Here is a 113,580-nt window from a genome sequence, read left to right on the forward strand (position 1 = left end):
GGCCGAAAAAATGCTTTTAAAAGTAAAAAAAAAAAAAAAATCCTGCGGCTCAGCTGGGATCGTCAAAGGCTTTTTAAATTTTTTTCTTTTAAATGCCTCTGGCGATCCCAGCTGAGTTGCGTGATCGGCAGAGCCTTTTTTAAAAAGCCTCTGCCAATCAGGCAACTCAGCTAGGATCATCAGAGCCTTTTGAAAGCATTTTTTTACAACCTCTTCATCAAAGAGGTTGTAGAAAAAATGGTTTTAAAAGTAAAAAAAAAAAATTGACCACGCCCACCCAGTCACATTACCTTCCCACCAAGCCACGCCCACAAAACCGGTAGTAGCAAATTTTACATTTCACCACTGATCTGAACCAGTGTATGCTAGACAGGTAGTCCTGAATTTACAAGAGTTCGTTTCAGGGGTGAAATGCTCCCAGTTCGGACCGGTTCGGCCAATCCGGTAGCGATGGTGGCAGGTGGTTCAGAGAACCGGTAGCAAAAATCCCTGCCCCCCGACCTACGCCCACCCATGCCCACCCAATCGCCCGCTTGCCGCTTCTTTTAAAAAATGCTTTTAAAAGGTTAAAAAAAAAAAAAAGCTCTGACGATCCCAGCTGAGTCGTGCGATCTCAGAGCCTTTTTTATTACTTTTAAAAGCATTTTTTACAACCTATTCGAATAGGTTGTAAAAAAATGCTTTTCAAAGTTTTTTAAAAAATCGCGCGCCACAGCTAATCACCATCCTACCCCCCGCCCCATGCCTCCTTTTGGTGTGCGTGGTGCGCACTGCGCATCCACGCCAGAGGTGGGTTTCAGCAGGTTCTGACTAGTTCTAGAGAACCGGTAGCGGAAATTTTGAGTAGTGCAGAGAACCGGTAGTAAAAATTCTGATTGGCCCCACCCCCATCTATTCTCTGCCTGCCAAGTCCCAGCAGATCGGGAGGAAATGGGGATTTTGCAGTAACCTTCCCCTGGAGTGGGGAGGGAATGGAGATTTTACAGTATCCTTCCCCTGTCACGCCCACCAAGCCACGCCCACAGAACCGGTAGTAAAAAAATTTGAAACCCACCCCTGATGCATGCATGTACATCCAGCGAAACGGTAGTAAACCGGTTCAGATTTCACCAATGGTTCGTTTAGTGACTGTCCGAAGTTACAACGGCATTGAAAACAGTGACTTTTTCCACACTTACGACGGTTGCAGCATCTCCCTTGTGATCAAAATTCAGCTGTTGGCAACTGCTTCCTGTTTACGATGGTTGCAGCATCCCAGGAATATGTTGTCGGGAGAAAAATCCATCTGGTTCAGTTCCAAGCTGGGAGAAAGATGCTGGAAATAAAATGGAGGCTGGAGGCCGATTTGAAAGAAAGTTTAATGATGAACAGAATCAACAGCTCTGTTGTGGTTCTGGGGCAGCTGACCCATTGGTTTGATGAGTACATGGATTTTTATAGGTTTCAGAGATGCTGCTGGGGGGGGGTTGTTTGTGCAATGTCTGAAATTTATTTATTTATTTATTGAAATTCAGAGGCTTGGAATTGGGGAGTCCAACATTCTCAAAAGTTGGACTCCCCAATTGGAGAGTCCACATTAATCTATATTACATAACAATCTATTCCCTGCTAGAGTTTGGAACAGCTTAGCTCTGCCCTCCAGGTTCTTGGTGAAATGACTATGGTGAGCACAGTGGTGTTGCTTTGTATGAAAGATAGGATAGGATAGGATAGGATGCAGAATAAGAAGAGAAGAAAAGAAAAGAAAAGAGAAGAGAAAATGGAGAATAGAATAGAATAGAATAGAATAGAATAGAATAGAATAGAATAGAATAGAATAGAATAGAATAGAATAGAATAGGGAAGGGAAGGGAAGGGAAGGGAAGGGAAGAAAATGGAGAGTAGAGTAGAGTAGAGTAGAGTAGAGTAGAGTAGAGTAGAGTAGAGTAGAGTAGAGTAGAGTAGAATAGAATAGAATAGAATAGAATAGAATAGAATAGAATAGAATAGAATAGAATATTGGAATGAAGAGTAGAGTAGAGTAGAGTAGAGTAGAGTAGAGTAGAGTAGAATAGAATAGAATAGAATAGAATAGAATAGAATAGAATAGAATAGAATAGAATAGAATAGAACAGGGAAGGGAAGGGAAGGGAAGGGAAGGGAAGGGAAGGGAAGGGAAGGGAAGGGAAGGGAAGGGAAGAAAATGGAGAGTAGAGTAGAGTAGAGTAGAGTAGAGTAGAGTAGAGTAGAATAGAATAGAATAGAATAGAATAGAATAGAATAGAATAGAATAGAATAGAATAGAATAGAATAGGGAAGAGTTTTATTGTCACTTTGAATGTACACTAATTGGCATACATTAAAAATGAAGTTTCGTTGCACACAGCTCTAAAAGGGTCCCCACCTACGGCAGTTCTTTCTTCCAGAAATGATTTCATGTTATGATTTTATTCAATCTCCGAAGGCGTCTGACAGCACCTTTTCCAGCTATCACCTTTGATTCAAAGGCGTCAACTTTCACAACCTGTCGTTCCAGAAAAGCCGATGTGTTTTAATCAAATGCATTTCTTGGCGAAGGTGCTGGGAGATTCAGGATTTTTTGGGCCCCACAATCCAGTGTTTTTCAACTTCCGTAAAAAAAATCTAGGTGATGATGATTTGGGAATGTGTGTGTGTGCACGCATGTATCTTCTTTCACGGGCCATCACTGGCTATTATTTCCTGAACAGCAAAATAACTCAACATTGCATCTTGCACCTTGGTTCGTAGTAACCCTAAACCAGGGGTCAGCAACCTGCGCCTCTGGAGCTGCATGTGGCTCTTTCACCCCTCTGCTTCGGCTCCTTGTCACTCAAAATATGTGTCACAACCACCAATGTGCGACACCCGCCGGCACGCAATTTATTGAGCTTTTCAACCCCCGGTAGGTCAACCATGGATAAATCCAAGAAAAGAAAAATTTCAGAAGAAAACAGAACGTTTAATTCAACTACATATGCTAGTTTTGTGGCCGCTCAGGAACTAGTCAGGCACGGGAAGGGTTTTGTGGCTCCCGGTGTTTTCTTTTCTGTGGGAAACGGGTCCAAATGGCTCTTTGAGTGTTTAAGGTTGCAGACCCCTGCCCTAAGCCCTGCCTTTCTGCAATTACCAGGATTTGCATTCTCCAGCCTCACCTGCAAACTTAATAAATTTAAGAGGTGTGGACTTCAACTCCCAGAATTCCCCAGCCAGCAGGCTGGGGAATTCTGGGAGTTGAAGTCCACTCCTCTTAAAGTATGCAAAAGAGGCCAAGCTTGAAAGAGCTTGCTAAGTTTGAAAAACACCGGGAGAAACCAGGGTTAAAGAAATTTCTGGATAGTTTAACACCCCTTGCATTTGGAATTATTTTACAAATAGACCAAATCCTCCTCCCTTCATAGAGATAGGGAAGACAAACGAGTGGCTTGCATGACATTCATTTCCGGGTCCGATGCGACATACGCAACATGAAGTGGAAGACACAGTCCAGCTGCTCTTAAAGCACGGAAGGGGAGAGAGAGCTGCTTGGGGGATCTCCTTTAGGCAGAAGTGGTCACATAAACCCCTACAGAATTTCATACAACACGATAAATGCTTGCCCTAATATTTTTCCCCCCCTTGCCCCGCAAGGTCCGTTGGGAACCGCTAATGTTTCTTTCCTTGCGTGACCTACGAACGAACCTCTTTGGAATCAGAGCAGCCCACTGGGCAAGAGGCGGTGGGAAAGCCGCGCGCCACGCCCTTCCTTTGCCCGCCACAAAAATGGCGGCCGGGGATCACGTTGACGTCAGGAGCCGCGAATGTGACGCAAAGGCGTTGCTAGGACAACGGAAAAGGACGCCGTTGGTGAGTTGGGCAGCGGGTAGATCGCATGTCGCGGATGCCGGTAACCGCCTCGGATCGCTCCTCTTCCTCTAGCAAGGCAGGAAGGGGGCAGCAATCGAGTTTCTGTTCCCGTGACCCTTTCTGGATTCATTGAGTAAAGTTGGAGTAGAGGCATAGTAAAGTTGAAGTAGAGGCGTAGTAAAGTTGGAGTAGAGGCATAGTAGAGCTGGAATAGACGATTCCCTTGTCAGTGTCTGCAGGAACCACCAAACAAAGCAACCTGGGGACCACTTGGGCTTCCTTGGAGAGATCAAACCATAATTTCCCATTGTAAGGTCTACATCTCAGCTTGAAGGAGGCTGTTGGAAGCCTCATGCTTTTAAGATCAGGGTCCTCATTCCAGCTCCTAGGACGTATTGAGAGCAGAGGAGCCTGGTTTAGATAGGCTGAGAATGAGATGGGACTGATTGGCTAAGTAAACTTAAGAGTTTAACTGTGGTTTGTTGCATCAACTGCAATTGCTTGGATGCCCAGCATGCCAAAACCATACCTGAGTGGCCCTATAAGGCCTCTTCTCTTGTGTTAAGGTGTTTTTTTTTAAAAAAAAAATAAATCTCTTTAATATCTTCTTTTTATAGCGAGTCGCACAAGGGCATTCTGCGAATTGGGCAGCCGTTTAAGAAATAAATAAATACAATGACTACATGGCTAGCTTTAGTGACTTCCATGCTTACAATATTCTAACCTGCAGCCAGGCAACCCGTAGTATAGGATAGAGTAGGAACCCAGCAGTCATGGCTTGGCTGATAAACTCTGGTTTGAGAGTCATAGTTGATTACAGGGAATGAATCTTGCAGAGGTGAAATAATGTACTGTCGTGTGTAGTCCCTCCTTGAGTTAGGTGGGTGGTCATCTAGAAATTGATGGATGGATGGACAGATAGGTTAGAAAAACATGATAGATAGATAGATGGATAGATGGATGGATGGATAGATAGATAGATAGATAGATAGATAGATAGATAGAGGAGAGATACAGAGAGAGAGATGATAGATAGATTGGATGGATGGATGGATGGATGGATGGATGGATGGATGGATGGATGGATGATGGATGATTGGGGGGATAGATGGATGGATGATGGGATGGATGGATGGATGATGGGGGGCTGGATGGATGGATGAACGGATGATGGGGGGATGGATGGATGATGGGGGGCTGGCTGGCTAGCTGGCTGATGGGATGGATGATGATGGGATGGCTGGATGATTGGGGGGCTGGCTGGCTGGATGATGGGGGGATGGATGATGGGATGGATGGATGGATGGATGATTGGGGGGCTGTATGGATGACGGGGGCTGGCTGGCTTGATAGATGATGGGGGGCTGGGTGGATGGATGGATGGACGGATGGATGGACGGACGGAGTGTTCTCCATGTATTGGACTATATCTCCCCAAAACCTTTGCCAGCATGGAGATCTTGCCAGGGAGTCTGGGAGGGACCACAGAAGGTCACTTGCAAGATTTTGAGCCAGTTGTTTCTTCTTCAGCCTCATTAACCTGGCAGGATTTGGAGGAATATAAGGAAGCATGGAAAGAAAGTCAAGTGATCCATAGACACGTCTTCTTCTTCATTATTATTATTTACTCTGTGTCTTCTCTTCTCCTTAGGCTGTAGCTACCTTTCTATACCAAGAGGTCCTTCCTTCTCATGGCGGGTTCACCTTCCTTTCCCGTTGAGCCACCAGGCAAAACAGTCAGCCTCACTGTGCTGGAGGGCCATGACTTGGTAATTGTCCTCTTTTAGTTCATGCTGGAATTCCTGGATTGAGGATCATCAGAGTGGATCTCCTGCTTGTATGACTATCATCCCAGAATGTTCAGGTTTTTTTAAAAAATCAGAACGATTCAAGGGCATAATATTTTAATAATTGAACCACATAATATCTTATTTGACAAGGTACTTAAAAGCTGGTTACTGGCTTTTGGATTTATATGCTTTGAGATTACTGGTCCATCTGTAAATTTGTTTGGGATGCCGATCGCCTTATAGGAATAAGAAACATTAAATTGCTTGAAAGCAGCTTTCTCATTATTATTTTTTAAAAAAGTATTTTGCAGATTTTATTTAATAGCTCTGAGTTTTTACCCAAGCCTGTTATACCATTCAAGATCAACAAAAGTAAAGAGAGAAAGAGAGAAAGAAAAAGAGGGAGAGAGAAAGAGAGGGAGAAAAGGGAGGGAGGGAGGAAGAGGGAAAGAGAAAGGGAGGGAGAGAGAGGGAAGAAGGAAGAGAAAGAGAGAAAGAGGGAGAGAGAAAAAGAGATGGAGAGAAAGGGAGAGAGAGGGAGGGAAAGAAATAGAGAGGGAGGGAAAGGGAAGAAGGGAGAGAAAGAGGGAAAAAAGAGAAAGAGAGAAGGAGAGGGAGGGAAGGAGGGAGAGAAATAGAGAAAGAGGGAGAGAGAAAGAGGGAGAGAGTGGGAGAGAGAAAGAGAGAGAAAAAGGGAGAGAAAGGGAGAGAGAGGGAAGGAGGGAGAGAAACAAAGAGGGAGAAAGAGAAAGGGAGAGAGAAAGAGGGAAGGAGGGAGAGAAAGAGAGGGAGAGAGAGAGAAATAGGGAGGGAGAGAAAGAGGGAGAGAGAGGGAGGGAAGGAGAGAGAGAGAGAGGGAGAGAAAGAGAAAAAGAGGGAGAGAAAGAGAGGGAGGGAAGGGGGAGACAAAGAGTGGGAGAAAGAGAGGGAAGGAAGGAGGGAGGGAAAGAAAGAAAAAGAGGGAGAGAGAGAAAGGGAGAGAGAACAAGAGAGTGGGAGGGAAGGGGGGAGAGAAAGAAAGAAAGGGGCAGAGAGAGAGAAAGAGAGGGAGGGAAGGAGGAAGAGAGGGAGAGAGAGAAAGAGAGGAGAAATTAGTATTGCTCTGGGAGGTGAGGCTACCCTTTGTCCCGTCCTCAGTATTGTGGTCTCCGTTCTCCAGAAAGGCCTCAAAGGAGACAGTCCGGTGACATTTGTGCGTGTTGAGTACAATGGCTTCGTCCTTGGTGACTCCCCCAAGATGGACGCCTCTGCGGAAGGAAGCGTGAAGTATCATTTCACGGCCTCTTTTGACAGCCATCCTGAAGGGTTACACACTTTGGATGATATTGCCCAGAAACCTGTGATATGTGAGTAAAACTACCTCCGCCTTTTTTTTTTTAGCTTTAACCACTGGGAAAGAACACAGATGCAGGTAGTCCTTGAGTTCATTTAGTGACCGTTTGAAGTTACAACGGCACTGAAAAAAGCGACTTAGGACCATTTTTCACACGTAGGACCATTGTAGCACCCTCGTGTGATCCAAATTCAGCCGCTTGGGAGCTGACTCACATTTATGACGCTTGCAGTGTCCAGGGCTCACGTGATTCCCCTTTTGCGACCTTCTGAAAAAGAATCAGTGGGGAAGCCAGATTCCCTTCACAACTGCGTTACTAAATTAACAACTGCAGAGATTTCGCTTAACAACGGCAGTTAGGAAGGTCGTAAAATGGAGCAAAATTCACTTAACAGCTGTCTCACTTAGCAACAAAAATTTGGGGGCTGAATTGTGGTCAAGGACTCCCTGTAGTATTTGACTTGCGACCGTTTGTTCCATGACGGTTCGAAGTTATGACAGCACTGAACAAAGTGACGTACAACCGTTTTTCACACTTAACGACCATTTCAGCATCCCCATGATCATGTGATCAAAGTTTGAATGCTTGGTAACTGGCATGTACTTCGGACGGTTGCACCGTGCTGTGGTCATGTGATTCCCCCTTGGTAACCTTCCCAGCCGGCTTCTGACGAGCAGAGTCAACGGGAGAAGTCAGATTTGGTAAACAACCGTGTGATTCACTTAACAAGTGCAATGATTTGCTTAGCAACTGCAGGGGGGGGGAGGTTGTAAATGGGACAAAACTCATGTAACAACTGCCTTAGCAATGGAAGTTTGGGCTCAATTCTGGTCATAAGTTGAGGTCTACCTATAGGTCCTTTCAATTTAGCTGAGTCATTTGGAGGAGGTAAATGCGGGTGATGTGTCCGAGTGGAGGCTTGTTGGTCATTGTTAGAGGAGAGGAGAGGAGAGGAGAAGAGAAGAGAATTAGGGAAGAATGGAGTGGAATGGAATGGAATAGAATAGAATAGAATAGAATAGAATACAATAGAATAGAATAGAATACAATAGAATTGCTTAAAGCATTGTAAGCCGCCCTGAGTCTCCGGAGAAGGGCGGCATATAAATCAAATTAAAAAAAAAAAAATAGAATAGAATAGAATTCTTTATTGGCCAAGTGTGATTGGACACACAAGGAATTTGTCTTTGTTGCAGATGCTCTCAGTGTACATAAAAAGAAAAGATAGACTTGTCAAGAATCATAAGGTACAACCCTTAATGATACTCATAGGGTACAAATAAGCAATCAAATCATACTAGGAAACAATCAATAACAATATAAATCGTAAGGATACCAGCAACAAGGTTACAGCCATACAGTCATTAGTGGAAGGAGATGGGTGATAGGAACGATGAGAAGATTAATAATAATGCAGACTTAGTAAATAGTTTGACAGTGTTGAGGGAATTATATAATTATATTTATAATTTAATATATAATAATAATAAATATAATTTATAATATATAATTATATTATATAATTATATAGAGATGCTCCTGTTTGAAGTTGTGCACTGAGAAGATTCAGGAGCCTGCACGTCCCCCTTGAACTCTACTATTTTAAGTCTAGCGAACATCCACTGAATAAAATTTAGGTAATACAGGCAGTTCTCAACTTACCACTGGTTCAAAGTTAGGACCGATGCAAAAAAGTGGGAATATGATCCACATTTGCAGATCCTATAGTTGGGTCCCCTCCGTAATCGCGAGACTAAATCTCAAGTATTCAGCAACATGGCTGTTTTTACAACCATTTGTAGTGTCCTCTGAACGCATTTTACAATGGTTTTGCTGGAAACTAGCACTTCCGCTTTCTGGCAAGACCGTGCTCATAGCAGGCCATTGTTTTGCTTTATGACCACTTCAAAAAATATTGTAAAATTGGGTTGGTCAGGTGACTGGCATGTTTTATGCTCATATGACATATAACTGTAATGGTCAGGCTCCCTTATGGTCCATGCAGAGGGTAACCGGTAAGTGCTTTGCATTCAATAGCAATAGTACTCAAACTTTTATAGCACTTCACAGTGCTTTTCAGCCCTCTCTAAGCAGTTTACAGAGTCCGCATCTTGCCCCCAACAATCTGGGTCCTCATTTTACCCACCTCAGAAGGATGGAAGGATTGAGTCAATCTTGAGCCAGTCAGGATTGAACTGCTGGCAGTCGGCAGAGATAACCTGCAGTACTGCATTCTAACCACTGTGCACCATGGATGGAAAGAAGGAAGGAAGGAAGGGAGGGAGGGAGGGAGGGAGGGAGGGAGGGAGAGAGGAAGGAAGGAAGGAAGGAAGGAAGGAAGGAAGGAAGGAAGGAAGGAAGGAAGGAAGGAAGGAAGGAATATAGCAATAGCACTTAGTCTTATATACCGCTTTACAATGCTTTACAGCCCTCTCTAAGCGGTTTACAGAGTCAGCCTCTTGCCCCCAACAATCTGGGTCCTCATTTGACCCACCTCGGAAGGATGGAAGGCTGAGTCAACCTTGAGAGATTCGAACTGCCAAACTGCTGGCAGTCAGCAGTCAGCAGAAGTAACCAGCAATACTGCACTCTAACCACTGCGCCACCGTGGCCCTTCAAAGATTACAGTCAGCCTTAATACACTCCAGTAAGGCAAATGCAGGATTTTATGGCAGGATGCATGCAGCAATTGTGGCTTATTCAACAAAGGCTTGTTAAAGCAAATTGTAGCATACCGCAATGGCTGGATGACAGGAGTGAGTCAGTAGTGAAGAGGTTATAATACTGTAACTCCTTCTGAAAAGCAGCCAGACTGTAAAATGCTATAGTGGTTTTTATGCTTGTTTTTCCCAGTCACTGTGATTGAAGTCCTGCCAAAGGAGAAGAAGCAAAAAGATGAAAAGGTGGTGTCGCTCGGACAGGCTGTGGCGGGCCTTCTCCCTCTCCTGCAAGGTGGGTGAAAGAATAAACCTTTCGCTGGGATGTAATCTGGAGTTGCAGAGAGCAAAGAGGTGGTGGAGGATGGATTATTTGGTAGGCAGGAAGAGGGCAAAGACAGGCAGCAGTTCACAGAGTGCATCTATACAGTAGTGGCCAAAATTGTGGAAATCTTTTGGGAAAAGTATATTTTCTAACACTAGCTCATAACACCACTTTTTTGGGGAGTAGTACCATAAAATTATATATCAATGGAAAGATAATTTAATTATTATTATTATTATTTATTGAATTTCTATACCGCCCTTCTCCCGAAGGACTCAGGGCGGTGAACAGAATAAGATTTCATATACATGTAATAATTTTTTTTTAATTTTTTTTTTTTATAAACAGTAAATAATAAATTGAGTCAACTTAGTGTATCTGCTAAGACCTTGGCATAGAATTTAGATGTTTATGCTAGCCCTGCTTGTTGAAACAGAAAGGTCTTCAGGGCACGTCGGAAAGTGCGAAGATCTGGGATTATTCGTATTCCATCATGAATGTGATGCAATAACTTTGATGAAGGATTTGCTATTAGAATAGCAGTTACAGTAGAAAGAAGAAAAGTGAAACACGTAGAAAAAACGAGATATACAAAAATTATCACCATAGAAAAAAATGAGATATACAAAAATGATCATCATGTTAGTTAATCCTTAGCTGGGTAACCTTTAGCATGAATTATGGCCTTACAACGTCTTCCCACGGAGTGAACCAAGTTTTTTAGTTCTGCAGCTGTTATCATGTGAAACCAAGATTGAAGGATTGCTTCTATTAACTGGGTTTTATTACTGGGTCGCTTCTGACTAACAAGTTTCTTTAGTCGGCTCCATAGATTTTCAATTGGGTTAAGGTCTGGGCTATTCCCAGTCCATTCCAGCAGTGGAATAGGATTATCTTGAAACTCCAAAAAAAAAAAAAAAAAAAAAGTGGTGTTATTAACTATCAGACCTCAAAAATACACTTTTCCCAAAAGGTTTCCACAATTTTGGCCACTACTGTAGTTATGCAGATAATTGCTTTAGTGCGGCAAGATTCTGTCTCTCGGCGAACAGTAATAAAGAAGCTACTCAGAAATAGCTTCATGTATCGTTCTTGGTTCTTTGGCCCTGACAAGCCAGTGTCAGTCTGTCAACAGGCCAACACTTATGGACCTCTTCCAAGTAACTGCGTGTAGATCTTCAACCCTCATGTCCTTGCTGTAGTGAAGCATATTCTCTCACATTCATCTCTTTGATAACGGTCAGTATTTCACCAGGATTTAAAGAAATTTGGCTAATCATTTTTCTTTCTTCCAAAACGAAAATTTTCTTTGTCAATGGCCTCAAATTGCCCTGTTCCCAGGGATGAAATGCTCCTGGTTTGGACCGGATCGCCCGATCCGGTAGCGATGGCGGCGGGTAGTTCAGAGAACCAGTAGCAAAAATCCCTCCCCACCCCCCATGCCCAGCTGAGTCATGCGATCATCAGAGGCTTTTTTTTTTACTTTTAAAAAAAAGTTTTAAAAAAAACCTCTTCGGGCGAAGAGGTTGTAGAAAAAATGCTTTTAAAAGGCTCTGACAATCCCAGCTGAGTTGCTTGATCATCAGAGGCTTTTAAAAGCATTTTTTTACAACCTCATCGGCCGAAGAGGTTGTAGAAAAAAATGCTTTTAAAAGTAAAAAAAAAAAAAAAAGTTGGCCACACCCACCCAGTCACATTACCCCCACCCCACCAAGCCACACCCACAGAACCGGTAGTAGCAAATTTTACATTCACCACTGCCCGTTCCCAATGTCAAGCTTGTCCTGACCTGGACATTTAGGAAAGAAAGACCCTTGACTCCGTTCTTCGAAGTGAAAGGATCTTTTACTAAAGTCAAGCGGTAGCAGCATAAGCAAAGCTGGATCTGAATATTACCATGCAAAGACCACAGTTTTCCCATCTCTCTGGCCCTCCCCCCTTGACCAGTCCATCAGTGTCCAATAGTATTCGTCCTCAATGTTTTGGAAATGGCTTTGAGGTTTGGCCCCTTTTGGGGGGGAGTTTCACATTCTGTTCTCATGGCTCCATCCTTAATCAGCTGGTTAATTCCGGATTGAATTAAATTCCTGTCTAGTTCCTGTCATCCTCCTCCCACTTCCTTCCCCGTTTCCCCGTCGTCCTCCCACCTCCCCTGTGTTTTATGGCAGGACGCCAGCAAGGCAAGATATTCTGAAGATGGCAGACCTGACACCCTCCCTCTTTTCTCTGCAGGATTGTGTTCGTTCAATGCAACGCTTCCCCTGTATCCATTGCCTGGTTCTCCTCTGGAGAACCTCCGACCAGAAACCAAGGTATTTATTATTATTTATTATATATTTAGTTTGTCAAACATCTCCTTTAAGCTAAGCATCCCAAATTCCACTTAACTTTTCGCTGGATTTGGCCTCCAAGCCTCTTACCGGCTTCTTTGCGCTGCTCTCCTTTTTCCAAGTTCGTATACTTGCTACATCTACCTTAAGTTTGCTCTGATTTTGCAGCCTTCCATCGATATCTTAGTATCTGTCCAGGAGAGCTTACTGACTCAAAATCAGCTGACGGAAGGCAATCTGCTGAGAGTGACCGTTGAAGCTCTCTATTCTGCCCCTGAGGCATTTATCCCCTCCGGTCCTCAATATAATTACATGGTCGGCTTTCAGGTGCCAGCAGTTGGTGAGGTGAGTTGGTGAAATCCCGCGTCCTTTTATTCCTTTTTTCTCCAAGTCTGTTTTTTTTTTTTCTTTGCCTTTCGGTCTGGCAAATGTTGCTTTTCACGATCAGCACGTCCGAAATGTAGAATGTGCTGCAGGTCCCCAGTGGAACCACGTCGAGCCACGAAGAGATGTCAAAAGTTGAATCTCGTTGCTCCAAGATTCTGGTTTGAACCCTTCGCCGGTTCTGCCTGATGGATCTCATTTCTCCATCTTGAGGCAAGGCTTTTCCTGCTGCTCTGTGAATTTGGCTTTTGAGTTGGGTATTTGTTAAGAAATAATCCCATTAGCATATCTCGGACAATCATACATTGTGTTACTAATCTGGTCTTTCCATAGGCCAGGGGTCGGCAACCTTCAACACTCCAAAAGAGCCATTTGGAGCCGTTTCCCACAGAAAAGAAAACACCGGGAGGCACAAAACCCTTCCCGTGCCTGACTATTTCTTGAGCGACCACAAAACTAGCATAAGTAGTTGAATTACACGTTCTGTTTTCTTCGGAAACATTTCTTTTCTTGGATTTATCCATGGTTGGCTACCGGGGATTGAAAAACTCAGTTAATCCCGTGCCGGCGGATGTCACACATTGGCGGTTGTGACGCATATTTTGAGTGACAGGGAGCCGCAGCACAGGGGTGAAAGAGCCACATACGGCTCCAGAGCTGCAGGTTGCTGAACCCTGCCATAGACCCATCTGAGTTTATAAATGAAGCTACTTTGACAGAGTTAATTAACTAATATTCTCCAGATCCAGGTTTCACGCATGTATGGAAGAGATGAACTCGGTTAGGAAATAGGATCTTTCTCTGAAGGAATAATTGCACGCCAAATGGGTTTATCCTAATTTAGAGAGCAACCTTTGTTGAGTTAAGTCAAAGAAAGAAAAAGAAATGACAGGTCAAAAATTGGATTCATACATTGTTGTTACATCAAAACGGTTTGGTTTAAGATGTGAACTCGGACATTATAGTTTGCAAACTCTGGTCATTTCGTGATGCGCAAAGCATGAAGCCAGTTCACTGTGGCTTATTCTGTGGTGTGTGAGCTCAGAATCTGCGTTCGTGAAGAGCAAAGAAGGACCAGCATGAAAATTTCCTTGTGGTACTAAACGTACGTTAACATGTAAGCACCATTTTCTTTGTAAAAACAGTGAAAAAATGGAAACTTTCTTGATGTACATTAAAATTAAAGCTCCTTGTAAATTAAGGAGCCGATATATATATGTTGGTTTAGTTAGTCCCCCTTCTGTAACTATTTTACAGGATGTTTTCCAAGATGTGATTGTGTCCAATTTATTTTTCATCATGTACCATATAGTGTCTGAGTTCACAGAAGACATTTAACCTGATTATAAATTAAGGGACTTTCTGAGCTTCCATAACTCAGTGTATAATTACTAACCAAATGGGTTGGTCCATGCAAGCACCAAGCAAAGCTAAAGTTTGACTTGATGGATGAACGTGTTGTGAGAATAATAATAATAATAATAATAATAATAATAACAACAACAACAACAACAACAACAACAACAACAACAACAACAACTTTATTGTCATTGTACGTGTATACACAGTATACCCATACAACGAAATTCACTTAACACCCAAAGACCAGGTCCAACACACATAACAATCCCCAAACACACTCCCACCCACCACAATTCCCCACCCCTAAACCACCCAAACATCCACACCACAGACCAAGTAATGCTGTCCAACAGCTCACAGATGGTGGCCCTTTAGTTCATTGTTGAGTGCAATTATAGCTCTGGGATTAAAAACTATTCAGAAAACGTGTGGTCCGAGTTTGAATTGTTCTGTATCTTCTGCCAGAAGGCAACAGTCCAAAAAGATTGTAAGCAGGATGGGAAGAGTCTCTGAGAATGTTACGCAACTTTCTCAAACAGCGAGATTCGGAGATGTCATCCAGGGCTGGTAGCTGGCGCCCAATGATATTCTGGGCAGTTTTAATGATTCTCTGTAGAGTTTTTTTGTCCACTACAGAGCTGCTCCCATGCCATACAAGAATGCCGTATGTCAGGACACTCTCAATGGTGCTGCGATACTAGGACAGAAGTAGATGCTGAGATAGATTTATCTTCCTGAGCATTCTCAGGAAGTACAGCCTCTTCTGTGCCTTCTTCACAAGCATGTTAGCATTCATAGTCCATGAGAGGTCCTTTGAGATATAAATGCCCAGAAATTGAGAATGCAACTGCTAAGCTCTTTGTCAATGAATCAATGACTTCTTAACTCTGTGAATTCAAGAAATGTTTCCTGGGACCTTTCCAGAAAGAATGCCCCTTCCTGTTCAAGAATGGGACCCTGAAACTTGGCGGTGAGAGAGAACCTCTGCCTCGGCCCAAGAAATGGCCAGTTGCCAACATTTTAGCTCCCGGAGGACAGAACATCCCAGAGGCTTTTGTTGTTGGTGGGGCCTTTGAGGAGGAAGATGGAGAACTGAATACCCCAGAGGTGAGTATGGCCGAGCTGGAGAAGCAGATTCCTTAGAACGGGAGTTGTGGTCCTCCAGTTTGTTCTGACCAAGGCTTCTTGAGACAGTATCAATCACACGCTTAGTTCCACAAACCTTCTTTTTATTTCAATGGCTGTGAATTATGTTCATTCACAGCCCGTAATGAGTCCCAAGCAGTTTGTGAATAGTCCGACAGACGTCTGCCACAGTCTTTCGGGATCAGACTGATAAGCACCCACCTTTATCTCCCTCGAAACGCTGCCAAATAGCCAATTAGCTTAGCAAGGCCAAACGGAGCACAGAGTCAAAACGGAGCTTCAGAGTTTCAGCCGACCAGAACGAACAAAGTTGCTTCCTGCAAAGGCTCATGTCCCTTTGCTCCACCTTTATGTCTTATGGAAGGGGGCCAATCCTCCTCCTCCTCCTCCTCCTCCTCCTCCTCCTCCTCCTCCTCCTCCTCCTCCTCCTCCTCCTCCTCCTGTATTGAGTTAATTTTTTTCCCTAGTCCATCAACAAATACTGGTTCCAGTCTATTTACTTGAGCTCTCGAGTTCTAAACCTGAACAGACTGGGTCCTTTTCTCCTCCTCCTCCTTCTCAAGTAGGTATTGACTCCTGAAAGCTATCTAGACAACTCCCTGGAGTTTTCAAGGCAAAATATTCAGAAGCAGTTTTTCTATGCCTTCTTCTTCCCAGGACTGGGAGGGAGGGGCCAAGGGGGGAATTGCCACCCAGCCAGCTTTGTGCCTAAAACAAGACTGGAAACCCTGGTCTCTCTGTTTCTAGCCTTGTGCCTTACCTATTTCACCTAATTGGCTCTCTCTCCCTCCCTCCCTCTCTCTCTCTTTTTCTTTTTTTTCTTTTTAAAGGAACGGGAAAGCAGGATTCAGGGTGAAACTATTAAGAAACGGGTCATATGGGACTTGGAAAGGCGTTGCTACCTGGATCCTTTAGCTGTGCTATGGTGAGAAAACTCATGTCATTCGCCAGCAATTCATAACTTAATGGGATGGTTTATGGGAGTCAAGCAATTAAGAGCAGAGACCTGGCGATTTTACCCTCAATTCATACCCCTGGTTCGCCTTCTCCAAATTCTCTAACTGCAGCAGATTTTGATTTGCCGTATGTTTATTCACGAGTTCCTTGAGCTAAAGCCCTGCATAAATATTAATAAGCCTCATTACAACAAACTTACTTGTACTGGTATTTGTCATGCATTTTGCATATTTACTGCCTGCTTGTCCGTCAAGAAACTCAACCGATTGATTTATTTATATCCCACCTCTTGTTATTTTTATAAACAACACAAGGTGGTGAACATATATAAATACTCCTTCCTCCATTTCTCCCCACACTGCATGCTCCCACTTTTGTGGCATTGGTACAAATGTCCACGCTGCCCTTTTGAGCATCTGCCTACAAAACGATTGTAACTGGTCTGCTCTTGGTCCCTTCCCGTTTGGCAGCTTCCGCAGGCGGATTGTCGACTGTCGTTGTTGGCCTGTGGAAATTACTAGAGTGCCCCTAGTCACATCCACGAAAGTCAAAGCTGGCAAAGGAGACAAGGTAAGGTGCTAGGTCTTCATCCTCATCCTCATTACTGCTATATTTTAATCCCACCATTTTTTTTTTCCTTTTCACAAAATATTTCATCAGCTCAAGACAGCAAACATAATGCTCCTCCCTTCTGTTTTTCTCACCGCCACAACCCTGAGAGCTGGGTTGGGCTGAGAAGGAGGGACTGGCCCCAAATCACCCAGTTGGCTTTCATGGCTGAGGCGGGACTAGAACTCACGGTCTCCTGGTGATTCACCCAAGGTCACCCAGCTGGCTTTTCATGCCTAAACGGCACTACAACTCACCATCTCCTGGTGATTGGCCCAAAGTCACACAGCCAGCTTTAATCCCAAAGTGGGGGGACTAGAATTCATCAACTCTCGTTTCATGGCCAGCACATTCACCACAACTCTGGGCTCTCTCTTTACTATAAAAGTAGGTTTGCTAAGATTAAAGTTAGGTGTGGTTTTACATGTGCTACCTAAAGATGATGTCAACTCGCAAAGCATCCCTGACCTGCTCTCGGGTTGCCATAGCCAAGGGGGATGGAAAAACAAATTTGCAACTACGGCGAAGCAGCATAGCAAACAAAAACAAAAACACATTCCAGACATTTCTCTGTCAAGGCTGTCTCCCAGGGTTACCCATAGTGGCCAGAGGGGAGTGATCTTTACAACCTGTGAAATTGCTCTGTTGGCAAATGTGACTGATGATACACCCTGGAGGGAGGGGGAAACAGGGTCACTCCTGGGCCATAAATTACAAGGGGTCAGAGTTGGCTTCACTTAGAACGTGCTGACATGAAACTCCTAATAAATAACTGGATTTCTTTTGAAGCTTGGCTCGAGGGTCATGATTTAATTAGGGCATCTGTCAGAACCCTGACAGATGACTTTTTAAATACTACAGAAGGGATTCTGGCTGCGGGTGGTCCTTGACTTAGGCCCAGTAGTTTGGTGACCATTTGAAGTTAAGACCCAGATTCAAAATTCTGATGGTTGCTTTTCCCGTCCTGCAACCATGGAACTGTTCTTCAGTATTAAGTAGGTTTGCTGCCTTGAGCCGATAAAATACAGCTGTTTGCAGCATCCCACAGTCACGCGACCACATTTTACTCTGGTTTAGCCAAAAAAAACCCTTAATATTTGCTTCCACTGGTTGGCTTAACCCAGGGGTCCCCCAAACCTTAGGCTACGACCCACTCCTGGGCCTTGAGCCCTCCGGTACTGGCCCATGGAAGTGCTGGGTGAGCGCGCACACATCCTCCCTTGCGCAAGCAGCAGACAAGCATGGATGCATGCAGATGGAGCTCCTGCCTCCCCCCCCAAACCAGTCCACAAAGCCATGAAGAAGAATTCTGGGAGAACGCTGGCTTAACCACCACGCCGTTTGCTTCACGAGCGCTGCAAAAAAAGATTGTAAAATCAGTCACACAAGTGATTGAAAAACGACCATTACGGGTTACGACAGTGCTGAGCAGACTCCATTAAGGCCAGGGGTCGGCAACCTTAAACACTCAAAGAGCCACAAAGGTCCTAACCGGAAGCCCCCCATTCAATTCTGGAGCCGACCGGAAGTCTGGTTCCCCCACCATAGAGTCTCCTCTAGCCCGACATCCTTTTTCCTCTGCCTGTCCTAACCGAAAGCCCTATCAACTGTGGAGCCGACCGGCGACAGGGAGCCGCAGCAGAGGGATGAAAGAGCCACATGCGGCTCCAGAGCTGCGGGTTGCTGACACCTGATTAAGGCCATAACTCAACTACCTATACTTCATTTGGGCTGCTCTGACTATCCCCAGGGAAGATGATCATTTTCACTGTCCTTTTCTAGGGAAGCGGAGCTATTGCTGGAGCAGAAGAAGATCCCATTTCCTTTCACGGCGTGGCTTACGTCAATTTAGTGCCTCTGCTGTATCCAGGGGTGAAGCGGATCCGGGGAGCATTCCGAGTTTATCCTTACCACGACAGTGAAGTGTTTGAAAAGGTAACAGCTTCATTTGTGTGGCTGTTCGGTCGAGATTCTCTTGCTTTGGGTTTTCTTTGAAATGGTTATTGCCATCTTGCTTCCGGGAGGCTTAGAACAGTTTTGGATCTGGAAAGCCTCTTGCGCCAACCTGGAAGCCAAAACAGGGTGCAGGGGGTCGCACGAGCCCCCCTCCTGCCCCTGTGCCCCATTTTGGGCCTGGAAAGCCTCCTGCATCAACCTTCACACACACACATCCCACGCATGTGCCCCGCCTACCTGTGCAGGCCCATGCGTGTCCCCTGCATGCGCCCCACCCCAAAGACCAGCTGGCTGGCAGAAGGCGTGCGCATATACTCGGCGGAGCTGGGCTGGGTCGACGGCTGGCGTGCCCGCAGAGAGAGCTGGGCGTGCCACCATAGGTGTCAACCTTGGAAGCCATATTAGGCCAGAAGCTTCAATGCTGCCATCTCCTCGTGTGTGGGAAAGTAGGAGGGGGGATTTAGGAGAGGAGAATTAGTAGACATAATAGCATTCTTCCTATCGGTCAAGGTCAGGGGCTGAGTCGAGGTGGAACGGGCGTTGATTGGAGCATGTGACCGACTGGGGAGAAATGGGATGGTTTTGGGAGCTTTGAATTAGTGAAGGAAAGCCCGGGCTTTTCAGATTCGGGATTTCCCAGATGTGCCAGTTTGCCTATTCTAGTAAAGAGGACTTTGGAAAATGCTTGCTTCTGTGTCTTTACTTGGAGAGGGTTTTTTTTCTGGAACGCTGACAATAGGTTTGCCATCACTGCCCTAGCCATATGTCTGGACTAGTCTAACAAAAAGAAAGACTAGAGGTGATATGATAGGAGCCTTCCAGTGCGCGAGAGGCTGTCTGGGGAGGGCGAAAAACGGGTTTACCAGGCCCACCACTAACCTTTTTGCCATCACGTGCATGTGGGGGAGTGGGGCATGGGGGTCATTGAATTATGGGTTTGGCCACACGCCCACGCGACCACCCAGCACGACCCCCACTTTTGGCACACAACGGCAAAAAGGTTAGCCATCACTGTTCTACACTCATTTCCCTCAGAGAGGGTCTGTTGATGGTATACAATAAAAGTGAAACCTCATTCTCACTTGGTGCCCTTTTTGTTTCAGACCAAGTGCCTCTTCAGTCTTTTTCGTGATGTGGGCCATCAGGCAATTCTTAATAAATTTGGGCCCATAGGAATGTACAGTCCCCACACCAAAAGCATCCTCGGGAAGAACATCAAAGATGACAAGCAACGAGAAATAATGCTGAGGAAGGTGAGAATTGCAACAAAATCAGTGCAAGTCCAGGGGTCTCCAGTCACCCAGCCAGCCTTCATGCTGAAAGTGGGACTAGAACTCACAGCCGCCCAATTGGCTCAGAGTCATCCGCCCAGCCTTCATGCCTAAGGCGGGACTACAACTCCCAGTCTTCTGGTGATTGGCTCAGAGTCACCCAGCCAGCCTTCATGCTTAAGGCGGGACTACAACTCCCAGTCTTCTGGTGATTGGTTCAGAGTCACCCAGCCAGGCTTCATGCTTAAGGCGGGACTACAACTCCCAGTCTTCTGGTGATTGGCTCAGAGTCACCCAGCCAGGCTTCATGCTTAAGGCAGGACTAGAACTCACAGCCTCCCAATTGGCTCAGAGTCACCCAGCCAGGCTTCATGCTTAAGGCGGGACTAGAACTCCCAGTCTTCTGGTGATTGGCTCAGAGTCACCCAGCCAGGCTTCATGCTTAAGGCGGGACTAGAACTCCCAGTCTTCTGGTGATTGGCTCAGAGTCACCCAGCCAGGCTTCATGCTTAAGGCGGGACTAGAACTCCCAGTCTTCTGGTGATTGGTTCAGAGTCACTCAGCCAGGCTTCATGCTTAAGGCAGGACTACAACTCCCAGTCTTCTGGTGATTGGCTCAGAGTCACTCAGCCAGGCTTCATGCTTAAGGCGGGACTAGAACTCACAGCCTCCCAATTGGCTCAGAGTCACCCAGCCAGGCTTCATGCTTAAGGCGGGACTAGAACTCCCAGTCTTCTGGTGATTCTCAAAGTCACCCAGCCAGCCTTCATGCCTAAAGCAGGACTAGAACTCCCAGTCTTCTGGTGATTGGCTCAGAGTCACCTAGCCAGCCTTCATGCCTAACGCGAAACTAGAACTCACAGTCTCCCGGTTTTTAGGCCAGCACCTTCACAACTAGACCGAACCGGCTCTCTAGAATAGATTAGAATAGATTTCAAAGCACCACACAGCCCTACGAGAGCACAGAGGAAAAGGAGAACCATCCATTTTAGTTTCAAGCTCGTCCCTCTTGCCAATTTTAAATTAGCACCCCACCCCCACCCCCCAGAAGTCAAACAAAGGAAGCTTTTCAGAAATGATATCCAGTAAAAGACCTTTTTTTTTTTTTTGCTTCCTCTTCAGCCCTCCAATATTGTAAAAAAGGACATCTCTGAGATCACAGTAGAGGCTGCCCTGTCTCAATGCCAGAACTTGGAAGGACAGGTAATGCCAGGGTTTTAAAAGATGTCAAATGTAGACTATTTGTAGATTCCACTTGGACTCTCAAGGATGGATCTTGAACTACGTGAAATGAGAATTATGAACTATGAACTATGAACTATGTGAATGAGTGCTTCTGAAATGAACTATGTGAATGAGTGCTTCTGAATATCCTCAAAGTGCATTCCTCCCTCTCCCCCCCTTTCTCTCTCTCTATCTGCCTCTTCCTTCCTTCCTCCCTCTTTTTCTTTCTTTCTCTGCCTCTTTCTTCCTCCCTCCCTCCCTATTTTTCTTCTTTCCTTCCTTCCTTCCTTCCTTCCTTCCTTCCTTCCTTCCTTCCTTCCTTTCTTTCTTTCTTTCTTTCTTTCTTTCTCTGCCTCTTCCTTCCTTCTTTCCTTCCTTCCTCCCTTTCTTTCTTTCTTTCTTTTTCTTTCTTTCTTTCTTTTTCTTCTCATATCACTGAGTTACTTCTGCTGTGTCTTGCAGCAATGGCTTGACATGAACCTAGCTAATTCTCCAGATGTTAGATTTAAATTCCCATAATTGAAACCTAATGTGTTTGGGATAAATTTGTGTGTGTGTGTGTGTGTGTGTGTGTGTGTGTGTGTGTGTGTCTGTGGAAACATTCTAGGATGTTGGCTATGCTCCTGAAAAAATATCAACCCCTTTCTTTTTCCAGCAATATGTAGAAAATGGAAGTTTTATTGTGTTAGAGTTTACGCTGGACAGAGCTTTGGTGCCCAAGCGTCTGCCAGAGGAACTTGCCAGCCGGTAAGTTTTATATCTAGATATATGTATATAAGTGGGCGTGGGTCAAAGTCTGTTTTTGACACTCCCATGATAGTGAGAACGATTAATCAATGGCTAACAGCTTCCCTCCCAGAATTATTGATACTCCATCACTGGAGGTTTTCAAGGAAAGATTGGACAACCATTTGTCCGGGGTGATATAAGGACTCCTGCCTTAGGCATGGGGTTGGACTAGAAGATCTCCTAGGTCCCATCCATCCCTGTGATTCTATGCATCTTTGGTAGTGCTGCTCATTCTCTGTCAGTGGAAGGCATTATCCTTGCTTATCCCATTCATTCTACAGCATATATTGGACCAGATCAGTCACGACAACGGTTTTGTGTCTTACTGAATTTTGATCTCATCATGAGCCCAGGAAGATAGGTTGGTCACCCAACCATACATTGTGCCCAGGCAGATTTCAGGACCTTGGAGAGCACCTACAAAGCTTATAAACTCAGCTAAATTAGCCTGTTACAAAAATTTCTGTGGGGAGACCTTATCTCAGGTTGTCCCAAAGGTGCTTTTTCAAGAAGCAACTGGACTTTCTTCATTTTTAAAAAAAAAAAAAACATTTCACTTCTCATCCGAGAAACTCCTTCAGGACTGAAGACGCTTCTTGGATAAGAAGCGAAACATCTTCAAGGGGGAGAAAAAAAGTATTTTGTTTGCTCGCAACAAAATACCTTAGGCCACCAAACTTGAAATTCTGGGCTTCGACAACTTAGAACTTCGCTGCCTTTGGTCTGACCTAAGCATAGCTCATAAAATTATCTGCTACAATGTCCTACCTGTCAATGACTACTTCAACTTCAATCACAACAATACACGAGCACACAAGAGATACAAACTTAAAGTGAACCACTCCAAACTCGATTGCAGAAAATAGGACTTCAGCAACAGAGTTGTCAATGCCTGGAATGCTCTACCTGACACTGTGGTTTCTTCCCCAAAACCCCAAAACTTTAACCTTAAACTGTCTACTGTTGACCTCACCCCATTCCTAAGAGGTCTGTAAGGGGCGTGTGTAAACGCACCAGCGTGCCTACTGTCCCTGTCCTAATATTCCCTTCATTTGTATTCATTTTATGTATTCAATTCATGCTTATACTTATATATATATTATCTAATACGTACTTGACAAATAAATAATAAAAAGAAGAAAACCTGAGAAAGTCCAGCTGCCTCTTGAGGAAGCATCATGGGGACAACCATGACCTGGATGACTGAGGATCCCCATAAACACGTATCCCAGGTTGAAACAATGTGAACGCACAATCCTTTGCGTGTTCATTCTGCAAGCTGATCCTGTTAAGTTTCATAGAACGGACTTCAAAGTAAACCGTGAATGGGATAGCAAAATGAATACAATACAATAATACAATAATTTTATTTCTATACCGCCCTTCTCCCGAAGGACTCAGGGCGGTGTACAGCCTATTAAAAGCACAAGACAAATATCAATTAAAATAATTTAAAATTATTAAATAATTCGGCTCAATTTAAAACCCCAGAAATTTAAAACACCCAATTTAAAATTATTATGTTGATAGCCCGGCCTGGCGGAACAACAGGGTCTTGAGTGCACAGCGAAATACCCGGAGGTCGGAGATCTTACGCACTTCCGGGGGCAGGTTATGGTCAGGTTATCAAACCTGAATGGTCAGGTTATCAAAACAATTCCCAATTTGTCCTTTCTTCCAACACTTTCAGAGTGAAAGAGATGATTCCTCCACACCCACCACTCCCTCGAAGGACTGCAGGAGCCATGAAGGTACGGAATGAAGCTTACTCAGTAGTTCTCCTTCTGCATTTTTTTTTTCTTAAAAAAGAAAATCTTTGCCATTCTGGTCTAGTTTTTGTATCGAGAACAGACAACAGTGCAGCTGAAAGAGATTGCTCCGATGTGCCTAATTTTTCCTGTTGTGCGTAAATTATTTGCATTCCTTGTAGGAGAGCTAAGAATAGCGTCCCCGTCCGTGGTCTAGTTTCTGGGATTTCAATTAGACGTTGTTTGTTATGTCTGCTGTTTTTTATGTCCAAGTGTGTTTTTAAAACCTTAGGGGCTAGAAATGTCTTAATTTAAAAACAATAATAACAGCTGAGATTCTCTGGAAGGCAGCTTTAATGTCACATTAAGGAAACTCTTCATTTTCATATGAAATCATTTCCCCCTCCCCGCCCGATCCATGTCCTTGACAACTTTAAGAGATGTGGACTTCAAGTCAGGGGTGAAATCCAGCAGGTTCTGACAGGTTCTGGAGAACCAGTAGCGGAAATTTTGAGTAGTTCGGAGAACCGGCAAATACCACCTCTGGCTGGCCCAAGAGTGGGGTGGGATTGGAGATTTTGCAGTATCCGTCCCCCAGGAGTGGGGAGGGAATGGGGATTTTGCAATATCCTTCCCCCAGGAGTGGGGAGGGAATAGGGATTTTGCAGTATCCTTCCCCTGCCATGCCCAGCAAGCCACACCCACCAAGCCATGCCCACAGAACCGGTAGTAAAAAGAAATTGGATTTCATCACTGCTTCAAGTCCTAGAATTCCCCAGCCAGCTTGCCAATTGCTGGTTTTGATCAGTCCTGAAACCAAGATTGCCAATTCCTCAACCAGAGTTTATTCTCTCACACGCAGATAAATATGAAAGTGAGACTGAAAAGGTCACCCAATAAATCAGACGGATGCTGCAATATATAGATATAATATTTTAGAGAAGTTTTTCCACAGAATAAAAACAAAACACATTTGAAGTTCAAGATAAGAGAAAAAGGGAAAGCAAAAAAGAAAAGAGTAGTAATCTGGGATGCAGGGAACTGGGGGCTGGCAATCTCTGGGTCTCTCCTTTATCCGGAAAAATTTGCCAGCCAGAATTCACCGATGACCATGGTTCACTGCTCTATCACCATTTCGTCCCCTTCAGAAACATCTAGCTGACCATAGAATCTTACCCATAAGCCACATCCAGCATGTGCTTTTGACCTCATGCCTGTTACTCAGTCCTTGAGATAATTACCAGGCCGGGAGCTTCCAACCACATAGCTGTAAATTAAGTTCTGGCAAGCAGTCTCTGAGGCACAAAACACAATGAGCCAAATCTTCAGAAATCCAAACGGTTGTCTCCTACAACCACCACTCCCCTTTGCTTCTATTTATTCCCCAGCCAGGGAGGGACCATTCAGTGTCCACGTGTGCCTTGCTTCCTGAGTCGACTCCTTGTCCTCTGTTGTTCTCCACTCCTAACTGCTCTGTGCATACGCACATCTGGAACAGGCCCCAGCTGTTTTTCCTCCCCACTTATCTCTGCCTCCAAAGGCAGCTGCCTCTCCGCTGGCTGGGAAATGTCAGGCGGCCCTGGCTCCATCTCTGCTTCCGACATAGAGCATCCATCAGAGCCCACACTAGAAGCCAAGGGATTCTTGTTGCCGTCTGAACTTGATGGTTTTCTTGCTGACGTTCCATTACCATACTAGGTAACATCATCAGTCCTAGCCAGGTTTGGTAATGAAACGTCGGCAAGAAAAGCACCATGCTCAGAGAGCACCAAGGACCCCACCCTCATGTACCCATACTCTCTTCTGTTGGTACCCTAGAAGCTCTTTGTGTCTGGATATGCAAGGATGAGCTTGTACTAGTCTTGATGATTGGGGTGTGACAGTTCAAGCAATGGAAAACAGCAACCAAGAGTGTTCGCCAGGAGTGTACGCCACCTTCTCATGGAGAAATGATTTTTGACCACTTGAAGATTTTCCTGGCTTCTTGATTTCCTTAGGCCGTAGAAGATTATCACACACAGATCACCAGCATTGCTGCATCCATCCTAGATGAGTATCATGAGCTCTTTGGAAGGCAGGTGGTCCAAGGGCTTGTGGTTGATTCTCAGATCCTGGAAGACCAGAAATGTCAACTCAACTATGAGCTGAACACCTCGGGGAAATATTTTGCCTTTAAGGAGCAACTCAAGGTATTTCCGTCACGATGCGGATCTCTCTTTGCAAAAGTGACGTTTGATTGCAGAGGGTGGAATGACACGTTGAAGTGTCACATTTTCTCCTCATGGGACTCTTCTTTTAGCATTTCAGAAGCCCCCTGTCAGCTGCCACCTTATGCTTGCGTGTGCTTCGCTACCATGCGGGTGACAGTCTACCATGAACTCTGGAGAGGGAGGAGGGGAGGGGAGGATGCTTGGGGGAAAACGAAAGTAACTTCTGTATCTCCCCGAGATGCTGCTTCAAGGTCAACCAGCTGGGAAAGAAAAGCAGCTGCATATCAACCTATGCTTGAAGTGGCTGTTCTGAAATTATCTTGCTTGAACCTGATTGGTCATAGAGGGTGGGCAGCGATGGGAGACAGTTAAGGGAGGAAAAAGTTGTAATTAAGAATTTTGGCCCGCGATTCTCAGTTCTGGCATTGCAACCCTGCAATATACTTGGCTTCTAATCAAACTATATCTTTCTCAACAAATGGAGCCAAGGATCGTTTCTGTTTAGAGGTTTAAATGATGGCAGGTCTAACTCCCCCTTTCTTTAGATCTGTAGTGATCCACCAGGCAGTGGAATCTAACATCTCATAAATTAGTCGCTCCTTCCCTTCCGAATATATGGGTCCTTGGGATTAAGTCTATCTCATCCTTGCAGCACGCGGTTGTGAAAATTGTGCGGGAGAAGTACTTGAAGACAACCGCTTTTGAAACTCTGGACCAACTCCAAGCTTTCCTCAGTGAGTTGTACGTCTACCTGATGGATCAGATGCACGTTGCCTTGAATCAGGTGAGCTTCGGAAGAGCAAAATTCTCCCTCCTTTTACTGTTGAGTTTGTTGGGTGATCTATGTCAGGCACACCAAGGGAAGAGTAATGGGGGGGGGGGGCAAGATGGGCAAGGAGCCTGGGTGGCGCAGAGGACTAAAGTGCTGTTAAAGTAGCACTTAGCTGCCAGCTGCCTGCAATTATTGCAAGTTCAAATCTCACCAGGCTCAAGGTTGACTCAGCCTTCCATCCTTTCAAGGTAGGTAAAATGAGGACCCGGATTGTGGGGGCAATAAGCTGACTTTGTATAAAAAAGAACACCGATTAGGGGGGGCCCAAAAGCCCTACTAAGCAGGTATATACAAAAGTATGAAGGCTATTGCTTAACGTATTGTAAGCCGCCCTGAGTCTCCAGAGAAGGGCGGCATATAAATCGAACTAATAAATAAAAATAAATAAATGGTTTAATCCAGCTTTTGGCTTGCAACAGAGCGGTCTGTGTCCCACATGCTGATGGTGAAAGTTTAAGAAGACTGCCTATACAGGTACTCCTTGACTTACAGCCACAGTTGACTCCAGCATTTCTGTGGCTAAGAGTGTTGTGGCCCATCAGATTCGGACGATGAGGAGGTTCGGGAGGAACTTGGGCCAGTTCTGGAGTCTGAGGAAGGCTCTGATGGATGCTCTGCATCGGAAGTAGAGCCAGGGCTGTCCAACATTTATAATATAATATAATATAATATAATATAATATAATATAATATAATATAATATAATATAATATAATATAATATAATATAATATAATATAATATAATATAATAATATAATATAATATAATATAATATAATATAATATAATATAATATAATATAATATAATAATATTATAATATAATATAATATAATATAATATAATATAATATAATATAATATAATATAATATAATATAATATAATATAATATAAACTTTGTCATTGTATGTATATTTATTGTATATACCCATACAACAAAATTCGCTTAACATCCAAAGACCAGGTCCAACACACATAACAATCCCCAAACACACCCCACCCACCACAATTTCCCCACCCCTCAATCACCCAAACATCCACACAATTCCCCAGCCAGCAGAGAGGCAACTGCCTGGAAGCTGAGATGAGTGAGGAGGAAGAACAGCTGGGACCTGTTCCAGACGCGCAGAGCTGTTAGGAGAGGAGAACAACGGAGGACAAGGAGTCGACTTGGGAAGCAAAGCACACGTGGATGCTGAATGGCCCCTCCCTGGCTGGGGAATAAATAGAAGCAAAGGGGAGTGGTGGTTGTAGGAGACAACCATTCGGATTTCTGAAGATTTGGCTCATTGTGTTTCGTGCCTCAGAGACTGCTTGCCAGAACATGACCTGGAGGACTGAGAATCTCCATAGACTTTCAGTCATAAGTCATTTTTTCAGTGCCGCTATAACCTAAAGCCATCACTAAATGAATAGTTTGTAAGTCGAGGATGACCTCTGCTTGAATAGATATTGCCAAGTGCTGAGTTGAGCCCTCCTTTAACTGAGTGGCATGTTCATTATTCTATAAAGCCTATAAATTATTATTTATAATTTATTTATTATAATTTATCATTATTCTATAAAGCCTATTCTATAAAGCCACTCTACAAACCCTCAGTAAGACCACACCTACAATACTGCATCCAGTTTTGGTCACCACACTATAAAAAAGATGTTGAGACTCTAGAAAGAGTGCAGAGAAGAGCAACAAAGGTGATTAGGGGACTGGAGGCTAAAACATACGATGAACGGTTGCAGGAACTGGGCATGGCTAGTCTAGTGAAGAGAAGGACCAGGGGAGACATGATAGCAGTCTTCCAATATTTGAGGGGCTGCCACAGAGAGGAAGGGGTCAAGCTTTTTCCAAAGCACCCGAAGGCCAGACAAGGAATAATGGATGGAAGCTGATCAAGGAGAGATTCAACCTAGAAATGAGGAATTTTCTGACAGTGAGAGCAATCAACCAGTGGAACAGAAGCTGCCTTCGGAAGTTGTGGGAGCTTCATCACTGGAGGCTTTCAATAAGAGATTGGACTGCCATCTGTCAGAAATGGTGTAGGATCTCCTGCTTGGGTGGGGGGTTGGACTAGATGACCTACAAGGTCCCTTCCAACTCTGTTAATCTGTTATTCCCCTGCCCTGACTAGGTGCTGTCCCTCCAGACTCCAAGTCCTCCTCCTCCCGTATACACCACCTTGGAGCAGCTCCAGCTGTTTGCTCGAGAGGCCCAGGTCAACGGAGAGTACGGTTTGGCATCAACTTACTATCAGGAGGTAAGGGAACTCCTCCTCCTCCTTCTTTCCAAGCAGAACAACTTTGGAAACAATGAGTTTTCCTGATAAAGAAGAACACATGTAACTCAGGGTTGAAATGGGGGGGTCCTTGGTGCTCTGTGAGCTTGGGCGGTTTTCTTGCGGACGTTTCATGGCCCACTCTAGGTAATGCTATCAGGACTATCGTTGGGTAATGAAATGTCTGCAAGAAAGCCATCAAGCTCCCAGAGCACTTTTTTTTTTTAAGAATTGGAAGCATTCAGATGCCGTAGTCCTTTCTCTTTCAGTGGAAGGCTGGCTGGGGAATTCTGGGAGTTGAAGTCCCTGTCATGCCCGGAAGCCATATTACCTGTGTGCCTTGAGGATCCAGGCCTGCCACAATCATACCGTGGGAAGTTGGGAGAGGGGATTGCATGAGTGAAGTAGAGATAGCCATAACAAACCTTTCTAAGAGAAGTTCAAGGCCATGGGGTCCGGCAGCTGTGCAAAGAAGAAATTGGAGGATGTCTTCTGTTGGGGAAAGAACTGATTGGAGCTGGATGGATATGTGGGAGATGTGAGCAAGGTCTTGAACTTTCTTGTGGGTGTGGAAAACGTGGAAGCTTTCAGATTCGGGTTTTCCCAGCTGTGCCAATATGACATTTATTTATTTATTCATTTATTAGTCATATTTCTATGCCACCCACTCTCCGAGGACTCTGGGCGGCTTACACCAAAGACAGTATACTAAATAGCATATTGCCCCCAACAATCTGGGTCCTCATTTTACCCACCTCGGAAGGATGGAAGGCTGAGTCAACCTTGAGCCGGTGAGATTTGATCCGCTGATCTGCTGAACTAGCAGTCAGCTGAAGTAGCTGCAGTACTGCACTCTAACCACTGCGCCACCTCGGCTCATCTCTAATAAAAGTTAGCTTTGAGGAACTTCAAGCCTCGGAGTTTGATTTCGTTGGGAGTGTTACTTGGAACCCTGACAGTCCACCTATCTTAAAAGTTGCCCCAGTTGGACACCCTTGGTCTCGATAGATTCTTATTCAAGAATTCCTGGAACATACATACACTAGGGAGATGGGAAAGCTCAAATAAAGTCAAAAAACATTTTATTGTATTCGGAAGTTGATATCTTATTGAGCCATGGTGGCCCAGTGGTTAGAATGCAGTATTGCAGGCTAATTCTGCCGACTGCCAGCAGTTCGATTCTTATCGGCTCAAGATTGACTCAATCTTCCATCCTTACGAGGTGGGTAAAACGAGGACCCAGAGTGTTGGGGGACCATAGGTTTACTCTATAAACCGCTTAGAGAGGGCTGTAAAGCACTGTAAAGCAGTTTATACTGTAAGTGCTACTGCTGATTAGCTGTAGTGTCACAGTAATTAGAATGCAATATCGCAGGCAAACTCTGCCCGCTGCCAGGTGTTCAATCCTGACCAGCTCAAGGTTGACTCCGCCGTCCATCCTTCCCAATTCGGTAAAATGAGGAGCCAGATTATACAGAGGTTGACTCTGTAAACCGCTTAGAAAGAGCTGTAAAGCATTGTAAAGTGGTATATAAGTCTTAAGTGCTCTTGCTCTTGCTATTTTTGATCTTCAGATCTTTCCATTCAAACCTTTCAAACAGAATACTAACTTAGGCGATGGTCCTTCTGTCTCCAGAGGTTGTCTCGAAACCCCCAAGATATCCAGAGCTGGTTGGATTATGGAGCTTTTTGTCTGTTGACTGAAAACAACCTCAAGGCCCAGGAATGTTTCCGTGAGGCGGTCGGGCTGGATGCCAATCACCTGCCCAGGTAACACTTCTTCAAGAGTTCTGGAACCCTGGTGAGATATTAACTAGGTAGTTGCGGGGGGGATGCATATTTTTTTTATTCAGGATATGTATCAGTGGTGAAATTCAATTTTTTTTACTACCAGTTCTGTGGGCGTGGTGTGGCTTGGTGGGTGTGGCATGGGGAAGGATATTGCAAGGTCCCCACTCCAGGGGAAGGATATTGCAAAATCCCCATTCCCTCCCCACTCCAGGGGAAGGATATTGCAAAATCCCCATTCCCTCCCCACTCCAGGGGAAGGATATTGCAAAATCCCCATTCCCACGCCACTCTGGGGCCAGCCGGAGGTGGTATTTGCCGGTTCTCCAAACTACTCAAAATTCCTGCTACCGGTTCTCCAGAACCTGTCAGAACTTTCAGACAAATGGTTATCCAACCTCTTCTTAAAAACTTCCAGTGTTGGAGCACTCACAACTTCTGGAGGCAAGTTGTTCCACTGATTCATTGTTCTAGCTGTCAGGAAATTTCTCCTTAGTTCTAAATTGCTTCTCTCCTTGATGAGTTTCCACCCGTTGCTTCTTGTTCTAAAACTCTTGTGTCTGTTAACCTTTAATTGGATGAAGATGGTACAACATAGGGCAAAACATTTTCAACCAAGGCACCTCAAACGGGCTAATTGATAGAATCCAAAATCCAGGACTCGTTATGGCCTTTAAATCGGACAACTTTTAAAAACCATTTTATGACAGAAACATTACAAAGCACTTTGTGACATTTACAAAAATGTCATCGAATGTTTCCTGTGGTCAGTTCCTCATGTTGGACTGTGCTGTGCGGTTCAACGAGGGCTATTTTCAATCGCAGATATTCCGAGGAATAGCTCACTCAATTTTTGAAAAAAAAACCTTTCTAGCGAAGGCAGTACATTAGAAGCTCTGCCATTTTTTTTATTTTTTTTTATAAAAGTTTTTTTTTTAATTTTTTAGACAAACACACATACAAACATACATTATATTTTCTTTGAACAGAGTATTTGGCCGGTTCACAAATTTAAACAATGTTTAGTCATTTCAATTAAGTTTATAATTTCTATATTTCCTTTTTGCCATATGTATTCCTTATCTATTTTTTTTTAAAGAACCAATATTACCCTTCATTCTCATCTCTAATCTTAATCATAATCAAATTCAATTTTTCCCTTCTATTTATTTCCTTCCCATTGTCATCTATTTTTATATCTATCCTTACATTAGTTAGTTATGTAACATTACAGTTATTTAATATAAATTAAACTATTTTTAAAGGAATCAGATTAGGAAATCGCTCTGAAGCGATGACCCAACAGGTCACCGGGTCGTCTAGACTTCTTAAGTACATCTCGGGCATGAGTGTGGCTCACTCCCCAGTATGTATAAATAATGAAGCGGCGATGAGTGCTGATTTAGAATTAGAAGAATTCGAATTCGAATTCTTCATTGGCCAAGTCTGTAGAGATTCTCAGTCATCCAGGTCATGGTTGTCCCAAAGGTGCTTTTTCAGGAGGCAACTGGACTTTCTTGTGAAGACGTTTCGCTTCTCATCCTAGAACCGTGATGGCGAACCTATGCCATGTGTGCCACAGGTGGCACGCAAAGCCATATCTGTGGGCACGTGAGCATTGCCCGAGCTTAGCTCCAGCACGCATGTGCTCGCTGGGCAGCTGATTTTGGGCCTTCTGGGCCTACCGGAAGTCAGGAAATGGGCCATTTCCGGCCTATGGAGGGCCATGGAGAGGGTGGGGAAGGCCGTTTTCGCCGTTCCCCAGGCTCCAAGAAAGCCTCTGGAGCCTGGGGAGGGCAAAAAATGGGACTTCCGGGCCCACCAGTAATCTTTTTGCCATCGCGTGCCAAAAGCGGGAGGAGCGCAAACACGGGGGGGGGGGGCATTGAATTATGGGTGTGGGTACACATGCCTGCGACCCCCCCGCGTGACCCCACTTTTGGCACACGACAACATAAAGGTTAGCCATCAGTGTTCTAGAAGCTTCTTCAGTTCTGACAGGATAATGGGGAGTGGAAGGATTTATATTCCTTGCAGACAGCTGGTCATTTGCATCCTTTTCGAAGGTCGTTGAATACTTGGAGGTTTATCTGTGTCCTCAGGGACACCTGAGTGGTGCAAATGGTTCCTGTAATCTGCAATTTTTTCATCTGGAAATCCCTTCCTACTCCCACACCATTCCAAGGGGGTTCATCCCAAACTGCATAGCTAAAAGTCTGTAGAGATTCTCCGTCATCCAGGTCATGGTTGTCCCCAAGGTGCTTTTTCAGGAGGCAACTAGACTTTCTTATTGGCCAAGTGTGATTAGACACACAAGAAATTTGTCTCCTGTGCATAAGCTCTCAGTGTACATACAACAATAGTGATAGATTATTATCATGGTCATTGTAAATTTCAAACTGATTGGATTCTCTTTCCAAATAAATTTGCTTTAGGAGCTCTCTAAACCATGTACTATGATAGGAACAACCCCATGATGGGATGTAGAGGATTGTCCTTACAGTGGAAGGGCCTTCCTTTGATTCGTTGTTTCTTGTCTCTTCAGTGTGCTGTTGTGTGGGATCATGGCTGTGATGCTGCAGAATTATGAAGAGGCTGAAGTCTTTTTTGAAGATGCCACCTGTGTGGAGCCGAGCAGTGTCGTGGCCTGGACCATGTTAGGTACGAATCTGGCTAATTTAACCTGGAAGATTTGGAAATGTTGATTCCCAGAGTGTGGACACCATCAGTGCTCGGCACACTTTTTGCATAGTCTATAACAGTGATGGCTAAACTTTTTCTTGGCATGTGCTGAAAGTGTGCGTGCGTGCCGGCACCCATAATGCAATGTGTGCCCCTGCACATGCGCACATGATCCCCCCTGCTTTCCAGCCCCTCACACGATGAACTAAGATGAACTAAGCAATTAGTTCATCTGGCCGGTTCAAGCTTTGGAAAGTTCTGTTTGACTCTGTGCTAAGTTTGGCCTTGCCCTGCGTCTGGCAATTAGTTCTCTGGGAGCATTCCAAGGGAGATAAGGTGAGTTCTAGTCCTGCCTTAGGCATGAAAATCAGCTGAGTGACTTTGGGCCAATCCCCAGGAGATGGTGAATTCTAGTCCCGCCTTAGTCATGAAGAGCAGCTGGGTGACTTTGGGTCAGTTCTTCTCTCTCAGCCCAACCCACCCCATCAGGTTGTCATTGGGAAAACAAAAGGCAAGTACATTGTTTTGAGGTGCATAAAATAAAGGGGGTCCATCACTATTAAATAAATAAAGAGAATGATTGCTGTTTTAGGTGGATACCAAAGAACCTGATAACCCTGATGTTCCTATGCCTCCTTCAACATCACCGTAATTATTTCCTGAGGGAAATCTTCCTTTTTCTTTTCCTACCTTTCCTTTTAGGACTTTTCTATGATATCCAGGAAAACTACATTCGGGTCGAGATGGCCTTCCGTGAGGCTACCAAGCTCCAGAAGGCCCATCTGCCCAAAGAGAAACCAAGTCCTCCAAGCATAGAAGAAGTACCAGTAGCAAAGAAAAGAACGTCATACCTGGCTTCACGGGCGCAGTCCCTGGTTGGCCCAGAGGACTCTGGTAAGCTGACGATGCCCATGAGGGGCAACAGGTCACAAACTTTACCTGTCAGGGTTCCGACGGATGCCCTAATTAAATCATGAGCCTCGAGCCAAGCTTCAAAAGAAATCCATGTCTGCATGTTCCAAGGGAAGCCAACTCTGACCCCACGTAATTTACGGCCCAGACTTGACCCTGTTTCCCCGCTCCCCCCAGGGTGTGTCATCAGTCACATTCGCCAATGGAGCAATTTCGTGGGTTGTAGAGATCACTCCACTCTGGCCGCTGTGGGTAACCCTGGGAGACAGCCTTGAGAAAGTTATGTCTGGAATGTGCTTTTGTTTTTGGCTGCTGTGCTGCTTCGCCGTTTTCCCATCCCCCTTGCCTATGGCAATTCGAGAGCAGGCGAGGGATGCTTTGCGAGTTGACATTACCGTGTTCTTGAAAATTGGGGAAAGCATTACAGGTAGCCCTCAACTTAAAGCAGTTCACAACGGCACTAGAAAAAAAAGAGACTTATGACCCTTTTTCACATTTATGACCTTTGCAGCATCCCCATAGTCACGAGATTTACATTCAAAGGCTTGGCAACTGATTCCGATTTATGACGGTTGCAGTGTCCCAGAGTTGTGTGATCTCCTTTGTCGACTTTCTGACAAGCCAAGTCCATGGGGAAGCTAGATTCACTTAAAAAACGGTGTGACTAGCAATAGCACTTAGACTTACATACCGCTTCATAGTGCTTTTACAGCCCTCTCTAATCAGTTTACAGAGTCAGCCTCTTGCCCCACAACAATCTGGGACCTCATTTGACCCACCTTGGAAGGATGGAAGGCTGAGTCAACCTTGAGCCTGACATGATCGAACCTCTGGCAATCGGCAGAGTTAGACTGCAATACTGCATTCTAACCACTGCGCCACCAGGAAGGAGAAAGAGGAAGGAAGGAAGGAAGGAAGGAAGGAAGGAAGGAAGGAAGGAAGGAAGGAAGGAAGGAAGGGTGAGCAATAGTACTTAGACTTATATACCGCTTTATAGTGCTTTTCAGCCTTCCCTAAGCGGTTTACAAGTCAGCCTACTGCCCCCCCCAAACAATCTGGGTCCTCATTTGACCCCCCTCGGAAGGACGGAAGGCTGAGTCAACTTTGAGCCTGGTGAGATTCGATCTGCCAAATTGCAGCTAGCAGTCAGCTGAAGTAGCCTGCAGTACTGCAGTCTAACAACTGCGCCATCTTGGCTAACTTGACTAACTTAAGAACTACAGCGATACACTTAACAAAGGTGGCGAGAAGAGTCGTAAAATGGAGCAAACTCCATTTTACGGCTTAAAAAATTTCTCACTTAAGAACATAAATTTTGGGCGCCATTGTGGTCATAAGTCGAGGATTACCTGTATAGGAAAAAGGATCATTGGCCAAGAATGTTTACGGGAGAGCCTATTCCAAGCTGCTTCTCCCAATGTTCTCTAGCTCAGAGGTCTCCCACCATAGCAACTTTACAACTTGTGAACTTCAGTTCCCAGAATTCCTCAGCCAGCCCATGCTGAATTCTGGGACTTGAAGTCCACAAGTCATAAAGTTGCAGAAGTTGGAAACCCTTGCTCTTGGTGGACCTCCATTATGACGTTGTGTCTACAAGGAAAAACCCAGGTAAAATTAACCCTTCCTTTTTTGGCCCGTCCTCATGTTCCACTCTCCCATTTCCATTGCTAGTGGAATATAATATTTATTCTTTTTTTAGCTACATCCATCGATGGAAAACAGGGGCGGGCAAAACGTTTTGAGTTTGAGCCATTTCCACTGGAAGAATTCCTACTTTGAGTGCAGAACGGTGATTCTGAAGGCAAAAGGCTGAGTCAGTCTTTCTATTATGACCTTGAGGGCCAAATAGCTGTTTTCACATTCATGATAGAGCACTTTGTGCTTCAAACTGAGACCTTCAGATCAACGGTGGAATTCAAATTTTTTTACCACCGGTTCTGTGGCCGTGGCTTGGTGGCCGTGGCAGGGGAAGGATACTGCAAAATCTCCATTCCCACCCCACTCCTGGGGGAAGGATACTGCAAAATCTCCATTCCCTCCCCCCTCCTAGAGGAAGGATACGGCAAAATCTCCATTCTCTCCCCACTCCCGGGGGATGGATACTGCAAAATCTCCATTCCCTGCCCACTGCAAAATCTCCATTCCCACCCTACTCCTGGGGGAAGGATACTGTAAAATCTCCATTCCCACCCCACTCCAGGAGGAAGGATACTGTAAAATCTCCATTCCCACCCCACTCCAGAGGAAAGATACTACAAAATCCCCATACCCTCCCCACTCCTGGGGGAAGGATACTGCAAAATCCCCATTCCCTCCCCACTCCTGGGAGAAGGATATTGCAAAATCCCCATTCCCTCCCCACTCTGGGCCCATCCAGAGGTGGTATTTGCCAGTTCTCCGAACTACTCAAAATTTCCGCTACAGGTTCTCCAGAACTTGTCAGAACCTGCTGGATTTCATCCCTGCTTCAGATCGGGATGGCAGCTGAGACTCAAAGTCTTCTACATAGCCTCATTGCAGATTTGTAAAATGAGTGAGATATTTATTTATTTTCTGAGGTGGGCCCAAAATGTACCCAGGCCTTTCTCTGACTTGTAGATGTTTCAGTTCTTGCTCAGCTGCCAAATGCCAAATTTCTGGGTCACAACACCAGAGGAATTCAGCTATGCCTGCCAAAGTAGCCAGATGTCATCCTTTCACCTTTATCCGGGCAATTTTGAGTGCTGCAGCCTTTCTATTATTTCCATGGCAACCTCACTGCATTGACAAACAGAGTGCCTTGAGTCCATCTTAAATTTGGCATCTACACTGTAAGGTTATGGATCCATGGTTTGGATAATTAGCTTCTGTGTTACCCTGGCAACAGCAATAGCGGTTAGACTTATATACCGCTTCACAGTGCTTTTACAGCCCTCTCTAAGCGATTTACAGAGTCAGCCTCTTGCCCCCAACAATCTGAGTCCTCATTTTACCAAACTCGGAAGGATGGAAGGCTGAGTCAACCTTGAGCCGGTCAGAATCAAACTGCTGGTAGTTGGCAGAATTAGCCTGCAATACCGCATTCTAACCACCAGGGCATCTAAGACCCATTATCCTGGGACCAGAAAAAAGCAATGTGCAAAAACAAAGAGAATTATAGAATTATTATAGAATTATAGAATTATAATAGAATTATGGAACTATAGAATTATAGAATTATAGGGACAGAAGGGACCCTAACCCCATGCCCAAGGCAGAAGACAAATGGTTGTCCAGTCTATTTTTGAAAATCTCCAGCGATGAAGCACTTACAATTCCAGGAGGCGAATTGTTCCATTGATTAATTGTTCTTACCATCAAGAATTTTCTCTTTAGGAATTGGCTGATGGTGACAGTCAGTGAAGAGCTCTTACCAGAACACTGACATTCTTCTCATGGATTCCCTTGGTCAACAAACTGCGTGACCCATAAATGAACTCAGAAAGTTAACTGAATTCCTGACCAGTGTTAAACAAGTTGTAAGCTTGTTGACTGGAAGGTCGGCAGTTCGAGACCCGAGCACCGTGTGACGGAGTGAGCTCCTGTCACTTGTCTCAGCTCCTGCCCACCTAGCAGTTTGAAAGCATGCAAATGCAAGTAGATAAATAGGTACCACTTCGGTGGGAAGGTAACAGCATTCCCGTGCACCTTGCGTATAGTCATGCCGGCCACATGACCACGGAAGCCTCTTCAGACAACGGCGGCTCCCTCTGCTGGGAAACGGAGATGAACATCGCCCCCTAGAATTGGACATGACTGGCGAGAGGAAACCTTTACCTTTTACCATTTAGATTGTAGTCTAGATGGGGGACTTTCTGCTGAACATAATTCTGCTATCCAGTTAAAGAGGCTGGTCAAATCAGGCCTGCTTTTTGTGTCCTCATATAGGTTGATTTCCTTTTTATCTCCAGAAGAATCTCCAGAATCCGCAGTGAAAATCCAAGCAGAGTCTTCAGAGCCAACCAGCTCCCTTCGTGCACCCGAAGAAGATACCGTACATAAACCGTTCAAGAGATTGTCCGTTACACCCAGTAAATTTAGGATGAGCACACAGAGAGGTAGGCGGTCTTAAGGGATAGCTAAAGACAGCTCCTTATCTTTTGGAGGGCCTCTCCGTTCATCTCCCAAAGGTGCTTTTCCAAAAAGGCAAGTAGATTTTCTTGGGTTTCTTCTGCTTCTTGGATAAGAAGTGAAACATTTTCCAGGAAAAATTAAAAAAAAAAACAAGAAAGTCCAGTTGCCTTTTGGAAAAACATCTTTGAGGCAACCATGACCTGGATGATTGAGAATCTCCATAGACAGCCCTCCTTTCATCTTTCATTCAGGTTCCACCCCTGTCCATCACCTCAGTATCATGTTGCCATGCAAGGAGTTGTGTTGCATGTTGAAATTCAAGGTGGGGCCATTTAGCCAAAGCTTTCTCAAAGCCTTCTAGCCCCAGCATCAGCTGGGGTTGGGTGGGCACAGATTGGCCATAGGAGCCTTGCGGTGTTGCGCTGGAAGTCCTGCTCCTTTTGGTCTTCCCTTGCCACATCACACACACACACATATCAGGGGTGAAATTCTACCGGTTCGCTCCAGTTCAGGTGAATCTGTAGTGATAAAAACTACCAGTTCAGGCGAACCCGTAGTGATAAAAACTACGTGTTCAGACAAACCATTAGTTTAAACAAGCTGCCAGTTCAGACAAACTGGTAGTTTAAAAAAACTTCCAGTTCAAACAAATCGGTAGTTTAAAAAGCTACCGGTTCAGTCGAACCGGTATTTCCGATGATCAGCTGTGCTGCACAGTTTAGCTTCTCTAGAAAGCAGGAAATCCTGCTTTCTAACAAAGCTAAATCATGCGGCACAGCTGTTTCCCCCCTTGCTGTTCTACTTACCTAGTGAAGTCTTCTTTTTCTGTGCAAAGCGTGCGTTTGGTGTGTACTGCGCATGCACGCGCAGCATGCCTTTGGTGCATGCGTGCGCATAGCACGCTTTTGGTGCACACCGGGTATGCGCGTGCAGCAAACCAGTGGCGATCTGGGGAAGATTTCGCCACTGACACATATGCTCACACACACAAGGCCCAGAGCTTGCAAAGCAATGCCGCAAACTGTATTCGTCACTCTGATGAATGTGGCAAGAGCTTGCTGACACTGCTACACAACTTGAGGTCCAGCTGGAAACTCAATGCAAGCCTGCAAAGCAAGGTTCCAGAACTGAACTTCTATTAACCAAGCACTGGGAAACAAAGAATAATTGCTGATTCTCAGTTTCCAGATAAGGTAAGATAAAATAAGGGTGAGTTGAGGTGAGATGAGATAACATTTATTATCACTTTTTTTTCTGTGAAAACACTGGCACATTAAAAACTGAAATTCTGATGTCCATTCTCGAAAGAATATATATATATATGCTACTACCCTTTTAGGGATATGTTTACAATTACACGGGAAGAAACCCGAGATATTAACTGTACACATATATATACCTGTGAAAACTTACATATGTTGGTTATTTGGGTTTTCTCCCGCATAAAATTGAAAGTGTCTTGGCGACATTTCGACCAAGTCTCATTCGTCATCTTCAGGCTGATGTTTTCGACTTCGTGCTTCTAGGAGCAATGTTTGATCGCAGCTGTTTCTTCCTTTAACTGCCAGTGGGGGTGTGAACTGATTGGGTTGGAGCTTGGCTGTGTTCTGATTGGGTGGAGGTGTGTTCTGATTGGTTGGGGGCTTGGCTGTGCTCTGATTGGATGGGGGGTTGGTTGTGCTCTGATTGGCTGATTGCTTCTAGAAGCACGAAGCCGAAAACATCAGCCTGAAGATGACGAATGAGACTTCGTCGAAACATTGCCAAGACACTTTTACGTGGGAGAAAACCCGAATAACCAAAGACATACATATATATACATTCATACACATACATATGCGTTCTCTCTCTCTCTCTATCTATCTATCTATCAATCATTATCTATATCTACCTATCCATCCATACACACACACACATACATATACATACACAAACACACATATATTAATCACAGTTCATTTAGAATACATAGCAGAAAAAAGAATCTTGAGCATTAACAGAGTTGATACTCTATGGTACAATGCGGTTCCAGAATCTCATTGTTCTGCTTCTGATATTGTGAAGCCTCCTCCTAGAAGGTAACAAAGGAAACTGGTCATGGAGAGGATGTGTAGAGTCCCAGACAACACTCCGGACCCTGGTCAAGCATCACTTATATGCCATGACCTGGATAGAAGGAAGTGAACTTCCAATAATCTTTTCTGCCGTCTTCACCACTCTCTGCACTGCGTTCCTATCCAAAACAGTAATGCTTCCAAACCACACAATAATACAATATGACAGGATGTTTTCAATCGTCCAACCGCACTCAATGTGTAGTCCTCAATGGAACTGCATCTACATGGAGGGAAGTATGCAGTGGAGTACCCCAAGGCTCTGTTTTAGGCCCAGTACTCTTCAACATCTTCATCAATGACTTAGACGAGGGGATAGATGGGGAACTCATCAAATTTGCAGATGACACCAAACTGGCAGGAATAGCCAACACTCCAGAAGGTAGGCTCAAGATACAGAAGGATCTTGACAGACTTGAACATTGGGCGCTATCTAACAAAATGAAATTCAATGGTGAAAAAACCAAGGTTCTACATTTAGGCAAGAAAAACAAAATGCACAGGTACCGTATATGTGGTACCTTGCTCAATAGTAGTAATTGTGAGAGGGATCTTGGAGTCCTAGTGGAAAACCATTTAAATATGAGCCAGCCATGTGCAGCAGCTGCCAAAAAAGCCAACACAGTTCTAGGCTGCATAAACAGAGGGATAGAATCAAGATCACGTGAAGTGTTGATGCCACTTTATAATGCCTTGGTAAGGCCACACTTGGAATATACGGTATCCAGTTTTGGTCGCCACGATGTAAAAAAGATGTGGAGACTCTAGAAAGAGTGCAGAGAAGAGCAACCAATAACCTCCCACCGGCCAATACGCTCTCACAGAGAGGGCCTCCTCAGGGTGCCGTCAGTCAAGCAATGTCGGCTGGCGGCCCCCAGGGGGAGAGCCTTCTCTGTGGGAGCACCTGCCCTCTGGAACAAGCTACCTCCCGGAATACGGCTGATTCTGGATCTCCGCACTTTCCATAAGGCCCTGAAGACATTTTTATTTCAGCAAGCCGGCCTGGTCTGAATAGGTTTTATGGGTTAGTTTTTAATTGTATAGCTAGGGGTTTTAAATTGGGGCGACCGTTTAATTTAATTTATTTTTAATTATTTTAACTTTTATATTGTATGTTATTTTAATTCTCGGCTGTTCACCACCCTGAGTCCCTTCAGGGAGAAGGGCGGGATATAAATTTAATAAATAAATAAATAAATAAATAAATAAATAAATAAATAAATAAATAAATAAATAAATAATAAATAAATAAATAAATAAACAAACAAACAAACAAACAAACAAACCAGGGTGATGAGGGGACTGGAGGCTAAAACATATGAAGAACAGTTGCAGGAACTGGGTATGTCTAGTTTAATGAAAAGAAGGATTAGGGGAGACATGATAGCAGTCTTCCAATATCTTAGGGGCTGCCCCAAAGAAGGAGTCAAGCTATTCTCCAAAGCACCTGAGGGCAGGACAAGAAGCAATGGGTGGAAACTAATCAAGGAGAGAAGCAACTTAGAACTAAGGAGAGATTTCCTGACAGTTAGAACAATGAATCAGTGGAACAACCTGCCTCCAGAAGTTGTGAATGCTCCAACACTGGAAGTTTTAAAGAAGAGGTTGGATAACCATTTGTCTGAAGTGGTGTAGGGTTTCCTGCCTAAGCAGGAGGCTGGACTAGAAGACCTCCAAGGTCCCTTCCAACTCTGTTATTCTAAGTCCCTCTAGAGAAAGTGGTAAGGACAGGGGAAGGAAGATGTGCTCTTCTCATGCGACACAGAAAATGCAGACGCTGTTATGCCCACTTCACCAGAGTCTCACCGTTGAGCGACCAAGCTGACCTGCTATGTTGGCATTTCCCTCAAACTCCTTGCTCTTTCGGTTTCATTTCAGAAATTTCCAAACCTGCGGCAGTTGCATTTGAACCAGACCTGAGCCTGGTCATACAACAACCCCAGCAAACCACCTCTATTTTCATGGAAACAATAAAATTCCTCTTGGATGTCAATGCCCTTCAGGTGAGTGCAGGGTCACCCGAGGCTGGAGGAGACCAGGAAAATGTTTAGGCGCATTGATTTAGGGCCCAGGGGTGTCAAACTGGCAGCTCGTGGGCCAAATGTGTCACGCACAGGCCAGGCCCATCCCAGTTCTGCGAAAGGAAAAAAACGTCGCAAGACATCATGTGACGGCAACGTGACGTGGCGAGTTTGACACCCGTGATTTAGGCAATGCCAAGAATACATCCATCCTTTGGGGTAACAGCCAACCCTTCCTTTTTCTGCCACAGAAGCAGAGAGGGCAGGATTAAGGTCACACAAATTTGTTTTGTGATGTCTTTGTGAGAGGGCGGGGGTGATTTGAGAGAGACTGACATAGTGAGCAGGAATGCTTTTATTATTCCTTTATTTAATTCATTGATTTATTATTATTGAGTATTATTCGGAATTAGTATTCGAGGTAGTCCTGGATTTACGACCACACTTGATCCCAACATGTCTGTTGCTGAGGGAAACATTTGTTAAGTGAGTTTTGGCCCCATTTTTTCTTGCCACTTTCAACCCTAAATTGAAGACTTCCTGTAGTTCTGTGAAAATCGGACTTACATATTTCTCTCCACTCACTTACCTGCACTTCGTTGAGCAATTTCAACCAGATGTTCACCAGAGGTTCACAGATGACTTACTGGAAAGAAATACTGTGGGGGGGTAAGACACCCCTAACACCCATCGGGATGTGCGTTCTGTTAAGATACAACCTGTTGTGCCTTAAAATGGCTTCTACTGTACAGCACAGTGGAGTTGCCATGGTAACGACTTCACAGTACTCCATAAGGGGGCTCCCTCTTGGTGCGGACAATACGTACATACGAGAAAAGAACTACAACGTCCAAATGATCATGGATCAGCTAGCAAAACAACAAGGTGGTATCATCTTACTTGACGCTTTTGGGTGCACAGGGGAAACATTTCTAAGTAATTTAATTCTTGCCAAAATCAGGGCTCAGGGTGAAGTTGCTCTTCCTGTCTAATACAGGATTGGGATAAATAAATACACGGGCAATGCTGGGTTATCAGCTAGTATATACCATATTTTTCAGAGTATAAGACGCACCTTTTTCCCCCCTAAAAGGGGGTGAAAATTTAGGTGCGTCTTATACACCGAATGTAGCCCCACCCGCCCACTGGCCCCCCATCCTTTGGCCTCTGCCTCCTAACAATTTAGCTCCTTGCAGCAAGCAGTAAGAAGAAACAGCTCGTTTCAGCTTCAGCACAGCCTAATTAGCACAAGTTGATTGGATGGGCCTCCCAACTCTCAGTTGTTTTGCTTGGGCTTTTGCTTGCTGCAAGGAGCTAAATTGCTGGAGCAGATTTTTTTTTCTTCTTGTGCTAATCAAGCTATGCTGAAAACGAAAATTAAAGTAAAGCAGGCTGTTTGCTGTTTGCTGCAAGGAAGCAAAATTGCTGGGAGGCAGAGGCAGATTTCTTTTTCTTGTTTTCCTCACCAAAAAAGGTAGGTAGGTGTGTCTTATAGTCCGGTGCGTCTTACACTCCGAAAAATATGGTATATATGTATGTGTGTGTGTGTATCATTATGTTTGTATTTCGAGCACCCAGAACCTGGATATGATTTTTCAACATGATTGTTGGGCCAGGCAGTGATCTTTCTAAATTACATCGCTGATTGCCATTACTTCTCGAATATCACCCTTTTCCTTTCTCTCAGCTTAATTCCCTTTCATCTCTGAAAGCCTTTCCCCAGCAGTGAAACTTGCTAGAACCGAGAGCTTGCTGTGTAGCCAGAAAAAAGCTGCCACCGCACTGATCTATTGTCCTGAATCTCTCCGCTTGTCTTCTCGGCTCTGTCGCGGGGCTCAGCAAAATCACCGTCTGGTGTTCAGACAGAGTGAAGGCATCCTGGGGGCAGGCAGCGGATGCCTCAAGCTGTTTTATGACACTAATGAAACAAAGAAGACTTACATCCAGTTTTGGTCAGCACATTACAAAAATGATGTTAAGACCTTGGAAAAAACAGTGCAGAAAAGAGCAACTAAGATGATTAAAAGCCCCGGTGACGAAAACATATGAAGAACGGTTGCAGGATCTGGGTATGGCTAGTCTAGAGGAAGGAAGGACTAGGAGAGGACATGATAGCAGTATTCCAGCATTTGAGGGGCTGCTACAAAGAGGAGGGGGGAGTCAACTTTTTCCCCCAAAGGATGTGTAACAGTAACAGTTGGGAGGGACCTTGGAGGTCATCTAGTCCAGCAGTCACCAACTGGTGGTCCGTGGACCACTGGTGGTCCGTAAGAACATTTTGGTGGTCCCCAGAAAAATTATTTCCATTTTTTATATTGCACTAAATCAGGGGTCCTCAAACTACGCCCCCTGGGCCGGATACATGCAATGAACATTTGTGCTGCTGCAGAGAGTCTCCCCCTTCGGGTCTTTTTGTGTGGGTTGGAGGGGGGCAAAAATTCCAATTTGGTGTCTGCTTCAGCCTCCTGGTGTGGGGCTTTGGGCAAAGGCTGGAGGGAAGCACCGCTGGTGATGAAGAGCTGGAGGGCCTTGTTCCAGTGGGACTGCATCATGGCCTGGAACTGGCTGACCATCTCAGCGCGCTGAGCCTCCAAGCACCAGTATCTGGCCTTGCACTCCTGCAGGTCTTCCCTCTGCATGGAAAGCCTATGCTCCTAGTCCTCAATGAGGTGTTTTGCACTCCCGCAGGTCTTCCCTCTGCTTGGGAAGCCTATGCTCCTAGTCCTCAATTAGGTGCTTCTGCTGAGCCTCCTTTTCGGTCAGATCCAATTTGAACTGAGCCAGCTGTTTTGCCAACTCTTTCTCATGGTGGCTGCTTAACTCCAGCAACTGCTTTCCGTTGGGGCCCTAAGGAGCCCAGGCGGGCAGGTGAGGAGTAGTGAGTAGAGGCTGGCAAGGTGCCCCTCGATGTGAGTGACATTGAGTTGGCCACGCCCACCCAGTCACATGACCACCTTGCCACGCCCACCCAGCCAGTCATTAGGCAGATCATATTAGTGGTCCGTGGGATTTAAAATTATGAATTTAGTGGTCCCTGAGGTCCAAAAGGTTGGTGACTCATGAGGAGACCTGTACTAGGGATTTGAACCGCCGAACTGCCGACCTTTCTGATCGACAAGCTGAAGTGTCTTAGCCACTGAGCCACCTAGTCAGGTATCTAGTGCAGCATCCTTCCATTCCCCAGCCATCCAATCAGAGCTAAAGAAGCTTCTTGGGTGTCTTCCAAGAAAGACAAGAAACTTCTGTTGCCTCCTAAAAAAAACACATGGTTTGAGACAACCATGACCTAGATGATGGAGAATCTCCATAGACATTTATTTTTCAAAGCACCAGAAGGCAAGACAAAAAAAAAAAAAAAAACAATGGATGGAAAGTAATCAAGGAGAGAAGCAACCTGGAATTAAGGAGAAACTCCCTAACAGGGAGGACAATTAACCAGTGGAAGAACTTGCCTCCAGAAGTTGTGGGTGCTTCATCACTGGAGACTTTTAAGAGACTGGACAGCCACTTGTCTGTAATGGTATAGGGCAGTGATGGCTAACCTTTTTGCCATTGCGTGCCAAAAGCGGGGGAGCATGGGGAAATCACGCGTGGGTGCCTTATATACTTATATGCGCCCTGTCCCCCAGGCATGCACGCATGCCCTCCCCATGCTCCCCCTGCTTCTGGCACATGATGGCACGGTGGGCCTGGTAGGCTCGTTTTTTGCTCTCCCCAGGCTCCAGAGCCTCTCTAGGAGCCTGGGGAGGGCAAAAACGGCCTTCCCCACCTGCCCAGAGGTCCTCCGGAATCCAGAAACAGCCTGTTTCCCTACTTCTGGTGGGCCCAGAAGGCCCGAAAATCAGCTGACTGGCATGCGCATGCCTGCCGGAGCTGACCTCACGTGCCCACCGATATGGCTCCGTGTGCCACCTGTGGCACGTGTGCCATAGGTTCGCCATCATGGGTATAGGATCCCCTAATCCTCTTGGTTGCTCTTCTCTGCAGTCTTTCTAGAGTTTCAACATAGAATCCTAGTTGGAAAGGTAGATTAATATCTCTTTATTTTTGCATAAGTAAAGAGAAGCCCCTTAGAATCACTTTATATACAGTTCAAACATATTTGAACTGTTTGGAATGTGTTTTTTTCATTGGTTAGCATCATTTGGTTCATATAGCAACAGCAATAGCATTTAGGCTGATATGCCACCCCATAGCGCTTTATAGCACTCGCTAGACGGGTTTATAATGTCAGCATTATTTGCATTTTGCCTCCAACAATCGGGGTCCTCATTTTACTGACTTCAGAAGGATCCACCTTGAGACCGTCAGGATTGAACTCCAGACTGTGGGCAGAGTTTGCCTGCAATACTGCACTTTAACCGCAGCACCATCAAGGCTCCTATTATGTGACAAGCATGCTCATCAGCTTTATATGTTCCACGTAACATTTCATAGCATCCCATAATGTTCTTAGCATGATCATGTAATGCTCCTCCTCACACTCAGAAGTGGTTTTTTTATATTACAATGAAGCATAATAAGTTTGAGTGGTGCGGTGGCCTAGAGGAGGAGTCCTCGCCTCACATTCAAGAAGCTATGAGTTCGATTCTAGGTAGACATTTCTCTCTCTGGGCACAATGAGAATATATCTGCTGGGGGGAAAAAAACCTCCGCATTGGCGATAGGAAAGGCATCCGGCCAGTAAACACTCCGCTCCATTCACTTGCCCAGACTCCGCCCTGAAAGGGATTATGGGATCATTAAAAGAAGATGAATGAAGCATAATAAGTTTGCAAATTACTCAATGTTGCACAGTTTGTGTTTTTAGCAAATTTGAACCAGTTCTTATCAGACTCTGCATTCGTGATGATGAGCTTGCTTTATTAGTTCAAAGAACTAGAAACGTTAATCAAAGAAGCTCCTAGCTCCGTGATGGCGAACCTATGGCACATGTGCCACAGGTGGCATGCGTAGCCATATCGCGTAGCCTCATGTGAGTTCAGCTCCGACATGCATGTGCGCTGGTCAGCTGATTTTGGGGCCTTCCAGTCCCACCGGAAGTTGGCAAACAGGCCGTTTCCTGCCTCCGGAGGGCCTTGGGGGGGGGGAAGGGCCGTTTTTTCTCTTTCTCCAGACTCCAGAGCCTTTCTAGGAGTCTGGAGAGGGCAAAAACTGCCTTCCCCACCCCTCCGGAGGTCCTCTGGAGGCCGGAAATGGCCCGTTTACCAACTTCTGGTGGGACTGGAAGGCCCGTTTTATGCTATCCCCAGGCTCCAGAGCCTTTCTAGGAACTTGGGGAGGGAGAAAACGACCTTCTCCCTCCCGGAGGCCCTCTGGAGGCCGGAAATGGCCTGTTTGCTGACCTCTGGTCCCACTGCGTAGAATTATGGGTGTGGGCACGCATGCACGTGACCCCCCTCCCCCTCTGCTCCTGGCACGTGATGGCAAAAAGGCTAGCCATCACTGTCCTAGCTACTGAAAACATTGTTCAGAGAGGCCTCCCCTCTCCTGCTTCCATCAGTAGGGCAAGAGGCAGTCCCAAAGAGACTCCTAGGAGTAGGAAAACGAAGACTAGGAGTCGGGGGATTCCAGTGGCCCTGCAGCAATAATGGGCTCTTTCCTTCCAGTTTGTTCACAGGGCGCTGGCGCATGAGTTGATCTCCCCTCAAGGAGGCCCCAGCTGTGACTATTACTTGGTGCTGGCCCAGACCTACATGCTCAAGAAGGAATATGACCAATCAGAAGACAGCTTGGAAACGGCTATGCAGATTGATTACCTGGTGCGTACCTCTCCTTAGCATTTTGGGATTCTCTAATTACCCAACTAGAGTTAACTTGATGGATTGTGTCAGCCTGGATCTCCAGCATGGCTTTTCTCTTCGATGCTTGCTTGGTACCGGCTGCCATAGTAACGGGGGGTGGGGGTGGGGGGCATGGCTTTGGGGTTTGGGAAGTGTGCTGGTGTAATGAAGGCCCAGGTGAACTAAAAAGGAGGTTTGCTCTCTGGAATTACTGCGCTGCTGAATGGAATAGTTCACACCCAGTCAAGGCCAACCGTCTTAGAATTCCAGATGGATGAAAACCAGGGGTGAAATCCAGCAGGTTCTGACAGGTTCTGGAGAACCCATAGCGGAAATTTTGTGTAGTTCGGAGAACCGGCAAATACCACCTCTGTCTGGCCACAGAGTGGGGTGGGAATGGAAATTTTGCAATATCCTTCCCCCAGGAGTGGGGAGGGAATGGGGATTTTGCAGTATCCTTCCCCTGGAGTGGGTGGGAATGGAGATTTTGCAGTATCCTTCCCCTGCCACGGCCACCAAGCCACGCCCACAGAACCGGTAGTCAAAAAAAATGGATTTCATCACTGGTGACAACACCTGAAGATGTGATCCACATGACACTATGTGGGACATGGATTGGACATTCAGCCTGGGTCCCTGGTGGGGAGGGATATGGGGAGACTTTCAATATGTAACTTTTGCGCCTTTGGGCTCAGATCTTGCTTTTCTTTCACTGCTATCATTTCAAACGCCGTAAAAGTACCTGTTCTCTACTTCAATGGACTTAGCATGCTAAGACAAAAGTTTAGGGGGTTGCATTTTAATGCCCCCCTAACTTGAAAGGGACACAGTGCCTCATTGGCTAAGACGCTGAGCTTGTCGATCAAAAGGTTGGCAGTTTAGCAGTTCGAATCCTTAGTGCCGCATAACGGGATGAGCTCCCATTACTTGTCCCAGCTTCTGCCAACCTAGGAGTTCAAAAGCACGTAAAAAATGAAACTAGAAAAAATAGGGACCACCTTTGGTGGGAAGGTAACAGCGTTCTGTGCGCCTTTGGCGTTGAGTCATGCCGGCCGCGTGACCACGGAGACGTCTTCGGACAGCGCTGGCTCTTCGGCTTTGAAATGGAGATGAGCACCGCCCCCTAGAGTCGGGAATGACTAGCACATATGTGCGAGGGGAACCTTTACCTTTTAGATATGTTCCAACTCCAAGGGGCAGATGGACCAGTTTTATTCTAGAACATCTTCCCAGGTAGTGGACTTCAATTCTAGAATTATCCTGGCTCTTGGATCGAATGAGCTCTCCCTTATCAACATCCCCAATTGTTTTAATTATTTCTGAATTTTCCACTCACCATCCCCCATTTCCTATGTAGGTTTTAAGGGGAAAAGTATTGATTCGACCAGGATGATGTAAGGTCTCCTGCCTTGTCTAGAGGGTTGGGACTAGAACAGGGGTCAGCAACCTGTGGCTCTGGAGCCGCATGTGGCTCTTTCATCCCTCTGCTGCGGCTCCCTGTCACTCGAAATATACATCACAACCGCCAATGCGCGACACCCGCCGGCACATGATTTATTGAGCTTTTCAACCCCTGGCAGGCCAACCATGGATAAATCCAAGAAAAGAAAAGTTTCAGAAGAAAACAGAACATTTAATTCAACTACATATGCTAGTTTTTTGGCTGCTGAAGAAATAGTCAGGCACAGGAAGGGTTTTGTGGCTCCCGATGTTTTCGTTTCTGTGGGAAAGGGGTCCAAATGGCTCTTTGAGTGATTAAGGTTGCAGACCCCTGGACTAGAAGATCTCCAAGGTCCCTTCCAGCCTTCTCATCCTATGATTCATTGCCAGCCTCCACAGGTCATGCTTAACCCCCTCCCTTTCTCTGCTACCTCTCTAGAATCCAGAGGTTTGGGCTCAAAAAGGCCATCTCTGCTACTTGACCGGGAATTTCAGTGAAGCAAAGTCCTGCTACGAACGCACTATCAGCTTTGTGACGGACGCGAAGGATATGCATACTGTGTACCTGCGACTGGGATCCATCTATCTGGGAGGCAAGGAGGTGAGAAGGTAGAAATGGGACCAACAAGAAGATCCTGGTGGATTCGTTGACTTGAGATGACTGCCCCGTAGAACTTTGATGGGCAGAAACATTGTCTCACTGGGTATTATATTAATTTTTGCTCCAAAAGACACATTATGGCTTATTTTTTTGGTTAGGTCTTATTTTGGGGGAAATACAGTACTAAACGCCTCCATCTGGTTGACAAACTTAACCAGGGCTTATTTTTGGGGTAGGGCTTATATTACAAGCATCCCGAAAAATCATGCTAGGGCTTATTTTCCGGTTGGGTCTTATTTTCAGGGAAACAGGGTAATTGCTAGTGCCGTTACCATGTTTTCCCGAAAATAAGACCCTGTCTTATATTTTTTTGAACCCTGAAATAAGTGCTTGGTCTTATTGCCATGCGCTCCAAAGCCCGATTGGTCTTATTATCAGGGATGTCTTATTTTGGGGGAAAACAGGGTAGTACCAATGTACACTGTAAAGATAATGACCAGTATTATACTATGTTGAGAAGTTGGGGTGGATTTGTTGAGTCTGGGGTTTCCTCTGAGACTTGAGGAGACCTCAGTTTGAGGTCATGCCGCTTTGCGCAATCAGGACCGTAGACCAGTGTTTCCCAAACTTGACCCTTTGAAGATATATGGACTTCAACTCCCAGAATTCCTCAACCAGGCATACTGGTTGGGAAATTCTGGGAATTGAAGTCCATGCATCTTAAAATAGCCAAGTTTGGGAAACACTGCCGTAGACGAAGAAGCAATTATTTCCCATGAAAATAATTTAACGATCATTTTAATAATCATAACAATTTGCTTCAACCAGTTTCTTCCCACCTACCCACCCGGAAAAACTACTTAGACAGAAGAAAGAAGCAAAAAAAAAAAAAAAAAGTATACTTTTCCCATTTGGGAGAAAATACATTCCAGCCATTGGTCAAAGCTAATTTCATACTTAATCCTTCCGTAATGCTTCCCTTTGCCCTCTGAGTTTTGGATCTTGTTTTTTTCCGCATAGCCAAGATGGGTTCTATCACACCATCCTGTATTCTGTGATGATTTTTATGAGTTTTATGAGCCTTCTCTAACCGCCTGCCTGGAGCAAGTCATGTTCAAACAGCTGCTAATGACCTCTTTCCGTTTGGAGAACTGCAGGTCGTTTTTGTCAACGAGCAAGGAGAAACCATCCTAAATTGCCCCAGCCTGGAGAGTAATTCTCTCTTCTCTTTTCTTTTGGCAGTATGACAAAGCCAAGCACATTTACCTCCTGGCGAGTAAGAAATCACCTTCTTGTCTCACCTGGCTGGGAGTAGGAATCGCTTGCTACAGGGTAAGAGATGGAGTCCTTTTGGCCTTCAGATTTGTAGAACATAGAAGACTAGGTTGGAAGGCACCTTGGAGATCTTCTAGTCCAGTCCCCTGCTCAAGCAGGAGACTTCAGTGGAACAGAAGTTGCCTTTGGAAGTTGTGGGAGCTGCATCACAGTCTCTTCTTGAAAGTCTCAAGTGATGAAGCTCCCACAACTTCCAAAAGGCAACTTCTGTTCCACTGGTTGATTGTTCTCACTATCAGAAAATTTCTCCTTATTTCCAGGTTAAATCTCTCCTTGTTCAGTTTCCATCCATTGTTCCTTGTCTGGCCTTCAGGTGCTTGACCTCCTCCTCTCTATGGCAGCCCCTCAAATATTGGAAGACTGCTATCCTGTCTCCCCTGCTCCTTCTCTTCACTAGACCAGCCATGCCCAGTTCCTGCAACCGTTCATTGGATGTTTTAGCCTTCAGGCCCCTAATCGTCCTGGTTGCTCTCCTCTGAGACTCTTTCTAGAGTCTCAACATCTTTTTTATAGTGTGGTGACCAAAACTGGATGCAGTATTCTTGGTGTAGTCTTACTAAGGCTTTATAGAGTGGTATTAGTACCTCACTTGATCTTGATTGTATCCCTCTGTTAATGCAATTTAGGATTGCATTGGCTTTTTTGGCTGCCACTGCACATGGCTGGCTCATATTTAGTTGGTTGTCCACTAAGACTCCAAGATCCCTCTCCCAGTCGGTTGTTAAGCGAATCTGGCTTCCCCCTTGACTTTGCTTGTCAGAAGGCTGCAAAAGTGAATCACACAATCCCGGGACACTTGCAACTGTCATAAATATGAGTCAGTTGCCAAGCATCTGAATTTTGGTCACGTGATCATGGAGATGGTACAAAGGTTGTAACTTTGAAAAATGGCCATTAGTCACTTTTTTCAGTGCCGTTGTATCTTTGAACAGTCACTATATGAACTGTTGTAGGTCGAGGGTTACCTGTATCTATGGAGATTGTCAGTCATTCAGGTCGTGGTTGTCTCAAAGGTGCTTTTTTTTCAAGAGGCAACTGGACTTTCTGGTTTTTCTTTGAAGACATTTCACTTCTCATCCAAGAAGCTCAGAGCTGAAGAAGCTTCTTGGATGAGAAGCGAAATGTCTTCAGAGAAAAACAAGAAAGTCCAGTTGTCTCCTGAAAAAGCACCCTTGGGACAACCATGACCTGGATGACTGAGAATCTCTACAGACTTGGCCAATGAAGAATTCTCTTCTCTTCTCTTCTCTTCTCTTCTCTTCTCTTCTCTTCTCTTCTCTTCTCTTCTCTTCTCTTCTCTTCTCTTATTCTACTATTCTTACTCTATTCTATTCTATTCTATTCTATTCTATTCTATTCTATTCTATTCTATTCTATTCTTCTCTTCTCTTATTCTATTCTATTCTATTCTATTCTATTCTATTCTATTCTATTATTCTACTATTCTTATTCTATTTCTATTCTATTCTATTCTATTCTATTCTATTCTATTCTATTCTATTCTATTCTATTCTATTCTATTCCATTCCATTCCATTCCATTCCATTCCTCTCTTCTCTTCTCTTATTCTATTCTATTCTATTCTATTCTATTCTATTCTATTCTATTCTATTCTATTCTATTCTATTCTATTATTCTACTATTCTTATTCTCTTCTCTTCTCTTCTCTTATTCTATTCTATTCTATTCTATTCTATTCTATTCTATTCTATTCTATTCTATTCTATTCCATTCCATTCCATTCCATTCCATTCCATTCCATTCCTCTCTTCTCTTCTCTTCTCTTCTCTTCTCTTCTCTTCTCTTCTCTTCTCTTCTCTTCTAATTATTCTATCCTATCCTATCCTAGAAAGTCCAGTTGCCTCTTAGGGAAAAAAAAGGCACCTTTGGGAGTCTCGGATTCCAGTTGCCACGAGTTAACCTTTTTTTTTTAGATAGGCTGATGTTGGTTTTTCATGAGTAAAATCTCTTTCCGGTAGCTCAAAGAGATGGCCGAGGCAGAAGACGCTCTCTCTGAAGCCAACGCCCTCAACAACAGCAATCCGGAAGTCTGGGCTTACCTCGCTTTGGTCTGCATGAAGGTGAGTCTCCAGAGGTTCGTTTTATCCCAACGGCTGAGAATTTGCTCTTCCCTGCGATCGTAGGATTGAGATCGTAGGATAACGATGGAACTTCAAGATAAAGAGGAATCAGAGTATTACTTAACGTGGGACTTATTGTACAAATGGTTAGATAGCAGGTGCAGAAGTTAGTAACTTAATACACATTGGCAACCTTCAGTCTTCAAAAGACTATGGTATCGTGCTCTGGAAAGAGGTCCTAAAACAGCATCTGGTATGACTAAAAAGGCCAATTCGAGAGTGGCAATCCCTTCCATACTGAAGGCAAATACATTCTGTCCTCTGCCCAGCCCCCAGATATCGCTGGTTTCGGGACTGCCTCTTTGCCTCGGCCTGCTAAAAAAGTGTCTCTTCGAATTGGAGAAGGCCATGCTGCATCTTTAGCCTCCAAGCTGAACGATCAGAGGTCAAGGTTTCCCAGTTGTTAATGTCCATTCCCAAGGCCTTTAGGTCCCTCTTGCAGATATCCTTATATCACAGCTGCGGTCTCCCTCTGAGGCGCTTTCCCTGCACTAATTCTCCATACAGAAGATCTTTCGGAATCCGACCATCAGCCATTCTCACGACATGCCCCAGCCAGCGTAGACGTCGCTGTTTCAATAGTGTATACATGCTAGAAATTCCAGCACGTTCCAAGACTGCGCTATTTGGAACTTTGTCATGCCAGGGAATGCCAAGGATACGTCGGAGATAGCGCATATGAATAACTTGAATAACATAATAACGAAAGGAGATTAACAAAATAGAAATAAATACAGTCAGATAGAAAGATAGATAGATAGATAGATAGATAGATAGATAGATAGATAGATAGATAGATAGATAGAATATATGTTGTAAGCACTATTGGACTGTACGTGACGATAGATTAAAATGTAGAGAGTGATAAATGTATAGAGTTATGGTACAACTATGAAAATAATGGTTATAACTATGACGTACAATATTATGTATTTAAAAGAGACTATACTGTATGACTCAGTGGCTCAGGGGACGCGGCAGCTCAGTGGCTAAGACGCTGAGCTTGTCGATCGAAAGTTCGGCAGTTCAGCGGTTCGAATCCCTAGTGCCGCGTAACGGGGTGAGCTCCCATTGCTTCTCCCAGCTTCTGCCAACCTAGCAGTTCGAAAGCAGGTAATAAAAAATGCAAGTAGAAAAATAGGGACGAGCTTTGGTGGGAAGGGAACAGTGTTCTGTGCGCTTTTGGCATTGAGTCATGCTGGACACATGACCACGGAGATTTCTTTGGACAGCGCTCGCTCTTCGGCTTTGAAACAGAGAAGAGCACTGCCCCCTAGAGTCGGGAACAACTAGCACATGTGCGAGGGGAACCTTTACCTTTACCTTTTTATACTATATGACTACGAGAATAATGGTTATAATTCAGGGTGTATAATACTAGATATACTTAAAAAGGACTTGATACACTTTCGTTGCAAAACTGGAAATGTGATGTATATAATAGAGGAAAATGTATAATAATTTTTTTTTTAAAAAAAGGATTGAGATTGGGGTCAGAGTAAGGAAGGGCTTCTCTGCGAATGAATTCAATGCTCCTTTGAGTGCAAATGGCTTCTTAAACCCATTTGAAGTCCTTTTCCAGATCAAATGGATGGATGGAAAGAAGTTTGCAGTCGAGGCAGAAATGTAGAAATGCATTTTCACAGCACCCTTTCCTTTTTTCTGGGCTGCCGTTCTTTTTGTTCACTCTTCTCAATTTGACGAGAGACCTTCCCCTGGGCGATTTATTTCTCCCTTTCCCCGTTTTCTGTTAAAAACACCATTAAGCTTTTCAGGGTTTCTCCTGCCTTGTCAGAACCTGTTTATTACAGATTGCTGTTTTTTCCCCCCCTTAGGGCGGAAGACAACTGGAGGCCGAACAATCCTATAAATACGCTGTTAAGGTTGGTGACATTTTTTTTCCTCCCCTGGTTCAAACTTCTCCGATCTCTGGAAGGGTGCAAATCTCCGAGGCTTTTCCCAATACAGGTAGTCTTCTGCTTACAACAATTCGGTTAGTGACCGTTCGAAGTTATAACCTCAGTGAAAAAAGTATGAGTCGGACCCTTGGCAACCGACTCGTATTTATGACGGGTTGCAGCGTCTCGGCGGAGAGGGGAGGGGTTGTCACGTGACCAAAATTTCTGTTGTTTAAGTGCGACATTGATGAAGTGAGTTTGGCCCCCTTTTACGAACCTTTCTTGCCACAGTTGTTAATCGCTGCAGTTGATAAGTTGGGAACCTGAATTGGTGAAGGGAATCCGGCTTCCCCGTGGACTTTGCTTGTCAGAAGGTCACAAAAGGGGGTCACGTGACCCCAAAAACACTGCAATCATCAGAAATATGATCCAATCACTAAGCATCTGAATTTTGATCACATGGTCATGGGGATGCTGCAAAGGTCATAACTGTGAAAAACAGTAATAAGTCACATTTTTCAGTGCCGTTGTGTGTACACACACACACACACACACACACACACACACACACAAATATACATACATATACACACACATATACATACATATACTGTGTGTGTGTCTATCAGCTAGCTAGCTAGCTATGTATACATACATACAGGGATGGGATTCAGCCAGTTTGGACTGGTTCGGGCGAACCAGATGTTAATTTTACATCTGGTTTGCCGAAGCAGTAGTTGCAAGGACTAGCTGGCTCCGCCTGCCCCACCCCACCTCTCCCAGGAGTCTCCACACGGCCTGTTTTGGATGCCAGGTAAGTGCAAGGCCCATGCGGAGGCTCTGGGAGGGTGAAAAATGGGCCTACCAGAAGTACCAGAAGTCTGGAAATGAGCCCGTTTCCGGCCTCCAGAGGGCTTCCGGAGCCCAGGGGAGGCTGTTTTCACCCTCCCGGAGGCTCGAAAAAAACCATCGAGAGCCTGGGAAGGGTGAAAAATGGGCCTACCGGAAATACCAGAAGTCTGGAAACGAGCCCGTTTCTGGCCTCCAGAGGGCCACTGGAGCCCGGGGGAGGCCGTTTTCACCCTCCTGGAGGCTCAAGGAAAGCCTCCGGAACCTGGGGAGGGTGAAAATGCCTCCCACCCCACCATGGTGCAGGAGGCCAAGTAGGCCACGTCCCTATGGCCATGCCCACCCAGCAACTGGGCAGAGAACCGGTTGCTAAAATTTTTCAATCTCACCCCTGCATCCATACTGTACATATATTGTCTGTGTGCATGCATATATATGTCTGTCTATCATCAAGCTATCTATGTATATGTATACATATACATACATACATACTGTGTTTCCCCAAAAATAAGACCCTGTCTTACATTTTTTTGAACCCTGAAATAAACACTTGGCCTTATTGCCATGCGCTCAAAGGCCCAATTGGGTTTATTATCAGGGGATATCTTATTTTGGAGGAAACAGGACAGATAGATAGATAGATAGATAGATAGATAGATAGATAGATAGATAGATAGATACCGTGTTTCCCTGAAAATAAGACCCTGTCTTATATTTTTTTGAACCCTGAAATAAATACTTGGCCTTATTGCCATGCACTCAAAAACCCGATTGGGCTTATTATCAGGGGATGTCTTATTTGGGGAGAAACAGGGTACATATTAACAAGGAGGCATTTTTCATTTGTCTTATATTGGATTTCTGCCCTTTCCTTCTTTGAGTATATTTGACAGATGTTTAAGTTACCCCGTTTTCCCTTCTGTTGCAGCTGGAGTTGGACAACCCCGATCTCCTGCAGGAGGTCAAACAAGTCCAGCTAGAAGTTGGCTTTGGTGACCCATCGTTTTGATCACCTCTTCTGCGGCTATATTCTAAGCAGGGACCAACAGCTACCATTTTACACAGCAGGGGAGGTAGGGCAAGGTTGCCAGATGCTTGCCAACCATCAGCACAGAGGCGTACTGCCACATTCTGAAACAACAATCGACGTTTGTTTCCAAAGCTTCCATGAAAAGTTTACACAGCAGTTTATGAGTTCATGGAATTTAGAAGAAGCACATTGTAGAGATTCCATTTGTTCTGTGGAATATCCAGCAATGAAATTAAAGCCAACCATAAGGCAACTTACAAGGCATGACTTATCTACAAAGGTTAAAAAATGCTGGAGAAAGATTTTTTTCCCAGTTCCTGAAATGGAAAGCCTCAGAATAACTCTAGCACAGTATTTCTCAAGCTTGGCAACTTTTAAGATGTGTGGACTTCAAACTCCCAGAATTCCCCAGCCAGCTAACCTATGCTGTATGGGGAATTCTGGGAGTTGAAGTCCACACGCCTCTTTTAAAAAGTTGCCAAGCTTGAAAAAAACTGCTATAACACATCACAATAATTAGAAGACCTTTGTTGGAGATATTTGGAGAAGAACAGGAAGAGGAATTGGAGAGAGGTTTAGTGAACTGCCTCATTTCTAGGTCTCATTTAGTGCAAGTGGATATTACAACTGAGAGCAGATTGGGTTTTATACAGCATTTTATTACCTGGGCAAAATAAATATCCATGAATGTGAGTTCTTGATTCAGTTAGTTTATCCATGTAGCTCTCTGGAGATGATTCCCTCAAGTCAGTTTTGACCTAGTGATAGATTTTTGATCTAATGGCTATGTACATTATGGGTCCACATTTATTTTATTCACAGCTTCTTGTTGTTGTTGTTGTTTTGTCTGCTCCCTGTAATTGCTTTGGCAGCCCAGAATTTTGAAAGAGGAATCAAATACGATATGCAAAAGGATTCAAGAACAGCAGTTTGGGGCAGGTGATTTAATAAAACAGTTTGGATCTGTTTATTCATGGTGTCTTTTGGGTGTGTACTCTTGTGCCTTTCTGTAGGAGTAAAAAATTGTTAATTCTAGTAACTTTTTCTGCCAGAGAAATGCCCAAACTCACTCAGGCTGTAATTGTTTTTTTTTTTAATGTTATAAGTCCATTTGCAAAAGAAAGGTGCATGCACGAGTTTTTAATATGCAAAGCTGAATTTCACTAATGGTTATACAAATTATCCATGACAGAGAATTTCTGGGCCATGTGAAAGTTGGAAGTTGTCAAGCAATTTCCATTGATTCTTGAGCTTCTTTGTAAGTTATTGCCAGCTATGTATTTCCCTTTAAATAGTCATCCTTGCATGACAGCTAAAGTACTATGCCATTTTTCATCTCCCAGTTCATCTTTCATCTCTTAAACAAAGTTTACAATTTTTTTATTGCAAATGCAAGAATTGCGAAGAGCTGGAAACATTCTGTCCTGACTTAGGAATTTCTCCCAACAGCTAAAAGCCCAGACAAGTGTGCATATGTGTGCAAAGCATGCACACGTGCACGTGATGTGCTTCCTTTTCAGCACTTGGTGCCGTGAGCATGCACGCGCCCTACCTTTTCGGCACTCTGTGAATCCCTGCAGTTGTTAAGTTAGTAACATGGTCATTAAATGAATCTGGCTTCCCCATTGACTCAGAAGGTCACAAAAGGGGATTCCCATGACCCCAGGACATAGCAACAGTCATAAGTATGAGTCATTTGCCTGAATTTTGATAATGTGACCACAGGGATGCGGTCCATAAATGTGAAAAATGATCCTAAGTCACTTTTTTTTTCAATACCATTGTAAACCTCCGTCACTAAATGAACTGTTAAGTCAAGGACTATCTCTAATGAATAGTTGAGCCAGAATTCCAGGGGCTGGCAGACAGCTAAGAAGTAGATGAAACCAATAAAACTGTATTCATTTTAATCTATTAAATCAGTTTTTCTCAATCTCAGCAACATTAGGATGTGTGGACTTCAGCTCCCAAAATCCCCCAGCCAGCATGACTTTGAGGAACAGTAAATACACACGCAGCAGAGTCCCAGTGCATCCCAATTCCTCCGTGCTAAACCTCGGCTCGAAGAGACGGTTACCACCTAACAGTGAGGACAATTAACCAGTGGAACAGCTTGCCACCAGAAGTTGTGGGCGCTCCATCACTGGAGGTTTTTAAGAAGAGACTGGACAGTCACTTGTCTGAAGTGGTATAGGTTCTCCTGCTTGAGCAAGGGACTGGACTAGAAGACCCCCAAGGTCCATTCTATTCTATTCTATTCTTATTCTTATTCTTATTCTTATTCTTATTCTTATTCTTATTCTTATTCTTCTCTTCTTATTCTCTTCTATTCTATTCTATTCTATTCTATTCTATTCTATTCTATTCTATTCTATTCCATTCTCTATTCTATTCTATTCTATTCTATTCTATTCTATTCTATTCTATTCTATTCCATTCTCTATTCTATTCTATTCTATTCTAGTTCTATTCTCTATTCATTCCTTATTCTATTCTACTCTACTCTACTCTACTCTACTCTATTCCATTCTTCATTCCAATATTCTATTCTATTCTATTCTATTCTATTCTATTCTATTCTATTCTATTCTATTCTATTCTATTCTATTCTATTCTATATTCTATTCATTCCTAATTCTATTCTATTCTATTCTATCTCTATTCCGATTGCAATTCAACCGACAGTTTAGTCTCGCTAAAATAAAATAAAATAAAAAAGGCTGCTGTTTGAGCCTCCGGCCGCAGAGGGCGCTCCAGGCAATACGCGGCGCCCCGATCGGAAAGGCGGAAGCGGAAGCGGGAGCCAGACGGCGGCAGCAGCAGCACCGAGAAGGGTGGGAAGCGCCGGGTCGAGCGGCGATTGCTGCAAACCCCCTCCCCGAAGCCGCGGGGATGAGGCGGGACGTGCGCATCCTCCTGCTGGGGGAAGGTAAGGGGGCGGCCTTCCCGGATCGGGGCGGCCCGGGATGGAGGGCGAGAAGCGCCGCCGCGTGGGCGCTCCGAGTCTTGGGGAGGGGTGGGGGGTCGAGTCTTAAAGAAGGCTGGTGAAAAGGGGGCGGGGCCAGGAGGTATGCGGACGGGGCGGGGCTGAGGAGTTGTGGGCGGGGCCAGGAGGCTTGGCAATGACCTTGGAGGAGAGTCAGGGGTGGAATCAGGACACGTGGGAAATGGGGAGTTGCATCCCAGAGGGGGGTTGGCCCTAAGTGGTTCTTGCTGGCTTTGGTTGTCCTCCAACTTGGCTTGACTACCGCAACACTCTGTGCATGGGGCCGCCCTTGGAGACTACCTGGAACCTTCAACTTGCAGCAGACTCCCAGTGCATGCTAAACCTCCGCTCGAAGAGACAGTTACCTCCTAACAGTTAACCAGTGGAACAGCTTGCCACCAGAAGTTGTGGGCGCTCCATCACTGGAGGTTTTTAAGAAGGGATTGGATAGCCAACTTGTCTGGAATGGTATAAAATCTCCTGCTGGATCAGGGGGCTGGACTAGAAGACCTCCTAGGTCCCTTCCAGCTCTATTCTGATTGATTGATTGATTGGTTAGCCAGTGGAATGGGTCAATCAATCAATCAGAATAGAGCTGGAAGGGATCTTGGAGGTCTTCTAGTCCAGCCAGTTGTGGATGCTCTTATCACTGGAGGGTTTTTTTTAAAAGAAGGGATTGGATAGCCACTTGTCTGGAAGTGGGCTTATAGACCAGCCAACTGGTCTATAAGCGCAGGAGGGGCAAGCAGGATTGGGCAAACCTCTGCTTTGCCCACATCCTGCCTCATCCCCACAGCTTCAGTGGGGCGGAGTGGGGGTAGGGGCTGGTTTGCTCCCAGGTGCAATTTCCGGTGCCGGTCACCACCTGTAAAGCTGCACCAGGCCAGGTAGAAACCGTTTGGTCTCCCTTTAGCATCCCCCCTGCTGATTCGATGCTGCAGGGTTGGCATCCTCTGGGTGCTTTTTGATTCAATAATTCCGTGCATTGGGGTTCTAGATGGCTGTGGCTGTTTCAATGTAGCAAAGTCCTGCTACAAACATAGGATCGGCTTAGTGATGGGCACTCCATCACTGGAAGTTTTTAAGAAGAGACTAGACGGTCACTTATCTAAAATAGTACAGGTTCTCCTGCTTGAGCAGGGGGTTGGACTAGAAGACCTCCAAGGTCCCTTCCAGCTCCATTCCACTCCACTCCACTCCATTCGTTTTATTCTATTCTCTATATCAGGGGTCAGCAACCTGCGGCTCTGGAGCTGCATGTGGCTCTTTGGGCCCTCTGCTGTGGCTCCTTGTCAGGTGATCCCACCATGGGCTGGCCCCATCCCTCGCCCTCCCCTCCTAGTCACTCCTCACCTGGCCTGAGAAGATAAGGGCGATGGTGGGGGATGGAGAAGTGGCCAGGGCAGAGACAGAGAGATACAAAGAGAGGGAGAGAGAGAGACATAGAGAGATACAAAGAGAGGGAGAGAGAGAGACATAGGGAGATACAGAGAGAGAGAGGGAGAGAGAAACATAGAGAGTGGGGGGAGAGAGAGACATAGGGAGATACAGAGAGGGGGAGAGAGACACAGAGAGAGGGGGAGAGAGAGACATAGAGAGACACAGAGGGGGAGAGAGATACAGAGAGAGAGGGAGAGGGAAGGAAGGGAGGGGGGAGGGAGAGATATGTCAAAAGGATTTTGTGGTTCCCGGTGTTTTTTAACAACTGGTTCTCTGCCCTAATGACTGGCTGAGTAGGCATGGTTGGGGGGGTGTCATGTGACTAGTAGAAGTGAGTGACATCGAGTTGGCCACGCCCACCCAGATTTTGTGGCTCCCAGTGTTTTCTTTTCTGTGGGAAACGGGTCCAAATGGCTCTTTGAATAGTTAAGGTTGCAGACCCCTGCTCTATATTCTATATTCTATTTTATTCTCTATTCTATTCTTGAATACAAGCAGTTCTTCATTTACAGCGGTTTCTTTAGCCACCATTCAAAGTCACAATGGCACTGAAAAAAGTGACTTAGACCATTTTTTTACATCCTCATCCCCACGGTCACGTGATTTCCATGCGGATGCTTGACAACTGACCCACATATATGACGGTTGCAGTGTCCCGGCGGTCACATGATCCCCTTTTTGCGATCTTCTGACGAACAAAGTCAATGCGGAAGCCAGATTTCTTTAACAACTGCAGAGATTTATTTTAATGAAAGCAGCAAGGCGTGTCGTAAACTGGGGCAAAACTCAATTAGCAAATTTCTCACTTAAGCAACCTAAATTTTGGGCTCAAATTGTGGTCATTCTTTCTTGTCTGTGATTGGGGTACATCTGTCTGGAAGGCAAGGTGGGGAAGTAGAAATGGGACAAATAACTTGGTACCGTGTTTTCCCAAAAATAAGACCCTGTCTTATATTTGTTTTGAACCCCGAAATAAGCGTTTGGACTTATTTTCATGGAGGTCTTATTATTTTGGGGCGCATGGAGCAAGATGGGGCTCCTCTTGCCATCTTACCTGATTTCCAGTTCTGCATTTAAATATTTTTGGGGAGGGCTTATTTTCGGGGGGAGGCTTATTTTAGCACATGGGCTCAAAACGGGATGTCTTATTTTCGGGGAAACAGGGTACTTTAATGGTCTTGAGATGATTGCCTCATAAAACTTTTTTTTTTTTATTGAAAAAGTTTTACAATTACATTTTCTCCCCAATTTCCCCCCCCAACCCTCCCTGACCTCCCTAACCCTCCCTAACCCCCCTAGCCCTCCCCTCCCCCCCAGACTTCCACATAATATAATCCAAATCAAAATCCCCTTTTTATAAAACTTGAACCCTTCCACCCCCTGTATATTTTCCACATCTTCACAAAATTCAATTATTCTATCCCTATATAATACTTTCAGTTAAAAGCTATCTGATATTTCCTAGTTTGATATTTATTCTGCACATAATCTATCCACTTTTTCCACTCCCATACATAAGCCTTTTGTGAGCGATCTTTTAAATATGCTGAAATCTTCTCCATCTCTGCAAAACTGGCCATCTTCAAAGTCCATTCTTCAATAGTAGGCATAGCTTCATTTTTCCAATATTTTTTTTTTAATTTGATTTATATGCCACCCTTCTCCGGAGACTCAGGGCGGCTTACAATGTGCTAAGCAATAGCCTTCATTCTTTTGTATATTTATACAAAGTCAGCTTATTGCCCCCACAAACTGGGTCCTCAATTTACCTACCTTAGAAAGGATGGAAGGCTGAGTCAACCTTGAGCCTGGTGAGATTCGAACTTACAGTAATTGCAGGCAGCTGGTCTTAATAACAGGGTGCTTTAGACCACCGTACTACCAAGGCTCTTGATATATTGACCTATCAATAATCTCGCTGCTGTTATCATATACAATATCAACTTTGTTTCACCCAATGTAAAACCCTTAACTATACCCAATAAAAACAATTGTGGAGAAAACTGAATTTTTTTCTTCAAAACATTCTGCATAACCCACCAAATTTTTATCCAAAAAGCCTTCACTTTCTTACAAGTCCACCACACATGATAATATGTGGCATCTAGGATTGCCTCATAGAACTTGATAGACAGAGAGATGCCCCCCCCCATCCCTCAAGATCCAGATGACTGCCCGACTGCTGTCACTCAAAAGAGACATAAACATCCTGCTTCTTCACCCAGGCCTTTGGCGAGGGAGACAATCGCTTGGCTTGTCCCTTCCCATCTTACGTCTTTATCTTTTAAGTTCTTTTGATAGTTATTATATTTTTTTTAATGGTTGTGAGCTATCCAGAGTTGTTGGAACTCAGGCAGCATATACATTTGATATATGATTGTGGTTCATCGCGCAGTCAGCCAGATGTTCAGAGTGGATTTGACATTTTGATCCCCCTGCCGAGTCCTTTCCGAGGACCTGGGTTAAGACAGATGTTGTTTGAAGGCGTTAAAAGGTATCGTCATGGGATGTAAGCTGTTCCAAATCCAGCCCACCTTCTGCAATTGACGGATTGGGGTTTTGTCGATGTTGATGGTGTTCAAATTGGTGCTCCAGATGTTTTGGGATTGCACCCAAGGTGCCCAATCACTATTGGTACTACCTTTCCTTTCTTTTGCCAAGGTCATTCTACTTCCATGTGGAGATCTTTGTATTTTGTGCTTCACTTCTTTCACTTTTATTCTGTCTGTCTGTCTGTCCATTCATCCATCCATCTATTTATCCATCCATCCATCCATCCATCCATATCTCTCTCTCTCTCTCTTTATCTATATCAGCTATCTCTCTATCTCTATCAGCTCTCTCTCTCTCTCTATCTATCTATCTATCTATCTATCTATCTATCTATCTATCTATCTGATTAATATATTTTGCCTTTTGCAAAACCACATCCAGTAACATTCTATGTTATCTTAAACTATTTTCCATATATTCTTCTACCTTTTCTCCAGGATTCTGATTCTGACATGTACTGCCATGTCCACTATCCAGATTTTTTTAGTCTTTCTTATTGACAGTTGCTAAGTCTGGGGGTTATGTGGCAATTCTTTGGCACTTTAATTTCTTCATTTTTATATGCTTTAACTGACGTAATCTAAAAGTTGGCCTAGATCAGGGGGTCAGCAACCTTAAACACTCAAAGAGCTACGAAGGTCCTAACTGGAAGCCCCCCTCGTTCAATTCTGGAGCCGACCAGAAGTCCAGTTCCCCCACCATAGAGTCTCCTCCTAGCGCAGCATCCTTTTTTTTCTACTTGTCCTAACCTATCAATTGTGGAGCCAACCGGTGACAGGGAGCCACAGCAGAGGGATGAAAGAGCTACATGCGGCTCCAGAGCCTCGGGTTGCCGATTCCTGGCCTAGATTATAGCAGTTTTAACATTTGTTTTATAATTAAATAAATAACTAACGATCCAGAGATCTGATCTTAAACTATCCTGACATTTTTGCTACAGCAATCCAAACCGATTATGACTTCTAGACTAACTGAAAGAGTTGGGCAGAGGATATCTTGCAAAATTGTTCTAAAAGGTTCTTCGCAAAATAATACGGAAAGCAGGATCCTTCATCTGACACTATGGTCTCTGGCTTATGGTGCTGATATATATATATGTGTGTGTGTCTATTTTCAGGTTGCTGCAACTCTTTGGTATTAGTATTGAATTTTTTATTTCATATTTAATCTTTGCTAAGCGCTTACATTATTTCTTAGTTAACTTAATGTCAAAATCCATTCATAATCAGATTCCTGAATTTTTTGTTTTTAATGGTATGTGACTGTAAAGCTGCCCAGAGTTACTCTATATGGTAAGAGGGGCAACCAATAAATTCTACAAATAAATACCTTGAAGAATTATAGGAGATAAAAATAGGTTATAAAAAGAACGATTGCAGGAATTGGGTATGCCTAGTCTAGTGAAAATGGGCTCAGTGGCTAAGACGCTGAGCTTGTCGATCAGAAGGTCAGCAGTTCAGGGGTTCAAATCCCTAGGGCCGTGTAATGGGGTGAGCTCCTGTGACTTGTCCCAGCTTCTGCCAACCTAGCAGTTCGAAAGCAGGTAAAAAATGCAAGTAGAAAAATAGGGACCACCTTTGGTGGGAAGGTAACAGCGTTCCGTGCGCCTTTGGCGTTGAGTCATGCTGGCCACATGACCACGGAGATGTCTTCGGACAGCGCTGGCTCTTTGGCTTTGAAACGGAGATGAGTACCGCCCCCTAGAGTCGGGAATGACTAGCCCATATGTGCGAGGGCAACCTTTACCTTCACCTAGGACTGGTAATTGATACCTGAATTTTTCGTCATAAGTTATTGCAGTAATAAGCTCAAACTGGATTTATTTTTGCCGCCGTGTTTCCTAAAATTTATTTTTTATTTTTTCTCATTCAGTCATATTAATTTATTTTTCCTTTAAGTAAATCATACGGTTTGTTCAATGAATTCAGCTTTCCCCCACGGGCGTTTTTTGTTTGCTGAAAATTCCCCCTCCCCCTCCCCAAGAGCCTTGGTAGTACAGTGGTCTAAGGCACCCTGTTATTAAGACCAGCTGCCTGCAATTACTGCAGGTTCGAATCTCGCCAAGGCTCAAGGTTGACTCAGCCTTCCATCCTTTCTAAGGTAGATAAAATGAGGACCCAGTTTATGGGGGAAATAAGCTGACTTTGTATAAATATACAAAAGAATGAAGGCTATTGCTTAGCGTATTGTAAGCCGCCCTGAGTCTCCGGAGAAGGGCGGCATATAAATCAAATTAAAAAAAAAATAATGTTGCAGATTGTGACTGCATGATTGTGGGACGCTGCAACCGGTGGTCAATGCAAGCCAGCGCTCGAATTGCGATTATGTGATCATGTGTGTGTGTGCGTGCGAAGATTGTTAAGATAGTACAGTATGCGCTGATAATGACTAAGACAGATTGTAAGTCAGTTTCTCCAAGGCCCTTGTAACTTTGAACTGTCATTGAACGAAGAATTGTTGGCCGAGGTGGCTAGGAAATTTGGGGAGTTGAAGGCCACAACCTTGAGTTGCCAAAGATTGAGACATCCCTGATATAGGGTCTATGGAGCCACGGTGGCGCAGTGGTTAGAGTGCAGTACTGCAGGCTACTACTTCTGACTGCCGGCTGACTGCAATTTGGCAGTTCAAATCTCAACAGGCTCAAGGTTGACTAAGCCTTACATCCTTCCGAGGCGGGTAAAATGAGGACCCCAAATTGTTGGGGGCCACATGATTCTGTAAATCACTTACGGAGGGCTGTAAAGGGCTGTAAAGCGGTATATAAGTCTGAGTGCTATTGCTATTGTCCGTCCTTCCTTCCCTCCCTCCCTCCTTCCTTCCTTCCCTCTGCCAGCATGTCTAAGTGCTATTGCTCTTCCTTTTCCCCATCCTTCCTTCCTTCCTTCCTTCCTTCCTTCCTTCCTTCCTTCCTTCCTTCCTTCCTTCCTTCCTTCCGCCAGCAGGTCTAAGTGCTATTGCTCTTCCTTTTTCCCTCCCTCCCTCCCTCCCTCCCTTCCACCAGCAGGTCTAAGTGCTATTGCTCTTCCTTTTCCCCTTCCTTCCTTCCTTCCTCCCTCCCTTCCTTCCTTCCTTCCTTCCACCAGCAGGTCTAAGTGCTATTGCTCTTCCTTTTTTCCTCCCTCCCTCCCTCCCTCAGTGCACAGTGGTTAGAATGCAGCATTTCAGGCTAACTGCCCACTGCCAGGAGTTCGATCCTGACCGGTTCAAGGTTGACTCAGCCTCCCATCCTTCCGAGGTGGGTAAAATGAGGAGCCAGATTGTTGGGGGCAAAGAGGCTGACTCTGTAAACTGCTTAGAGAGGGCTGTAAAAGCCCTGTGAAGCGGTATGTAGGTCTTAAGTGCTCTTCCTATTGCTATGACAATTCACCATGGCCAACTCGCATGACCAGCGTGCCACAGCCAACTCCCCATGGTCATCTTGCCACTGGACAACTCACTGCAGGGCAAGAGTTACACTAATATCAAATGGATGTGAAGGCGATCTGACTGCGACATCTGTCATCCCATTGATCGATCGCCAGGGTTGACTTGGCTGATCCGGCTGGCTAGGCAAGTGTCCCCTTCCTCCCTCACCGCTCCATATGTGTCCTTCCCAAAGCTGCGGACTCGGTGGAAGAGGGCGACCGTCCCAGATAGAAGGAGTGTACCGATCTTCAGTCAAGGGTACATGATAGCACTAATATCAAAGAAATGGTGGAATAGAATCATTAAGGAAAGGATGCAAAAAGAGGGACAGAACAAAATATGAATGGCAAAAATTAAAATATGTTTTTATTTATTTTAAATAATGAAATAGAACTGTTAGAATCATATCCTTACGATTTGTATTGATACGGTTTCCTGATTGCTTATTTGTACCCTATGACTATCATTAAGTGTTGTACCTTATGATTCTTGATGAACGTATCTTTTCTTTTATGTACACTGAGAGCATATGCACCAAAGACAAATTCCTTGTGTGTCCAATCACACTTGGCCAATAAAGAATTCTATTCTATTCTATTCTATTCTATTCTATTCTATTCTATTCTATTCTATTCTATTCTATTCCATTCCATTCCATTCCATTCCATTCCATTCCATTCTTCTATTCTATTCCTATTCCTATTCCTATTCTATTCTATTCTATTCTATTCTATTCTATTCTATTCTATTCTATTCTATTCTATTCTATTCTATTCTATTCCATTCCATTCCATTCCATTCCATTCCATTCCATTCCATTCCATTCTTTCCTAATTCTCTTCTCTTCTCTTCTCTTCTCTTCTCTTCTCTTCTCTTCTCTTCTCTTCTCTTCTCTTATTCTTTCTATTCTGTTCTGTTCTGTTCTATTCTGTTCTGTTACGTTGTCCCTTGGCGAGTTGGCTGCAATGAGTTGGCCATGGTGAGTCGGGCACAGCAAGTTGGCCCTGGCACGTTGTCCCATTCCCCCTGATGTAGCAAGTATAATGGTCGTCTATGAGTAGAAAGGCCCAATTAAAAACCCAATGGGCCCAGTAGGCTAATGAAATCGCTGCTTCTCATTTCCCCCCCAATTTATTTCTTGGGCTTGTTTGTGAGTTTTAAAATAATAATGTGGAGGAGAGGAACTTCTTAAGCAAAGACAGAATGTCCAAGGGGGGGAAAAATCGTTCTGCAGACTTGGAGCTGTGAACGGAACTCAGTTTCCGGAAGAGAATCCTAGCCTTCATTTCAGGAAGGGATTAAAAATCTGGTATCTAGGTGTGAAGTCAGGGTGGGACCGAATGAGCTGTTGAAAGCCAAGAGAGCAAAAACATTTCCTGCTTTTCTTGGAGAAAGAGAGAGGGAGGGAGGGAGGGAGAGAGAGATTCTGTTTTTCCCTTTTATTTCTTCCAATAAAGCAATTCACCCTGGGAGATTTATAATAAGGCTTACTTCATACTACGTCAGGGTACCATTGTTAACCTGATTGCAACTCTTTTTAAGCCTTTTTTATCTTTTTTTTTTTTTAAAAAAAATTAATAGGATCTTTTTGGAATCAAACCTGAAGCAGTGTTGCAGAGCTCCAGTTGACCATTTAACAGCCTGCATCTGCAAAAAAATAATAATAAATCTTCAGCTTGCAGTCTTCGTGTGAAAGCCGATCAATCAGATATTTGTTCAAGTTACAAAGTAGTGGCTCAGATACGAAACTGGTGCTATAAGTCTCTTTTTTGGGGGGGGGGCAATGTCCCGAAACCACTCCATAAATAAAATAAATCTTTTCCCCAAGGCTTGCTGATGCTCCGGTGTTGTCACTATTTTTGTTTAATGGCTGACTTTATGGAGCTTCTCTTGGGAACTTGACAGCTCTACCACGGAGATGCCTTCCGTGACGAACACTGTGTGTCATGCTCTTCTAGAGCCAATCTCAGAAAAAAAATACCTTTTTTCTGAGCAAACAGATTGTTTTAGAACAAGGTGGGTACCTCTTAGAACAGTGATGGCGAAGCTTTTCAGCACCGACTGCCGGCACTGAGTTGCTGTGGCCCACCAGTGGCCTGCGCGGATTGTGGCTGATCCCGACGACGAGGAGGCTGATGTAGTGTTGCGCCAGCAGCCTGTGCAGTCGGCGCTCGAGTCGGACAGCGAGGAGGCTGAAGAGGATGTGGTGCCAGAGGCAGAGACTCAGCCAGGGCCTTCAGAACCTCCAGAGGTTCCTTCAAGTGAAGAGAGTGAAGTGGAGGAGCCTCTCCTCAATGCTCGAGCACGCAGGGCTGCCAAAAGGCAGGAGTGGCTACTCAGGAGGAGGTCTCCTCAGGAGTAAGGCTTGGGGTTAATTGGCCACTCTCTTAGCCTATTTAAGTTCGCACACAGATAGCAAATGTTGCTGGAAACAACGCTTGGTCCTACGCAGAGCATTTTGAGAGTGTCTCTATAATTCATAGCAGGCTGATAAGGACATTTGTGGTTAAAGCCTGCATTTTGAAAGGGGTCTGTTTGTATTAAACGGAGTTTTTGGAGCTGTGTGTGTGCTACACTTCTTGGGACCCGTTGCTGGGGCAGAACATGAGTGCTGAAAAGGTTGCAAGGAAACGTTGCGCACGTGCTCGTCAGGACCACCCTCCGGAAAAGCCGAACTTCCAGGTTCTAGCACGCATGTGTGTCCGATGGTGCTGGCTGCCACGCATGCACAGGCTGGTTTCCGGCACTGCTGCACGCGCGAAGAGATCCTGCTCTAGAACAGCCGAACTCCCAGGTTCTGGCACGCATGCACGCCCGATGATCAGCTGGCTGCCGTGCATGCACAGGCCGGTTTTCGGCACAGCTGAGCGCGCGAAGGGATCGTGCTCCGGAAAAGTTAAACTTTCAGGTTCTGGCGCACATGCGCACACGACAGCTCACCGCCGTGCATGCGCGTGCCGGTTTTCAGCACTGCCGCGTCCCCTTTTGTGACTTTCTGACCAGCCAAGTCAATGGGGAAGCCAGATTCACTTAATGTTCTGCCCCAGCTACGGACCCCAAAGAACACAGCACACACAAAGTCCATTCAAACCTTAGTTTACTAAATAAACCAGTTTTTTACAACAACGGCTGTTAATTAACTGCATTAACAGCCGCCAAGAATTCAAAGAATAATAACTGAAAGCTTACTGTGGTTGGCAGAATGCCCAGAAGCAATTTGCAGGAAGCTGATAAGATAAGACGACACGAAGGTATGTGAACGAAGTTGTTCCCTGCAAATTGCTTCAGTCAGTGTTCCTCCTTAAATAGGCTAAGAGAGTGGCCAATTAGCTCCAAGTCTTACTCTTGAGGAGACTTCCTTCTGAGGAGCCACTCCTGCCTTTTGGCAGCTCTGCGCGCCTGTGCAGCAAGAAGAGGCTTCTCCTCTTCGTCCTCTTCACTTATGGGAGGTTCTGAAGGCCCTGGCTGAATCCCCACCTTTGGCACCACATCTTCTCCAGCCTCCTCATTGTCTGACTCAAGTGCCAGCTGCACAGGCTGCTGGCGCATCACCACACCAGCCTCCTCGCTGTCGGAATCAGCTACTAGCTGCACAGGCCGCTGACGGGCCACAACACTTAACAACCAGGTTACTAACTTAACAATTACATGGGTTCACTTAACAAATGAGGCAAGAAAAGTGGTAAAATGGAGCAAAACTCACTTAACAAATGTTAGTAACATAAATTTGGGGGCCAGTTGTGATCGTAAATCAACGACTACCTGTAATATGCCCTCTGGAACGAGCTGCCCCCGGAGATACGGAGGATTCCAGATTTACGTACTTTCCGCCGGGCCCTCAAGACTTTTTTATTTCAACAAGCCGGGCTGGCCTAACTTCTCCAATTGCTTAATTTTAATTTGAATTTTAAAAGGGGTATTTTAATTGTTGGGCCAAAATTGTTTAATATGTTTTTTAAACTGTTCTTAAATTTTTGTACTCTGTGTGTTTACCTTTGGCTGTTCACCGCCCTGAGTCCTTCGGGAGAAGGGCGGTATATAAATTTAAATAAATAAATAAATAAAATAAAATATACTACCTGTATATACGTAGCTGGTCCTTGACTTATGACCACCATTGAGCCCAGACTTTCCATTGCTAAGTAAGACATTTATTAGGTGAGGGTTTTCATTTTACAGTTGTTAAGTGAATTACGATAGTTATTAAATTAATAATAACTTAATTAAGTGAATGTGATTTTCCCATTGACTTTGGTTGTCAGAAGGTCGCAAACAGGGATCACATGACCCTGGGACACTGCCACCGTCATAAGTACATGCCAGTTGCCAAGCATCCAAATTTTGATGACCTGATCATGCTGCAGCCAATCATAAGTGTGAAAAATGGTAATTTTTCCCCAGTGTTTGTTGCAACTTTGAATGGTCACTTAAATGAATGGTCATAAGTCAAGGACTACCTGTAACTGTATTGCTTCTCTCTCTTACAGCCCAAGTGGGGAAAACATCCTTGATCATGGCTCTGGTGGGGGAGGAGTTCCCTGAAGAGGTGAGTACAGGTGGCTGTTTGTTGCTGTTATTCTGCCTTACTATCTTATTCTTATTCTTGTAGCATTGAAACTTTCCCATAGCAATTTATAAGCAGGACAAACAATGTAAAGAAAAGTGCACTATGACATACAAAGGGACGCGGTGGCTCAGTGGCTAAGACGCTGAGCTTGTCGATCGAAAGATCGGCAGTTCAGCGGTTCGAATCCCTAGTGCCGTGTAACGGGGTGAGCTCCCGTGACTTGTCCCAGCTTCTGCCAATTTAGCAGTTCGAAAGCACGTAAAAAAAATGCAAGTAGAAAAATAGGGACCACCTTTGGTGGGAAGGGAACAGCGTTCCGTGCGCCTTTGGCGTTGAGTCATGCCGGCCACATGACCACGGAGACATCTTCGGACAGCGTTGGCTCTTCGGCTTTGAAACAGAGATGAGCACCGGCCCCTAGAGTCGGGAATGACTAGCACATACGTGCATGGGGAACCTTTACCTTTATGACATACAATCAAAGAATAAATCTCAAGGATCCTTCTTGCCAGACGGTAATGACTCTGGATGGTGGTTTTTGTTTTGTCGACTATCTTGAAATCTAGAATGCTGTACATGAGGAAAGTACCCAGATAAATTCAGACAAGCTTTTATCGTCTGAGTTATGCCAGAGATAACCCTTTTCTCCCCTCAGGTTCCTCCTCGGGCCGAAGAGATCATCATTCCTGCAGATGTCACTCCTGAGAAAGTCCCCACCCACATTGTAGATTATTCAGGTAGGTCACGGGTATAACTATTCTTTTTTTTAAAAATTGTTTTACAACAACAACACAACATACAAAACACAAACACACAGTATGTGTTTCTTTTTACGTATCAGTTTCATTCCTCTACATTTCCCATTTTTCTTATCCTTTATTATCTTTATCGTCCCTTTATTTCCAGTTTTATTCATTTACAGTATTTCACACTTTTGTCACATCACTTATTCACTTTTACTTTCCCTAATCTCGAGCCAGTCGTACCACTTAATCCATACTTGATAATATTCTGTATCTTCCTTTTATTTCTTTTCGTTCATTTATCCATCTCCGCACAGTCCAGGATTTTCTTAATTGTTTCTTCCTCTGTTGGTACCTTTTCGTTTTTCCAGGACTGTGCGTAGACTGTCCTTTGCCGCTGTAATTATATGCAAAATCAAATATCTAATTTCTTTACTGTAGGTTCTGTTCAATATCCCCAGTAAAAAAGTCTCTGGTTTCAAATCCACATTGTAACCAATTATCTCTTCTATCCAACTTCTAATTTTAGCCCAATATTTTTTCGCCTTAGGACATGTCCACCAGAGATGGTAATATGTTCCGGGGACATTTTTTACATTTCCAACAATTTGGAGAGTTGTTAGGAGACATTTTAGCAAGCTGTACTGGTGTAAAATGCCATCTGTAGAACATTTTTAACTGGTTTTCCTATACGGGTATAACTATTCTAATAGCAATTCCTTTATAAAAGTTACTGCATTACATTCTTGATTAAATTATCTTTCCATTGATACATAATTGTACGGTATTACTCCCAAAATAAAAAGTGGTGTTATTAGCTAGTTTTAGAAAGTACACTTTTCCCAAAAGGTTTCCACAATTTTGGTCCATGCTGTATGGTGGATAGGATGCTTCTCACTTTGCACATGTCTGAAAGATTGTATGTCCTTTTTCTTTCTCCTTTTAGAAGCCGAACAGACGGAAGATGAGCTCCAAGAAGAGATTGCCAAGGTGATCTGAGGTCTGGAGGGGTGGGCTGGACTTGGAGAGCTCCCCTCCCTCTCTTTGCCTTCCTGATCCTGGACATCAAAACACTTTCCAAATCCCACCCAAAGCCTGGTGGGAATTAACCTGATCCGTTTATCTTTGTTTCATTTGTGCTGGTCAGCAGTAGCGCTATGGGGGTTTAACCTACCAGTTTAAGAGAGAACCAGGTGTCAGGTTTCGATGCTATCTCAAAATAAATGAATTTCCAAACTGCCGATCTTTGAGGAAATTTTCTCTTTATTGAGCATAGTGATCTGTCCCTGGCTCTTTCGCGGTCAGCACTGACCTTTGCCCCCCAAGCCCTCCCTTTCCGATCCCCAATTCTCTGCGTCTCATTGGCTATCTTCCAAGCCACTCTCCTCATCCCATCTCCGTCAGATCACAGGAATGTCCCCCCCCCCCTCCTCCCATCTCCGAGGAAACAGAATCTTCAAAGGAATTAAGTAGGCAAAAGTTCAAGCTTCTCCTCTCCTTTAATATGTCAGCGCTGGAACGCTGACACCAGGCAGGAGAAGACTGGGGGGAGTTAGCAGGCCCAGAAGTTCCTACCTCTTTGCAGAGAGCATGGATCACTTAGCTTCAGCAGGGTTACCACATATGCAGCTGTGTTGCCGTGGGAAGCGATGTCATAAAGCACAATGAACATTTCAGTTGCAAAGGGGGACATAACTCCCTACAGATGGAGAAAAAGAAAGAAGAGGGACTCGACCAGTGGTGGAATTCAAATTTCCTTACTACCAGTTCTGTGGGCGTGGCAGGGGAAGGATACTACAAAATCTCCATTCCCACCCCACTCCAAGGAAAGGATACTACAAAATCCCCATTCCCACCCCACTCCTAGGGAAGGATATTGTAAAATCTCCATTCCCACCCCACTCGGGGGACAGCCAGAGGTGGTATTTGCCGGTTCTCTGAACTACTCAAAATTTTCGCTACCGGTTCTCCAGAACCTGCTGAATAGCATCCCTGGACTTGACCTATATTCCAAAGACAGGCGAAGCAGCAATGGGTGGAAACTAATCAAGGAGAGAAGCAACCTAGAACTAAGGAGAAATTTCCTGACAGAACAATCAACCAGTGGAACGACTTGCCTCCAGAAATTTTGAATGCTCCAAGAAGAGACTGGACAACCAATTTGTCTGAAATGGTATAGGATCTCCTGCTTGAGTGGGCGGGTTAGACTGGAAGACCTCCAAGGTCCCTTCCAACTCTATTATTCTGAGAAGCAGCATATTAGAGAGTAAGATCTCAATTTTGGCCCCACTAGATGGATCAGGCCAAGAATCTCATCTCCAGAGGAAGGCTAAAACTACTTTTATTGAGATCGGCAACAGTAACAAGATCTTGCAAGTTTGATTGTTCTGTGCCCCCTCTTCCTTCTTGTGTTCCCTATGAATCGGAGAGGAAAGTGCTCGGATATCTTCCAGATGTTATCTCACAGTTCTGGATTTTTTTTAAAAAAAAAATGGCCCCTTTTACCTGGGTAAAAGTTCCTCCATATTTCTGTCAAGGTCATCTTTCTACACTCAGCAAAACTGTCTCTTTGCCAGGCTGGTAGTCCTAAGTGGAGGGCATTGTTGAAATGTGCCAACTCACTAGAGCAGTGGATCAAACTTATAGTTAGCTCTTGTCGATGGTGCTAAACCAACATTGGGATGCAAGTTCTTGGCAACAAAAATAATCTGGAGAGGAGCTTTGAGATGGAGATTTCCATGTGTGTCAACCAGGGGTGAAATCCTCCCGGTTCGGACCGGATCGGGCGATCCGGTAGCGATCGTGGCAGGTGGTTCGGAGAACCGGTAGTGATGGCGCGAGGCTCCGCCCACCCACCTGTGTGTCCTTACTTCCTGGTTTTAACCAGGAAGTAATGTGTTTTTTACGGCGAGCTCACGGTGTAAGAGCTCACGGCGCATGCTCTTCTGAACTGATAAGGACGGTAAATAGATTTCACCCCTGGTATCAACTCTGAATCGAACCTGGCTGAAGCCATCTTTTGCTGCTTCATAGTTGCCATGCACTTTGGGGGGGGGAGGGAAGTAAATAGGCTGGCTCGCAAAAGAGAACCAAGGTCATCCCAACAGGTGGCAGTTGAAGGAGGAAAGGAGTGAGCAAGGAACCCGCCAACTGTTTTTAATTGGACAGTGTGATTTGTGACACTTGGGAAGGGAAACCGTTACTCTTTTAATTCTGCTATCGCGGGAAACTTTCAGAGTTGGTTTTCACTAGCTGTGCCGATACGATGTATCCAATAAACATGTTCTTTGAGGTATCTTCCTGTTGTGGTCTGCCGGCAGCCTGTGGAGCTGGCAGCAGTGTCGGACAGTGTGGAGGCTGGGGAGGAACATGGACCAGTCCTGGAGTCTGGGGAAGGCTCGGACGAGGGCTCTCCGTCGGAGGCAGAGATGGGGCCAGGGCCATCTGGGAGTTATGCACGGACTCCGGAGCCTCCAGAGTCTGACATCAACAAGGCAGAGGAACAGGGTGAGCCTGTTCCTAGTGCGCGCATGTGTAGAGCTGCCAGAAGGCAAGAACAGTTAAGACAAAAGGAGCGACTCGGGAGTAAGGCTTGGAGATGATTGGGCCCTCCCATAAGACATAAAGGTGGAGCAAAGGGACATGAGCCTTTGCAGGAAGCAACTTTGTTCGTTCTGGTCAGTTTAAACTCTGAAGCTCCGTTTTGACTGTGCTCTGTTTGGCCTTGCAAAGCTAATTGGCAATTAATTCTTTGGCAGCGTTTCAAGGAAGATAAAGTTGGGTGCTTATCAGCCTGATCCCGAAAGACTGTGGCAGACTTCTGTCGAACTATTCACAAACTGCTTGGGACTCATCACGGGCTGTGAATGAACAGAATTCACAGCCGTCTCAATAAAAGAGGTTTTTTGGGAACTAAAATTGTGATTTATGCTTTCTCAGGAAGCCTAGGTCAGAACACTTCCCGCCTCAGAGTTCTGATTTCTTTGGATGCGTTACTTGGAACCCTGACATTAAACCAGCTCTGAAAGTTTCCCGCGATTATAGCATAATGTGTTCGTTAAAGCTGACAATGCGTTTGTTAGAGCTCCCCCCCCCCACTTTTCTCCCTTGCAGGCCAACGTGGTGTGCATGGTCTATGATGTCACAGAGGAGGCCACCATTGACAAGGTAACCCCAGCGGGCCTCTTAGCTGCCCATCCGCAAGTCCCCCATTGTACTGCTTCTCCCTGCTTTGACTTTCCTAGGCAAGGCCCTATGAATGTCCATGACTTCTTCTCAGTATCTCATGACATTTCTTTGAAGGGCATCTACTGCATTGGATGGGGGTGGATCTCGGCTGGAGCTGGTGGGAAAAGACTTGGGTGTCGTCTCCTCAAGGGCTTATTTCTTAAAAATTGGGGAATGAGTTAGGGGTGCAGGGATTCTCTTCGCCTACTTGCTTTTTCCCTTCCTTGCTTCCCTAGATTCGGACAAAATGGATTCCAATGGTGAATGGTGGCATTGAGAGGTGTGCCAGGTATCTATTGTCCTACAGGGTGGGTTAGGATGCTTTAGGATCTTGTGGGTCTCTGTTAATAAATCCCTTTGGGGTAGCTGCTCAGTGGCGCAGCAGCTTCTGGACACTGGATTTGTCGGCCAGTGAGCCCTTCTCCCCATGCCATCCCACCCCACCCCACCTCCAGAGGAGAGGGATGGATGATGAGAGATGAAAGAGAGATTGTGGATGGAAGATAGATAGATAGATAGATAGATAGATAGATAGATAGACAGACAGACAGACAGACAGACAGACAGACAGACAGACAGACAGACAGACAGATAGATTGATAGACTGGATAGAGAAAGAGATGAGAGAGAGATTATGGATGGATGATAGATAGAGATAGACTGATAGATTGATAGCCTAGATAGAGAAAGAGAGAGAAATGAGAGTGAGATGATGGATGATAGAATTGATACATATGAGAAAGAGAGAGAGATTATGGATGGATTATAGGTAGGTAGCATAGATAGATAGATAGATAGATAGATAGATAGATAGATAGATAGATAGACAGACAGACAGATAGACAGACAGATAGACACAGACAGACAGACAGACAGACTGATAGATTGATAGACTGGATAGATGAGAGATGATGGATGATAGAGAGAATTGATACATATGAGAGAGAGATGATGGATGGATGAGAGAGAGAGAGAGAGAGAGAGATTGATAGACTGGATAGAGAGAGATGAAAGAGAGATGATGGATGGATGGATGATAGATGGATGGATTTTCTGCCGCTTTAACTACAGCCTCTCCCATCCTTGATATGTCTCTCCCAAATGTTTCTTCTTTCCAAGGATCCCCATCATTCTTGTGGGAAACAAGTCCGACCTGCACACCGGGAGCTCCATGGAAACCATCCTGCCCATCATGAACCAGTTCTCTGAGATCGAGACCTGCGTGGAGGTGAGGAACTGTCCAGATGTTGGCAGGGAAATAGTACATACCTTTGATTTGGGGTAACGGAAAACTCCTTTATTGACAGGGGACCACAACACCCCTGGGCCACGGCCCGTTATTCCGGAGGGGAGGAGGGGGAAATGGGACAACTTCACACAGCCAACTTTCTGCGGCCAATTCACCACGGCCCACTTGCCTTGGGCACAGCTCGCTGCAGGACAATTGAGCAATTCTATTTCACCATTTAAAATAAATAAAGGTGGTTTTGATTTTTGCCATTCGCATTTCACTCTGTCCCTCCTTTAATGATTCTATTCCACCGTTTCTTTGATATTAGTGTAACTCTTGTCCCGTACCGAGTTGTCTTGTGGCAAGATGGCCCTGTGGCGGGTTGGCCATGGCGAATTGTCATAGACCCCACTACCAAGCCTTGAGCTGTTCGGAACCAGGTTGTGGAAGTGGCGGGCAAGGGTCTGCATGTTCGTTCCATTGGTGTGAGCGGCGGGCGTGCATGCCCACCGGTTCTGCAAACGGAGTTGCGTGTGTGCCCACCACTCGCATGGAACCAGGGGCGGGCTGCTGTGGGTTTGCAGGGTTTTTTTTTTTTTAATTTAATTTATATGCCGCCCTTCTCCGGAGACTCAGGGCGGCTTACAATGCATTAAGCAATAGCCTTCATCCTTTTGTATATTTATACAAAGTCAGCTTATTGCCCCCACAAACTGGGTCCTCATTTCACCTACCTTAGAAAGGATGGAAGGCTGAGTCAACCTTGAGCCTGGCGAGATTCGAACCTGCAGTAATTGCAGGCAGCTGGTCTTAATAACAGGGTGCTTTAGACCATTGTACTACCAAGGCCCTTCGGGAGAACCTCTAGCTAAGATTCTGTGCAGTTTGGAGAACCCCCAAATCCCATTCCTGGCTGTGCCTGCGCACCCCACCCCTCCCAGGAGTCCCCACCCAGTCCGTTTTGGATGCAGGTAAGTGCAGGGTGTGTGCAGAGGCTCCGAGAGGGCAAAAAACGAGCCTACCGAAGGCTGGACGTTTCCGGCCTCCAGAGGGCCTCCGGCGCCTGGGGAGGCTGTTTTCGCCCTCCCAGAGGCTCGAGGAAACCCTCAGAGCCGGGAGAGGGCAAAAACGCCCCGCCCCCGTGGTGCAGGAGGCCAACTAGGCCACGCCCACCATGGCCATGCCCACCCAGCAACTGGGCAGAGAACCCCTTGCTAAAATTTTTGAAGCCCACCCCTGCGTGGAGCCATCCCTTCTCCCCCCAATCCAACAGACCGCAAAGCCGGAAAGTTTGAGGAACTCTGCTTTACGAGAGTTGAACTAGAAACGTGTCCACTGATTTAGCGGTAGTATGTATTTTGCATCTAAAAGACCCCATATTTAGGCCACCGATTCCTCAGCTTTTTCTCCTTTCTGATGATACCACATCAACATTTTTCTTTCAGTAGGAATTGGAAGGAAAGAGGCTTCGCTTTTAGTCTCTTTAATTTGAGCCTGTTTTCATAGCCAGCCTCAGAAGGAGAACTTTGAGTGTCGTTTCAGTAGGCCTGTTTTATTTACCTAGGAGCAAATGAATCAGCTTCTCTTTCCCTCTTTCCACACCAGTGTTCAGCAAAGAACCTGAAAAACATTTCTGAGCTCTTCTACTATGCCCAGAAAGCTGTTCTTCACCCAACTGCCCCTCTCTATGATCCAGAGGAGAAACAGGTAAACATCTGCCTGATAATGTTGCAAGAATAGAATAGAAGAGAGTAGAGTAGGAATAGAATAGAATAGAATAGAATAGAATAGAATAGAATAGAATAGAATAGAATAGAATAGAATAGAATAGAATAGAATAGAATAGAATAGAATAGAATAGAATAGAATATTGGAATAAAGAATAGAATGGAATAATATTGGAATGGAGAATAGAAAATTGGAATGAATGGAATAGAATAGAATATTGAAATGAAGAATAGAATAGAATATTGGAATGAAGAATGGAATGGAATGGAATGGAATGGAATGGAATGGAATGGAATGGAATGGAATGGAATAGAATAGAATAGAATAGAATAGAATAGAATAGAATAGAATAGAATAGAATAGAATAGAATAGAATAGAATAAAAGAGAATATTGGAATGAAGAATGGAATGGAATGGAATGGAATGGACTAGAATAGAGCAGAGTAGAGTAGAATAGAGAATAGAGTAGAATAGAATAGAATAGAACAGAACAGAACAGAACAGAACAACAGAACAGAACAGAATAGAATAGAATAGAATTCTTCATTGGCCAAATGTGATTGGACACACAAGGAATTTGTCTTTGGTGCATGTGCTCTCAGTGTACATAAAGAAGAAAATAAAATATATTTGTCAAGACTCATAAGATACAACAATGATAGTTATTAGGATACTAAAAAGCAATCAAATCATACTAGGAAACAATAAAAACCATGTAAGTCATAAAGATACAAGCAGCACGGATAGAGCCATAAGTGGGAAGAGATAGGTACAAGTAAGGATGAGGAGAAGAATAGTAATACAGTCTTAGTAGTTAATTTGACAGTGTTGAGGGAATTAGTTGTTTAGCAGGAGTGTTGGCATTCAGGAAAAAACTGTCCGTGTAGTATAGTAAGAGCAGGCAGGCCTGGAATCCGTTTAGACAAGCTTGCGTGAACTTCTGGTAAGTAAATTTCATGAAAGAAAAATGAAAATGAGTGTATCGGCATCTACTTCATATTCCCTCTCTTTAAAATCGCACCTCTTTTGTTTTTCGCTTCTGTCCATTTCAGTTAAGGCCAGCTTGCGCCAAAGCGCTCACTCGCATTTTTACCATGTCCGATCAGGATAACAATCAGATCCTAAGTGATGAAGAACTGAACTATTTCCAGGTACCGTGTTGTTGTCAACGGGGGTTGGTGGTGGGGGGGAAGAAGCTGGAAATTTTTGTGTATTCTTGGAGCATCAAGAGAGCCTCAGATCCTTATGCTTTCAATAGGCATAGATTGGGCAGATAGTCCTCGACTTACAACCACAATTGAGCCCAAAAGTTTCTGTTGCTAAGCAGAACATTTCTTTAAGTGAGTTTTGCCCCATGTTACCAACTTCCTTGCCACAGTTGTTAAGTGAATCACTGCAGTTGTCTTTTGACTGTATTGGTTACATTATTAAAAGGGACTGTTTTAAATTTCTTAAACGGCGAATTCCTGCTCAATCCTGTAAGTTTCTACGCCATTTGGTTAAACTTAAATGCAAGATTGCCTGCGAACGTGTGAAGATTACGTTTTACGCAAAGTGTATTCTTGTTCTGCCTCAGCTACGGACCCCAAAGAATGCAGCACATACAAAGTCTGTACAAACCTTAGTTTACTAAAATAAAATCAGTATTTTTTTTTTCAAACAAAGGCTGTTAATTAAACTTTCTTAACAGCCTGCAAGAATCCAAAGAATAAATAATCTTAATTTTACTATGGTTGGCAGAAAGACCAGAAGCAATTTGCAAAGAACTAAGATCAAGGCACGAAGGAGAGTGAACTAAGTTGTTCCTTGCAAATTGCTTCAGTCGGTGTTCCTCCTTAAATAGGCTAAGGGAGTGGCCAATTAGCCCCAAACTTTACTCTCGAGGAGACCTCCTCCTGAGGAGCCACTCCTGCCTTTTGGCAGCTCTGCGCGCCCGTACATCGAAAAGAGGCTCCTCTTCACTTATGGGAAGGCCCTGGCTGAATCCCCGCCTCTGGCACCACATCTTCTCCAGCCTCCTCATTGTCTGACTCGAGTGCCAGCTGCACAGGCTGCTGGCGCAGCACCACACCAGCCTCCTCGCTGTCCGAATCAGCCACCAGCTGCACAGGCCGAGTACGGGCCACAACAATTCTCAGAACATCTGTTGGCACCAAATCTGATGCCCCCGACTGGATATGTTGACATTTGTAACATCAAGGGAGCTTCAGGTCCTTATGCTTTCTATAGGCATAGTCCTTTAATGGCAGTACAGATAGTCCTTGACTTATGACCACAATTGAGCCCAGAATTTCTGTTGCTAAGCAGAAGATATGTTTTAAGTGAGTTTTGCTCCATGTTACGATCTTTCTTGCCACAGTTGTTAAGTGAATCACTGTGCTTGGTAAGTTAGTAACATGGTCGTTAAGCGGATCTGGGCTTCCTCATTGACTTTGCTCATCAGAAGGTTGCAAAAGGGGATCGTTGGGACCCCGGGACACAGCAACGGTCGTAAGTGTGAGCCAGTTGCCAAGCATCTGGATTTTGATCACATGATCACGGGGAGGCCGCAGTGGTCGTAAGTTTGAACAACGGTCATAAGTTGTGGCTTCAAACAGTCATTCAATGACCTGCTGTAAATGAATGACTACCTTGTTTCTCCTAAAATAAGACACCCCCTGATAATAAGCCCAATCAGGCTTTTGAGCGCATGGAAATAAGGCCAAGCACTTATTTCAGGGTTCAAAAAAATATAAGACAGGGTCTTATTTTCGGGGAAACACGGTATCTATCTATCTATCTATCTACCCTGTTTCCCCCAAAATAAGACATCCCCTGATAATAAGCCCAATCGGGCTTTTGAGCACATGGCAATAAGGCCAAGCGTTTTTTTCAGGGTTCAAAAAAAATATAAGACAGGGTCTTATTTTCGGGAAAACACAGTATCTGCATTCCAGATCTGAAAGCAATTTCCAGACATCACTTGATTCCTCAGTCATTGACTTTGAGAGAATTTGGAATATGCTGAGCCGAATATGGAACATCCCATCTTTCCAACAGCAGCTGAGCTGTTACTTTCTCTCTGAGTCAATCTGACGCTTCTATTTGTTCTTTATGGATAGACCTGTCCAAAGATCGTATTCAGCCGGTTCGGACCAATTCAAACGAACTGGTAGCAGCAACTGCCCGGCGTAATGCCGTCCTATTTAGCCACGTTTTCAAGGCTGAGCGCATGCGCGGAAGACACACGCACACGAGCAGAGCGAACATGCGCGCGGGGGGCAAATTGGTGGTAAGAATATGTAAAACCCACCGCTGGACCTGTCCCATTTTGTGACTGATCTCCTTGCTTTTCTTGGGAAGTAGAAGTCCTGCTTTGGAAACCCGTTGGCTCCTCAGGCTCTGGAAGATGTAAAAATGGTGGTGTGGAAGAACACAACAGATGGTGTCCAGGACAATGGCCTTACACTCAACGGTAAGTCCAAGCAATCCGTTCCTCTTTAAGTAGCTGGCCCTGGAAATGGTATTAAAAAAAGGATGTTGAGACTCTAGAAATAGAGTGCAGGGAAAAGCAACAAGGATGACGGAAGGCTAAAACATACGAGGAACGGTTGCAGGAATTGGGTATGTCTGGTTTAATGAAAAGAAAGAGTAAGGATGATATGGTAGCAGTGTTCCAATATTTGAGGGGCTGCCACAAAGAAGAGGGGAGGCAATCAATGGTGGGTTGCCCCTGGTTCGGACCGGTTTGCAAGAACCGGTAGTAAAACCAGCGGGAGGCTCCGCCCACCGACCCCGATATCATCAGGATACTTCTGCACATGTGCAGAAGTGTGAGCGAGCGAAGCAAGCGCACACACGCCGCCCAGTTGCAAACCGGTAGTAAAGGTAAGTAGAACCCACCCCTGGAATCAACCTATTCTCCAAAGCACCCCAAGGCAGAAGCAATGGGTGGAAACTAATCAAGGAGAGAAGCAACCTTAGAACTAAGGAGAAATTTCCTGCCAGTTGAAATTAATCAGTGGAACAACTTGCCACCAGAAGTTGTGGGTGCTCCAACACTGGAGGTTTTGAAGAAGAGATTGGACAACCGCTTGTCTGACATGGTATCATGTGTCGGGCAGGTGTCAGCAACCTGCGGCTCTGGAGCCGCATGCGGCTCTTGGGGCCCTCTGCTGTGGCTCCCTGTTGGGTGATCCCACCACTGGCTGGGCCCGCCCCTCGCCCTCCCCCTCCGCCAGTCACTCCTTGCCTGGCCTGAGAAGGTAAGGGTGAACAGCGAGAGATGGAGAAGCAATGGAAAAGTAGACACAGAGAGAGAAAACGGGGAGGGAGGGGAGAGAGAGAGAAAGAGATGTCAAAAGGATTTTGTGGTCTCCTGTTGTTTCGATGAAGAAAGACGCGTAGGCAGGATGATGATTCACTGGAAGGCCCCTCGGTGTGAAGGTACCTTGGGGAAGGCACACTCACCCCATCCAGAAGACTTCCTTTTATTGTCATTTTACAACTCATGGCAAAACATCAATCAACGTTTACTTGTCCTGATTGGCTAAAGAAAGCTCGTGAATTCCATGTGGATCCCTCGTGTTTCCCTCATGTTATTTCCTGTGACAGACAATTGCCTACGTGTTGGGCCCCCATGCCTTGTATATCTGAGATAAGGTCTCTGCCAGACATCCTGTCTTTACATTCCTGAGGAGATTAAGACTTTATGTTAATGTTGTTACTCAGCACGGTTTGCCGATTACTGAGATAACACCATCTCCACAGTCTCCAATCTTTTTTAACAACCGGTTCTCTGTCCTAATGACCGTCTAAGTAGGCATGGCTAGGGAGTCATGTGACCGGTGGAAGTGAGTGACATCGAGTTGGCCACACCCACCCAGGTTTTGTGGCTCCCGGTGTTTTCTTTTCTGTGGGAAACGGGTGCAAATGGCTCTTTGAGTGTTTAAGGTTGCAGATCCCTGTTATAGGGTTTCTTGCCTGAGCAGAGGGTTGGACCAAAAGTCCTCCAAGGCCTCTTCCATCTCTGTTATTCTGTTGTGTTCTGTTCTGTTGAGGTTGAGAAGACTCAACGCTGTCCCTATGGGGTAGCTTGGCTGTAGCTGCCTCCTCTGAATGATATTCTTGGGCCTGCCCGCTTGTTTCTCCCCAGGCTTCCTTTTCCTCAACACCCTCTTCATCCAGAGAGGGCGTCACGAGACTACATGGACCATTCTCCGCCGCTTTGGCTATGACGATGCCCTGGAGCTGACCGATGACTATCTCTGCCCAGTGTGAGTCAGCCTGAACTCTCCTGGATTTTTAGGTTCCTGTAAAAGAGAGGCAAGACACGCGGTGTCTCAGTGGCCAAGACGCTGAGCTTGTCGATCGAAAAGACGGCAGTTCAGCAGTTCGAATCCCTAGTGCCGCGTAACAGGGTGAGCTCCTGTTACTTGTCCCAGCTTCTGCCAACTTAGCAGTTCGAAAGCAGGTAAAAAAATGCAAGTAGAAAAATAGGGACCACCTTTGGTGAGAAGGGAACAGTGTTCCGTGCGCCTTTGGAGTTGAGTCATGCTAGCCACATGACCATAGAGACGTCTTCGGACAGCGCTGGCACTTCAGCTTTGAAACAGATGAGCACCGCCCCCTAGAGTCGGGGACGGCTAGCACATATGTGCGAGGGGAATCTTTACCTGTACCTTAAAAGAGAGGCAGTGCAGGAAGAGCCACGGTGGCGCAGTGGTTAGAGTGCAGTATTGCAGGCTACTTCTGCTGACTGCTGTCAAATTCGAAATTGACAGTTCGAATTTCACCAGGCACAAGATTAGACTCAGCCTTCTGAGGCCAATAAATGAGGACCCAGATCGTTGGGGGCAAGAGGCTGACTCTGTAAACCGCTTAGAGAGGGCTGTAAAAGTACTATAAAGCGGTATATAAGTCTAAGTGCTACTGCTATTGCTAGTACTCGACTTACAACAATTCATTTAGTGACTGTTCAAAGTTATGACTGCACTGAGAAAAGGGACTGATAGCCATTTTTCAGTTACAACCTTTGCAGTATATTTCCATGGTCAGGTGATCAAAATTCAGATGCTTGGCAACTGCTTCATATTTATGACTGTTGCAGTGTCCCGGTGTCATGTGATCCCCTTTTGTGACCTTCGGGCAAGCAAAATCAATGAGAAAGCCAGATTCACTTAACAACCGTGTTACCAATTTAACAACTGCAGTGATTCAGCAACGGTGGCAAGAAAGTTCATAAAACGGGGGCAAAACTCACTTAACAAAAGTCTCGCTTACCCACAAAAATATTAGGGTTCAGCTTTTGTGTCTGAATTTTAACCCCTGATCATGGGGATGCTGCAATGGTCGTAAGTGTGAAAAACGGCCACAAGTCACATTTTTCAGTGCCGTCGTAACTTTGAATGGTGACTCAATGAGTTGTAACTCGAGGACTACCCTTATTGCATTGCAATGCAGGGGTTTTTTTTAATTTTCTCGGGGTGGCTAATGGTTTGCAGTAGTTGGAAAAATTCATCGGACTGCAGATGCTACCTTAAATTCCGCTCTGATCTCCTTCAGGATCCGGGTACCCCAGGATTGTTCCACAGAACTCAACCACTTCGGGTATCAATTCCTGCAACGGATGTTTGAGAAACACGACAAGGTAAGCAGCGAACAGAACATCTTCGTTGCGTGTCGTGCGCTTTTCCCTCGCGTAGGGGCTGCATAATGGTTGAATCCCATATCTTGTCAGCGACCGGATCGCCAGTTCTGGCAAAGCGGTTGCGAGAGATGCCAGGAAAAGTCTTCGTCATTTAAACTATTTCTTTATTTTTGTTTGTTTGTCAAACATGTACAAGATAGCAGGTTTAAATATAAACATGGACATGTGTTGTGACCCAGGCCCAAGTAGTGAGTATTAAATAACAAACAGTTCCAAAACAAACAGACTTTATTAGAACAGCTGAGAATTAACTCATTCTCAGCGTAGTCCAAACTAAATTAAAGCAAATTCTTCAAAACACCATTCCTCAGTTTATCACCGACCTTGGGATAATTAGGCAAACTGCCAAAGGCTTTTCTTGGCAAAAGTTCAGAAGCAGAATATGCCGATAAGAAATGAATACAGTGAAACAAGAAGCAATTCTCTCAACGTTGTTTTCTAGCAAAGAGGCCAAGAGCCGTTGCTGGTCTTTTAAGCCTTATGGGAGGGGTCAATCATCTCTTGGCCTTCCTCCCGAGTCGTCCTCTCTGCTTTATCTGCTCCTGCCTTCTGGCAGCTCTTCTCATACGTGCACTAGGAACAGGCTCCTCTTGTTCCTCTGCCTCTCTGCTGTCAGCCTCTGGAGGCTCCGGAGTCTGTGCATCCCAGATGGCCCTGGCCCCATCTCTGCCTCCGACGCAGAGCCCTCATCTGGGCCTTCCCCAGCCTCCAGGACTGGCCCATGTCCTTCCTCAGCCTGCGGAGCTAATTAATGAGTTAATTCGCAGCTGTTCTAATAAAGTCTGTTTGTTTTGGAACTATTTGCGTGTAATACTACCTACTTGGGCCTGGGTCACAACACAGAGGCCCTCTCGGGCTGCTGTAGGCGTGGTGGTCTTGTCTGTAGCAAGGGAGAAGTTACGGGGAAGGGCACAGCACCCTAATCACTTTGGTAGCTGAGGTTTTTGAAGAAGCAGAGGGCTTCTCGGGCTTCTGTAGGCATGGTGGTCTTGTCGGTAGCAAAGGAGAAGCTAAGGGCAAGGTTTTGTAACTGAAGTTATCGAAGAAGCAGAGGCCTTCTCAGGCTGCTGTAGGCATGGTGGTCTTGTTGTCTGTAGCAAGGGAGAGCTGCCGTTCAGGGCCTGTTTCTGTCCTCTGGTTTGTAGGATCGTGACAGCGCCCTCTCGCCCGTCGAGCTGCAGAACTTCTTTGGTGTGTTCCCCTACATCCCCTGGGGACCTGAGCTCTACCACACGGTATGCACCACAGATAAAGGCCTGCTTTCCCTGCATGGATTCCTCTGCCAGTGGACGTAAGCGCAGCCTCTCTCTGCCTCCCGTCAGACCACTTCTCCTCCCTTCCCTGGGTGGCTTGGTCCTATAACAGATGTGCTTCTTTTTCTGTGCTTGGATTTTCCCCAGGCTCGTTGCCTACCTGGATGTCCATCGCTGCTTAGAACACTTGGGCTACCTGGGGTATTCCATCTTCTCTCAGCAGGACTCTCAGATTTACGCCATCACAGGTAAATCACCTGCTGAACCTCTCCTCTTTCTGAACTCAGGTGCGGTTAGCACAGTGGTCACCAACTGGTGGCCTGTGGACCACTGATGGTCCGTGAGAATTCTGGTGGTCCGCAGAAAAATTATTTACATTTTTTATATTGCACTAAATCAGGGGTCCTCAAACTACAGCCCCTGGGACAGATACGTGCAATGAACGTTTGTGTTACTGCAGAGAGTCTCCCCCTTTGGGGTCTTTTTGTGAGGGTCGGAGGGGGGCAGAAATTCTGACTCGGGGTCTGCTTCAGCCTCCTGGTGTGGAGCTTTGGGCAAAGGCTGGAGGGAAGAGCCGCTGGTGGTGAAGAGCCGGAGGGCTTCGTTCCAGTGGGACTGCATCATGGTCTGGAACTGGCTGACCATCTCAGCCTGCTGAGCCTCCAGGTGCCGGTACCTGGCTTTGCACCCCCACAGGTTTTCCCTCTGCTTGAAAAGCCTATGCTCCTAGTCCTCAGTGAGGTGCTTCTGCTGAGCCTCCTTCTCAATCAGATCCAATTTGAACTGAGCTGTTTTGCCAACTCTTTCTCATGGTGGCTGCTTAGCTCCAACAACTGCTTCCTGTTGGGGCCCTAAGGAGCCCGGGCGGGCAGGCAAGGAGGGGCTGGGAATGGAGGGGCAAGTAGAGGCTGGTGAGGCACCCCTTGATGTGAGTGACATTGAGTTGGCCCCGCCCACCCAGTCAGATGACCGGTCATATTATTGGTCCAGCAGATTTTAAATTATGAATTTAGTGGTCCCTGAGGTCTGAAAGGTTGGTGACCCCTGGGTTAGCACTCAACATAACAGGCAGTCCTCAACTTACAACGGTTCATTTACTCACCGTTCCATGTTACAGCGGCACTGAGAAAAATGGCTTCTGTTTTTCACACTTATCCATTGCAGCATCCCCGTAGTCATGAGATCAGATTTCAGATGCTTGGCAACTGATTCGTATTTATGACGGTTGCGGTGTCCTGGGGGTGTGTGATCCGCTTTTGTGACCTTCTGACAAGCAAAGTCAACGGGGATTCACTTAACAGCCGTGTGACTAACTTAGCAATTGCAGTGATTCACTTAACAACCGTGGCAAGAAAGGTCGTAAAATGGGGCAAAATTCACTTAACGACTGCCCCGCTTAACAACAGAACATTTGGGTTCAGTTGTGGTCTTAAGTTGAACTACGTGTACAGCCATCGTTTAGTGGCTGTTCAAAGTTACATAAGCACCGAAAAAGATGACTTACGACCAGTCCTTGCAGTTACGACCATCCTGCAGCATCCCCACGGTCACATGATCAAAATTTGGACACTGACATGTATTTACAATGGTTGCAGGTTCCCGGGGGTCACGTGATCCCCATTTGCAACCTCCCCAGCCAACTTCCAACAAAGCCAAGTAAAATGGGGGGGGGGACCTGGATTCACTTAATGACCGTCTGGCTCGCTTAACGACTGCAGTGAGCTCGCTTCGCAACCATGGCAGAAAGGTCATAAAATCAGACACAACTCTTTTAAACACCTTGCCTAGCAGTCGAAATTCTGGGGCCCCGTTGTGGTCGTAAATTGAGGACTACCTATAGCATGGGGGAACTGGAGACTCAGTCACCCCCTCCTCAGATCTGGCCAAAATCTCCAGAATGAATCCGCTGTCTGGAATTAAGCTCACCTCCTCCTGCTTCCTGCAAAAAGGCAAGAAGGAAGCAGAAAGGAAATTGAGAAGATATTCTGAGCAAGGCTTCCTGAGATGGTAACAATCGCACGCTTAGTCCCAAAAAACCTCTTTTTATTTCAACGGCTGTGAATTCTGTTCATTCACAGTCCGTAATGAGTCCCAAGCAGTTTGTGAATAATCCGACAGAAGTCTGCCACAGTCTTTTGGGATAAGGCTGATAAGCACCCAACTTTATCTCCCTTGAAACGTTGCCAAATACCTAATTGCCAATTAGCTCTGCAAGGCCAAACGGAGCACAGAGTCAAAAGGAGCGTCAAAGTTTAAACCGACCAGAACGAACAAAGTTGCTTCCTGCAAAGGCTCTTGTGCCTTTGCTCCACCTTTATGTCTTATGCCCAATCATCTCCAAGCCTTACTCCCGAGTCGCCCCTTTTGTTCTAATTGTTCTTGCCTTCTGGCAGCTCTGCGCATGCACGCACTGGGAACAGGCTCCCCCTGTTCCTCTGACTCACTGATGTTAGACTCTGGAGGCTCTGGAGTCAACACATAACTCCCAGATGGCCCTGGCCCCATCTCTGCCTCCGACGCAGAGCCCTTGTCTGAGCCTTCCCCAGACTCCATGACTGGTCCATGTTCCTCCCCAGCCTCCTCACTGTCCGACTCTGTTGCCAGCTCTGCAGGCCACCGGCGGATCACAACAGGAGGCAGGAAGGAAAGGCTTCTTCCTTTAGCATCCTTCCTCATCCACCTCTCCATTTTTGTTCCAGTCACCCGGGAAAAAAAGATTGACTTGGAGAAAGGCCAGACTCACCGGAATGTCTTCCTGTGCAAAGTGATTGGGTCTCGGGGATCTGGCAAGTCCGCTTTCCTGCAGGCCTTTCTAGGGAAGAATGTGGGGGTAAGTTCCTGACGAATTTAGTCCTCCGTTCAGATCAAAACAAATCCTGCAGTTCAGTTCAAGACGAGTACAGAATCAAGGTGAGCTTTGATGGTTGATCTCAAGTGGTCCCAAGTCAGGGTTTCTCAACCTTGGCAACCTTAAGCATTGCTGGCTGGGGAATTCTGGGAGTTGAAGTCCACACATCTTAAAGTTGGGCAGGGTGAGAAATAGTGATCTAGAGTCCCAAGCAAGCTATTTCAGATGGATAATATAGCGTTAGCACTTAGACATATATACCACTTCACAGTGCTTTGCAGCCCTCTCTAAACGGTTTAGAGTCAGCCTCTTGCCCCCGCCTCCAATGATCTGGGTCCTCATTTTACCCATCTTGGAAGGATGGAAAGCTGAGTCAACCTTGAGCTGGTCAGGATCGAACTCCTGCCAGTGGGCAGAGTTTGCCTGCAATACCGCATTCTAACCACTGCGCCACCAGGGTTCCTAATGTAACATCCAATCAACTATAGCAATAGCACTTAGACTTATATACTGCTTCACAGTGCTTTTACAGCCCTCTCTAAGCGGTATACAGAGTCAGCCTCTTACCCCCAACAATCTGGGTCCTCATTTTACCCACCTCGGAAGGATGGAAGGCTGAGTCAACCTTGAGCATGGTGAGATTCGAACTGCCAAATTGCCGGCAGTCAGGAGAAGCAGCCTGCAGTACTGCACTCTAACCACTGCACCACCATGGCTCTTATACCACATTGCTGCCATCCCAGCTTGTTAGATAGCAAGTGGACTTGAACCTGGCCCTTCCCATTCCTAGCCTATTGCCTTAACCACAGCTCAATGCTGGCTTTTTCGATATGTAAATCCTTTGAATTTGGGGGGCAGTGATTTCTTAGGATGTTTTAATTGAGGCTCAGTTTTTCTCCAAATTATTCCAGATTTTAGCTTATCCTTTCTTCTCCTTAATGTGAAGGGGTAGGGTGTTTCTGGACTACTAAAACTAAAGTCTAAGAATTCTCAATTTTCAGGATTGTTGAAATGGCATTCCCAAGTATTAGAATTAGAATTCTTTATTGGCCAAGTGTGATTGGACACACAAGGAATTTGTCTTTGGTGCAGATGCTCTCAGTGTACATAAAAGAAAAGATACATTCGTCAAGAATCATAAGGTACAACACTTAATGATAGTCAAGGTTACTAATAAGCTATCAAATCGTACTAGGAAACAAATAAAAACAATATAATTGAAGATACAAGAAACATGGTTATAGTAATAAGTGGGTATCTAGACAGTATCAGATTAGAAGCAATATGCAATCATCAATTTCTTTCCTTCCTTCCTTCCCTCCCTTCCTCCCTCCCTCCTTTCCTCCCTCCCTTTTACATTAAAATTAATCTTCCTTCCTTCTTTTACATAAAAATCAATCTTCCTTCCTTCCTCATCAAAATCAATCTTCCTCCTCCCTTCCTTTTATCTCAAAATCAATCTCCATTCTTTCTTTTATATCAAAATCAATCTTCCTTCCTTTCTTCCTCATCAAAATCATCCTCCCTCCCTCTCTTCCTGTTCCAGGTCCAAAGTGAATCTGAAGAAAACAAATCATCCTATTCAATTAATACCGTGCTGGTCAATGGACAGGAAAAGCATTTAATTGTAAGTGCGGTCTATTAATTCATTTAAAAAAAAAATCCCTGATGCATTGGATGGGTGAACCTGTGTTTAATTCAGAAAGAATATGAATCTCCCCTGCATTTTTTCTGCAGCTGCACGAAATTGAAGCCGATGTGGAATTTGCAAAGGCCTCTGACACAACATGTGATGTTGCCTGCTTCTTGTATGATGTGACAGACCTCAAGTCTTTTAATTACTGTGCTAATATTTATAAGGTGAGTTTTTCTACTTGGCTGGTCTCAGAAGCAGTAGGTCTCCAAACTCTGATGCTAAAATTTAATTAATTTTAAGTTTTCTTGCCTTTCCCTTTTAAATTTTCTGTTCTGTTTTTATGCTTCTAGTTTTTTTTATTGTACACCACTCAAGAGTCCTTCCTTGAGAATGATTGGTGGTTCTTACGTATGATATGGATGGATGGACAGACAGAGACAGACAGACAGACATAGAGATAGATAGATAGATAGATAGATAGATAGATAGATAGATAGATAGATAGATAGATAATAGATAGATAGATGATAGATAGATAGATAGATAGATAGATAGATAGATAGATAGATAGATATTAGAAAATAGATTGTAGATATATGAGCTTGTGTGATGTGTGTGTAGATTAGGGGTGAAATCCAGCAGGTTCTGACAGGTTCTGGAGAACCGGTAGCAGAAATTTTGAGTAGTTCGGAGAACTGGCAAATACCACCTCTGGCTGGCCCCAGAGTGGGGTGGGAATGGAAATTTTGCAATATCGTTCCCCCAGCAGTGGGGAGGGAATGGTGATTTTGCAGTATCCTTCCTCTGCCACACCCACCAAACCACGCCCACAGAACCAGTAGTAAAAAAAATTGGATTTCACCACTGGTGTAGATAGATATAATAGATGATAGATAGATGTAGATAGAGAGATAGAAGAGAGATAATAGTGAGAGAGATAATAGCGAGAGAGAGAAAGAGATAGAGATAATAGAGAGGAGAGGAAACTAGATAGATGGATGGATGGATGGATGGATAGATAGGTAGGTAGGATAAGATAGATAGGTAGGTAGATAGGTAGATAAGAGATAGATAGATAGATAGATAGATAGATAGATAGATAGATAGATAGATAGATAGGATAAGATAGATAGGATAAGATAGGATAAGGTAGGTAGGTAGGTAGGTAGGTAGATAGATAGATAGATAGATAGATAGATAGATAGATAGATAGATAGATAATAATAGAGACAGAGAGACAGCTCTTTGATATTATCTTTTTCTCTTTCCTCCTTTCTCCTCTCCACCCTATCCATGGAGCTTTTTTTGCTTTTTTAATTTGGAAAAGAAAACATTAGCCAAGGGTTTCCATGTAGAAAAGATGCGTAAAGCAAAAAGAAAAAAGAAATGTTTTAGGAAAGTTGGTCATTGTCTGAGGCGCCTTCCTAACTGAAGCCACAGTCTGAATCTTCTTTAGCCATTTTCACTGCTGTGTTTTAGTGGCACGTCCTCTTTAACTTCTTAATTTGGCTCTCGAAAGTCATCCTTGCATTATCCCGACTCCTTTGTCTTAACAATTTCGAGTCCAATTGCTCTCTTTTTTTAGTTAGCATTCTTTGGATGCTTCCTTTTAATTTCTTTCCATCCTCCCCGTCTAGCCTCCCCCATCTATAGTTAATCTTAGTTTTGTGATTTGCCTTGTGGTGATTGATGACTGCAATAAGGACGGGGGACGGGGGGATGATATTTAAAGGATTGCTTAATAAATAAACATTAAAAAATTGGAAATGTGACTTCAACTGCTCTTCCCGGAGGGATTCTTCAAAAAGTCTTGGCTAAAAATTTGATTCCCTCTCCTACAACCAACCCACCTAACAATGGACAATCCTGAACAGGATTCGAACCTCACACAGCATTCACTGTATAAATGGAGCATAGTGGCCTCCCCTCGGTGTGACTGTGGGGTCCCACGTCAAACTGTAGACCACATCATGACCGGCTGCAATCTGTGGACATATATAGTCCTTGACTTACAACAGCTCCTTTGGTTGACTGTTCAAAGTTACGACAACACTGAAAAAAGTGATTTATCACCATTTTTCACACTTAGACCAGGGGTCTGCAACCTTAAATACTCAAAGAGCCATTTGGACCTGTTTCCCACAGAAAAGAAAACACCAGGAGCCACAAAACCTGGTGGGCGTGGCCAACTCGATGTCACTCACTTCCACCAGTCACATGACACATACCCCCAGCCACGCCTACCCAGCCAGTCATTAGGGCAGAGAACCAGTTGTTAAAAAACATCGGGAACCACAAAATCCTTTTGACAACTCTTTCTCTCCCCTCCCTTTCTCTATGTCTCTCTCCCCCCCCCTCTCTCTGTATCTCTCTGTCTCTGTCCTGGCCGCTTCTCTATCCCCCGCCGTCACCCTTACCTTCTCAGGCCAGGCGAGGAGTGACTGGGAGGGGAGGGCGAGGAGGGGCCCAGCCAGTGGTGGGATCACCCAACAGGGAGCCACAGCAAAGGGCCCAAAGAGCCGCATGCGGCTTCGGAGCCACAGGTTACTGATCCCTGACTTAGACCATTGCAGCATCCCCATGGTTCTGTGATTTACATTCAGATGCATGGCAACTGGTTCATATTTAGGATGGTTGCAGTGTCCCTGGTGTTGTGGCCGGCCAGCAGAGCTGGCAGCAGATTCGGACAGAGAGGAGTTTGGAGAAGAACATGAGCCAGTCTGGGGAGGGCTCTGTGTCGGAGGCAGAGAGGGGGCCGTCTGCCAGTTATCAGCTGCCTTCGGAGTCAGACATCAGTGAGGCAGAGGAACAGCTGGAGCCTGTTCCCAGTGTGCACATGCGCAGAGTTGCCAGACGAAGAGAACAGCTGAAGAACAAGGGTCGACTCAGGAGTAAGGCCACAGGTGGACGATGAATGGCCCCTCCCAGAGGGAATAAAAGAGGAGCAAAAGGGGAGGGGAGTTTGCAGGAGACAATTAGTTTGCTTAATTGGTTCGTGACTCCTTGTCAAGTTTTGAAGATATCGGCCTGGCAGCTCTCCAAGCCAGATAAGGTCTGTGACTGTGAATTCTCCCTTGAAAGACTTTGCTGGCTGTGAATGAGAGGAATCCACAGTAACTTAATAAAAAGGGTTTTTTGTCGGGACAAGGAGTCTGCTTCCTGCTCTTGGGAAGCCTAGGTCAGAAAACCGGAGTCCTGTGATTCCCTTTTGTGACCTTTTGACAAGCGAAGTCCATGGGGAAGCTGGATTCACTTAACAAGCGTGTTACTAATTCAACAGCTGCGGGGATTCACTTAACAAAAGTGGCAAGAAAAGATCGTAAAATGGGGCAAAACTCGCTTAACAAATGTCTCACTCAGCCACATAAAATTCTGGGCTCAAATTGTGGTCCTAAATCGAGGGTTCCTATACCAGCCCAGTATCTTGATTTTTTTTTTTTTTTTCACATAAACAATTCTGGGTTTCTATGGTTAGCTGGTGTAGACATTTGTGTTTTTAACACTCGTTTTGTACTCATAACACTCAAAAACACACTGTGTTTTTAATCTAGGTGCAATGTTAATTATATATTGCAAGTAAATGTACAGATAGTCCTCTACTTACAACAGTTCGTTTAGTGACAAACGGCACTGAAAAAAGTGACTTATGACCAGGGGTGAAATGTAAAATTTGTTACTACCGGTTCTGTGGGCATGGCTTGGTGGTGGTGGGGGTAATGTGCCTGGGTGGGCGTGGCCAACTTTTTTTAACTTTTCAAAGCATTTTTTCTAATGCTTTGAAAAGCCTCTGCCGATTAGGCAACTCAGCTGGGATCATCAGAGACTTTTCAAAGCATTTTTTTTACCACCTCTTGGGCCATGAGGTTGCAGAAAAAAAATGCTTTGAAAAACCTCTGACGATCCCAGCTGAGCCACGCGATCATCAGAGGCTTTTTTTTTTTTAACTTTTCAAAGCATTTTTTCGTCGGAAGAGGTTGTAGAAAATATGCTTTTAAAAGTAAAAAAAAACCCTCTGATGATCGTGCGGCTCCGCTGGGCATGGCGGGTGGGGGCGCAGGGATTTTTGCTACCGGTTCTCCGAACCACCCGCCGCCATCGCTACCGGATCGGGCGATCCGGTCTGAACCGGGAGCATTTCACCCCTGCTTATGACCCTTTTTCACCCTTTCAACCGTTGCAGTGTCCCCCTGGTCATGTGATCAAAATTCAGATGCTTGGCAACTGGTTCATACTTAACGACCATTGCAGTGTCCTGGGGTCACGTGATCCCGGTTTGCGACCTTCTGACTAGCGAAATCCACGGGGAAACCAGATTCCCTTAACAACCGGGTTGCTAAATCAACAACAGCGATTCACTTAACAAATGCGGCAAGAAAAGTCGTGTAAAATCAGGCAAAACTCGTGTTTCACTTAGCGACAGAAATGTTGAGCTCCATATTGGTCGTAACTAGAGGACCACCTGTATGATAGGCCGTGCAATCAATAACTACCCCCTATTTTTCCTTGCCTTCTGCAGCAACACTACATGGACAGTCAGGTCCCTTGTCTGTTCGTGGCTTCCAAAACTGACCTGCCGGAAACGTCCCTTCCGCACGGCTTCTCCCCAGCCGAGTTCTGCTACAAACACCGCTTGCAGCCCCCGTTTTACTTCTCCTGCATCAGCCAGGAACTTCTCAGCACCGCGATCTACACCAAACTAGCCACGGCCGCCACGTTTCCGTAAGTGTTTCTTCCTTGGGTTCCGAACACAGACAAAACACGTACCAAGAGATATAATTTATAATTAGAGGATCTCTGCAAATAGCAACAGCCCTTAGACTTATATACCGCTTTCACAGTGCTTTGACAGCCCTCCCTAAGCAGTTTATGGAGCCAGCCCTATTGCCCCCAATAATCTGGGTCCTCGTTTTACCCACCTCGGAAGGAGGGAAAGTCGAGTCAATCTTGAGCCGGTCAAGATCCTTGGTAGTACAGTGGTTTAAAGCACCCTGTTATTAAGACCAGCTGCCTGCAATTACTGCAGGTTCGAATCTCGCCAAGGCTCAAGGTTGACTCAGCCTTCCATCCTTTCTAAGGTAGGTGAAATGAGGACCCAGTTTGTGGGGGCAATAAGCTGACTTTGTATAAATATACAAAAGAATGAAGGCTATTGCTGAGCACATTGTAAGCCGCCCTGAGTCTCCGGAGAAGGGCGGCATATAAATCAAATTAAAAAAAAAAAAAAAGATCGAACTGCTAGCAGTCGGCAGAATTAGCCTGCAATGCTGCATTCTAACCACTGCGCTACCAGGAAGAAGAATGAGAAAGGAAATTAAGAGAGGAAGGAGGAGACGAAAGGAAAGGGAAGGGAAGGGAGGGAGGGAGGGAGGAAGGAATAGCAATAGCACTTAGATTTATATAAAAAACTAGCCACGGCCGCCACGTTTCCGTAAGTGTTTCTTCCTTGGTTCCAAACACAGACAAAACACATACCAAGAGATATAATTTATAAGTAGAGGATCTCTGCAAATAGCAACAGCCCTTAGACTTATATACCCCTTAACAGTGCTTTTACACCCCTCTCTAAGCAGTTTACAGTCAGCCTATTGCCCCCAACAATCTGGATCCTCGTTTTATCAACCTCGGAAGGAGGGAAAGCAGAGTCAATCTTGAGCCGGTCAGGATCAAACTGCTGGCAGTTGGCAGAGTTAGCCTGCAATATTGCATTCTAACCACTGCACCACCACGGCTCTTACACGTTTTTCAAGGATGCATGGGCCTTGAATAACAGACTAACGGAGTTGGAAGGGACCTTGGAGGTCCTCTAGTCCAACCCCTTGCTCAGGCAGGAGACCCTATACCATTCCAGACAGATCTCTTCTTATAAATGTCCAGTGTTGGAAGTCTGTAGAGAATCTCAGTCATCCAGGTCATGGTTTTCCCAAAAGTGCTTTTTTAGGAGGCAAGTGGACTTTCTTGTTTTTTTTTTTTTTTTTCTTTTGAAGACATTTCACTTCTCATCCCTGAAGCTTCTTCAGCTCTGACAGGACTTCCTGCCATTCCCCACTATCCCGTCAGAGCTGAAGAAGCTTCTGGGATGAGAAGCGAAACGTCTTCAAAGAAAAGAAGAAATTTTTAAATGTTTTAATTGGTAGTGAGTTTTAATTGGGCCAAATTTATATATCTTTTAATTGTTTTTTAATATTTGTACTGCATGTTTTTTTAATTTTGGCTGTACACCACCCTGAGTCCTCAGGGAGAAGGGCGGTATAGAAATTTAATAATAAATAATAAATAAAATAAAAAAAAGAAAGAAAGTCCAGTTGCCTCCTGAAAAAGCACAACTGTTACCTAGATGACTGAGAATCTCTACAGAATTCCACTGGCTGATGTGAATGCAAAGATCTCTCCCAGCTCTGTGTCTGTGTGTGTCTGTGTGTGTGTAGGGGTGAAGAATCCATTATTTATATTCCATTAAAACCAACAAAAGGCGCTAAGAGCTGCTTGATCTGAGCTCTTGTATTCGGAGCTTGCTCTCCCTCTGTTCCAGTTTTTAATCATTCTAATACATCCTGAAGAGACAGAGAGAGAGAGAGAGGAGGGAAGAGGGTCCGTGTGTTAAAAGAGGAATTTATAGTGAAGGAGAAAAGGGGAGTGGGTGATTGATAACAGCCATTCCTGTAGAAGGATCTAATTTTATCTCGGTTCCTTTTAATGCTCAGCATATCCAATTGTGGAAACATATCACAGCTCGGGCAATACACCTGCCAGATGCCAAAAGAAAGCACGGTTGTCCATAAAGATGATACAGGCACTCCTCGACTTACGACCACCATTAAGCCCGATCTTTCTGCTGCTAAGGGAGACATGGGTTAAGTGAATTTTCTCCCCGTTTACGAGCTTCCTCGCCACCGTCATTAAGTGAACCGCTGTCATTGTTAAGTGAATGACACTGTTGTTAAGTGAATCTGGCTTCCCCGTCGACTTCGCTTGTCCGAAAGTTACAAAGGGGGGGGGGATCACATGATCCCGGGACACTTCAACTGTCATAATGTTCTGCCCAGCTACGGATCCCAAAGAATGCAGCACACACAAACTCTAAACAAAGCTTATTTTACTCAGATAACTTAATCTTTATCATTCAAAGGCTGTTAATTAATTGTTTTTAACAGCCTGCCGGAATTCTAAGATAAGGTAATCACAGTCTTACTAGAGTTAGCAGAAAGCCCAGAAGCAATTTTGCAGACACGAAGGAGAGTGAACGAAAGTTGTTCTCTACAGCTTGCTGCAAGTGGCATTCCTCCTTAAATAGGCTAAGGGAGTGGCCAATTAGCCCCAAGCCTTACTCTCGAGGAGTCCTCCTCCTGAGGAGCCACTCCTGCCTTTTGGCAGCTCTGCGCGCCCGTGCATTGAGAAGAGGCTCCTCCTCTTCTTCCTCTTCACTTATGGGAGCTTCTGGAGGTTCTGAAGGCCCTGGCTGAATCCCCGCCTCTGGCACCACATCTTCTCCAGCCTCCTCACTGTCTGACTCGAGCACCAGCTGCACAGGCTGCTGGTGCAACACCACATCAGCCTCCTCGCTGTCAGAATCAGCTACAATTTGCACAGGCCGCTGACGGGCCACAACGCATAAATATGAGTCAGTTGCCAAGCATCCGAATTTCGATCATTGACCGTAGAGATGCTGCAACGGTTGTTAAGTGTGAAAAACGGTCATAAGTCACTTTTCTCAGCGCCATTGTCACTAAACAGTCACTAAACAAATTGTAAGTCGAGGACTACCTGAAAGTCTGTAGAGATTCTCAGTCATCCAGGTCATGGTTCTCCCAAAGGTGCTTTTTCTGGAGGCAACTCGAAAAGGAAAGGGAATAAGACTATAAATCCTTCCATTCCATCCCCCGCTATCCAGTCAGAACTGAAGAAGTTTTTTGGATGAGAAGTGAAACTTCTTCACAAGAAAGTCCAGTTGCCTCCAGAAAAAAAGCTCCTTTGGGACAACCGTGACTTGGATGATGGAGAATCTCTACAGACTTTGAGCTGTGCATTTTGGGATGAACGCCCTTTGAATTTTATTTATTTATTTATTTATTTATTTATTTATTTATTTATTTATTTATTTATTTATTTATTTATTATTAAATTTATATCCCGCCCTTCTCCCCGAAGGGACTCAGGGCGGTGAACAGCCGAGAATTAAAATAACATACAATATAAAAGTTAAAATAATTAAAAATAAATGGCATGAGAGTAGGAATAGATTTCCAGAGGGAAAATTGCAGACTACAGGAACCAGGAGTACTAACTCAAGTGACCCTGAGGACACAGATAAACCTCCAAGCAGCCTCAGCGACCTTCTAAAAGGATGCAAATGACCAGCTGTCTGCAAGGAGAATAAATCCTTCCATTCCCCACCATATATCAGAGCTGAAAAAGCTTCCTCGAATGAGAAGCGAAACATCTTCAAAAAGAAGAACCAGAAAGTCCAGTTGCCTCCTGAAAAAAGCACCTTTTGGGTCAAGGACTAATTGTACTGAATTTGAGGACTCCTCCCCCCCCCGACTTCTCTTTATTTTCATTCCTCTTTCCCCTTCTCCTTCCCCAACCCACTTTTCATTCCTTTGAGCACTGCCTCCGTGCATTTTTGTTCTGCCTTTTCCTCCCCGTCCCCTTGATTTAAAACCCACCCCTGCTTTCTGGAGCCGTATTCATTCTTCACCCGTTGCAGTTAAAGCTTCAGCAGAAGGCAGCGTCGGCTGCCGAGTGTGAAGTCCGTTCAGCGATTGGCGTCCACAGCAGCTGGCATCGCAAGGAGAGTGCATTTGTCTGCAAGCAATGCTAGGCTAAGGCACCGGGGCCCTTCTCCGAAAGAGAAGGAGGTGGTTTTCACCCCGATATAAGGTGCCAGTTGAAATTTTACAGGGAAATGAAAGTTAGGAAGTAGATCAAGACAGTTTACCGTAGTGCTGGCTAGAAAGTGCTGGTTGGAAACCAGGTGACGGTAAATTCCAGGCATGCGTGAGTGTGAAAACTAAATAAGCAGGAGACGGTGAGTTCTAGTTCCGCCTTAGCCTTAGAAGCCAGCTGGGTGACTTTGGGCCAATCACCAGGAGACAGTGAGTTCTAGTCCTGCCTTAAGCATGAAAGCCAGCTGAATGATTTTGGGCCAATCACCAGGAGATGGTGAGTTCTAGTCCCGCCTTAGCTTTAAAAGCCAGCTGGGTGACTTTGGACCAATCACCAGGAGACAGTTCTAGTCCCGCCTTAAGTATGAAAGCCAGCTGGGTGACTTTTGGACCAATCACCAGGAATGGTTGAGTTCTAGTCCTGCCTTAAACATGAAAGCCAGCTGGGTGACTTTGGGCCAATCACCAGGAGATGAGTTCTAGTCCCGCCTTAGGCATGAAAGCCAGCTGAGTGATTTTGGGCCAATCACCAGGAGATGGTGAGTTCTAGTCCCGCCTTAGCTTAAAAAGCCAGCTGGGTGATTTTGGACCAATTACCACGAAGCCGTGAGTTCTAGTCCTGCCTTAAGCATGAAAGCCAGCTGAATGATTTTGGGCCAATTGCCAGGAGATGGGGAGTTCTACTCCCATCTTAGCCTTGAAAACTGGCTGGGTGACTTGGGACCAGTCCCTCTCTCTCAGCCCAAGCCAACTTATAAGGTTGTTGTGAGCAAAATAGGAGTGTTAGGTACGGTATGTTTGCCACCTTGAGTGGAGGAAGAGGAGAAATTTATCCTTTTCGTCAGGTTTGAATGGAGAACATTCTAACTCTCGGATTGTTTGCAGGACAACAGAGGGCTCCGACTGCCCGAAATCAATCAATTGCTCTCCAGATTTCAGTGGCCTGAGCTTTAGAAATTTGGGGGGCTGCCAAAAAGAGACTCAAAGGCCAAGAGAGGAAGAAAAAATGTTCCTCTTTTTTTTTTTTTTTTTCTTCAATAACCACAGAGAACATCAAGAGTTGGGTAGATGCCTGCAGACATTGGGAACATCTTGCCGTTTGAGGGGAAGATTTTGAGCTTTGAGGGAGAACTTCTGACCTCTCTGCAGAGAGCCTTAATTTGCATTTATTGGACAGCCTTCCCCCAGCTAAAAAACTCAAACACTTCATCTGACCAGCCTGAGCAGATCGCAGATTCCTCCCCCACATCCCTGTTTGCTTTTTGATCCAGAATCTCAGGGATCACGTCTTGTCTCCTTGGGTCGGTGCTTGAGATGGGAAGCATCGCTCTCCTCCACACCCTGTTTTGACCCAGCCTTAGCAGAAACAAGAAACAGACTCCTTGCCCCGAAAAACCCCTCTTTATTTATCTCCTGTGAATTCATGGCATTCACCCCATCGAACAGTCCAATCCTTCAAAGAGTTAACTGCAGTAACAGGCCTTATCACTTCCTTGAGATAATTGCCAGGCCGGGAGCTTCCAGCCGCAAAGCTGTAAATTAAGTTCTGGCAAACGGTTCCTGTGGCACAAACTGAAATCCGAACAGTTGTCTCCTACAACCACCACTCCCTTTCCTTCTGTTAATTTCCCCCTCCAGGGAGGGACTATTCAGCATCCACCTGTGCTTTGCTTTCCGAGTCGACTCCTTGTCCTCCGTTGTTCTCCTCTCCTAACAGCTCTGCGCATACGCGCGTCTGGAACAGGCCCCAGCTCAGGGATGAAATCCACTTACCTTCCTTACCGGTTCGGAAGTGCATGCACGCACCCACCTCCCCAGCACGTCATGTGCGCGCGCACACCTGTGCATGGGCAAAACCTTCTCCACATGTGCAGGAGGTAAAAAGAAATTACTTCCTGGTTAAAACCAGGAAGTAACGACACCCGGGCAGCAATCGCTCCCGGATTGCCGAACCACAGGGAAAAATCGCTACCGGATCAGGTGATCTGGTCCAATCCGGGAGCATTTCACCCCTGCCCCAGCTGTTCTTCCTCCTCACTCATCTCAGCCTCCAAAGGCAGCTGCCTCTCCAGTGGAAGAGGGAAATGTTGGACGGCCCTGGCTCTATCTCTGCGTCCGATGCAGAGCATCCATCAGAGCCTTCCCCAGACTCTGGAACTGGCCCAAGTTCCTCCCCAACCTCCTCATTGTCTGAATCTGCCGCCAGCTCCGCTGGCAGGTGGCAGAGCCACAACAGACCCTGAAGAGAGCATTGCTGGGAGACCAAACGGCAGTGCCGTCCAGGGAAGTAACAGCCAGCGAGACAAAAAAAAAGCCGCCCTTTCCCTTTATTTCACCTGAATAAAATGTCCTTTTATTGAGAGGATACGCCGCCTCCGGATACGAATGCTCTATTTAGCTCTCATTTTCCATTTGCATCCAATGGACCAGTCTTCCTTCTCCTCAGCGTTTTCTCCGTTCTTCTTTTAAGGCCCCGGGAGCCAAGGGCCATTAAGCCTCCTATAACGGGGCACTTGACCTGAATAGTTGTAAAGCTTGGAAGGGAATGAAATTCTGGAAGAGCCGTTGGAGACAAAGATCTGCCAGGAGCCACTGCTTTTCCATTGATGCGATGGATCTTCTTACCAAGGGCAAGTGGGTCACATCTTTACCGCTAAGTTGGTTGCCTCTAAGGTGCCTTTTTCTTCTTCTTCTTCAAAAGGCAACTGAACTATTTTTCCTTGAGGAAGCTTCTCATCCCAGAAGCTTCGTCAGTTTTGATGGTTGGGGGAATGGTAGGATAGGTTCTGCTAGGAAGGATTGTGTTGTTGTTTTTGCAGTCATCTGGTTGTTAGTACTCTCTCTGAGAGCTGTCGAGGCCACTTTGCGGGGGGGGCTTATCTTATGCTCTCAGGGTCACCTGAATCAGGGTGCAATTGGTGTGGAATCTTCTTGGAAGTGCTGCGTTGTAAACTGGAAATAAAGATAAAGGTTCCCCTCGCACAGATGCTAGTCGTTCCCGACTCTAGGGGGCGGTGCTCATCTCCGTTTCAAAGCCGAAGAGCCAGCGCTGTCCGAAGATGTCTCCGTGGTCCTGTGGCCGGCATGACTCAACGCCAAAGGTGCACGGAACGCTATTACCTTCCCACCAAAGGTGGTTCCTATTTTTCTACTTGCATTTTTTTTTACATGCTTTTGAGCTGCTAGGTTGGCAGAAGCTGGGACAAGCAATGGGAGCTCACCCCGTTAACACGGCACTCGGGATTCGAACCGCCGAACTGCCGACCTTTCGATCAACAAGCTCAGCGTCTCAGCCGCTGAGCCACCATGTCCCTTATGTGTCCCTTACAGGCCTCTAGAGGGATGTCAATTTTGGAGGCTCGGGGTATCCTCTGAATTGGAACCCCTTGGCTCCAAATGCTGGTTGTAGGAAGCAATGGTGGGAAAGGAGGAGACGTCCGCATTCTGCTTCTATTGGCTTTCCTCGGTCACTTTGATAAAAAAAAGAAAAAAAAATATTCTTAACAGTTTTGTGTTCAAAAATCCCACAACACCAACATATGCCTGAGGTTTGTTCAGAGGTTCACCTTCAGACCAGATGTTCTCTGTTGAAATAAGGAGGAGTGGCAAAGCATGTGATGGATCAAGGTCTTGACAAGCTCCTTAATTGTATTTAGTATTCAGTATTTATTTGTCAAACATGTACGAGATAACAGGAATAAGTATAAACACGATTATGAATATAGGAAATGGGTACGAATAAATGGGGACAGTAGGACAGGGACGGTGCACTTATGCGTGCCCCCTTACAGCCTCTTAGGAATGGGGGTGAGGTCAACAGTAGACAGTCTAAGGTTCAAGTTTTGGGGGTTTGGGGATGTAACCACAGAGTCAGGTAGAGCATTCCAAGCATTGACCACTCTGTTGCTGAAGTCGTATTTTCTGCAATCGAGTTTGGAACGGTTTACCTTGAGTTTGTATCTATTGTGTGCTTGTGTAGTATTGCGGTTGAAGCTGAAGTAGTCACTGACAGGAAGGACATTGTAGCAGATAATTTTATGTACTATGCTTAGGTCAGACTGAAGTCGGCATAGTTCTAGGTTTTCCAAACCCATAATTTCAAGCCTGGTGGCATAAGGGATTCTGTTGTGAGCAGAGGAGTGGAGGACTCTTCTCGGGAAATACCTCTGGACTCGCTCAATTGAATTAATGTCCGATACACAGTGCGGATTCCAGGCAGATGAACTGTATTCGAGAATTGGTCTGGCAAAGGTTTTGTATGCCCTAGTTAGCAGTAGAATTTTACCGGAGAAGAAGCTTCGCAAAATTGTGACCTTGGATGTCCAATGCACAGGATGACACAGGGAGGTATAAATGCCCTCAGATGTCCTCAAGCCACCTCTGCTAACTTTCTCTTGCAGGCACCTGAACGACATCGAGCTGGGCGCGTCGTCCTTCTGGATCCGGATTGCCTTGGGAGCTGCAGTGGCCACCATTGTGGGAATCAGCCTCTACAAGGCGATGATGAAGAACAAGTAGGGGAACGGCGAGGAACATGGGAATCTCTCTTTTCTTTTCCTCCCCTGCTTTAGGTTGTTTTTTCCACCCGTCTCCTGGAGAAACCAACTTCATTTGCTCCAAGCACTTTGCAAAACCCAAAAGAAGCGTGCAAGGGGAAGGCAGAAGGTCATCTGAAGGACATTCCACACCCCCTTTGGGCTTCTCCCGGAGGGATGGGTGGGCGGGCATTGCAGATGGGGGTGGATGACCCACCGTTGCACCAGCATCATCAGAAATCATCGCAGTCATCCAACTGGCACGGGCAAGATTTTTGCATTTTTTTTTCTGACTCAGGGAATGTCCCTCAATCCTGCAAGCCATAGCATCAGATATCTTCTGGGCCACTCAGCTCCTACGAATATCTTCGCTTTCTCCCGTCGTTTTTGTTTCGTTTTTTTTTTTTTAAACCCTTTTGGCTGTTCCTCAGAAGCTGAAGCTCCTGCAAGTCTGGTAGATGTTTTTAAATAGACGTGTCTCAGAGAGAGCTGAGACTGTCGGCCCTCTGCGGTACCTTCTGCTTGGGCCTTCTGCTTCATCTCCTGCTTGGAAAGGATGTCTTTTGAGCTCCTCTGGTGTGGGGGGGCAGGAAGGGGGAAACTACAAAGGTTTCTGGGACTTCCTGAACCCTTTTTCTACGAAGGAATTTCACCCAGGTCCTCTTCTTGAGGGGCGTGGGGTGACTCGAACACAGAACAAAAGGCACCTCCATGGATGTGGAAGGATGGAGAACGGAAACTGAACTTCTCGCTCTTTGATAACAGACATGAATCTTGTTGCACACCCATGGTAAGGTTTCGAGGGCAACTCGGAAACTTCTGTCTGTCAGGCCTGGAAGCCATCTTGGCCGGACACTGTCTGTCACTCGCACTCAGATTTTGGGGGGTCATGGGTGTTCCAGCAACTGGGGAGCCAGTTTGAGGAAGCAACTAGGACCTCTCTCTCCCTCTACAAGTATTCTTGGATGCATTATAGGAGCATCCCCTTTTCATGCATTCAGCAATTCAGTGCACGGAAAAGTCATAGGTGAAGGGGTGTGGGTTTTTTTTTTTTTTCCTGGACACTCCTTTTCCCCCCACGCTCCAGGAAACCGATAATCTGCACATTCTTCCTATGTTTTAGATTCTTGCTTGGGGATAGGAGGGGAGGGGGAGGGGTATCAAACAGGCACCCCCCCTCTGCCGATGGATCTCTGCCATGGTGGTCTATCAGGCTAGGGCTCCCTCTCAGAGCCATCTTCCAAACTTTTTAACTCTTTGGCTCCAAAACTGAGCTGGATAAATAACGTTCACAATTCAAGAGAGGAAGGGAAGGGGAAACCCCCCCCCCCAATTTTATGCCGTCCCATAAACATCTCCAAAAGGAACGATAAAAAGGAAAGGTTGGGGGTTTTTTCTTTTTTTTTTTAAACTTTGCAAATCATGCACACTTCACGATTGGTCCTTTTTTTCTTTTCTTCTTTCTTTTGGGGGGGGTGGGTTTTTCTTCGGAATTCCTTCTCTGCGCTTGCAACCTGGGGCTCCCCCACCCTCAGCTACAACGTTGTTGGGTTTAGGAGGGCAACCCTACTTCGTTGGGGCTGTTGTTAAGTCCAGGTTCCCCCACATTAGATTCCTTCTGCAGGCCAGAAATGCAGGGGCCCAGTAAAAAAAGAATTTCCCAGTCTTTCCAGCTTTTTGGGCGGGAGTTGGGGGGAATGATACACGTGAGTGTCGGGGAAGTGCTCACGTACCACTTTTGTGGCCCAGTTCCAAATGGTTGAAGGGCTGCTAGTGGGCCCCGGGGGTTAAGGAGCCACGTATTAAAGGATGCAGCACACCACATGTGGAAAAGCAGAAGGCAGCCACATCCACTCTTGCGACCTCTGCCACCAAGTCTACGAACTGAAATCAAAAACTCCGCACAACCTAATTGCATCTCTTATACCCCCTAGCTCAGAGATGGCTAACCTTTTTGCCATTGTGTGCCAAAAGTGGGGGGGGGGAGTGTGGGAGGGGTCACTTGTGCGTGTGCCCACACTCACAATTCTGTGTGCCCTGCCCCCCACGCATGCACGCGTGACCCCCCACCACCACTTTTGGCATGTGATGGCAAGGTATGCCTGCTTTTCGCTCTTCCCAGGCTCCAGAACCTTTCTAGGATTCGGGGAGGGTGAAAATGGCCTTTCCCACCCCCCCTGAAGGCCCTCCGGAGGCCAGAAACGGCCCGTTTGCCGACTTCCAGTCCCACCGGAAGGCCCATTTTTCACTCTTCCCAGGCTCCAGAACCTTTTCTAGGAGGCTGGGGAGGGCGAAAATGGCCTTCCCCACCCCCTCCGGAGGCCGGAAACAGCCTTTTTCCTGACTTCCGGTGGGCCCAAAAGGGCCGAAAATCAGCTGGCCAGCACGCGCATGCACACCAGAGCTGAGCTTGTGTGCCCACCGATATGGCTCCGCATGCCACAGGTTCGCCATCACGGCCCTAGCTTAATATTCACATATTTCCTTATAGGATGGTTTTAAGATAAATTAATGTACTTTAAGAGAAGCTCTGTTATTGGTCCCTCAATCAATGCCAAGGAAATAACCCCGACAGTATTTGGCTCCCATTCTTGACCTTGTGTTTTTCTACGTAACTTTAAACCGGTATCTCCCCGCCCACTGTTTTTAGATCCTCACCTTTCCCCCCCATCTCTTTAAACGGATCATTAATTCAGGCAGTTGCATCAAGGGCTTGGGATAAGGATGCAGTCAAAATATGCTTTGGGAATTCTGGTTTGCATTTATTGTCCGTTTCATTTCTTCTTCTTTTTTTTTACTTTTTCATATAACCAGCAGCTGGAAAGTCTGAGCCAGGGGCGTCCAATCTTGGCCAGTTGAAGACTTGTGGACTTCAACTCCCAGAATTCTCCAGCCAGCACCACTGGATGGGGAATTCTGGAAGTGAAAGCCAACAAGTCAATTCTGGGAGTTAAAAAAGTCCAATCTTGGCCAGTTGAAGATTTGTGGACGTCAACTCCCAGTAGTGCTGAATGGGGAATTCTGGAAGTTAAAACTCCACAAGCCAATTCTGGGAGTTAACGTCTAACAAGTCTTCAACTGACCAAGGTTGGACTTTTAACTCCCAGAATTGACTTGTGGACTTTTAACTTCCAGGAGTCCCCGGCCAAACATGGCAAGCCCACAAGTCTCCAACCTGCCAAAGGTTGGACGCCCTCTGGTTAAAAAACCATTGTTCACCCAGTATGTCATGTAATCAATGGAGAGAAAAAATTGGGGAAACACGCAGAACTGGAGACCTCCGTGGGCACCCTGTCGGGGTTGTTACTAGCCTTCAAGCTTGCTTTCGAAAAAAGACCTAATTGGGGTCTTTTCCTTCTGATGAGCAGAAATAGAAACAGGTAGGGACCATGAAACAAGGATTTAAATATTCATCGTCAATACCAACCAAGGAGGGGACTTGCCACACATGGAAAGCTAGCATATTAGGAGAGAGTTTGGAGCTTCCTCTGCAGAGCATTTAAAAAAAAAAAGTTGGGGATTCCTCAAATGTTTATCCCATGCACTAGGAAGCGGGCCTAGGCCTTAGTCCCTGGGATCTCAGCGGTAACATTTTGCCAGTTTCAAAAGAAATGGATGTTAACCCCTTGCTGAACAGAGTGGCCATAGCCCAATTACACTGCATGTGGAATATTTCAGATCCTTTTGGGACATTTCAGGTATCCCCATCACTTTGCACCCAAGAGATGAGCTCCAGGTAAATTTCAATATCTCCATCTCTTCCTCCTCCTCCTCCTGCACCGCATTTATGGATTCACTACCTGGAGCAAATTCACAGCAGCCAGCTTTTCAGGGAGAGCCTCTTTTTTCACCGAGCGATGGGGCCATTCTCCCCTCCCCCCTGGGGGAGGGGGTCGGGTTTTCCTCTTAACCCACATCTCCGTTCAGTCGTACCGAGTTTCAACTCAACTGCTGTGAACCTGAATAAATTTTTATGCACCAGATGGTTGCAGACAAAAGACAGATCCTTGTGTCTGCTTTCTTGGGGGCTTTGGGGTGGGGTGGGGTGGGGGGAAAAGACGAGGAGAGGGCTGTCTCAGGATATTTACAGCTTTCATAAACAATGCACATCTGTACGGGCCAGCCTGCTGTTATATGTCTAAAATCGAGCGTGGATTCCATAATTCAAATTCAAATCCCATTAACGATTAAAAATAGAAAACTCCAAAAAAAATGGACTGTTTAGCTATCTTGAAAGGAAGGCAACCTTTTTCAAGAGACTCATATAGGCCAATCAAGGATTTTTAAGACAAAGCAGCCTAACTATCAAGTCACGATAAATTGAGAGATTTTATAATGTTCCTAAGTTTTAAAAGACTTGGGGTTTTCATTTGGATCAAAAAGTGCTTGTAAAAGCACATATGCCAAAACTTTAAAACAGCATCTAAAATTAAGTGACTGTACGCAGATTAAAAAACCGTTGAGTTGCTTTCGGTCTGATGAATGCATAAATGGCTTTACAGTGGGAAAGATTCAAAGCAGGAGGGAAAGCAGAGAAAAATCAAGCAGAGGTAGCCAATTTTTCTTACAGCTACCTTGAAAAAAAGAGATTTATAAATACGCAAACTCACTTTAGAGCAAGGGTGTGCAACCTTGACAACCTTAAATACCTGTAGACTTCAACTCCCAGAATTCCCTAGCCAACCACGCTGGGTGGGGAATTCTGGGGAGTTTGATGTCCATGGGTCTTAAAGTTGCCAAGGTTGCTTTAGACATTGTTCTTAGGCTATGGATTGTTGAACCCAAGACATGTGACATAAGATATAATGATCTGGTATGCTGTGCTAAATCACGCTATGAATTCCACAGCATATATGTCCAGAATAGAATAGAGTAGAGTAGAGTAGAGTAGAATAGAATAGAATAGAATAGAATAGAATAGAATAGAATAGAATAGAATAGAATAGAATAGAATAGAATAGAATAGATATTGGAATGAAGAATGGAATAGAATAGAATTAGAATGGAATAGGATAGAATAGAATAGAATAGAATATTGGAATGAAGAATGGAATAGAATTAGAATAGAATAGAATAGAATAGAATAGAATAGAATAGAATATTGGAATGAAGAATGGAATAGAATATTGGAATGAAGAATGGAATAGAATGGAATAGAATAGAATATTGAAATGAAGAATGGAATGGAATAGAATATTGGAATGAAGAATAGAATATTGGAATGAATGGAATAGAATAGAATATTGGAATGAAGAATGGAATGGAATAGAATATTGGAATGAAGAATAGAATAGAATATTGGAATGAAGAATGGAATGGAATAGAATATTGGAATGAAGAATAGAATATTGGAATGAATGGAATAAAATAGAATATTGGAATGAATGGAATGGAATAGAATATTGGAATGAAGAATAGAATAGAATAGAATAGAATAGAATAGAATAGAATAGAATAGAATAGAATAGAATAGAATAGAATAGAATATTGGAATGAAGAATAGAAATAGAATAGGACAGGACAGGACAGGACAGAACAGAATAGAATAGAATACTCTATTGCCCAAGTGTGATCGAACACAAAAGGAATTTGTCTTTGGTGCATGTGCTCTCAGTGTATATAAAGAAAAAATAAAGTATATTCGCAAAGAATCAAAAGATACAACACTTAGTGATAGTCGTAAGATTCTAATAAGCAATCAAATCATAATAGGAAACAATATAAATCATATAAGTTGTAAAGATACAAGCAACATGGATAGAGCCATAAGTGGGAGGAGATAGGTACTAGTAAGGATGAGGATAAGAATAGTAATACAGTCTTAGAGGTTAATTTGACAGTGTTGAGGGAATTAGTTGTTTAGCAGAGTGATGGCATTCGGGAAAAAACACTCCTTGTGTCTAGTTGTTCTGGTGTGCAGTGCTCTATAGCGTCGTTTTGAGGGTTGAAGTTGAAACAGTTTATGTCCAGGTACAGGTAGTTACAGGTAGTCACCATCTTTACAATAGTTCATTTAGTGACCGTTCCAGGTTAGAGTAGCACTGGGAAAAAGGCATTTGTGACCCATTTTTTTCTCACGACTTTTGCAGCATCCCCCCCATGGTCACGTGATCAAAATGAGCTACTCGGCAACGGATTCATATTTATGACGGTTGCAATGTCCTAAGCCACAGCGGCTACTTTTTGCAGACGATGCTTCACTGGCTTGACAAGATTTGCAAAGAACCAGAGAGGAAAACCTCTCTCCGCCATCCTTAATCCCATTGAAATGCAATTCAAAGGACCTTAATTAAACCAGCGCTCGCTCGTGTTCTCACTCCCTCTCCTTAATTCTCCCTTGGTATTCAGCACAGTGGGATGCAGGAGTGACTCTCGAAGAGGTTTTGAAGGGCCGGTCCAAGGCTTTTTGAGCCTGGTGCGTATTCCATCCCCTCCGGAGAAGATGGGGCTTCTTTGCGGAAGGAGCACAGAATGTTTTCGTATCGACACAAGCACATCATTTCAAGTTGGACAAATAAGGAAAGACACAGGTTCTTTGCTGCCAACTGCAGCTTTCTTCTCCCACCCAGGCAGGGATTCCTCACTGCAACATGTGCCATGCAATAATAATAGAATAAGAATTGGAATTGGCATTGGCATTCACATTGGAATAGGAATAGGAATAGGAATAGGAATGGAATTAGAAGAATAGAATAGAATAGAATAGAATAGAATAGAATAGAATAGAATAGAATAGAATAGAATAGAATAGAATAGAATAGAGAATGGAATGGAATGGAATGGTATTGGAATAGAATTGAGAATGGGAATGGGAATGGAATTAGAATAGAATAGAAGGGGAATTGGGAATAGAATAGGAATTGGAATTGGAATTGAAGCCTCCAGGCGCCGGTATCTGGCCTTGCACTCCTGCAGGTCTTCCCTCTGCTTGGAAAGCCTATGCTCCTAGTCCTCAGTGAGGTGCTTCTGCTGAGCCTCCTTCTCGGTCAGATCCAATTTGAACTGAGCTGTTTTGCCAACTCTTTCTCGTGGTGGCTGCTTAGCTCCAACAACTGTTGTTCCGCCAGGCTGGGCTATCAACATAACAATTTTAAATTGGGTTTTAAATTCCTGGGGTTTTAAATTGAGCCAA

General features: G+C 45.1%; 2 protein-coding genes across 3 annotated transcripts; both read left to right on the forward strand.

Annotated features, from left to right (window-relative positions):
- Window positions 1-12,576: 12,576 nt before the first annotated feature.
- On the forward strand, window positions 12,577-57,704 carry CFAP70 (cilia and flagella associated protein 70). Its single transcript, XM_070955062.1, has 23 exons — window positions 12,577-12,624; window positions 14,950-15,132; window positions 16,002-16,096; window positions 16,599-16,698; window positions 18,520-18,672; window positions 19,797-19,946; window positions 21,087-21,167; window positions 21,844-21,935; window positions 23,668-23,728; window positions 25,723-25,914; window positions 26,588-26,719; window positions 28,896-29,021; window positions 30,676-30,809; window positions 33,373-33,488; window positions 34,212-34,403; window positions 38,351-38,497; window positions 42,506-42,630; window positions 48,258-48,410; window positions 50,311-50,472; window positions 51,715-51,804; window positions 53,787-53,888; window positions 55,784-55,831; window positions 57,624-57,704. The coding sequence occupies exons 1-23, from the start codon at window positions 12,592-12,594 to the stop codon at window positions 57,702-57,704; spliced, it is 2,748 nt and encodes a 915-aa protein (XP_070811163.1). The 5' UTR covers window positions 12,577-12,591.
- A 2,832-nt stretch (window positions 57,705-60,536) lies between these two features.
- Window positions 60,537-106,599, forward strand: RHOT2 (ras homolog family member T2). 2 transcript variants are annotated; one of them, XM_070955424.1, is made up of 19 exons: window positions 60,537-60,654; window positions 72,597-72,655; window positions 73,332-73,413; window positions 74,366-74,409; window positions 77,533-77,586; window positions 77,883-77,935; window positions 78,766-78,874; window positions 80,483-80,584; window positions 81,659-81,757; window positions 83,952-84,060; window positions 85,741-85,861; window positions 87,150-87,234; window positions 88,440-88,585; window positions 88,695-88,795; window positions 91,247-91,377; window positions 92,942-93,022; window positions 93,133-93,255; window positions 97,548-97,750; window positions 106,314-106,599. In XM_070955424.1, the coding sequence occupies exons 1-19, from the start codon at window positions 60,618-60,620 to the stop codon at window positions 106,429-106,431; spliced, it is 1,857 nt and encodes a 618-aa protein (XP_070811525.1). In that variant the 5' UTR covers window positions 60,537-60,617; the 3' UTR covers window positions 106,432-106,599. The 2 variants fall into 2 exon arrangements, with proteins under 2 accessions (XP_070811525.1, XP_070811526.1); XM_070955425.1 differs by having other exon boundaries at window positions 77,883-77,926.
- The last annotated feature ends 6,981 nt before the right edge of the window (window positions 106,600-113,580 follow it).

This window comes from Pituophis catenifer, unplaced genomic scaffold (assembly GCF_029215685.1).
Source record: "Pituophis catenifer annectens isolate HBS135680 unplaced genomic scaffold, rPitCat1.0.hap2 SCAF_16, whole genome shotgun sequence".
Taxonomy (NCBI): domain Eukaryota; kingdom Metazoa; phylum Chordata; class Lepidosauria; order Squamata; family Colubridae; genus Pituophis; species Pituophis catenifer.

Coding starts and splice junctions, on each gene's coding strand:
- CFAP70 (XM_070955062.1), top strand. CDS start 12,592: ATGGTCGGCTTTCAGGTGCCAGCAGTTGGTGAG. Junction 29,022..30,675: donor CATCAACTTACTATCAGGAG/GTAAGGGAACTC, acceptor TTCTGTCTCCAG/AGGTTGTCTCGAAACCCCCA. Junction 51,805..53,786: donor TAGGAATCGCTTGCTACAGG/GTAAGAGATGGA, acceptor TCTTTCCGGTAG/CTCAAAGAGATGGCCGAGGC.
- RHOT2 (XM_070955424.1), top strand. CDS start 60,618: ATGAGGCGGGACGTGCGCATCCTCCTGCTGGGGGAAG. Junction 78,875..80,482: donor AGATCGAGACCTGCGTGGAG/GTGAGGAACTGT, acceptor TTTCCACACCAG/TGTTCAGCAAAGAACCTGAA. Junction 93,256..97,547: donor ACTGTGCTAATATTTATAAG/GTGAGTTTTTCT, acceptor TGCCTTCTGCAG/CAACACTACATGGACAGTCA.